The 144,179-nt window shown below is 44.9% G+C and overlaps 3 protein-coding genes and 2 long non-coding RNA genes across 6 annotated transcripts in view; 2 read left to right on the top strand and 3 right to left on the bottom strand.

The window, feature by feature from the left end:
* Positions 1-555, top strand: part of LOC123040415 (uncharacterized) — a 2,706-nt gene extending 2,151 nt beyond the window's left edge. Inside the window, exon 3 of the long non-coding RNA XR_006418158.1 lies at positions 417-555. This is a non-coding gene — a long non-coding RNA (uncharacterized lncRNA). The remainder of the gene's footprint in view (positions 1-416) is intronic.
* A 37,132-nt stretch (positions 556-37,687) lies between these two features.
* Positions 37,688-38,825, bottom strand: LOC123043475 (uncharacterized). Its single transcript, XR_006419216.1, has 2 exons — positions 38,748-38,825; positions 37,688-38,653 (listed from the first exon to the last, which is right to left on the bottom strand). It is a non-coding gene; the product is annotated as an uncharacterized lncRNA (long non-coding RNA).
* A 34,508-nt stretch (positions 38,826-73,333) lies between these two features.
* LOC123043473 (ER membrane protein complex subunit 8/9 homolog) lies at positions 73,334-76,970 on the top strand. Its single transcript, XM_044465932.1, has 4 exons — positions 73,334-73,876; positions 73,987-74,046; positions 76,351-76,517; positions 76,652-76,970. Exons 1-4 carry the CDS (start codon positions 73,508-73,510, stop codon positions 76,680-76,682), a joined length of 627 nt encoding a protein of 208 aa, XP_044321867.1. The 5' UTR covers positions 73,334-73,507; the 3' UTR covers positions 76,683-76,970.
* Positions 76,971-77,352: 382 nt separating this feature from the next.
* Positions 77,353-81,517, bottom strand: LOC123043474 (uncharacterized). Its single transcript, XM_044465933.1, has 3 exons — positions 81,042-81,517; positions 80,826-80,945; positions 77,353-78,567 (listed from the first exon to the last, which is right to left on the bottom strand). The coding sequence occupies exons 1-3, from the start codon at positions 81,156-81,158 to the stop codon at positions 78,364-78,366; spliced, it is 441 nt and encodes a 146-aa protein (XP_044321868.1). The 5' UTR covers positions 81,159-81,517; the 3' UTR covers positions 77,353-78,363.
* A 32,263-nt stretch (positions 81,518-113,780) lies between these two features.
* Positions 113,781-122,681, bottom strand: LOC123043472 (eukaryotic peptide chain release factor GTP-binding subunit ERF3A). Of its 2 annotated transcripts, XM_044465931.1 has the most exons (17): positions 122,366-122,679; positions 121,205-121,255; positions 120,698-120,784; positions 120,035-120,146; positions 119,715-119,760; positions 119,562-119,633; positions 118,668-118,730; positions 118,429-118,583; positions 118,253-118,317; positions 117,673-117,823; positions 117,150-117,255; positions 116,932-117,067; positions 115,486-115,550; positions 114,702-114,887; positions 114,547-114,619; positions 114,179-114,268; positions 113,781-114,066 (listed from the first exon to the last, which is right to left on the bottom strand). In XM_044465931.1, exons 1-16 carry the CDS (start codon positions 122,529-122,531, stop codon positions 114,201-114,203), a joined length of 1,602 nt encoding a protein of 533 aa, XP_044321866.1. In that variant the 5' UTR covers positions 122,532-122,679; the 3' UTR covers positions 113,781-114,066; positions 114,179-114,200. The 2 variants fall into 2 exon arrangements, with proteins under 2 accessions (XP_044321866.1, XP_044321865.1); XM_044465930.1 differs by having other exon boundaries at positions 119,562-119,760; positions 122,366-122,681.
* Between the last annotated feature and the right edge of the window lie 21,498 nt (positions 122,682-144,179).

The following is a 144,179-nucleotide window of genomic DNA, read 5'->3' as shown; positions in this document are numbered from 1 at the left end:
TCTTTCATGTACTCATGTAGTACCTGGAGTAGTTGTGTTCTTTCCAGCATGGTCAACATCTTACTCATGTATTTGTCTTTCCCATAGTACTCCTGTACGAGTAGTTGTATACTCCTGTAGTTTTTCCTGCCTGTAGTGCAGAGATAGAGTGGTTTGTCCTGCCTGTGTGATGTTCTTTCCAGCATCTTAGCTGTGTACTCTAGTTACTAGAGTATTCTGTAGATTATTTCAATTAAAACTATTCCAGAGATGTTCTTTCCAGCATTGACATAATTCACTTTCTTTTGTTAATGGTTACTGCTGATGGTGCTGACTTTCCATGTATGCTCTCACAATCTAAACTAATTTATAGTTTTACTAAAACCGTAGTTTTGGTAGTTTTACTTTGTGTTCTTATAGTTTTATTGAAACTGTAGTTTGGTCCATCTGTACACCATCTTTGGGGTCCAGGCGTACGCCTCCATGCTTGTCGGCGGTGCCCTTTCCTTCAACCTCGTCTTCCCCTCCAGCGAGCCAGACATGTGGAGGCTCATGGGGATGTGGTGCATCTGGATGTTCAGTAAGTAAGACATGTGTTTTCCAACAAATTAGTTCTTTGTTGAGGATGATTTTTGGTACTTATCTCTTGATGAAGTGAATATGTGGTGCTTACTGTCGTTCAATTGCTAAGAATTTTGTTGCTACTGTTAGGAGCAAAGTCCTGTAATAACTAGTATGTCTTAGGCCTAGGATCTGTTCTTGGTAGGCTTTGCAAATAGGAACATGTTGTATCTCGTATATCTTTTTTTTGTGTGAAGGATGTATCTTATATGTCTTAGGCCTAGGATCTATTCACGAAAATTTATAAATGATCATCAACCAGTAGAATGAGGATAGATGAGCAGCCTCAAGATGATGTTGCTACAACTTGAAACGACATGTCTAAATTATTGAAATATGTTCTTTGATTCAGTGTTGATGCACAAAAACCTTCTCAATATATTAACTTTTCATATTCTACTTCTGTAGCTATACCTTCTCTGCCTGTGACTGCTCAAACAATATATTTGGCAATTCAATTTCACATTGCATGTGGGTCATAAACTTATATAGTATAAGCTTAGTTATTTGCGTATGTAAAATATGTTAACAAAGTGTTAAGTTGGATTACCGCCTCATGTTGATGGCATTGTATCTAAACATTTAATAATGTATCTTTTTGGTGATCTAATGTTGTTTAGGTTGTTGCTGCTATCATGGAAGATCAAAAGAGGCATGGAGATGCGCACCACAGCTTTAGTTGATGTTGCACCATGTTTTGGTGCTTGTGTATCTGTTTTTGCTTGTGAGCACACTTGTATGTGCTTGTTTATCTGTTTTTGCTTGTTTTAGTTGAGTCGGACGTGCAGACTTGTATGTGCTATTGTCTGTATTTGGATGAATGATTTATGAATTTAATCATTTAATTGAGAGAATTATTTAGTGTTTGTTGTTCAAATGTGTAAACTGGAAATCAGTGAATAAAAAGACCAAATGTTCTATTGGACCAAATAATATATGGGCTCTAAAAAGGCTACAGCCTAAATTAATAGTGGACTCGAACATTCTGCATTTCTAGAAAACTTGAACAAAAAGGCCTAATGAAATGGTTTGCAAAAGGGCCATGGCCAAGAAAATTAAAAGGCCGAATTGTAGGGCGTGGCCCATGAAGCCGACTAGAATTAAAAAGGAAAAAATATAATAAATGGGCTGAATTAATGGGCTCGGCCCATATAGACACCTAATCGGACCGGGCTGAAACTTATCAACGACCTTTTCAATTGGTCGCAATTTTGCCACGTCAGATTGCCACGTCGGATCCGACGTGGCCTGGGCAGACAACCAGTGACCAAAACAAAAGTTCATAGGTTCAATGACCTTTTGTTTTGGTCATAAACATTTACGACCTTATCCCGAAGAAGGTCGTTAATTTTAGTGTACGACCGCCAGCTTTTGACCTTCTATTTTTGGTCACAAAAAGGTCGCAAATGAAAAACAATGACCTTTCGGTGACCAATAGTGATGGTCGCAAGTTGAAATATTTCTTGTAGTATGGCTGTGATATATAGCAGTAGAGGCTCTTTGCCGATTGGGGTAGCAAGCACCGGCTGGGTGGAAAGCAGGGCTTTGAGCTCTACAAACGCTGCTTCGGCTTCAGGATTCCAGTCGAACTTGTCAGACTTCTTCATCAGTAGGTAAAGTGGCAACGCCTTTTCACCGAGTTGAGAAATGAATCGACTCAATGCAGCCAAACAACTAGTAAGCTTCTAAACATCATGCACACGCACAGAGCGTTTCGTTCGGAGAATTGCTCCATCCTTTTCCGGGTTCGCGTCGATCCCTCATTTGGAAATGAGAAAACCGAGTAATTTCTGCCTAGGACTCTGAAAGTGCACTTTGACGGGTTGAGCTTGATATCATGTCTTCTTAAGTTGGCAAATGATTCAGTGAGATCAGTCAGCAGGTTGGAACCTTTACGTGACTTGACCACGATATCATCCATGTATGCTTCTATGTTCCGACTGATTTGAGTGAGCAAGCACTTCTGAATCATGCACATGAACGTGGCTCCAGCATTCTTGAGGCCAAAAGGCATGGTAACATAACAAAAGCACCCAAATGGGGTGATGAAGGCTGTTTTTATCTCATTGGGTCCATACAGTCGGATCTGATGGTACCCGGAATACGCGTCCAAAAAGGACAAACGCTCGCACCCCGCAGTTGAGTCGACAATCTGGTCGATGCGGGGGAGAGGGAAGTGATCTTTCGGGCAGGCCCGATTGATGTGCTTGAAATCGATACACATACAAAGTGAATCATCTTTCTTGGGGACCATGACAACATTGGCGAGCCACTCGGAGTGGTATATCTCTCGGATGAACTCAACTGCCAGAAGCCGAGCTACCTCTTCACCAATTTCCTTCCTCTTCTCCACGGCGGACCGACGGAGATGTTCCTTAACAGGTTTTTCTTTTGGGTCGATGTGCAAACGGTGCTCAACCAGTCCCCTGGGTACACCCGGCATGTCAGATGGTTTCCATGCGAAGATGTCCCAGTTCTCACGGAGGAACTGGATGAGCACTTCTTCCTATTTGTTGTCGAGCATTGTTGAGATGTGAGTCGGAGCAGCATTGGGATCAGTCGGGTGAATATGCACAGGCTTTGTCTCTCCGGACGACTGAAATGCAGACTCTGAAGCACGCATCTTAGCTCGCAACAAATCACTCGGATCCGCATTCTTTTGATATTCTTTCCACTCGACTGTTGTCATCTGCTCATTAGCAATCTTTGAGCCCTTCTGGAGGCACTCTTCTGCTCTTTGCCGATTCCCTGTGACTGTGATCACGCCTCTGGGACCAGGCATCTTCAACTTGAGGTAAACGTAACATGGTCGAGTCATGAAGCGAGCATATGCGGGCCTGCCCAGAATAGCATGGTAGGCACCATGAAAATCCACCACCTCAAACGTCAACTTTTCCTTGCGGTAATTCTTTGAATCACCGAAAACCACATCAAGAGTGATCTGACCAAGTGAATCCACTTTCTTTCCTGAGATGACACCATGGAATCACATGTTGCTCTCACTGAGCTTGGACATCGGGATGCCCATCCCTCAGAAGGTCTCAGCATACAGAATGTTCAAACCACTGCCACCATCCATCAAAACCTTGGTCAGTCGGGTGCCCCAAATGACTGGGTCGACCACCAATGCTTGCTGCCCGGGGTAGCAACGTGTGCTGGGTGATCAGACTAGTCAAATGTAATGGGAGTTTTTGACCACTTCGAATACGTCATAGTTGCCGGGGCAACAATGTTCAATCCTCTATTGATAATTTCAGTCGACTTTTGCACTCGATGTGAGCAAAAATTACCAGAGTGGCATTTACATTGGGGTAACCGCCATCTTCCTCTTTGTCCTCTTCCTTTTCAAATTATTTCTCCTTCTCGCAGTTATGACCCTCTTAGAAACTCTGAATCAGGAGTCGGCACTGTCGAGTGGTATGCTTGGGTAGAATCAAGTTACCCTCTTCATCTTTCTTAGTGTGTACGTGACACGGTAAATCAAGCACATCATTTCCTGACTGATCTTTCACTTTTTTAGGGGTCCATGGCCCTTTAGACTTTCCTTTGAACTTCCCTTGATTCAAAACTGCAGCCTCAGCAGGACCTGCAGGTTTAGCTTTGCGCTTCTGCTTCCGACTAGAATTTCCACCTCCTATGTCCCGGGCGACTGGTTTCCTCTTGCCACTGCGGAGTCGCTCTTCTTCTTCACCATTAGCATACCGAGTGGCTATTTCGATCATTCGACCTAGAGACATATCTCCAGTCCGACCGAATTTCAGGTTGAGCTCTCTGTATCGAATGCCCTCTTTAAAGGCGCACACTGCCTGGTGCTCTGACACATTTTCTATAGTATGATGAAGGGTGGTCCATCTCTGAATAAAGTCTCTAAGAGTCTCATTCTTCTTCTAAATGCAGTGTTGCAACTCAGCCAGCCCAACATGTCGCTTGCAGGTGCCCTCAAATGTTTTGACAAACACTCAGGCTAACTCTTCCCAACAAAAAAATACTTCTAGGGGCCAACAGATTCAACCAGGCTCTGGCTGAACCCTCAAGCATCAGGGGGAGGTGCTTCATGGCTACATCATTGTTGCCTCCTCCAATCTGTACTGCCACTCGATAGTCTTCTAGCCATGTGTCGGGTTTTGACTCACCGGTGAACTTACTCACACCCGTCGCCAACCTGAAGTTGGGACGGATCTCAGCAGCTCGGATAGCTCTACTTAAACATTCAGGCCCAGAAACATGTACTCGGCTTCCACTAGGATGGTTTCTGTCTTGTCCTTCTTTGTGTTCCCTGCCCCTGTCAACCAAGACTTGTACGAGAAGAGATCTCGCATCGAACCCAGGCTCTCATGGGTTGACAGGAGCTCTCCGCTCATCACCATACGGACGCCTGTCATCATATCGCTGGGGCGCGTATGACCCGCCCCTCGGAGGGGGCGTGGGCACTCGACAGTGGTCATCACGGGCATATCTATGATCATACTATCCCTAACCTTGATCCAAGTACTGATCCTGGCGGTGACCACGATCGTCACGCCGCAAAGCCGATCTTGGACTGTGTGCCGACTGAACCGTGTCTGCAACCACAAATCTGCTGTGGATTATGTTGCGCGACTAAGAAACAACTGAGTTTTGTTCCCCCACTGCTCGGAGCAGTGCTCGGATCTGCGGCAAACCTCTACTAGCTTCTGAACAAGATGGATGAATTGACTCTGCTATACGTGCTGCAGCTACAAGATTTTGGACCGGAGTGTAATATACCTGAGTTTCAGGCGGGAACAATTGTCATGGCCATCGACTGGATTCGGGGATCTGCCGACGGGCACGTTCGTCGAGTGAATGTTGGAGATTCTCCAGACGTGTGCGCTCAGCTAAAGTAGCCAGGCGTGCAGCTTCTAAGGCTCGAGCCTCAGAGGTCTCCCCAATGACGTGGGTATGGAGCGCCTCCATGTTGCGACAATGCAGCTCTTCCCTCTGCTTTGAAGTGAGGGCTTAGGGATGGTACTCGTCGTGACCATGCGACGTGCCGCCACCGCCATCACCACCGCCACCGCGACGGAACCCAGGCGGACTGCATAGTGAGTCGACCATGAGGACTTCTGCCGCAGGGTCGCAACTCCCGCACTCGGAAAGAGTATCTCTGGAACCAGTCGACAGAATGAATGGTACGTAGAGAGATTCATCCGGCTCGATAGCCGCAACTTGAGGGGTGGCTGACTGGCGAGCCACCGCATGCTTCACCAACTGCTGAAGCCGCGAACGCACGGATCGCTTGTGGCGGCGTACAGCAGGGAGAGTAGATGACATGGGAGTCAACCGATACTAGGTCGACAGCTGCCGCAGGAGGATGTCGCAGGCACTCGCGCGAAAATGCGCTGCCCCGCGGACGGGAAGTGACTCGACGTCGAGGGGGGCCTCTTGGAGCCAAGCGGAGTCGTCGGCCACGAAGATGAGCGCGCCAAGACGGATCTCGCGGCCCAAGGACAAACCACCTCCACAAACCATGTTGATGGAGATCAAAAAAACTGCAACCTCACCGGAAGTCGGTAAGGCGCCCGCCCCATGGTGGGCGCCAACTGTCGTGGTACTAAGTCTGACAATAAGAATAGGGGGTATGTAAGAGGTGGCAAGACCCTAGCTACGGTGAAGTTGTGCATGCAAGATTTACGAGTTCACGCACTTCTCGGAGGAAGTAATAGCCCTACGTCTCGGTGCCCGTAGGCTTGTCGACTGGCATATGCGTGAGAGTTACAGGGGGTGCGAACCCTTGTGCCAGAGGAGGGGGTGGCTTATATAGAGTGTGCCAGGCCCCTCCATCCCTCGGTTACACATGGTTCAATGTAAGTTAAGACAGAGGCGTTACTGGTAATGCCCTCTATAAATGACTATTAATGGCCTTTAAGACTACGAAGTGAACGCTTGTCCGCTGCCATCCTGGAGTGGCTTTAGATCTTCTGTACTCCGAGTGAATCTTCATATGGCCAAGTGACTAATTCTTGGTCGAGTGGAATTGGGGTATCCGAGTGGAATAGATGGTCGAGTGGATTGCACTCCAAGGTGATTTCAGTCGCTATCTTCTGTTGTGCTTCAAATATCTTTGACTCTAGAGCAGTCTCCTTGGGTAAGGCGTCTAGGTCAGGCCTATGACCCTACCCTAGGTACATGTCATCATCACTCCCCATTACCCAAATGTTGGTTAGTCAGGCTGCTTGTGGCCTTGCACCTTGGTGCACTTCACAAGATCTTGTAACTATACTTTTTTAGGCTCTGCCTGTTTTGAAATATAAGGTAGGCCTCGTGCTACCTTTTCTTTAAAAAAAATTGAACCACAGCAGCAAATAATAATTAGCTAGATGGAATTAATCGAGGTGTTGATTTTGTTATGCCTCTGAGGATTTGCTAACCTTTTGTGCCGCCATTCTATCCCACGATTTCAACCTCTCACCTCTCCAACCAAAGTAGGAACGAAATCATTCCATTATACTTTTTTCCATACCAAACACAGAAGTGCAACCGAGCAGTTCCAATGGAATGGAACCATGCCATTTCATTCCACTTTGTTCTCGAACCAAAACACACCCATAGGGACGGTAAGAGCATCTAACAACCGGACAACCAAGTTAATTTTTTCGACCCAACCGTCCTTCGGGCTGACTACAATCTTCATATCCAGCCCATATATGGGACGGACCAGATGTGTCCATCATGTTAGTCCGGCACACGCTGGCCCACATCAACCCTATGATGTCCCACTAAATCCCCACCTGGACCAAACCCTACCTCACTCTGTCACTCTCATCCCACTAAAATCCCTACCTGGACCGAACCCTACCTCACTCATCACTCTCTGCTCCACTCCCCGTCGATTCCCCTCCCCTCTCCATCCCCTCCTCTCCCAATGTCGAGCAACATTGGTGGTGGGTCCGGCAGAGCGGCCGTGGGTGGACATGGGCTGTAGCTCACTACAGGAAAATCATGCTTTCCCGTGTGTGAGCCTATAAGCCGTGAGCTTTTTTTCGAGTACTTGGCTTATGTTCCTCTAACACGAGTCTAGAAAAAACACCCGGCAAATACAAAGGACTCGCCTTATGGCCATCTATAAGTCGAGTATTGCAAAAAGGCTCTCAGCTTATAGGGAGCACACAGTATCTACTATGAATAGCACCCGGCTTACAACTCGCGGTTGGCATATACATCTGCCTTCTGTCTACAATGGAGGTGGCCGACGGCGTCATCACGTAGCTGCCTATAAGTCGTGTGTCAAAAGAAAGCACTTAGGCTTACATTTTTATAGATTTTTTGCAACCCATTACATTTATGCAAAATTACTTAAAATGATTTTCATTGCATTTATCTCTACTACTTAATTATTAGGGATTTTTATTTCTATGCCCCTGGTTCCTTAGCTCTACTCATTCATCCCCACTCTGTTAACTTTTGCTCACTTTTCCCCACTCCCTTGCCAGAAACCCTCATAACAGGTCAGAACGGACGTTGCCATCGGGTCAATGCCTTTGACCATTATCTCTGACGAGTGGGGTCGTGTAGGGCCGAGTACACCTTTGACCGTATGCTGACTGTAGAGGTATTCGTATACGTGGGCGCATGCAACTGACCGCGGTCGTGGGGTAGCACGTGTCCATGGTACATGCCCGAAACGTCCCATCGTATAAAGAGGGGCAACCACTTCCATCGCCCCCCTACCATTTTCTTGCAAATCCCCTTCTTGTTGCATCGTCTTCCTCTCCCTCACCAGCGTTGTCTCGCTCTCCCCCACCGCATCCTCTTCCTCACCTTCATCGCCTCCATCTGCCCGGAGATGGCTGAAGCCCGTGGTGACGCCGGCGCAGCGGCCGGATATGTGGTTGAGCTGCAGGCGCGGTGACTGCGGATGTCGGTGCCGTCCACGGCGGTGGGGGGAAACTCGCAATCACTACGGATGTGGAGGAGGTGGCGGGCTCCGCCACAGCGCTGCAGAAGGTGACGGCATCGAGCGGTGCAGTCAATCTCGATGCCCCTGATGCGCAGCCTAGCGAGGAGCAGGAGGTTTTTGCACTTGCTTTGCTTTAGGATATTAGCTTGTAGAGTGAGTTGGATGGTTAGAGTAGTTGGTTTGACAAATGGGTCGAGGTTTTCTGTATTGGGGGGATGGGGGTTTTTATACTAGGGTTTGTTGGATAAATTCATTGCAAAAATGCTAGATAGATCTGTTTATTAGATGTGCTCCAATGCTACACAGATGTATGCTTATTAGATTTGTTTTTAATGCTCACAGATTGGGGTTTTTAATGCTACAGACATGTATGCTTATTAGATTGGGAGATTGGGTCCCTATTAGATTTGTTTTTGAATGCTACTCAGATTGGGGTTTTGAATGTCATATGCCCAAATGGAATCCATTGATTAAGAAGTTATTTGATTCATTAGTATATAAATTTGTCCACAATATGTATTTATGTTAGCTCTGTTCTTCAATGTGTGTGCATGACCAATGATCAATGTGTTATTTGAATGTCTCATGCAGAGGATATAGCGATCCACGGGGAGGACTACATGATCAGGGGGCAGCATGCTGCGCTCGCGAAGGCCCTGACTCCAGCGTGAAGTGATGTGATGATGCTGTGATGGTCTGATGTTGTGAACTGAATCTTAATCTTTTGTGTACTTAGGGTCTGGTTACTTATGGTAAACTTAATGTGGCAGTTTATCGTGTGAACTTAATCTATGGTGATGCTAGTAACATATTGTTCTATCTATATTTGTATGTCCTTATATTTGCTTGTGGTGTATGGTTAGTTCTGTTTAGATGTTGTGAACTAAGAGTTTAGGTGCTGCAATGATCAAACATGTTGTTTCAGTGTTGCTTCACTGATCAGACATGTTGTTTCAGTGTTGCTTCACTGATCACACGTGTTGTTTCAGTGTTGCTTCACTGATCACACATGTTATTGGTCTCATGTTTATTAATCAAATCAAATGGATGCTTTTTCCCACCAGCAAATTATCTATGTATGTTGTGTAAATTCAAGAAAATGCAAAAAAAATAAAACCTTGGCAAACTATCTATGTTTGTGTAGGAGATCATATGTGCAAAATTTGAGGTGATTTAGAGGAGGTCAAAGAAATTTAAATTTGAGAAATGTGCTTCAGATGAGCTCCGAGGCTAGGGTAAACAACCCATTTGTAATCAAATTTTTTTGGACCTACTCTAAATTAGCCAAATGTTTTTTATTAACACCTATTCAATCTATATATTGTAGATTCGAAGTCTCACTTTTTTTAGAATTAATCTTCATATTTTACATTTTCTTTTGAAAAATATGCTTTAATATTAAAACTTAAAAAACACATTTAAAATATGAAAATGGAAAACTAAGTTCAGATCCTTCTTATTCACTTTAAAATAGAGCTTTGGTGATTTTTTTGATATTTTTAAAAAATTTCAAAAACAGAAGGTAATCCTACCTCATCTCCTTGAACTCTTATAAAATCTTGTAGGTGATAGCTCATATGTGTGAAGGTTTTCTCATGAAAATGACCATAGACCAAGTTTATGATTTTTGGTTGGTAACATGTCACATAAGACAACATTGTGCGCAAGTTTCATATTTTTTTGATTTTATTTAAATTAATGGTGCTCATTTGACCTCGATCGTGCCAGCTAGGGTATTTTCATGAAAATGACCATAGACCAAGTTTAGTATTTTTCCTTGTTAGTGTGTCTTATAAAATGACGAACGGCGAAGGTTTCATATTTTTTCAATTTTTTTAAAATTAGTTATGCTCAGTCAAAGATTTCGTAACCCCGTTGACCAGCTCAAAACCCCTCTAAACCCCGCGGGGTTTCGCCTAACTCTAGCTCCAAACGTCAGCCGTCCGATCATACCCTGGCGCCAAGCGACAGCCCTCAGATGTGGTCTTCTAGAAGGAATTCAGTGGGCAGGATGTGTGTAGGCTCCGGGCCGTTGGATCACAAGGATGGCTCCGCATCGTTGGATCGTGGGGCGTCCGTGAGAGGCGATGTTGTTGGCTGTGCTCAGCTGCTCGCCCACTAGTCCACCACTGACTCCGCGAAAAAACCTTGTTATTGGGCCCAAAAGGAAACCAAGCTCTGGTTGGGCCGTAGAATTCCGTCGTTTTTTTGTGAACGTGTTGGCTCTGCATTTTTTTGCATCGTTTGAAATTACACAAAAATTGACATTGAGTAGAAAATCTAGTTCTTTTTGTTCTATACAAATGCAAAATGACCAAATCTATAAGGGCTAAAATTATTTTTATCATGCAAAATGGCCACAAACTACTAAAAAAGTGGGTCATTTTGCATTTGTATAATGGCCGCAAGCCCTCTATCTTTTTTTATCATGCAAAATGACCAAATGTTTTAATTTATTTTCATGCAAATGTCCACAAGCCCTTCAAAATTTGTATCTTTTTGTTCATATAATATATATATATGACCACGGATTCCCACGCGTGAAATTAGCTTATTTTTCTTCTTTTTTTTCAAACTACTGTTTCCCACGCGTGTACACTCCTGATGTTGTTGTGGCTTTGACAAACAGGCTAGTAACTTCACATTTGACCCCGTTATTGCCACGGCCAAATAACACGTAGCACTACAACTATTTAAGACACTATGCCTCTGCCATCTCCCACCCTCTCCCTCGCCATCCCTCATCCATCTGCCCTTCTTGCTCTTCGACCCCTTCGCCTTCTTCTGCACATCCCTCAGCCATGCAGTACACCGGACCAACCTACCGCTTCCCACCCACCGTGCCGGAGAGGCTCTACCCTACCAGCGTGTACGTTGATCGCACACTACGTGTGTGGGCGATATCAAGGCTGAGGACCGCAAGGAACTTCACCGAATTCTTCCTCGTGTTCGGGTACCACCACCTCCCGAGGGGATCTCCAACGATGTTCCGCGTCGAGGAGGTCATCCAAAACCGGGTGGTGGTTGCTCTCCTTGCCCACTTCACCAACACATTCGACGCCTTCTACCTCCTCGGCCGGGTGTTTTGTGGCTCCGAGTTCATCGCTTTCACCACCCACAACAGGTTCACGAAGTACACCAATGTCTTCCCCACCGCGACGCACATGCACACTCTTCCGTACCCCATCGACAACGCCCCGGAGGAGCAGTGAAAAGGGCGCCCGGAGGAGGAGCGAGGTGGAGAAGCCGGCGGCTAGGGTTCTAAACCATATATCCTTTTTGATTCTATGTTATGTTAAGTTGTAATTGAACTATGTTGGAGTTGCTATGGGCTTGTTGGCTTAAGTTTTCTATCTATTCTATTATTATGTTCTTCCTAGTTTGAACTATGTGATCGTGCTATGGGCTTGTTGGCCCTATCTACATATTGGGACTACATATTTGTTGATTGTTTTCTTAGAGAGCTCGGCTTGTTAATAGGGTTCCCTTGTTAGTAACCACCTAGTGCATGCAAGCAAGCTTTGTTAGTAGGGATGAATGAGTAGAGCTAAGCAAGGGAGTGGCTCTTTTTTTACACAAGCCACAAATATGTAGCCACCTAGCTAGATGAGAGGAACCAGCGGCAGTGACCGTCGCTGCATCCGTGGCAGCTAGCATGCAAGAAAGCTACTCGGTCAGTGCATCATGGCGGACGCATCGGTGCATGCAGGCTCGATTGGTGCATGCAGGCTCGGTCGGCGCATCGTGGGATCGTGGCATCGATGCATGCAGGCTCGATCGACGCATGCATGCAGGATTTGTTGGGTGCATACATACCAGGCTTCTGTCCTGGTGGCGCGCGCAGACGTTTAATGCAAGGGATGGCCCAACGAAACCATGGCCCAATGGTCGAACAATGACACCACCCAACGTGGCCCCACTTGTCAGGTCGAACGGACGACATAGTCCAGCGTGGCCCCACTAGTCAGAGTTAACGGTCAAGCCTTTGACCCGACGGCAACGTCCGTTGTGCCCAATTATGAGGGTTTCTGGCAAGGGAGTGGGGAAAACTAAGAAAAAGTTAAGAGCACGGGGATGAATGAGTAGAGCTAAGGAACCAGGGGCACAGATGTAAAAAAATAATTAGTATTGCTTTCTCACCTATTTTCTCTCAGACTAGTTTTCATGGGCCTTATTTTCAAAACCCTCAATTTACTGCCACTTGATGGCCTTGTACTCTTTTGAGTACCAAGCGTACCTATATTAGGATCACATGCAAAAGTCACTACTGAAAATTCACTCCACGCCGAGTGTTTGGCTCTTCGTCGAGAGCCAAAACACGGGAACTCGGCAAAGCGAAGTAAGCCGGTGGCTGGGCCTACCCCTCCCTCGTCTCCACAAGGCCTACTCATGTCGCAAAACATTACATAGGATTTTCCATGCCACTTCTGGGCATGATTTCATGTGTTGCCTTGTAGATCTGCAATTTCCAGCGCTGAAACCCTAGGAGTGCAATAAATGTCTCAAATATTATAGGCTGGTCCAGAAAGTATGGGGGCCTGACACGTGTCATTCGAAGGCCTCATTTGAGAGAACAAGAAGTTTCGAGGCCAATGGAGCAATAAGACCCGCACTTCCTTCACAAAACCGACACATTCCCTCTTGTTACCTAGAGACTACCTCGGAGATGGTGTAGTTTACAAGCGGCCTCAGCTGAGGCCTATTCGAGACGCGCCCAAACTTTTACCACACCCTATAGAGGCCATGTGATGATACTGTGCCAGCTCCTGAGAATTTTTTGCATCGTACGATTTTCCGAGGATTTAAATAGTTGGAACAGGCATGCCACCGAGGTAATTTCGCCCCCTCGTGGCTGGGCCTGCCCATCCCTCATCTACACAAGACCTACACATCTCGCAAAGACATCACATAAGATTTTCCATGCCGCTTCCGGACATGATTTCATGTGCCGCCTTGCATATCTTCAGTTTATGGCGCTGAAACCCTAGCAATGCAATAAATGTCTCAAATATTGCAAGCGGGTCCAAAAAATGTGCGGGGCATGGCACGTGTCATTCGATGGCCTCCTTTTAGAGCTCGAGAATTTTCGAGGCCAACGAAGCTACAGGACCCGCACTTCCTTCACAAATCTGACATGTTCCCTCTCGGTACACAGAGTCTACCTCGGAGATGGTGAAGTTTACAGGTGGGCTTAGTTGAGGCCTATTAGAAACATGCCCGAACATTTACCACACCCTACAAGGGCCATGTGATGGTGTCGTGCCAAATCCCGAGGATTTCCGGCATCATATGATTTTCTGAGGATTTAAATGGTTGGATTAGGCATGCCACCGAGGTAATTTTTTCCCCGGTGGATGGGCCTGCCCCTCCCTTGTCTGCATAAGGCCTACGCATGATGAAAAGACATCACATAGTATTTTCCATACTACTTCTGGGCATGATTTCATGTGCCACCTTGCAGTCTGCAATTTCCGGCGCTGAAACCCTAGGAGTGCAACAAATGTCTCAAATATTACTGGTTGGTCTGGAAAATGCGGAAGCCGAGTACGTGTCATTCGATGACCATGTTTGAGGGCACAAGAAGTTTCGAAGCCAACGAAGCAACATGACCCACACTTCCTTCCCAAACCCGACACGTTCCCTCTCGGTACCCAGACTACCTCGGAGATGGTTTACAAGCGGCCTCAGGTGAGCGCTATCCAAAATGCGCCCAAACTTTTGCCATACTTTCAAGGAACTCGACTTATACAATATACCAACCGCGAGGCCCGGGTGGCACTCGGCTTATACATAAACCATGCAATGGCTGCAACACTTGGCTTATACTGGCGGTGACACATGGATGTTATCACCCGGCTGTCGTCATGTTACTTTATTAAACCAAGAGCCTCTTAGAAACACTCGGTTTATCCATAAGACGGGTTTTTTAGGTGGCTCTCGGCTTATACCGTGTAAGTCGGTCAACTGTAAACTGTGTTCTATAAGTTGGGAGTTTTACTCGGCTTATACATAAACCGAGTTCAAAACGACATAAGTCGAGTGTATTTGGTATACGACTTATAAACTTTTTCCTGTAGTGGCTCGAGCTCTGCTCCGCCCCCCTCACCTGCGATGATGCAACATGGACGCGTGCACCATCCTGTCGTGCACCGTGCGCAGCCCCGCTGGCACGAGTCCCTCTGAGGCACTCTCCAACCCCTCCGGTGGGGGTGCTCCATACGGTCATTGATGGGCGCTCGTGCCCACTGTCGTGGTTCTAAGCCTGACAGTAGAGTGGGGGTAGGTATGGAGAGGCAAGGTCCTAGCTATGCAGAGGTTGTAAACACAAGGGATGTACGAGTTCAGGCCCTTCTCGGAAGAAGTAATAGCCCTACGTCTCGGAGCCCGGAGGCGGTCGAGTGGATTATGAGTATATGAGTTACAAGGTGCCGAACCCCTTGACCTGTGGAGGGGGTGGCTTATATAGAGTGCATCAGGACCCCAGCCAGCCCACGTAGGAGAGGGTTTAAGGTGAGTTAAGTCCGGGGCGTTACTGGTAACGCCCCACATAAAGTGTCTTTACTATCATAAAGTCTACTTAATTACAGGCCGTTGCAATGCAGAGTGCCTCTTGACCTTCTGGTGGTCGAGTGAGTCTTTGTGGTCGAGTCCTTCAAGTCAGTCGAGTGACCTTCCTCGTTGGTCGACTGGAAGGTGACCTCTTCCAAGGGTGTCCTTGAGCAAGGTGCTTAGATCAGGTCTGTGACCCTACCCTAGGTACATGACCCCATCATTAGCCCCCGAATGGATTGAGGCTTCGAGTGAGGAAGGAGTTGATGTTGTTTCCGATTAACCTTTGCACACTGGTCGTGCGTTGTTCTGGACCAAAGAATCTCTTCGTCGATAGTGGGCAACTTGTCTTCGGTCGACTCGATCCATTCTCTTCTTTCGTCGAGTGATCTTTCGGGCTTCGACGATCTCCGAGCGACGGATCGCAGGAAACCCCGCGTCTGACAGACCGATCTGCCGTTCGCGGATTCTGCGGGATGCGAAATTTGGGGAAGCGCGCGAAGCGGAGCGGACCGCGGCGTTCGGATGGGACGGGACAGAGACGCCTCGATCTCCGCGCCACTTTCTTCGCCACGTAACCCACCTGCATAACTGTTCCTGGATATGATTAGATCGACCGGGCCCACCTGTCATCCACTCGGAAGGGACCTTATAAATGCGCCCGGTGAGGGTTTTTGTACTGTGCCTCAGTATTCTCCCTCCCTGCTTCCTTCGTCTCCGCCCAGCGCGCTCGCTCTCGCCTCCGCACAACTTCCCCTCGCGCATCTCACCGGCAACCATGGCCAAGGAGAAGATGGCGGCGCTGGAACGCGCGAAGAAGGCGTCGGCGACGGAGAAGGCGAAGGGGAGATCCACCAGCCGCGGCGGGTCTTCGTCCAGATCCCGCCTGCCGAAGGGCTGGGTCCAAGGAGATTGGATCCAGTCGACCATCACAGAGAAAGATCTCCTCGACATGGCCAACGAGGGCTTGATCCCCCATGGAGCTGCGAGGCTTCCGGGGAAGGAGTGGCAGCCCCAGCCAGAAGAGGGTGAGTGCGTGCTCTTGGCCACCCATGTTGATCATGGATTTTCTTTGCCGCCGAGTATTTTCTTCCGTGGCTTCTTGAACTTCTTTGGAGCGCAGCTCCACCACTTTACCCCAAATTCTATCGCCTATCTTGCTGCGTTCGTGTCCATGTGTGAGGGTTTTCTAGGCTGTCGACCGCACTGGGGCTTGTTCAAGCATATATTCACGTGTCGCTCTCAGACCGTGAAGAAGGCGAGCCCAGGCGACGAAAGAACCCGAGTCGTCCAAATGTGTGGGGGCCTGGGGATCCAGGTGAGGAATAAGAGCACCTTCCCGCCCATGACCTTTCCCGAGTCAGTCAGAGGCTGGCAGTCGACCTGGTTCTACTGCCAGGACCAGTCGACGCCGGGGCAGTCGAGTGGACTCCCTCAGTTTACCATGGACCGGTTGAACAAGCCCTCCTCTCTGAAGTTGATCCCAGAGGAGAAAGCTGACGTGAAGATGTTGATGGAGCGCGTGGTGCAGTTGGTTCGGGAGGGAGTGACGGGCATGGATCTCCTGGAGGTCTTCCTTAGGCGTCGAATCCAGCCCCTTCAGTTCCGGAGCCACTGCATGTGGTTGTACTATGGGACTGAAGACGAGACTCGAGTCCATCCAGAAGCAGTCGACGATGTCACTCTGGAAAGATGGATGGCCGCCGTTACCGGAAACAAGGATAACCCATGCGGAGCCAGAAGGATTCCTCCACTCGACCACAACAGCGATCCAAACAAGGTATGTCTGCTCTGCTCTCCACTGTGTTCTTGTCATATTCGTTTCTGTTTATCCTGCCGACTGGTCGATTGATCCTTGTCTTGATATCTACCAGGCCCTCACCAAGCTGTACTCGATGCCCAATGGGGCACAAGCTCCGACTGAGGAGGGTGAGGCGAGTGGGGGCGAGAGCCAGGAGGAGGAGGAATGGGACTCGGACGTTGCTGAGGATGATGATGACGATGATGATGATGATGACGGTGATGAAGATGACGTTGAAGACGAGGAAGAAGAGGAGGAGGAGGTCGTACCACCGCGCTCAGAAAGGCGGTCGAAGCTTGTCCACGACCCTTCGACTGAACGTGGCAAGGGGCTTGCGACCGTTGCTCAGTCGACCAAGCGCCCTCGGACCACCTCTCCAGTGCCGACTGAAAAGGCGCCGAAGCAGCCCAGGGCGGCCCCGTCGAAGCCGACCAAGCTCCTGCCGAAGATGAAGGTGTCCATCCCCACCATATCAGGGTAATCGTGCTGCTTAAGTCTTCTTATTTTGTGTGAACTTTGTCTCTGGTTGACGCTGAAGTTAGTCGACTGATTCTTTGGAGTTGCAGTGCTGCTACTTCTGAGACCTCAGCACGGGCTGATGACCATGAGATGGAGGACGCAACAACTTCAAAACCAGGTACTATATTCTTAACGCCGTTTTTAGTCGACTAACTCACGATCTCTGATCCTGATTCTTCTCTGTAGCTCCACCCAATGCTGTTACAATCTCCCTGATGATGAGGAGGATGAGGAACCGCTGAAGCGCAGAAGGAGTAGGAAAGCGTCCGCCAGCAGGGTGCCCCGGATGTGACGGCGCCTGAGATTCTGATTGCGGAGGAGGAGAACACCACTCGACACACGGTGTCCTTCGCAAATCCACTGACGAGTGCTCAGCAGCCCTCCCTCTTCACGACGCACCACGTCCCAGAGGACCAAGCTGGCGCGGCGAAGGAGGCTATACGTCAGGCGGGAATCATGATGGAGCAGTTGAAGACCATCCGGGATGCGAGCCAAGCGGCTTATGACGCCAGTTCTGCCCTCCAAAGCAATGTTCAGGTCAGTCGACCATCGTTTGTTCTGTTAGGATATGCTACCAAAAACTTTTCCTTTCCAGAATTTACAATAGTCACCCACTGGGTGTGTCGATTAAACTCCGTGTTAGCGGGGGCACGCTGAGTGCACCCGCTGGGTGTAGTCCCCAAGGCTAAGGTCGACTGCTGGCAGTCGGCCTTAGGCTTTATAATTTCAGCCTTTCTGTCATTCGACCAAGTCGACTGGATTTCGCAATCCGGTCGACTGGTCGACTCTGTCTTTAATAGGATTAGTGGGGGCACGCTGAGTGCACCCACTGGGTGTAGTCTCCAAGGCTAAGGTCGACTGCTAGCAGTCGGCCTTAGGCTTTATGATGTCGATCTTTCTGTCAGTTGACTATGTCGACTGGACTTCACAAACCGGTGGGGGCACGCTGAGTGCACCCACTGGGTGTAGTCCCCGAGACTGTGGTCGACTGCTTGCGGTCGATTACAGTCTTAAAGAATACATCCCCCTCTTTCTTTTTTGAGGTCGACTGGTCGACTTTATCTTCAACAGGATTAGTGGGGGCACGCTGAGTGCACCCACTGGGTGTAGTCCCCGAGACTACGGTCGAATGCTTGTATTCGGCTGTAGTCTTAGAAACGTGTGATTTTTCCTTTTTCACTCGGAAGTGAATTATATTTGACATTTAGTCGATTGGTTCTTCGCAGAACTCTTGTGATCTTGTGGCTCGCTACTCTGAGCTGGAAAACAAGCACACTCAACTCGAGCTGAGCTTGAAGCTGGTTCAGGAGAAGCTGACGAAGGCAAAGGAGGAGACCGAAGGTATGTTTGGTGAGACCCTGACGACTGCTTTTCCCCTTGCTTGTTTCAAAACCTGATCTTGCTGTAACTTGCAGGTAAGGTAAGGGAGGCCCAACAAAAGAAATACCTCGAACTAGCTGAGAAGATCAAGCTTGCTGACGAGAAGTTAGCTTCAGTCACCAAGCTTGAACAAGACAATACCAATCTGAAAGCTACTCTTGGGATCGCCAACAAGGAGGTCAGTCGACTGAAAACTGATAAAGCTGCCCTGACCGACCAAGTCAGTAAGTTGACTGGGAAGAGAAATGATCTGGAGGCCTTCCTGAGTGGTCTTGCCAAGAAGCTGTTTCTTATGCTTGAAGGTAAACCTCTATGCTCGGCAAACATTTCCAATCATGGTTTTTCCATTCGACCATCCCCTTGACTCAGTGATCATCCTTGCATAATTTTGCCAAAACTTTGAAGAAGAAACTAGCCGGCTGGAGCCAAACCTCGACCCCGTCAATTCTCCGGTGAACGACGAAGTTGCCATGGATGTTTTCCGACTGGAGTCTCGTGTTGCAGCTGTCGTGGACTATCTCGCAAGGCTGAAGGCCGCCACATCTCGCATCGACTCGACGCTCTGGCCTGGGGAGACACTTCAGAATGACCTTGAGTCGCTGATGGCTCGCTTGAACACGACCCCTGGTCGAGTGCAGGAATGGAAGAAGTCCTCGGCTCGGTGTGGTGCAGATGTTGCTCTGTGTCTGGCCCGAGTCCACTGCAAAGATGCGCGAGAAGAGAAGCTGGCGGCCCTCCGGGTGGCCAATACCAAGAAACACGACTTCAGGTCCTTTATGGAAACTTTCCTTGCGGCTGCCACTCGGATCGCCGACGGAATTGACCTTGATGAGTTTGTTGCACCTTCCAGCCCTCCACAGGAGGGGTAAAAAACTTCTTCTAGCTCGACGCTTTAAATTTGCCTCGGTATGCCGAGTGGAATTGTAACCGATAAACCTTAACGGGCTTAACGCCTGAGCACTTTCGGTTCCTTTAGATATCGATTCAAACTTGAATTTGGTGCTTGAATACGATTGCTTTTGGCTCGAAATGTCTTTTGCAGGTTCAAAGCAAGGCGCCTTTACTGCAGTCGACTTATTCTTTAGTCCACTTAGGCGAGCACTGGGCTGCGGCTAAGCCTCCGAGTGGAAGTCCGGCTTACCACTCGGTAGGATTTTTATAACTTAGGCGAGCACTGGGCTGCAGCTAAGCCTCCGAGTGAGAGGTTTACTCTTCACTCGGTAGGATTTTCATATCTTAGACTAGCACTGGGCTGCAGCTAAGCCCCCGAGTGAGAGGTTTGCTCTTCACTCGGTAGGATTTTGATAACTTAGGCTAGCACTGGGCTGCAGCTAAGCCTCCGAGTGAGAGGTTTGCTCTTCACTCGGTAGGATTTTGATAACTTAGGCTAGCACTGGGCTGCAGCTAAGCCTCCGAGTGAGAGGTTTGCTCTTCACTCGGTAGGATTTTTGTAACTTAGGCGAGCGCTTGGACTGCAGCTAAGCCCCCGAGTGAGAGGTTTGCTCTTCACTCGGTAGGATTTTGATAACTTAGGCGAGTACTTGGACTGCAGCTAAGCCTCCGAGTGGAAGTCCGGCTTACCACTCGGTAGGATTTTTATATCTTAGGCGAGTACTTGGACTGCAGCTAAGCCTCCGAGTGGAAGTCCGGCTTACCACTCGGTAGGATTTTTATATCTTAGGCGAGTGCTTGGACTGCAGCTAAGCCCCCGAGTGAGAGGTTTGCTCTTCACTCGGTAGGATTTTTACAAACTTAGGCGAGTGCTTTGGACTACAGCTAAGCCTCCGAGTGAGAGGTTTGCTCTTCACTCGGTAGGATTTTGATAACTTAGGCTAGCACTGGGCTGCAGCTAAGCCTCCGAGTGAGAGGTTTGCTCTTCACTCGGTAGGATTTTGATAACTTAGGCTAGCACTGGGCTGTAGCTAAGCCTCCGAGTGAGAGGTTTGCTCTTCACTCGGTAGGATTTTTATAACTTAGGCGAGTGCTTGGACTGCAGCTAAGCCCCCGAGTGAGAGGTTTGCTCTTCACTCGGTAGGATTTTGATAACTTAGGCGAGTACTTGGACTGCAGCTAAGCCTCCGAGTGGAAGTCCGACTTACCACTCGGTAGGATTTTTATATCTTAGGCGAGTACTTAGACTGCAGCTAAGCCTCCGAGTGGAAGTCCGGCTTACCACTCGGTAGGATTTTTACAAACTTAGGCGAGCACAGGGCTGCAGCTAACCCCCGAGTGGAAGTTTGGCTTACCACTCGGTAGGATTTCGATAACTTAGGCGAAACGGATTCGCAGCTAAGCCTCCGAGTGGGAGGTTTGCTCTTCACTCGGTAGGATTTTGATAACTTAGGCTAGCACTGGGCTGCAGCTAAGCCTCCGAGTGAGAGGTTTGCTCTTGACTCGGTAGGATTTTGATAACTTAGGCTAGCACTGGGCTGCAGCTAAGCCTCCGAGTGAGAGGTTTGCTCTTCACTCGGTAGGATTTTTATAACTTAGGCGAGTGCTTGGACTGCAGCTAAGCCCCCGAGTGAGAGGTTTGCTCTTCACTGGGTAGGATTTTGATAACTTAGGCGAGTACTTGGACTACAGCTAAGCCTCCGAGTGGAACTCCGGCTTACCACTCGGTAGGATTTTTATATCTTAGGCGAGTACTTGGACTGCAGCTAAGCCTCCGAGTGGAAGTCCGGCTTACCACTCGGTAGGATTTTTACAAACTTAGGCGAGCACAGGGCTGCAGCTAAGCCCCCGAGTGGAAGTCTGGCTTACCACTCGGTAGGATTTTTACAAACTTAGGCGAGCACAGGGCTGCAGCTAAGCCCCCGAGTGGAAGTCTGGCTTACCACTCGGTAGGATTTCGATAACTTAGGCGAAACGGATTCGCAGCTAAGCCTCCGAGTGGGAGTCTGGCTCATCACTCGGTAAAATTTTTACAAACTTAGGCGAAACGGATTCGCGGCTAAGTCACCCACTGAGGGGGAATTTTATTGGACAAAAATAAAAAGTGACAAAAATTATGGAGGAACTATGACACTATTATTTTGAGGTCCATGAACTACAGAAGTACTTTATTGCAACTCATCCGAGTGATAAACTTAAGTGTAAAATGGGCGGAGTAGTTCCGCGTTCCAAGCTCGGGGCTCGTCGATATTATGCTCGACGTTGTAAAGACGGTACGCCCCGTTGTGGAGAACCTTGGTGACGATGAAGGGACCTTCCCAAGAAGGAGCAAGCTTGTGTGGTTTGTGCTGATCCACTCGGAGAACTAAATCTCCTTCCTGGAAGGCTCGACGTCTCACATTTCTGGCGTGGAAATGACGCAAATCTTGTTGGTAGATGGTCGACCGGATCAGAGCCATCTCCCTTTCTTCCTCTAAAAGATCGACTGCGTCCTGCCGCGCTTGTTCAGCTTCTGCTTCGTTGTAGATTTCAACTCGAGGAGCATTGTGGAGAAGATCACTCGGCAAGACTGCTTCAGCTCCGTAGACCAAGAAGAATGGAGTTCTTCCGGTCGACCGATTAGGTGTGGTCCGCAGCCCCCAAAGCACTGAGGGAAGTTCGTCGACCCAAGCTCCAGCTGCATGCTTGAGATCACGCATTAGTCGGGGTTTCAATCCCTTGAGAATCAGGCCATTAGCTCGCTCTGCTTGTCCATTCGACTGCGGATGGGCGACTGAAGCGTAGTCGACCCGTGTGCCTTGGGAGTTACAGAAATCTCTGAATTCCTCCGAGTCAAAGTTCGACCCATTATCCGTAATGATGCTGTGCGGGACTCCATATCTGAATATTAGTTCCCTGATGAAGCTAACAGCAGTACCGGTGTCAAGGTTCTTGATTGGTTTAGCCTCGATCCACTTGGTGAACTTGTCGACTGCCACCAGTACATGCGTGAAGCCGCTTCGTCCTGTTCTCAAAGGACCGACCATGTCCAACCCCCATACTGCGAAAGGCCAGACGAGTGGGATGGTCTTCAGAGCCGATGCAGGCTTGTGCGACATATTCGAGTAGAACTGACATCCCTCGCACTTATCCACTATCTCCTTTGCCATCTCATTCGCCTTTGGCCAGTAAAATCCGGCTCGGTATGCTTTGGCCACGATGGTCCGAGAGGACGCATGATGACCACAGGTCCCCGAGTGGATATCATTGAGGATGAGTCGACCTTCTTCTGGTGTTATGCACTTCTGACCAACTCCAGTCGCGCTTTCTCTGAATAATTGTCCTTTGATTACGGTAAAGGCCTTAGATCGACGGACGATCTGTCGAGCCTCTTCCTCATCCTCCGGAAGCTCTTTTCTCAGGATATACGCGATATATGGAACTGTCCAGTCGGGAATGACCACCAAGACCTCCATGATCAAGTCGACCACCGCTGGGACTTCAACCTCAGTCGGATCTGTGGCACTCTTGGGCTGTGGAGCTTCTTCGGTGAAAGGATCTTCTTTGACTGACGGAGTGTGTATATGCTCCAAGAACACACCACTCGGAATGGCTTCTCTCTTGGAACCTATCTTTGCTAGATCATCAGCTGCTTGATTTTTCAGTCGGGGTATATGATGGAGCTCCAACCCCTCGAACTTCTTTTCCAGCTTCCTCACTGCACTGCAGTATCCAGTCATGGCTGGGCTTCTCACGTCCCACTCCTTCATCACTTGGTTGACCACTAAATCCGAGTCGCCATAGACCATCAGGCGACGGACGCCGAGTGAAATGGCCATGCGCAATCCATATAAGAGGGCCTCATATTCTGCCTCATTGTTGGAGGAATCAAAGTGAATCTGGAGCACATATCTGAGCTTATCTCCTCTGGGGGAAACCAGGACAACCCCAGCACCGGAACCATTCAACATCTTAGAGCCATCAAAGAACATGGTCCAATGCTCCGAGTGAATTTCAGTCGGCTGCTGCTGTTCAATCCACTCGGCGAGGAAATCTGCTATTGCCTGGGACTTAATGGCTTTCTTTGCCTCAAACTTGATATCAAGGGGAAGAAGTTCAATCGCCCATTTGGCCACTCGACCAGTTGCATCTCTGTTGTGCAAAATCTCTGATAGTGGAGCGTCGCTGACGACTGTGATGGAATGATCAGAGAAGTAATGAGCAACCTTCTTTGTGGTCATGTATATTCCATACACAAGCTTCTGATAATGAGGATATCTCTGCTTGGATGGAGTCAAGACTTCAGACAAATAATACACTGGGCGCTGAACTTTGAGAGCTTTTCCTTCTTCTTCCCGCTCGACCGTAAGCACAGTACTGACGACTTGTCCTGTGGCTGCGATATAGAGCAACAGAGGCTCTTTGCTGATTGGAGCAGCAAGCACCGGCTGGGTGGAGAGCAGAGCTTTTAGCTCGGCAAACGCTGCATCAGCTTCTGGAGTCCACTCGAACTTGTCTGCCTTCTTCATCAGTCGGTAAAGAGGCAATGCCTTTTCACCGAGTCGTGAGATGAATCGACTTAATGCGGCCAAGCATCCAGTAAGCTTCTGGACATCGTGCACTCGCACAGGGCGTTTCATTCGGAGAATAGTGCCGATCTTCTCTGGATTAGCGTCGATTCCCCGTTCGGAAACGAGAAAACCGAGTAACTTGCCACCAGGAACTCCAAATGTGCACTTTGATGGATTGAGCTTGATATCATACCTTCTGAGGTTGGCAAATGTTTCGGCGAGATCAGCGAGCAGGTCGGAACCTTTTCGTGACTTGACAACGATATCATCCATATATGCTTCCACATTCCGACTGATTTGAGTGAGTAGACACTTCTGAATCATTCGCATAAATGTGGCTCCGGCATTCTTGAGGCCGAACGGCATGGTGATATAGCAGAAGCACCCGAATGGAGTGATGAAAGCTGTTTTTACCTCGTCGGGTCCGTACAGACGGATCTGGTGGTACCCGGAATAGGCATCTAGAAAAGATAATCTCTCGCATCCCGCGGTCGAGTCAACAATTTGATCTATGCGAGGGAGAGGAAAATGATCTTTCGGGCAGGCCCGGTTGATGTGCTTGAAATCAATGCACATTCGGAGCGACTTGTCCTTCTTAGGAACCATGACGACATTAGCGAGCCACTCGGAGTGGTATATCTCTCGGATAAATCCTGCCGCCAACAGTCGAGCCACTTCCTCACCAATGGCTTTTCTCTTCTGGACGGCGGACCGCCGAAGATGCTCTTTGACTGGTTTTGCAGATGAGTCGACTCTTAGGCGATGCTCAGCCAGTCCCCTGGGAACACCTGGCATGTCAGCGGGCTTCCATGCAAAAATGTCCCAGTTCTCACGGAGGAACTGGATGAGCGCTTCTTCCTATTTTGGGTCGAGTGTTGTGGAGATGCGGGTCGGAGCTGCATCGGGGTCGGTCGGGTGAATGTGAACAGGCTTCGTCTCACCGGACGACTGAAATGCAGACTCTGTGGCGGGTTTCTTGGATCGCAGCAAGTCACTCGGATCTGCGTTTTGCTTGTATTCCTCGAACTCGACCGCTGTCACCTGGGAATCGGCAATCTTTGAGCCCTTCTGAAAGCACTCTTCTGCCTTTTTCCGATCACCGGTGACAGTGATCACTCCTTTGGGGCCGGGCATCTTCAATTTGAGGTACACGTAACATGGTCGAGCCATGAACCGTGCGTAAGCTGGTCTCCCCAAAATGGCATGATATGCACTCTGAAAATCCACGACCTCAAACGTCAACTTTTCTTTGCGAAAATGTTTCGAATCACCAAACACCACGTCCAAAGCTATTTGGCCGAGTGACTCGGCTTTCTTCCCTGGTATAACTCCATGAAAGCTCATGTTACTAGTGCTCAGTCGGGACATCGGAATGCCCATTCCTTTCAGTGTGTCTGCATACAACAAATTCAGCCCGCTTCCACCGTCCATCAGCACTTTTGTCAGTCGAGTGCCTTCGACAACTGGATCGACCACCAAAGCTTGCCTCCCAGGGGTGGCAATATGAGTCGGGTGATCAGATTGGTCGAATGTGATGGGTATTTGGGACCATTTCAGATAATTTGCTTTTGCTGGGGCAACCATGTTCACCTCTCGGTTAATGACTTTCAATCGACTCTTGCTTTCCACATCTGCAAAGATCATCAGAGTGGAGTTGATATGCGGATATCCTTCCTCACTGTCCTCCTTGTCTTCGGCCTTGTCCGACTCCTTCTCCTTGTCCTTAGACTGTTTTCCCTGAAACTGCTGGATCAGGAGTCGACATTGGCGAGTGGTGTGCTTCGGGTAGATGATATTCCCCTCTTCGTCTTTCTTCGTGTGGATGTGACATGGCATATCCATTACGTCGTTCCCTTCTTTATCCTTTACCTTCTTAGGGTTCCAGGATCCTTTTGGTTTCCCCTTAAACTTTCCCTGAGTCACGGCCAGAGCCTCTCCAGGAGCTGCTGGTTCAGCCTTCCGCTTCTGTTTCCGACTGGTGTTTCCCTTTTCCGACTGGCTCGGCTTGTGCTTGCCGCTTCGGAGTCGGTCTTCTTCTTCGCCGTTGGCGTACTTGGTAGCAATCTCCATCATCTGACTCAAGGTCATGTCACCGGTTCGACCAAATTTCAAACTTAATTCTCTGTTCTTGACGCCATCTTTGAAGGCGCAGACTGCCTGGTGAGCAGACACATTCTCCACAGTATGGTGCAAAGTGATCCATCTCTGAATATACTCTCTGAGAGTCTCATTGGTCTTCTGCACGCAGACTTGCAACTCTGTCAGTCCAGCTGGTCGCTTGCAAGTTCCTTCAAATGTTCTGATGAACACTCGGGACAGATCTTCCCAAGTGTAAATGCTGCTAGGAGGTAATTGAGTCAACCATGCCCTGGCAGAACCTTCCAGCATGAGGGGCAAATGCTTCATGGCCACCTCGTCATTTCCACTACCAATCTGAACCGCCACTCGGTAGTCCTCGAGCCAAGTTTCAGGCTTAGACTCACCAGTGAACTTGCTGACTCCTGTTGCCAACCTGAAATTGGGAGGGATAACTGCGGCTCTGATAGCTCTGCTGAAACATTCAGGACCAGAAACATGCACTCGACTGCTTGTGGGCGCATCTCTGTCGAGTCCACCTCGATGGGCTCTGTTCCGGTCGACCAAACCTTGCACGATAATGGATCGCGCGTCGAAGCCTGGTTCTCTGGGGTCGACTGGAACTCTTCGCCCCGCACTGAGCTGACGCCTGTCATCTTGCTGCCGAGGAGTGTAAGACCCACCCCTCGGAGGGGAATTGGGCACTCGACGCCTATCATCTCGGTCGAGTCGGTCACCATATTGGTCTCGCCGATTCTCGCGCCCTTCACGCCGCGGAGGCGATCTGGGGCTGTGAGCCGACTGAACCGTATTCGCAGCGACGGATCGACTGTGAATTCTGTTGCGCGACTGCGACACGGCCGAATTCTGATCTCCTGCTGCCCGGAGCAGATCCCTGATCTGCATCAAGCCTCTGCCAGCTTCCGACTGAGAAGGCTGGATAGACTCTGCTATACGGGTCGCAGCTGCTAAATTCTGGATTGGGGTTCGATATACCTGAGTCGGCGGGAAGAGTTGACGTCGACTGTTGTCGGGAACTCGTTGCCGCGCGCGCTCGTCGAGTGCTCGCTGAAGATTCTCCAGTCGAGTGCGTTCGGCCAAGTTGGCCAAACGTGCCTCCTCCAAGGCGCGAGCCTCGGGGGTTTCTCCTGCGATGGGCGTACGCAGGGCATCCACGTTCCTGCGGCGAAGTTCCTCTCTTTGCAGAGAGTCGAGTGGCTCGGGCTGGTACTCTTCGTGGTCTCGTGCGGGGTCGCCTCCGTCGCCTGCTCCACCATCACGGGCGAAGCCAGGGGGACTGCGGGGCCCGTCGACCATCAGGATTTCCGCCGCTGGATCACTGCTATCGCACTCGGATGCAGTCTCTACGGAGCCAGTCGACAGATCGAACAGGCCGTAGAGAGATTCGTCGGGCTCGATTGCCGCAACATGAGAGGTGGCCGTCTGGCGAGCCACCGCGTGCCTCACCCACCGCTGAAGCCTCGACCGGCCCGAGCGCTTGCGCTGGCGGGAGACCGGGAGGGTGGACGATGGAGGAGTCGACCGATACGGGGTCGACGGTTGCCGCAGCAGAACGCCGCGGACACATGCGCGAAAATGCGTCGCACCGCGGACGGGGAGCGCATCAACGTCGAGTGGAGCCTCCTGGAGCCAGGCGGAGTCGTCGGCGATGAAGGTGAGAGCACCGAGACGGATCTCTCGACCCTCGACCAAAACTCCAGCAGCCACCATCATGAAAGTACTCGGAAGAATCGCAACTTCTCCACAAAATTGCTAAAACACCTGCCCCACGGTGGGCGCCAACTGTCGTGGTTCTAAGCCTGACAGTAGAGTGGGGGTAGGTATGGAGAGGCAAGGTCCTAGCTATGGAGAGGTTGTAAACACAAGGGATGTACGAGTTCAGGCCCTTCTCGGAAGAAGTAATAGCCCTACGTCTCGGAGCCCGGAGGCGGTCGAGTGGATTATGAGTATATGAGTTACAAGGTGCCGAACCCCTCTGACCTGTGGAGGGGGGTGGCTTATATAGAGTGCGCCAGGACCCCAGCCAGCCCACGTAGGAGAGGGTTTAAGGTGAGTTAAGTCCGGGGCGTTACTGGTAACGCCCCACATAAAGTGTCTTTACTATCATAAAGTCTACTTAATTACAGGCCGTTGCAATGCAGAGTGCCTCTTGACCTTCTGGTGGTCGAGTGAGTCTTTGTGGTCGAGTCCTTCAAGTCAGTCGAGTGAGTCCCTCGTTGGTCGACTGGAAGGTGACCTCTTCCAAGGGTGTCCTTGAGCAAGGTGCTTAGATCAGGTCTGTGACCCTACCCTAGGTACATGACCCCATCACCCACGCCGTCGTAGATGCGGGCATCGAAATTAGAAGCGCACGCCACTTGCTGCAAGAGGCCTTTTTCAGGGGCAGCGTAAGTAGTCTTGATTGTTTTGTAGTCCTTTTCCATAATGTTCGGATGCTTAGCATTAATCGTGGCATACATTGAACCTTTTTTATCCATCGCTTTCCTCACCCTATCTTTCCAGGAGCTCAAGTCATTGCTGAACTTGTTAAGGGCTTTTTGGTTTATCTTATCCATATTCTCATCTTCCCACGGATTGACTTCGTCATCCTGGTCGGGGAACTGGTATCTCATGTGTAACTTGGTTAGGAGGAGGCGCTCCAATTGTGTTTTCTCACTTATGTTTGTCTCGTTGATGTTGACAGTCTCTCGTAGGATGCATCCTACATTGTTGTCATAGCCAGAGGAGGTGCTCCAATTATGGTTACTCACTTATGTTTGTCTCGTTGATGTTGAGAGTCTCTTGTAGGATGCATCCTACATTGTTGTCATAGCCCGCTGACACGTCTCGAGGCAATACGAGGTGCACCTCGTGGACCACCAGTCTTCCGGTGTCGAGTTTATTTGGGCGTCATGTCCTCTTCTTTTCAGTGGCTTGGGTACCACCATATGTGGCCCGGTTGCCACCATCTGTGCCGGTCTTGGTGCTGGTGTCGGTGCTGGTCGCGGTGCTAGTTCCGGTATCAGTGCCACCACCATCCTCCGTGATGAGAAGGGGGCTCTGCGACCATTATTCTTCCAAACTCGCCAAAAAGTTGAGGAAATGCATTCCATGTTCGGCGGCTTGAGAATCCCAGGCTTTATCGTTGTGCGCCATGTTTCCTAGGGTTCAATCTACTCGTTTAATTCTAGAACTAATAAAATAAATAATGATATTTTTTGGATGGGTCCCACCTGTAAGTGGCATGCACGAAGAGGGCAAAATTGTCCAGAAAATGTACCGTAGACAGCCAAAGGCCTTTGACTGGATGGAAACAAAGCAGAAGGGTATTTTTATAACACCACCTAATGGTAGAGGGGTAAATTTGAGCATCCACGGAAATTAGGGCCAAATGCTAGGTGGTGGGTAAAGTTAGGGGGGAATGGAATTGTCCCTTAATGTAAAAGATATGGAGATAGCCTACAGGTTACAGTTGATGGTGGCAATTGTACATGGAGGACCCCGTCGTGGAGAAGGTGTATTAGGCGCAGGAGGAGGTGCTGAAATTTTCGTGCCACGTAAGCGTTTTCTGAAATTGGTGTCAAGTAAGCGTTTTTTGAAATTGGTGCCATGGCAACGTTTTTGAAATGGTCGTCACGGCAACGTTTTCTGAAATTGCCGACATGGCAACGTTTTTGCAACGGTTGCCACGATAATGATTTTTCTACCGCCACAATGACGTTTCAACTAAAGATTCAAGCAGACCGTGAAGACTTCCCAGCGCCTAGGGCTATACCATATCATACTATTATGAATTGCATGAGATGTTTATCCCTTTATTGCTTGCACCCTTCGATTGTGCAATAGTCAATTATTAGGGTGATCTCTCACTGTAAATATCAAGTTAAAAGGTGCTCTTCCTAGTGTTGCAACCGTCTATAAAGCTTTTCAGAGTGCGTCATGTCCAAATGAGTACAAATGGGATGTGAGGTGTAAGACAGGGATGGTGAGACCATATATGCAGATAGCACTCGGTTGTCTTTAAGTTATAGCAAAATAATTCTGAGGTCAGAGCACGAAGCATCGAAAGCTAAATAAGCATCATATGGAGATACGATCAACAAACGTTTGCCCACTAGTCGAAATTCACGTCATCAGTGATGTCCACATGAATGGTTGTGAATCAGGTCAGGGTCTTCAATCACTTAAAATCAATTATGAGAGATATTGATTTGAGTGGGAGCACAATTATGTATTTTATTAAGTTTAATCACTAGTGCAAATTAATTATGAACAATGTCTATGTACAATTTGCGTTATAGTTGTAGAATTATGGCTCACGGTTCCACCTTTGTAGTTGAAATTGATTAGCTCTTATTTAGCTGGATGAATCTTTATGATTTAGAGGATTGTCCTCTAAAAGTGCCAAGAAGGATCTTGCTGATGCTATGGATGACGAGACTCGCATCCTTATATCCAAAAGGATAGGATCACATTATGGTATGCCTGCTTTTGAGAAACCCGAACTTCAAAATGTTTGGGATAGTTATGTGATATTCTTGGAACTAAAATTTGTTTTCAGAAACTAACAAAGGTTAAAAGATATGTGATATCTAAATAAGTGTTTGTTTGCAAGTTCTAGTGAAGTGTTCAACTATGCTTAAGACTAAAAACTATAAGATCTGAAAGAATGCCAGTCATGAGTTGATGATAAGAAACTTAAAGAGAAAAGAACAAAACCAAAGGATGTAATTAGACTTAGATGCCAAGGGAAGTTCGGGGCTCACGCCACTCTTAGAGTTGTATACTTCTTCCGTGAGTAGGAGAAATATTGGAAGTAAAACTACAAGAAGTAAAAGGTAGAAAAGAAAAGAAGACTAGAATGTAGAGCTCATGTATGAACGTCATACAAGTTATAAGATGTAGAGAAAATTGGTCAAGTCAAGTGTAGTCTTGGGAATTATGATCAAATTTGTTTATCATTAATTCTTCGATCTTGTGATTAAAAGTTCATCACAAGGATATCGACTGAATTGTATGTTGATGTGAATCGTTGGAAGAAACTACAATAGCCTAAATAACCAACTGCGGGTGCAACTAATCTCTGGGTGGTTTTGGTAATTAATAACAACATATATGTCATTGAACTAATGCCTATTCAAAGACAGATTTCAGGAAAGTTCACAAGAATGGTTGTGAATCAGGTCAGGGTCTTGAATCACTTAAAGTCAATTATGAGAGATATTAATTTGAGTGGGAGCACAATTATGTATTTATTAAGTTTAATCACTAGTGCAAATTAATTATGAACAATGTCTATGTACAATTTGTGTTATAGTTGTAGAATTATGGCTCACGGTTCCACCTTTGTAGTTGAAATTGATTAGCTCTTATTTAGCTGGATGAATCTTTATGATTGAGAGGATTATCCTCTAAAAGTGCCAAGAAGGATCTTGCTGATGCTATGGATGACGAGACTCGCATCCTTATATCCAAAAGGATAGGATCACATTATGGTATGCTTGCTTTTGAGAAACCCGAACTTCAAAATGTTTGGGATAGTTATGTGATATTCTGGGAACTAAAATTTGTTTTCAGAAACTAACAAAGGTTAAAAGATATGTGATATCTAAATTAGTGTTTGTTTGCAAGTTCTAGTGAAGTGTTCAACTATGCTTAAGACTAAAAACTATAAGATCTGAAAGAATGCCAGTCATGAGTTGATGATAAGAAACTTAAAGAGAAAAGAACAAAACCAAAGGATGTAATTAGACTTAGATGCCAAGGGAAGTTTGGGGCTCACGCCACTCTTAGAGTTGTATACTTCTTCCGTGAGTAGGAGAAATATTGGAAGTAAAACTACAAGAAGTAAAAGGTAGAAAAGAAAAGAAGACTAGAATGTAGAGCTCATGTATGAATGTCATACAAGTTATAAGATGTAGAGAAAATTAGTCAAGTCAAGTGTAGTCTTGGGAATTATGATCAATTTTTTTTATCATTAATTCTTCGATCTTGTGATTAAAAGTTCATCACAAGGATATCGACTGAATTGTATGTTGATGTGAATCGTTGGAAGAAACTACAATAGCCTAAATAACCAACTGCAGGTGCAACTAATCCCCGGGTGGTTTTGGTAATTAATAACAACATATATGTCATTGAACTAATGCATATTCAAAGACAGATTTCAGGAAAGTTCAATGTTAGTAGGGCAAGGACATGTGGATGTGGACCCTTCAAAATGTTATGGAAACATATTGGCAAAATGCTCCAAGACTATTCATTTTTAGATCCAAGATCACATTGAGTCCATAGGAAAGCCAATACTATTAAAAGGCGATGAGCACTACAAAAAAAAGACACATCTGTGACATTTTGGGCTGAATGAATTTTTTTCTGTCATGCTTATGACACTTCTATGACGATAATTGTGACAAAACCCGGTATCATCATAGATGTGGTGGGCTCCTACTTCTAAAAAATCATGACAGAAAATGGGCTTTTCATCCTGGGCGAGCCGGAGACGCAGTTGCATGACATTCTTTGGGTCGTCCATGATGGGAAAAATCGTGGTAGAAGCGAGGGTGAGGAAAATATCAGGGAGTTCCCGGTTACGGTGGGTGGTCGGGGCCGAGCGATGCACGGAGATTTGCGTGTTTCTCTCATAAAGTACGCGCGTGTGTGCGAGGCGTTGCGCTCTAACTGAACCCGAGCGAGGCGCTGGGCTCTAACTGAACCCGAGCGATTGCACTAGCTACGTTACTGAACCCCGATCCATCCCTTGCTGTTAACTGAACCCGAGTGATTCCTTCACTACTGCTGCTAACTGAAGCAAATCAAACCTGCTGCCTCCTTCCCTTGATGAACAGTGAGCGTTGTTGGGTGTGGATGAACAGTTCCCGGTGGGGGTTGGATGAACAGGACCCCGTGGTAGTAGAGGCTGTTGCCGCTGGATGAACAGGACCCCGTGGAGGGCTGGATGAACAGGACCCCGTGAAGGGCTGGTTGAACAGTAGTCGGTGGAGGGTTGGATGAACAGTAGCCCGTGGAAGGGAGGTTGAACCGGACCCCGTGGAGAGGGCTGGTTGAATAGTAGCCGGTGGAGAAGCGGTGGAGGCTGGATGAACAAGACCCGTGGATGAACAGTGGCTGGTGGAGGCAGGAGGGGAGACGTCGTGGATGAACAGTCGCAGGTGGAGGCTGGAGGAGGTCGACGATGGATGAACAGTAGCCCGTGGAGGTAGTTGACGGTGGAGATGAATAGTATCACATGGAGTCCCGTTTTGCGGTACGCCACACCCCTCCCGATGAATAGGACCTCCGTTTCGACCTTAGCACTCTAACACAAGTTTGTTTCCTCCGTTTTGCGGTATGCCACACCCCTCTCGATCAATAGGTCCCCGTTTTGATTGTAGGAGGTCCAAGAGAAGTCCGTTTCCTCTATTTTGCGGTACGCCAGACCACTCCCGATGAACAGGATCCCGTTTCGACCGTGGCTGGTCGAACACAAGGCCGTTTCCTCCGTTCTGCGGTAAGCTAGGCCTCGTTTCGATCGGCTATTCCGTCCAAGCCGGTTGGCTCCCGATGAACACGATGGCGCAGTTTCTTTGTTTCGACCATGTACACGAGCCCTGGCCGTACGTATGCGCGAGTAGGCGTTCGAGACCCCGCCCGTATGTACGTACATGGCCGTATTTACTTTCTTGCACCCTGGCTGTACGTACGTGTACACGATATTAATGGGACTGCGTGACATGCTACGTATGCGCCTCTACTACGACACGTGCGGCGCCTATACTACGACATGTGCCCTTCCTTACACGGCCATGGTTCATCGCTGTAGCCTGCAGACAGACCGATCGTATGTACGTACACGTTCACGACTAGAATGACAAAGCTATGTACGCTTCGACCAGGTGGGTCCCGACTGTCAGGCACTTCCTTGCGTGCGAAGATGTAGTCAGGGGGGAACATTTTTTTGTGAAATACGGTGGCCCGTCTGATGGAAGTCGTTCCTTGACCACGTTGACCACGCCGCGCCGAGAGCACCAGGGCGGTGGACGACGACGAGGCCTAGAAGGGGACGATGCGGAGCCGGGGAAGACGCGCCAGTGAATGCCGACGCAGAGAGGAGTACGAGGGTTCACTAGTCCGGCTGCGGTGTGAGGCTGTCTTCGCTGCAGAATAACAGGGGGTGTGAGTGAGTAGAGGGATGGCCTGGCCAGCGGTGGTAGTAGTAGGGGCGGTGAGGCCTCCGTGGCAGCACAGCCGGCCACGGGAGGCAGGATCAGGCGGCACGACCGGCTCTGGTTTGGGCGGCTGGAGCAAGAAGACCAGAGGTTCAAGAAGCACTACGACCGTTGGATGGACATCGTACGTTCATATTGACTAAGTTGACAAAGCCATCTTTCCGCGTCAACTTAGTAGGCCCTCCCACTATGGTGGGTCCCAGCTGCAGGGGGAGTATTCATTTTTTTTGTGTAATAAGGAGGCACTTTCTTGCGTGCGAAGATATAGTTGGTGGGTCCGAGCATTCAGCGGGAGGAATGTTTTTTTTTCAGGAAATACAGAGGCCCTTCTGGTGGGTCCCAGCTGTCAGGTGGAGGAATCATTATTTTGCGCGTAATAAGGAGGCATTTCCTTGTGTGCGGCCATGGACCCAGTTGTCAGCCTCTCCACGTATAGTCCACTTCCGATGGATGTCGTTCGTTGACCATGTTGATCACCCCGCGCCTAGAGCACCAGGGTGGTGGACGACCACGAGGCCTAGGAAGGGGACGACACGGAGCCGGGGAAGACTCGGCAGTGGTTGCCCACACGATGGGGAGTACGATTGTTTACTGGTTCGGCTGCCATCGCCGAAAAATAACAGGAGGTACAGGTGAGTAGAGGAATGGTCTGGCCAGCAATGGAGTATGGAGTAGGGTGGGGCAGTGCAGCCTTTGCAGCAGCACAGCCGGCCACTGAAGGCGGTAGCAGGCAGTCCCACCGGCGCTGGTTTGGGCAGCTGGAGCAAGAAGATTAGATATTGAAGAAGCAGCACGGCCGTTGGATTAACATCCAACGGCCACTGCTACTAGAATCGTTTGTGGACTAGTTGACAAAGCCTTTCGTATACGTCAACCTAGTAGACCCACACGTCAGCCTCCAAATCTATCCCAAACAGCATACAACCCAAAATTTCTAGCCAGATTCAAATTAATTTAAAAACTAAACACACCTTAATTTAAATCCAGTGAAATTTTACCCGCACAAAAACAATGAAAGTTAAAAATATCAAAATCTGAAATAAAAAGGTATTTTAGAACTAATTGCCTGTTTGTTGTATTTTTTTCATTTTACAACTCATTTATTATTACTTATAGCCCATTTCTTATTACTTATAGCTCATTTTTTGGGCAAGCCAGAATGCATCCCTCCTTGTCTTGAAAGATTTCTGGCCCAACAGGGCGTAGAAAAGCAAGTAGGCCTACATTGGTTATTCTGCAAAAAACAAAATAGCTGGGCTAGCCATTTTCAGAAAGAAAAAAAAACAAACTGGGCTGTTCATGTGGTAAACATATGAAATAAAAGTGTAGGCTAGACGGGCCATAGCTCCTGCACAACCCAGTTGATACCCTTCTCCGTCCCGAAAAAACAAAATTAATGTGCGCGCTGCTGGGTCCCTACTGTCATCGTCATCATGTACAGTCATCTCCTTATTCCTCTTGGTTGTTGATCATGTTGACAACACCGGAGGGCGGCGCCGCGGCGAGCGAACCAAGGCAGAGGACGAGGGTGAGGCCTCGGACGGGAACGAACAGGAGCTGGGAAAGATGCGTAGAGTTTTAGGGTGCGATGTGGCCATGATGCGTGTGCGGCAGCACAACCAGCCATTGGAGGCGAAGCAGGCGGTCCCGCCGGCGCTGGTTTGGCTTTGGTGGCTGGAGAAAGTATAGACTGAAAGAAACACGACAAACGTTGAATGACAATCCAACGGTCAAGGTTGGCACAATCGTTCGTTGACTAAGCCGACACCAAGTAGCATATTTTTTTATATATAGGAAGAAAAGAAAAACTAGGCTCATTCGCCTGATAACATTCCTGAAACTGCGACCATTCGATCTTGCATCGCAACTAAAACTGCAAGGAAAATGTGTTTGTCTGCCGTCCTCCTTTCAGGGAACGTTCGCCACATAAGTGACTAGCACCCTTGGTTTTCAACCGAGAGGTCTTGGGTTCGAGTCCCAGGAACTCTCAATTTTGTCCTCCTTCCTTCCTCACAAAAAAAGAAAGAAAATCAAAGACTTGAGAAGGTGTACAGAACAAGCTAGCTTACTAGTAAAGAGACGTTGTTGGGTTTTAGAAAAAAGAGAGATGTGCTCCTGTAGCTGGTTCGAATCCAAACCTAGACTATGATTATATATGGTGCTATGCTACTCTGCAAATAATGAAACTGGCATATCCAACACTCGCTTCTCCTCTTCTCTACTTACTCTGCCTAACATCAGAAGCTCTGGCTGCAGCAACCATGTCCGCTGGCTGCTCATCCACCTACTCTTCAGCAGGCAACAACCAGATATGCGCCAAGTCGCCACCCGTACCATCACCTGTGGGTCTCATCACACCCCTGCCGGCACACGCACTGTAGTCGGTTGCTCATCGCAACCTGCTACCGTTGGTGTGGTGCCACTGCTGCAAATCATGCAGAGTCATCCATCGCGTCTCAACCACAATCCTCAACCCTGGCCGAGTCTTCTACAAATGCACAAATCATGGGTAATAATATGTTTAAGTGTTGTTTCATTGTTTTCAGTTGCTGATTTTTTTAATAGTTTGATTGATGATCTTCCAAATTGATTCATGCAGAAAAGGGAAGATTCATGTGATTTGTACATCTGGAAAGTTGCTGATGTGGGGGAATGCAACTACGCTTATTAGTTGGTTAGCCGAGGAATCCCAATACCAGCAGGTTGGGTGTTGGACAAGTAACTGAAGGAATGACAGAAGAGGAAGATACAAAGCAGAAGGTTAAAGATGCAGTTCCTCTGATCATGGCCAAGCAACAACTGCTGAACGGTCTTGACAGCAATGAGGAGATGAAAGAGCTTGTGAAGATAATGGGCAATCGATGTGCTCTGTAGGATGATTATCTCTTTATTTGCAGTGAACGTAGCACTCGTGATGTATTCAGTGGCTATGTCATGAGCACTTTGCTGAAACTAGTAATGTATGAAACATGTGTAGCAAGCTGGGCGTAGTGTTGTGAACATCTAATGATTTCTATTAACGAAAATCAGGGGTATTCCCTTTTGCTCATAAATAAATAGCAGAGGCCCTTTTGATAATAAATAAATAAATTAGCAGAGGCCCTGTCGGGTCAGCTTTGTTCCCATTCGAAGACGCCGAGCAAATTGCAGTCCAACAGGAAACTATGTCATCAAATTCAAGTTTCACAACCAAATATGAGTACAACTAAACGACAATGTCATCATGTTTTAGTCATCATACAATCACCAAACACAAATCAACATACATAAGAAGTGATGTTCTCACAGCAAAATACTAAACAACACGTTCATCAGGTTTCAGTTGTCATAAAAAACACAATTTACATAGCAGATAAAAAACGTCTTCTGACAGGCAAATACGACAAAAGCAATCTAATCATCATCCACAGCAGCAGCGTCAACATCTTTGCCATGTGTATCAGTCTGAATCGTAATTCCCATAGTGTCATCTTCTTCTTCATCCTCAATGTCCTCGAACGTTGGCTTCTTTTTGATCAACTCTTGTATGTCCACAGCACAACAGACAATCTTTTTGCCAGCGTCATTAACATGATAATTCTCAAAGATATTAGGAACATCTGTGGAATATTGTAGGTCAGCAGTAGTATAAGCATCATCTTGTTGTGCAACTTCATTAAATGAATTCCTTTGCTCAAACCATTGCAATACTCTCCGGTCATCGCTACGTGCAAATGTGTCTTCCAAGAAAAATATCTGTGTTGCTTGATTTGCCAAAATAAAAGGCTCGTTGGTCTGATACGCTGCCTTGACATTGATGGATTTGAAATAATCACCAGCTCTGGTTTGCGATCCTGGAAAACAGGTTATACCAACGACGGCACAACAGAACCACACACTGATGATCCTCGAAACTGGAGATATACTGCAACTAAACAATGTCTGTTATGCTAGCATACATTTCAGTTGTCTCTTTGCCGTACGTATCAGTGCTCATGATGGCACTGTTTTGTGTCTTCCTGCCTTCATCGTGTGCAAGGGTGTTGTGGCGCACATCTCCGACAACGCAAGGTTCATAATGTCTTACCCGAGTATCAGAACCCGTCGCTAGTGCGTAAAGGGCATCATCAACTGCATGCCCATTCTCCCGCATCTTCTTAACCTATGGTTAAAAAATAGACAAGCTGATCATCTTATGTACTCAATATATTAAAAAAACTGACAGTGCAATTCAAAAGCATGCATGGCTCTTGAACCATTTCGCAAATCCTGTCATAACCAGTTTGTCAATGTTTCTTGGATTTTGCGGTAGTAACTCCTTTTTGTAGATGCTGCACAACATAGTGGCCGCGTCAAACATCTAAATATATAATAATGTGCTGCAAGTTTAGTAGATTACGATGTATAAGCTACAGTAAGCACTTACTTGATATAAGGTAGTATCTTAGAATAGTTATTCAACAGATACCAAACCATTTTGTCCAAATCTTTAGGTTTTGTCCTCTTGTCGACTCTTCCCTGTGACTCAAACAGAATAATCGAAAACATTGAGCCCGGGATTGTCTTCACCCACCTCTTTGCTAAGCTGATCGGCTGTTTCAATGTATTTTGAGCAAAATGACAAAGCTTCTGTAGCAATGTAGGCATCTGCAATGAAACCCTCGGGTCTAGCTCTGTTCCTAACATAGCCCTTGAAAGTGCATAGCCACCTTTTAATAGGGTACATCCAGCCGTACTGTACTAGACCTCTAAGTAGTGCCTCATCAGGTAGATGAATAGTCAAATGCAGCATCACATCAAATAAGGCTGGACGATATATCTTCTCAAGGTCACATAGGATAGTTCGTATCTTGTCTCGGTGTCGTCTGAACGCGGAGCAGTCGCCTGCACCGGGAAGTAGCGTGGGCAACGGTCTCTCGACATATATGCCGCTTCAATGCCGGCGACAATGAGAAATTACGTACACTCTAGCCGAGCATGAATGCGGCACTGGCGCTCTGAAGCGGCGCTAACCGTTACAGGTGGGAAGCGATCGCGGACGAGGGGACGATTTGGGTGGGCCAAAGCGGTCAGACGTGGACTTGGGAGTGGTCCGGAGGCTTGCAAATCCCCACGTTTGTCTTTGGTTTCGTTTGTGAAAGAAAACACGCCTGAGTCACTCGATGGACCGATACAGGCCCATATTGAATGGCACAACAGGCCTTTTGAGGGCCGGCCTTGGAGATATCCTAAAACATCCTCTCTTGAGAAGCATTAGTCGGGCAGGCAGTAGAAAGGTGTCGACTTTACAGTCACCGCAAGTGCTCCTCCGCTTCTACTCTCTCCACAGATTCGTCGCTTGCACTAAGAGGAAGGGGCGGTGGGAGGCGCGGCGCGGCGCTACACATGGCCGGGGGGAAGGGGGGAAGAAAGGAGGAGCGTCGGTCAACGAATCCAGCAGCCGCGGAGGGACGAGGGCAACTATCAGTAGCAGCAGTCGGCCATCTGATAGCAGCCAGAGTAGTGGGGCGGGGGATGCGGTGCAGAAGAAAAAGGATTTGGCTTTTCAGGAGGCCTCGAGGCGGTCGATTGCTTGCAAGCAGACCAGCATTTCGGTATGCATCTACCAATCCATCCCCCCTGCCATCTTCGGCTTCCAAATATTCTTTCGTATCTCTAGATCTGGTGAAATGATAGGATATTTTCTACATCCGGCTAGGATATTTACTTGAAAAGTAGATCTGGGCGAATATCTACTTGCTTGTGCTGCGTCTAGCTTAAAAAGCAGGTTTTGATGAATTTGACCGGTCTGGTATTTAGGGACAGTCAATAAAGTAACTGAATTTATGAACTTGCAAGGGATTGCCAGTTGTTGCAACGCCAATATAATTGACTTTGAAAGTAAATTTTATCTTTGGTAAGACTTCAGGTGTCTGGTTACTACCAATACTAGCCATACCAATTTTGTGACTTGTCTGTGAGATTTGCCTTCCGCTTGCATATAGATGCCAAAATTTTGGTTCGCCAAAGCAAGTCCTCATGCTCCCATGTAATTTTCGCCAACGCCTGGGCATGCCGTTTGCGCTAAAGCACTCGCCAAATATTTGGCAGACCAGCTTGCCCGCTTCACATATGTGGGGCCTCATTCTGTACTGCAACACTGAAGCAATTAGTGAGGTAGATTAACTACATGAGTTCACGTTGACGGTTGACGGAAGCAATAAGCGGTGACATCTCATCCAGCAATAGTTTGAATAGATCATTAAGCGCGTGTCCAGTTTCCATGTATGAAGCCATGTAAGTGTAACTAGTCCTGTTTAGCCATGTCAATATAGTTGTTTCAGTCTCCGTATAATCAGCTGTGACTTTTCCTATAATCAACTATGTCTTCAGAGATAGGTAGAATTAGGTGCATGGTGACATCTGTGTTAAAGATCCACACTTTTTACAGGTCCATTCAGTTTCTTTTGCCACACTGTAGTTAATTAAGTTCTGTTTAACATTCTTTTTACAGGTCCATTCAGTTTCTTTTGCCACACTGTAGTTAATTAAGTTCTGTTTAACATTTGTTTCTGCTTTTGTTAACGCAACATGATAGCTGAATAGGAATCAAACTAAGCAAAAATTAATACATGTTGCCAAAAAAAATAGTAGGTGCAATTGCTATAATCCAAACAACAAGTAGTTGCCGAATTTTCAGCCATGCCCTTGTCTTAGTCATGCCAAAATTTTGGTGGGCTAGTTGGGGCTCAAACTAAACACATCCCTAGATCATTCACTTGTTGCTATTGAAATTGTATGGTGTTTTGCAATTTCATTGCTTAATTATTCAGACTATGCCAGCAGTGAATAGAATCTTTCAGCATACAGGTACTGCACACGGGACTTGTTTGAAAGGGTGAAATTTGGGTTCGAACGCTCAGTTATGTTTGTTTGAATTTGAACTAATTCCTAAAGAAATCTGTCTTGCCAAATATCACTTAATCAGTGTGTTGGACGACCACAAGCATTCTTCTCTCTCACTTGTTTTTTTTTCAATTTGACATGCTGCTAACTAATTGTGGTTGTGGATTTCAAAAGAGAAAGTTAATTTACAGCTGCTCGTTAGATGACCACTGCCTCTCACAGCTTTCTGACATCATTAGAATTATATATGTAAACTAATATACACAGCCTCTCACAGGTCTGTAAGTTAACTAAGAATTAACAGGAATACTACATATTCCTTGAACTTAACCACTATGAGCAACACATTCGTATATTTTAATATTTGCATAACTTAATGTGAGAACAAACATGCAAAATATCATTTGCCCCTTTTCATTGTCATGAAATGCAAGCTCCAATATTCTTCATGAAAGAGTTCTTTGTGCAATCTGTTACCTTTCGGTGCATAAGTAGAGTAGAAGCAGTATGCTTTGGTTTATGAATCATATGTGCAATCTGTTCACCTAATCTGTTCACCTTAAGTGCAAAAGCAGGAGTAGAAGCGGTGTGTTTGGGCATATGTGTTATACCTACCAGCAGATAACAGTGCAACACTTTAATTCATTATCTTGTGACTTGACAAGCAGTTTCGGAGTTGTCATATTAACTGTAGGTTCAGAATTTTGGATATATATAGAGGCAAATGCTAGATTGCAATATATTTATGACCTTGAGTTCTGTCCGCAAGTTGATAAAGCATAGCAAATGATTTTTAGAAACTAATGCTCGTTGCTTCCTCTTTGCTGCAGGATGTAAAGAGCGTAATATGGAGACTGAAGACTGACCAGGATGGCAATATTCAAAGCATTGACGAGCGTGGCGCCATTCAGAGTAACTATGATGGTTTGAAGGAAGTTCTGGATGCTAGACGCAAGCTCTTTAAGAAAGTGAGATCAATGAGCATTCAAGGAGTTCCAGTCACGCAGCCTTCCGAAAATGTAATATTCGCTGATTCTTTTTCTTCTTTTTCTTATCCTTTTCCTACATATGGCTAGGAGTTGAAATGATGTGCAAATGTGAATTGCAGGAAACATACAACATGGTCGAGATTGAGCTGGACGGCAAGGTTGTGCTGTGGCTTCTATTTCGCCAAAGTAACGGTTATCTGATCGCATTCTATGTTGTTCCAACCAAGGAAAATCCGGGTGGATGGTTTCACTTTAAGGATGTAAACCTTCCCTTTGATCTGAAAGGGAATAAGCTAAGTTGGGACAGTGGATACACGAAGCAAGTGGGGATAACTCTTGGTCAAGGGATAACTCTGAACTTACTGGAATGCCTCCTTGCTTTCACCCCCACCAATTGTCACTTGAAAATATTCACTCCAGAGAACAGCATTAGTATTGGAGATTGGATATATGATAGAGTTAGATTGCTGCAGACATTTATGATATTATTTGGGGAGTGTCAACGTTCAGGGGTGTTCTTGCAGTTTGCGGAGCAGAACTTTGAGAATGGGGATGCAGTCCCGCTTCATGAAGAGTTGAACGATCACTTACATGATTGGTCTAGCATGGGCAGATCATTCCTTGCTTTATATGTTGCCCTGCTGCACAAGTACTATGAGGTGCACGGATGGAATGACAAATTGATTAAAGCAGTGCAACAGATGAATGGTTCAGTCAATGCCTTGTCAGCAAAGGAAGGACATAATCGCATCAAAAACTACATTGTTTATGAGCAAAATGAGGATGGCAACCTAGTTCCCAACTACCCAGCCTCCATGACAAGGCTCGCGGGAACTGGTACTGATCAATTGCTTCACTTGATCAACTATGACTCAGACCATGTCATTGATGCACTCATGACAATGATGAAACATGGTGGTTCTCGCTCGTATCCCGAGGTCGATGTCAGGGAAGTTTGAGTGGGTTCTGCAGCAAGACTGGAGTGGTAGTACTATCTGTTCGCGTGGACAAGAGCAATGCGAATAGTGCTTTCTTGGAGATTGCGACTGGTGCCTTCAACATTTGTGGTGTCCCACTTGTACTCATTAATGAGCCACTGTGTTTGTGAGACTCACTGTGTGTGTGTGTGTGTGGTAGTAGACGAAGTGTGCTACTGCTAGCTGATCAAATTTATTTTACTACTTACATGTGTTAACAGACATTGAATGATGAGTGCCGACATCTTAAGAGCTTATCACTTGCATGGTTTTTTACTTTCTGCAACTTCTGTCACAGCAAATAAAAGTCCATTACTACAGCTACTTCCTACTCGGACTTTCGAGCACCAAAGCTAGATTTCTACCTATGCCGCTACGCTAGATTTCAGGGTGCACATTAAATATCCAAGTACTTAAACTAACTACGACCTAATTACCAAGTACTTAAACTAACTACAACCTAATTAACATAGATTTAGAGCTAAAAACAAGATAAACTTGCTTGTCCTTATCGGACGAGAGGTAGATCAAATACGCCTTCCCTGAGCCGGACTCATCGGCATCATGGATGCTCCACGATGGTACCTTCGAGTCATCGGCGCTAAAAGAGCAGCTCTTGTTCTTGCTGTCATGGGAGTGAATAGCAAATAACTACCACATTACGGGTCATCGTTCTAAAAAAACTACCGCTGTTTTAATCTTTTCAAAAAGCTACCACAAAATTGTTCTGCTGTTCCAAAAAACCCAAATGACCACCCGACTTAGAATTAATCCCGTTTATGACAGGTCAGGCCCGCTACTAAACAGACCGTTTGTTGACTGTTTGTTTACCGTTAACTTACAACTGGGTCCCACATGTAAGTGCTCTCTCTCCCTTATCTCTCTTCTCCCCTCTCTCCCTCCCTTATCACTCGAAATCCCGAGCGCCATGGCCGACGGAGCCACGGCCGCCGCCGCCGCCTGGTCCGGCCACCACCACGCCATGGGGAGCGTCTCCGGGCCGGCCACCACCACGGCCGCCGCCGCGAGGGCCGACCACCACCACGTCATGGACGCGCCGCTGCCTGCTTAGGTCTGCCCCGCCGCTGGCCACGAGCAGCCGCCCCGCCGCTGGCCGCGAGCTCGAGCACGGGCGGGGAGCAGCCAGGGAACTCGGGCGGTTCCAGCCCGCCGCGGCTGCTGCTTCCCGCCGGCCACGGCCAGAGCTGGACGGCCCTGACGAGCTCGCCGGTGTGGTACTGGCCGGCTCCGGCGACGAGCTCCCCGGGAGGACGGGATTGCTTTTTAAAAAAAAAATCAAGGACCTGATTGCTTTTATATTTTGTTTCAGGGACCTATTTGCTAAAAAAATACTTAGACCCCACCTGTCATAACCTGTCAATGGTCAAACTAACGGTCAAATCAAACAATCAACCTGACAAGTGGACCCGACCTGTCATAATAACGTTTAAAGTTAACCAAAGTAGTCATCAGTGCGACATGGTAGTTTTTTGTAACAGCAGAACAATTTTGTGGTAGCTTTTTGAAAAGATTAAAAAAGCGGTAGTTTTTTTGAACGATGACCCGTAATGTGGTAGTTTTTTGCTATTGACTCCTGTCATGGTGATTCTCGACTATCTCACGCTCGTCGCTGATGGACCTTTCCAACACGACGTGCGCGATGAGCCCGACATCCCACCCGGTGCTCCTCCTTGGGTAGAGCCCACTCATACTCCCTCTCCGCCTCCTCCCACGAGGGGATGCATACCTCGTCGGTACCATCGGCCTCCTCCTGATCTTCCTTCCCCGACACATCCTCTTCCTCTGAATCTCCCATTGCCGCCATGATCCTCGCGCTATTTGTCGTCGTCGGAGCTCCACAAGTCGACCGACACAACATCCGCCCCGGGCACACCACTCGCCACCACCAGCGGCCTCCTCTGCATCTTCCTTCGCTGGCGCATCCTCTTCCTCCGAATCTTCCATTGCCGCCGCGATCCTTGCGCTTTTTGTCGTCGTCGGAGCTTAACAAGTAGACCGACACGTCCGCCGCGGGCACACCACTTGCCACCACCGTGCATCTAGTCCACCAACGCCACCCCTATGACTGGCCAATCGCCACCACCCACCACCATCGTGCCCTGGTGCGCCCCACCGTCCACCCTATGCATCTCACCGCCACCGCCATGTGCTGATATCACCATCGCATGCCACCCAGGTGACTCTAGCACCGCCTACCGCCACTGTGCCCCTGGCACCCCACCGCCCAACCATGCGCACTTTGGCACCTACACCATTGTCATCACCACCACATAGCGCCAACCGCCACCCACGTGTCTCCGGCATCGCCTGTCTCCACTGTTCCCATGGTGCGCCTCGCCGTCGTCACCATTGTCGCACGCCACCATCACCACATGTGACATGCCTCGCCCTGTTCACCTCTAGCCAATGGAGACAAAACAAGACTCAAGCGCAAGAGGGGGAGGGGGGTGAACTAGGATTTCAGTCCTGGAGCCGCCATAGGATGGGTTGCGCGGGAGAATGGGAAAAAGGACTTGGCAAGTTTTCTTCGGCTTCTCTCGGTCTCACTACGACATCAATGTTGATGCAGATGGGATGATTTTCTTTTCATGGAAATGCATGTCCTGATGAAATGAATTTTAGATAATCGAAAATACCCATGTTTATAGCCGATGCACTTCAGACTAACCGGTGTCAATGAGCCCCAAGTAAATGCACGAGACTTGAAAAGAAGCGTACCAGTTATATGTGACGCTATAAAGAGATCGCTTCCAGACTTGTTGGATGTCAAACGAAACAAAATATGCAGAACAGAGGAAACTTGGTGGCTGACCCAGAACCTGCACAGGTGACCAAAGAAGGAAATGCTGAGAACATAATCCTAGGCAACTCTGCAACTGTAGAATAGATAAGATGTGCTGTGCAACACGTACAGCTCGCTGTAAAAGGAACGTACCATCTATACGTGACGATATATAGGAGAGTAATTCAACAGAGTTACGGGATGTCAGAGTAAGCAAAATATCCCGAGCAGATGATGCTTGGTAGCTGGCCTAGAACCTGCAAGAGTGACCAAACAACGAAATGATGAGAAGCCTAGAATGAGTTAAAATGTGAGGCATGTGTGCCCGGGCTAAGTTCTAAAATATCCCGAAGATTGGGTGCACTGTAAGACATACGCAACTCGTTAATCACAAGAGATTGTGGACCATGTGTAACTTTCGCTGGCTGAATCTCCTATATACAGATACAAATGAATTCACCCACAGAGCTCCATGGTGTTAACATGATTCTTCCTTTTCAGAATAAATTCTACTATTTCTCCTAATTTGTGCCGAAGTGTCCAAGATACTCCGACTTGCTTTTTCTTCCTCTTTGCCCTCTACTTTGACATATTTCATGTGTTTACCATATTCAAGTATTGGAACAATAAATGTATGTATTCTTATCATTAATCTCAAAAGACATCACACTTCAACTCCAAGCATAATGATACTGCCTAATACCCCCTCCCGTCCAGCTTGTTAGACCCATCTCAAAATATCTGAATTTTTAGTTTGTAAGCCCCCATGCCTTGGGTTTACGCAATCATTGATTAGAGCCGCATTGGTATTTGTCAAATTTTGGTTCTTAATTTAGAACCAACAAATGCAGGAAAAGAGCCATGACGAAGCATACTGCATTAATACGTGGTCCAGCACTTGATTAGGTCTTTCTTGGTTACAGTGATTTTTTAGATGGACCTAGTAAACTAAAACGGCGAGAGTACAGTATATAGTAGAATTACAATCTAAATTGTAATTTACCCTTATAAATTCCTTATAATTATTTGTAACAAAATTTAATTGAAGGTGGCTTACAATATTTTAGTAAATAAAAATTTAATAGCAATTTCAAAAATCAAGTCGAGGTATAGCAGGAGCTGGGGTGATTGCTCGAGAACATGATGGGTCTTATCCAGGCGATGTATGTTAAATATAATGCAATCTCTGAACCGCTCATCATTGGGACACTGGCATGCCATGAAGGAGTGATTATGGCTATGGAGAAAGACTTTCAGTACATTGTGCTCTAGACGGATTGTCAAGTCTTGTACTCTATGTGGATGAAAGGTGAGGATCGCTCTGCATGCGGTCAGGTTTTCAAAAAGATGAGGGGATATCTCTCAAACTTCCAGGGTTTTACTTTTTGTTTTGCTAGAAGGAGTGCCAATTGTATGCACGTGTGTGCACCAAGACAACACTTATGCTGGATATTGATTCAAGTATTGATGATGTAATCCCATGCAATGAGATGTTAACCTGCCTATGAATTAATGAAGTGCCTTGATGGCGGTTTTAAAAAGATAGTGTCGTCAAGGGCAGGAGGAGGCAGTGGCGTATTCCCAGAGAGTTGAAGCCCGACTTGTGGAGGGATGCCAAATGTGTCGCTAGATTATTGCTTAAAGAGAGTGAAGTCTTGTTATTATTTAGATTTTGTGATGTGGCTTCAATTAGTTGACGTATGGGTTTGACAAGTGGCAAAGTCATAGGGACAGGGAGATTTTGATAAATGGGAAGAAAGACATAATATTTTAGAGCTAGTGGGCAAAAAAAGGAAGCAATTTTTAGATATGGTAGTATTTTTAACAGGTTGTTTCCTAAAAATAACAAGTTTGTCAGAACCACACGACCTCAGCCATCCATCAATATATAATCCAATCCCTTAGGAATTAAGTTGATTGCCGAGAGTCGCTCAGTTGGCAACCAAGGGCTAGTCCTCGCTCTTTTTTCTTAAAAAATGGGCCTCTGCAAATCTATACTGATAGCGTAATTATTCCTCTAATCACTTTAATTTATCTCCCTCTCTCTCCCCTTCCTCCGCCGTATGGTCAGTTCCCATCCTCCCCTTTGAGGGCTGGCGCAACCAGCTCCATCTTCATTCCTTTCATCCCTTCCTGTCTCGTTCGTTCTGTCGACCTATCGCCGTGAAGTAACTGGTGGCGGTGCTTCTGTTTGCGTCCAATTAAACATGGCAATGCCTCGTGTCAGATAATTTTTGCGTAGTCATGTGGAGGAGGGAAGGGCGTCAATATTATGAATTTGATAATCTTCACACAATGAACAGCTCACTGTAACAACTTTTTTTTCCTTTTCCTTTTCATTTCCTATGCCAATTGAAATGTAATTCGTGTGATATGGGCTCCCAAATGAATGTGTTTTCTTTCAAGTTCTTGCTATGTTATTGTTGCCTAAATAAGTCAGGGGATTAGAATGGTTTGTTTCTTTGTTTCTTCAAGGCTTTCACAGATCAATTTGCAGAAGATCCATCACTCCAGAAACGATGATCGACATGTAAATCCTGAATCGGTCTACAAATACGGAAAGAACGGGCAGTCAGACATCAGGAATTCTCACTAGAGAGCCTGAGATGTTAGGAGGAAGGTGGTTTCATACTTCCCGTTCCATTCCCAAATGAATTGTAGTCGCATACGTTCGATGGACCGCTAACGAAACGTCCTTTCAGTATGGAAAAACATTCAGAACCAATCCAACGTCAGAAGAACAGGAATAAAAAGACAGTAGAGACTGAACTGAAAAATAATTCCCGACTCTCGCCTGACAAAACCATGAGGAAATCACCTTCATAATGCATACGCAATTCGTTCTAATTAGGTGAAAAAAGGAGCAGAAAATTTGCAACTTGGTGGTAAGGTTGAAACTTCATCAGGAGTGCAAGACTTTACCTGGCATAGGAAGAAGTTGACCATCTGCTCAGATCGAACCGTGTTTGGTTTAACATCTGGACAAAGAGGAAGGATCAGACACGGTGTATACGGCCGGCCGGCTGCGAGGAGATCCTGCAGGGCATGCATGAGCAAATCAAATTTGAGAATAGGGACCAAACTTGGAGGCGACTCTACCCTTGTTGAATAAATTTGATTTGAAGGAACGAGGGGATTGAGATCTGATTAATCCCATACCACAGAAACAAGGATCGAAATCAGGAGTTAAAAGCTGAATTCGTATCGGGCGGCCGGCCGGCAGTTGATCCAAACCATGGAACAGGAAATCCAATTACGAAGAAAGGTTTGGTCGCCGCCTTCATCATCGACATAGAGCGCGCGCGCGGCTGCCCGAGCTTCGATGGGCCTTGAAACCACGCCAGCAAAGATCTGGTTTGGGAGAAAGGAAGAGCTAGGGAAGATGTGATGGATCGGAGGGGGAAGAAGATAATAGCCGCACGGGATGCACGAGGAAAGATAACTCTTTTTTTTTAGGAAAGAAAACTTATCAACCTCGTACTACCGTACTAGTAGATGGGAATTGGCCCGTGCGCTCCAACGGAAGAAAAATAAATCATAATCTAATTGCCATGATCATATTTTGCCGCGTCACCGAGATACACTATCATTCTCAATTTCGTGAAATCTTGAACATTTTTTAAAACTCATGAACATATTTGAAATTGCGAACTACAAATTCATGAACACTTTTACAAAGTTTTGAACATTTTTTGAATTCATGAACATTTTATACTATTTGCAAGCATTTTCTAAAAATTGTGAACATCCTCTTAACAATTTTCTTGAATCGGTGCATTTTTAGAATGGACGAACATTGTTTTAGAAACTGGTGGAACAATTTTTGAAATTCAAGAACATTTTATTGATTTAATGAACACTTTTTTTGTTTGAATGAACATTTTTTGCAATGCATGATCATTTTATGAATGAATAAACTATTTTGTAAGTCACTCATAGTTTTTGAATTTTTAGGATCTTTTTCTATTCATGAATATTTTTTAATTGGAAAATTTTTGTTTAATTTCATTATATTTTTTTAATACACAAACTTTTTGAAAAATCATGTACATTTTTATTTCGCGAACATTTTTTAAATTTCGAACTTTTTTAATAAGAGACAAAATTATAAAATTGGGAACATTTTTGAATCCACAAACATTTTATGATTTATTAAACATTTTATTTCAAAGTTCTTATTTTTTTATTTTTGGAACTTTTTTAGCTCCCAAATTTTCTAAAGTAGAAATAATTAAACAGGAAAATAAAATAAAATAAAAAACTAAATTAAAAAAAAAGCCACCCGGACGCCGACCCAAACGGGCGTCTTCTCCCAGCATGCAATACATGAAGTCCCTACTGCCTGAGCCGGCCCAGACGGAAAATTCTCGTGTGTGAAACATTTTTTATCACTTACTTACAAGTGGCATGCTGGGTAATATTTTGCAACTTTGGGTGCAATTTCCATGACATGCTGCAAGAAGCAATAGACCTTTATTATTATGTATATAAATTATTATTATTATTATTATTATTATTATTATTATTATTATTATTATTGTTTTACTATTATTATTATTGCCGCGTATAAACTCCCTTGGTACATGCGGAACCGTTTCCCTCTATATTCGGCGAACCAAAAATAATGAAAGGTACTTGAGTTTTTGTTTTCAACTTTAATTGCCAGCGGTGCTCGTTCTTTTCTTCAAAATCAAAAGAGATACAAGAATACTTATACTGCTCACAACTTCCTCTTGTCTCATCTTTTTAAGAAAACTTTTGATATATTTATCATTGCCACGACAGTAAATAAACACATAAACAATGAAAATTACACCCATATCCATAGACCATTTAGCGAAGACTATAAGCACTGGAGTGAGTCGAAGGTGCACCTTCGTCATCACCTCTTCCTCACCGAATCTAGGTCAAACTTATTGTAGTAGATATTCTGGAAATCGTCGTGCTAAGACTCCACAGGATCAGCACACCAGAACAGCAGCCGTCGTCGATGAAAAGAAGTATAAAAAAAAGATCCAACATGTAGACAAACAAACGAAGACGAATAAAGATTGGATCCAAACGGATCCACTGAAGACCACCAATGACCGAATCTCGCGAGATCCACCGGACATACACCTCCACGCCCTCCGACAACGCTAGACGCATCACTGGAACGGGAGGCGGGCGGGGAGAATTTTATTCCATCTTCAGGGAGCCGTCACTATCTCGTCTTCCTAAGTAGCACGCAAACCCTAAACAAACTCATAAAGCACCAAAAACAAAGGAAGATCCCACTTGCCGGTGAGGGGCTAGGGTCCAATACGCCTCCATGGCCCTAGGGCCACCCGAGACGAGGCGTGTCGGCGGCGGCGCCCATGTGAGGTAGAGGAACCCTAAGTTCTTTCTTGGGAGAGGAGGTGGAGGTGGCAGCTGTGTAGAGGATTTTGGTCTTCTCTCCTTTCCTTCCCTAACCCTCGGCTAGGGCAAACTTTTTTCTGCAGACTTCACCGGCGAGCCCGTGGATTTCCCTCCCCTCTACCTGCTACTTTGGCGCCCGGTGGCAGGGAGGGGAATCTCGGTGCATCTGCTTTGGTTGGTAGTTTAGGTTAAGTTTGTTTCCCTCCTCGCACATGTCGCGCTCGGCGGATGCCGGTGTTTCTTCTTCGAGTCTGCCTTTCGGGCTTCAACCCTCCCTTGAGTTCGCCTGTTTGGACGTAGTCGACGGAGCTCCAGTGTAGATTCCTACCATCTCTTTGGGATGGTGAGGTTAGTTTTCTTGTCGTGTGGCGAGATTAGGTGCTTCAGATCTATGTAAGAGTTCAACAAAGACGGCAACGATTGCGGCTACAGGGAACTATTCTTTAGGGGCACGTTCACAAAGACTTCCATGCTTTCATCAACAAGGTCAAACCGGGCTGAAAGAGGAGCGGCGACTCGGTAGTGGTTGTTCCGTGCTCTCGGAATCTCAGACGTAATTTTTTTTTTATTATGTTTAAGATGCTTTCTATTTCTGATGAGCTCTGTATAATAGGTTTGATTCTTCTGGTAGTATACTTTTAAAAGTGAAGAATTAGGCTAGACTAGAGTGGCAAGGTCCGGGACAAATGATCGACCCAATCGGAAATAAATAAAATAAAATAAAATAATACTCCAACGTGCACCTAGTACACGGTTGTATCGCAGGGTCGTTGGTGGTACTAAAATGGAAAGAGGTAACTAGTACAACTCCAGTAGTGTGCCCCTGAAATAGGCCTGCCTTGAGCATGGACAGCTAGCTTAGGCCTAGGCCTAGGCGGCGGGGGTGCACGCCGCCCGTTCTTTCCAAATTGGAAAAGGGGAAAATGCAAGAACGCGGTGACTCATGCGTGGGGCCCACCCACTTGGTCGGCGTCTAGATCTGGGAGGCCACAGCGCGGCCGGTGCCATCTCCCTTTCTCCCACACCGGGTGCTCTGCTCTGTCGTCACAGAAACAGTCTAAACCCAACTCAGAGTGGCATCTACTATATATTAGTGGTTTCTAATCACTACTGGTAGTTGAAAAAAGTTTCTTGGGAGTTCTTGGCTGGGCGGTCGCTTACTAATCACTCGGTTCTACTAGCCAAATACTCCTCCTGTGCTCAGTTCATCAGTTGGCCTGGCCGGTCCCGGCGCCACCATCCTAACTAGTAGCAGGATTCTTCAAGCCCCTCGCAAGCTATTCATCACGCTAGCTAGCTAGCTAGCCGATGATGGGTAGGCTTCCGATAGCGGCAAGCAAGCTAGCACTCAACAAAGTTACAGAGAATTACTGGCAGCCGCGGTGACTGACTCCAACTTACGCACTTATATTAGCAGATCTATATATCCATCCATGGACGTCTGAAATGAAAAATGAAATTTCATACTGGAGCGACTGGAGTTTTCCATGGACTCACCGGCCGGCCATCAACGAGCGGGGGATCTGGAGCCGAGAGGAAGCAGCAGCAGCAGCAAGGCCAAGCCCTCCCGTCCTGCGCCGCGCGCCCGGCCGGAAGTAGATCGATCCGCGCAAGGGGAACAGGACAGAGAAGCTGAAATACTGGGGCGTGGAGTAGCTCGAAGCAGGAAGGCTTCGGTGGAGTGCGAGGCATGGTTGGCTAGCTAGGTCACCAGATCCAGAGCCACGGCGGGGCGGAGCAGGAAGAAGATAAAATACTGTAGGTATGAGGGGCGAAGAGTGAGAGAGAGAGGGGGGCCCATCAGATTGATTTGACGACGTGCGTACGCATTTTGTTTTCTTTTTCTATTGATTTTGTTTTTGTTTTGATGAGGGTGCCTCGTGGGCGTGGGCCCAGGCAGGCAGTGAGCGGGGAGGGAGTGAGGACAAAGGCTCGTGGAGAGTCAGAGATTCTCTCTACGAGCATGTATAATAGAGCTTAGTCAGCGGGCTATAAGAAATAAACTAGTATATTTCTGCTTAGTTGGAAGAAAGAGAAGAGGAAAGAAAAGGTAAGCGGGCTCTTCGTGAAGAGCCAGCTCTAGCACGTGCTCCTAGGCACTTTATGAGAATGAAAGGTGGGCCACATAATAAAAAAGTAGTACACTTTTTTAATCTATTATTATACATGTTAGCTATAAGATGGGTTGTAGATGACATGGCACTGGCTTATAGCCGGCTATACTATTAACCATGCTCTACGGCGCCATGGATATTTTTTACACGGAAAACTAGGCACCTCGCACGCGGCACCTCCAGCTGCTACTCTACTACTTTCGGTCTACTGCAAGACGTTTTTTTACCGAAGCGAAGGAAGTTTGCCTTTGCCTCAGCACAATCTAATCCTAGCACGCCTGCGTCATGTTGTTGCGGCTCGTGCGTGTGTGCGCGCGACGCGCGCTGCAGCCTGCCCCAAAGGCCTCCGCACCCCCTGGACGGCGGGAGATGTGGCCTCGTCTATCCTGCTTACATAGTATGACCTATCCCTATATGTTTTGCCCCAAGTGCTACAAATATACAACACTCCACCCGGCTACCGAAAATAATGACGCCGCGCGTCAGTAGTGGAGCCGGAACCGAGACCCCGAGCCAACTTTGAAGCTACAATAGCTACAATGTATACCTATATATGAACGAAGGAATCGCTAGTAGAAAAAGGGCTTTTTGTTCCTGTTCGTAAGGTCCTTTAGTCTCGATTCTAGAACCAGGACAAAAAGGTTGTTAGTAATGCCCTTGGCCTTTAGTCCCGGTTCTTACACGAACCGGGACCAATGGGCCTCCACGTGGCCGCTGCGCCCAGCCCAAGCACGGGGGCTTTTGGTCCCAGACACCAACCGGAACCCACAGGCATCCACACGTCAGCAGCTGGCTGGAGCTGAGGTTTTTTTTAAAGGGCTGGTTTACGGGTTTTGGGGATTAATTTAGGTTGTTATTAGCTAGGTAATAGAGAGAAGTGTCCTTTCTTATATATCTCCATGATTGGTTTACCAACGCTACTGCTATGCCTAACATTAACATGGCTTAGATTGAAGTGAAGGCAACATGTGATGCATGTGAAAGTAATACTAATCCTAACTTGATCAAATTTGGATTGTACTACTTTCGACATGCACCACATGCATGTTGCCTTCACTTCAATCCAATCCATGTTCATTTCACCCGCTCGCATCATGCATCATCATATATAATAACAAGTCCTACCAATTAATCATCATCATACAACTTCTACTCGTTATTAATAACAAGTCATACGATCATCATCCTCATATAGTCATTGAACCAACCCTACTTAATTGTTATTAGCACATGATCATCATTATGAGGTATAAATACCCTCTTTAAGGTAAAATAGCATAAAACAATATAGACCCTGACTCTCCATTATGAAGAATGGAGATCATCCTATCTCCAATTCTTGCGCTTCGCTTCTTTTTGCTTCCAAGAACCTCCTTACGACTATCCATACATTTTTTTCGATTCTTTGATTGTCATGTCTCCAGTTCTTTTAGAAATTCGGTATGGACAGTTGAGATTCGTAGGACGACCTGGTTGTATGTTCAAAACATCAAGGCGACCGTGCGTATACATCAGATGAGGCACACAATCATTCGGGATTATTTGTTGAAAAACATAGTAATAACTTCGTAGTTAGCAATGATGTACTAGTTTTAGAAGTATGCAAAAGATGCACGGATATCGTAATAGTAAAAACTCTTACCAGGGTATCTCCATGGTAGTTACCGTAGTTCAACACGTGCACTAGTGGCACGTATTGACCATAATGTTGAGGAGTTCGATTGTATATATTGTAATTCTCAAGATCATTACAAAATGCAATCAGATGATTTTTCTCCTTACAAGTTAATTCGGAGCCATCGGTGTAGTGGGTTTTGTCTACCATCTTCCGCATATTCTTTGAAGAATGAAAATAAGCTATCAATGGAAATAAGCTGTCAACTATTTTGAAATAAATAATATAAATTACTTAATAACTATGCTTGAGAAGCTCACATAGGGGAAGTATTGGAAGCGTATCAACAAGGACCCAAATGTCCATATTGTCTTGCTCGATTTCAGGATCACCAAGATCCATGGTGACAAGCATACCCTCATCAAAATCATACATCTTGCAAACTGCTTCCCAATTTTTGCAACTAAAATGGGTTACACTCTCAGAATTGTACAATTTTACTTCAAAATCCTCACCATGATGGGTACTTAGGTGAATTTTCTTTGTTTCCATACTTTCATGGTCTTCAAAACCCATACTCTCCAAGACATAGCGTCTTGCATAGTATGGGATAAGCTAGTCGAATTGGAAAAGATGAAAAATACACGCTAAAATAGTTGAAGTCGTGCTTAATTACGAAAAAAAAACTATTGTCGTCGTTGCGTACCGTTTCAACATCGAAGGTCTCCTCGAGCTTAATGCTGAAGCGCCGATCTTCGTCCAGCTCAAGGAACCTGTCGCACATACCTCGGTCGTCGTGGCACCAGTCGCACTCCCTCGGGCGGTTTTCGTCGTCCGAGTACGGCATTTCCTATGTTCATAATTAAAATATTAAACTTATACAATTAAATATATGTACTAAAAAACTCTTAGCTCTCATGTGCTGTACATATTCGACCGTCGGTGATGGTAGCTTCTCCTTTTATTCCCGAGTGCATTACACCAAATTGTCTAGCACACGGGAATGAAGGAGAAGCTACCCCCACGGAAACAGTCGGGATTCTTCGTCCTCTCATATATATATATATGGTTGGAGACTCTCCCTCACTGATTCCTCTATGACATTTGCGACCGTCGGTGATGGTAGCTCCTCCTTTCGTTCCCGAGTGCATTACACATTGTGTCTAGCACACGGGAACGAAGTTGAAGCTACCCCCACGATAACAGTCGGGGTTCTTTGTCCTCTCATATAGGTGGAGACTCGACAGACTTAAAGTCAACCCGAGGAATCATATTATAGGACTCATATTAACATGGAGATTTGGCTGGTCTCACCTCGAGGTCGGAGGGGGGTCGATGACGGGGACGACGACGCGGATGAAGGAGGGGGCTCCTAGATTTCTGCATAGTGCTCTCCAATTTTAGCATTCAAAGTAGGAGTACTTTTCCAATTTGAGCATTCAATAAGCAAAACCAAATCATAAAATAAAATAGTAGCCAAATTAGCATGCATTCAATTATAAGCAAAAGTACATCATCTCTTGTGTCCGTACATCGTCGAATATTATCACTAGTAATACTCCTCGAATACTATCATACATAGCATCGCTAATACAGCTAGAACCGTAGCGCCCGACGGGTATCGTCGCGGGCGGTGGACACCCAAAGAGAAGGAACCATCACAGGATCATAACTCCAGTGAGATCCCTGAAGAACCTGCCAGGTATTGTCGAACCTACCCTCCAACGCAACCATGTAGCGACGGACGTGCTCGTCCTCCTCGCTGACACGATGACGTACCATATGAATAGGGCACCGTCTAAATCCGTTGAGACGACACCGTATGAATTATGGTTTGGGAAGAAACCTAAGCTGTCGTTTCTAAAAGTTTGGGGATGCGATGCTTATGTCAAGAAACTTCAACCTGAAAAGCTCGAACCCAAGTCGGAAAAATGCGTCTTCATAGGATACCCTAAGGAAACCATTGGGTATACCTTCTACTTAAGATCCGAGGGCAAGATCTTTGTTGCCAAGAACGGGTCCTTTCTGGAGAAAGAGTTTCTCTCGAAAGAATTAAGTGGGAGGAAGGTGGAACTTGATGAAGTACTACCTCTTGAACCGGTGAGTAGCGCAGCTCAGGAAAATGTTCTTGTGGTGCCAGCACCAACTGAAGAGGAAGTTAATGATGATGATCAAGGTACTTCGGATCAAGTTACTACTGAACTTCGTAGGTCCACACGGACACGTTCCACACCAGAGTGGTATGGCAACCCTGTCTTGGAAATCATGTTGTTAGACAACGGTGAACCTTCGAACTATGAAGAAGCGATGGCAGGCCCAGATTCCAACAAATGGCTTGAAGCCATGTAATCCGAGATAGGATCCATGTATGAAAACGAAGTATGGACTTTGACAGACTTGCCTGATGATCGACGAGCGATAGAAAACAAATGGATCTTTAAGAAGAAGACGGACGTGGATGGTAATGTTACCATCTATAAAGCTCGACTTGTCGCTAAGGGTTATCGACAAGTTCAAGGGGTTGACTACGATGAGACATTCTCTCCCATAGCGAAGCTAAAGTCCGTCCGAATCATGTTAGCAATTGCCGCATACTATGATTATGAGATATGGCAAATGGACGTCAAAAACGGCATTCCTTAACGGCCATCTTAAGGAAGAACTGTATATGATGCAGCCGGAAGGTTTTGTCGACCTTGAGAATGCTAACAAGGTATGCAAGCTCCAGTGATCCATTTATGGACTGGTGCAAGCATCTCGGAGTTCGAACATTCGCTTTGATGAGATTATCAAAGCGTTTGGGTTTATGCAGACTTATGGAGAAGCATGCGTTTACAAGAAAGTGAGTGGGAGCTCTGTAGCATTTCTCATATTATATGTAGATGACATACTTTTGATGGGAAATGATATAGAACTTTTGGACAGCATTAAGGCCTACTTGAATAAGTGTTTTTCAATGAAGGACCTTGGAGAAGCTGCTTACATATTAGGCATCAAGATCTATAGGGATAGATCGAGACGCCTGATAGGTCTTTCACAAAGCACATACCTTGATAAGATATTGAAGAATTTTAATATGGATCAGTCCAAGAAAGGGTTCTTGCCTGTATTGCAAGGTGTGAGATTGAGCTCGGCTCAATGCCCGACCACGGCAAAAGATAAAGAAGAGATGAGTGTCATCCTCTATGCCTCAGCCATAGGGTCTATTATGTATGCCATGTTGTGTACCAGACCTGATGTAAACCTTACCGTAAGTTTCGTAGGAAGGCACCAAAGTAATCCCAGCAAGGAACACTGGACAGCGGTCAAGAACATCCTGAAGTACCTGAAAAGGACTAAGGATATGTTTCTCATTTATGGAGGTGACGAAGAGCTCGTCGTAAAGGGTTACGTCGACGCTAGCTTTGACACAGATCTGGATGACTCTAAGTCACAGACCAGATACGTGTATATTTTGAATGGTGGGGCAGTAAGCTGGTGCAGTTGCAAGCAAAGCATCGTGGCGGGATCTACATGTGAAGCAGAGTACATGGCAGCCTCGGAGGCAGCGCATGAAGCAATCTGGGCGAAAGAGTTCATCACCGACCTAGGAGTCATACCCAATGTGTTGGGGCCGATCGCACTCTTCTGTGACAACACTGGAGCTATTGCACTTGCCAAGGAGCCCAGGTTTCACAAGAAGACCAGGCACATCAAGCGTCACTTCAACTCCATACGTGAAAATGTTCAAGATGGAGACATAGATATTTGTAAAGTACATACGGATCTAAATGTAGCAGATCTGTTGACTAAACCTCTCCCTAGAGCAAAACATGATCAACACCAGAAAGCTATGGGTGTTCGATTCATCACAATGTAACTAGAATATTGACTCTAGTGCAAGTGGGAGACTGTTGGAAATATGCCCTAGAGGCAATAATAAAATGGTTATTATTATATTTCTTTGTTCGTGATAATTGTCTATTATTCATGCTATAACGGTGTTATCCGGAAATCGTAATACACGTGTGAATACATAGACCACAACATGTCCCTAGTAAGCCTCTAGTTGACTAGCTCGTTGATCAACAGATAGTCATGGTTTCCTGACTATGGGCATTGGATGTCATTGATAACGGGATCACATCATTAGGAGAATGATGTGATGGACAAGACCCAATCCAAAGCATAGCTCAAAGATCGTGTAGTTCGTTTAGCTAGAGCTTTTCCAAATGTCAAGTATCATCTCCATAGACCATGAGATTGTGCAACTCCCGGATACCGTAGGAGTGCTTTGGGTGTGCCAAACGTCACAACGTAACTGGGTGACTATAAAGGTGCACTACGGGTATCTCCGAAAGTTTCTGTTGGGTTGGCACGAATCGAGACTTGGATTTGTCACTCCGTATGACGGAGAGGTATCTCTGGGCCCACTTGGTAATGCATCATCATAATGAGCTCAATGTGACCAAGTGTCTGGTCACGGGATCATGCATTACGGTACGAGTAAAGTGACTTGCCGGTAACGAGATTAAACGAGGTATTGGGATACCGACGATCGAGTCTCGGGCAAGTAACGTACCGATTGACAAAGGGAATTGTATACGGGGTTGATTGAATCCTCGACATCGTGGTTCATCTGATGAGATCATCGAGGAGTATGTGGGAGCCAACATGGGTATCCAGATCCCGCTGTTGGTTATTGACCGGAGAGGCGTCTCGGTCATGTTTGCATGTCTCCCGAACCCGTAGGGTCTACACACTTAAGGTTTGGTGACGCTAGGGTTGTAGAGATATAAGTATGCAATAATCCGAAAGTTGTTCGGAGTCCCGGATGAGATCCCGGACGTCACGAGGAGTTCCGGAATGGTCCGGAGGTGAAGAATTATATATAGGAAGTGCAGTTTCGGCCATCGGGAAAGTTTTGGGGGTCACCGTTATTGTACCGGGACCACCGGGATAGGAGGGCCCCGTGGGCTGAAGTGGCGAGGGGAACCAGCCCCTGGTGGGCTGGTGCGCCCCCCCCCCTTGGGCCCCCCTGTGCCTAGGGTTGGAAACCCTAGGGTGGGGGCGCCTCCACTTGCCTTGGGGGCAAGCCACCCCCTTGGCCGCCGCCCCCCTTGGAGATGGCATCTCCTAGGGCCGGCGCCCCCCTAGGGGCCTATATAAACAGGGGGGAGGGAGGACAGCTGCACCCATGCTCTTGGCGCCTCCCTCTCCCATGGCTACACCTCTCCCTCTCGTAGAAGCTCAGCGAAGCCCTGCCGAGATCACTGTTGCATCCACCACCACGCCGTCGTGTTGTTGGATCTCCGTCAACCTCTCCTTCCCCCTTGCTGGATCAAGAAGGAGGAGACGTCTTCCTCAACCGTACGGGTGTTGAACGCGGAGGTGTTGTCCGTTCAGCACTAGGATCATCGGTGATTTGGATCACGACGAGTACGACTCCCTCAACCCCGTTCTCTTGAACGCTTCCGCTCGCGATCTACAAGGGTATGTAGATGCACTCCTTTCTCTCGTTGCTAGATGAATGAAGGAAATATGCCCTAGAGGCAATAATAAAGTTATTATTTATTTCCTCATATCATGATAAATATTTATTATTCATGCTAGAATTGTATTAATCGGAAACATGATACATGTGTGAATACATAGACAAACATATAGTCACTAGTATGCCTCTACTTGACTAGCTCATTAATCAAAGATGGTTATGTTTCCTAACCATAGACATGTGTTGTCATTTGATTAATGGGATCACATCATTAGAAGAATGATGTGATTGACATGACCCATTCCGTTAGCCTAGCACTTGATCGTTTAGTATGTTGCTATTGCTTTCTTCATGACTTATACATGTTCCTGTAACTATGAGATTATGCAACTCCCGTTTACCAGAGGAACACTTTGGGTGCTACCAAATGTCACAACGTAACTGGGTGATTATAAAGGAGTACTACAGGTGTCTCCAAAGGTACATGTTGGGTTGGCGTATTTCGAGATTAGGTTTTGTCACTCCGATTGTCGGAGAGGTATCTCTGGGCCCTCTCGGTAATGCACATCACTATAAGCTTTGCAAGCAATGTAGCTAATGAGTTAGTTACGGAATGATGCATTACATAACGAGTAAAGAGACTTGCCAGTAACGAGATTGAACTAGGTATTGGATACCGACGATCGAATCCCGGGCAAGTAACATACCGATGACAAAGGGAACAACGTATGTTGTTATGCGGTTTGACCGATAAAGATCTTCGCAGAATATGTAGGAGCCAATATGAGCATCCAGGTTCCGCTATTGGTTATTGACCGAGAATAGTTCTAGGTCATGTCTACATAGTTCTCGAACCCGTAGGGTCCGCACGCTTAACGTTACGATGACAGTTTTATTATGAGTTTATAAGTTTTGATGTACCGAAGGTTGTTCGGAGTCCCGGATGTGATCACGGACATGACTAGGAGTCTCGAAATGGTCGAGACATAAAGATTGATATATTCGAAGCCTATATTTGGATATCGGAATGGTTCCGGGTAAAATCAGGATTTTACCGGAACACCAGGGGGTTACCGGAACCCTCCCGGGGGTTAATGGGCCTTAGTGGGCCATGAGGGAGAAGAGGAGGGCCGGCCAGGGCAGGCCGCGCCCCCTCCCCCCTAGTCCGAATAGTACAAGGAAGGGGGGGCGGTGCTCCCCTTTCCTCGTTCCCCTCCCCCTTTCCTTCTCTACCAAGGCAAGAGGGGGGAGTCCTACTCCCGGTGGGAGTAGGACTCCTCCAGGCGCACCCCTAGGGGACGGCCGCACCTCCCCCCTCCCTCCTTTATATACAGGGGCAAGGGGGCACCCTAGAACACACAAGTTGATCTTCAAGATCGTTCCTTAGCCGTGTGCGGTGCCCCCCTCCACCACATTCCACCTCGGTCATATCGTCGCGGAGTTTAGGCGAAGCCCTGCGCCGGTAGAACATCATCATCATCACCAGCCGTCGTGCTGACGGAACTCATCCCCGACACTTTGCTGGATTGGAGTCCGGGGATCGTCATCGAGCTGAACGTGTGCTGAACTCGGAGGTGCCGTACGTTCGGTACTTGGATCGGTCGGATTGTGAAGACGTACGACTACATCAACCGCGTTGTCATAATGCTTCCGCTTATGGTCTACGAGGGTACGTGGACAATACTCTCCCCTCTTGTTGCTATGCATCACCATGATCTTGCGTGTGCGTAGGAATTTTTTTGAAATTACTACGTTCCCCAACAGTGGCATCCGAGCCAGGTTTTATGCGTAGATGTCATATACACAAGTAGAACACAAGTGAGTTGTGGGCGATACAAGTCATACTGCTTACCAGCATGTCATACTTTGGCTCAGCGGTATTGTGAGATGAAGCGGCCCGGACCGACATTACGCGTACGCTTACGCGAGACTGGTTTCACCGTTACGAGCACTCGTGCTTAAAGGTGGCTGGCGGGTGTCTGTCTCTCTGACTTTAGCTGAATCGAGTGTGGCTACGCCCGGTCCTTGCGAAGGTTAAAACAGCATTAACTTGACGAACTATCGTTGTGGTTTTGATGCGTAGGTAAGAACGGTTCTTGCTCAGCCCGTAGCAGCCACGTAAAATTTGCAACAACAAAGTAGAGGACGTCTAACTTGTTTTTGCAGGGCATGTTGTGATGTGATATGGTCAAGACGTGATGCTATATTTTATTGTATGAGATGATCATGTTTTGTAACCGAAGTTATCGGCAACTGGCAGGAGCCATATGGTTGTCGCTTTATTGTATGAAATGCAAACGCCCTGTAATTGCTTTACTTTATCACTAAGCGGTAGCGATAGTCGTAGAAGCAATAGATGGCGTAACGACAATGATGCTACGATGGAGATCAAGGTGTCGCGCCGGTGACAATGGTGATCACGAAGGTGCTTCGGAGATGGAGATCACAAGCACAAGATGATGATGGCCATATCATATCACTTATATTGACTGCATGTGATGTTTATCCTTTATGCATCTTATCTTGCTTTGATTGACGGTAGCATTTTAAGATGATCTCTCACTAAAATTATCAAGAAGTGTTCTCCCTGAGTATGCACCGTTGCGAAAGTTCTTCGTGCTGAGACACCACGTGATGATCGGGTGTGATAGGCTCTACGTTCAAATACAACGGGTGCAAAACAGTTGCACACGCGGAATACTCAGGTTAAACTTGACGAGCCTAGCATATAACAGATATGGCCTGGAACACGGAGACCGAAAGGTCGAGCGTGAATCATATAGTAGATATGATCAACATATTGATGTTCACCGTTGAAACTACTCCATCTCACGTGACGATCGGACATGGTGTAGTTGATATGGATCACGTAATCACTTAGAAGATTAGAGGGATGTCTATCTAAGTGGGAGTTCTTAAGTAATATGATTAATTGAACTTAAATTTATCATGAACTTAGTACCTGATAGTATTTTGCTTGTCTATGTTTGTTGTAGATAGATGGCTCGTGTTGTTGTTCCGTTGAATTTTAATGCGTTCCTTGAGAAAGCAAAGTTGAAAGATGATGGTAGCAACTACACGGACTGGGTCCGTAACCTGAGGATTATCCTCATTGCTGCACAGAAGAATTACGTCCTGGAAGCACCGCTGGGTGCCAGGCCTGCTGCTGATGCAACTGACGATGTTAAGAACGTCTGGCAGAGCAAAGCTGATGACTACTCGATAGTTCAGTGTGCCATGCTTTACGGCTTAGAACCGGGTCTTCAACGACGTTTTGAACGTCATGGAGCATATGAGATGTTTCAGGAGTTGAAGTTAATATTTCAAGCAAATGCCCGGATTAAGAGATATGAAGTCTCCAATAAGTTCTATAGCTGCAAGATGGAGGAGAATAGTTCTGTCAGTGAACATACTCAAAATGTCTGGGTATAATAATCACTTGATTCAACTGGGAGTTAATCTTCCTGATGATAGTGTCATTGACAGAATTCTTCAATCACTGCCACCAAGCTACAAGAGCTTCGTGATGAACTATAATATGCAAGGGATGGACAAGACTATTCCCGAGCTCTTCGCAATGCTAAAAGCCGCGGAGGTAGAAATCAAGAAGGAGCATCAAGTGTTGATGGTCAACAAGACCACCAGTTTCAAGAAAAAGGGCAAAGGGAAGAAGAAGGGGAACTTCAAGAAGAACAGCAAACAAGTTGCTGCTCAAGAGAAGAAACCCAAGTCTGGACCTAAGCCTGAGACTGAGTGCTTCTACTGCAAGCAGACTGGACACTGGAAGCGGAACTGCCCCAAGTATTTGGCGGATAAGAAGGATGGCAAAGTGAACAAAGGTATATGTGATATACATGTTATTGATGTGTACCTTACTAATGCTCGCAGTAGTACCTGGGTATTTGATACTGGTTCTGTTGCTAATATTTGCAACTCGAAACAGGGACTACGGATTAAGCGAAGATTGGCTAAGGACGAGGTGACGATGCGCGTGGGAAATGGTTCCAAAGTCGATGTGATCGCAGTCGGCACGCTACCTCTACATCTACCATCGGGATTAGTTTTAGACCTAAATAATTGTTATTTGGTGCCAGCGTTAAGCATGAACATTATATCTGGATCTTGTTTGATGCGAGACGGTTATTCATTTAAGTCAGAGAATAATGGTTGTTCTATTTATATGAGTAATATCTTTTATGGTCATGCACCCTTGAAGAGTGGTCTATTTTTATTGAATCTCGATAGTAGTGATACACATATTCATAGTGTTGAAACCAAAAGATGCAGAGTTGATAATGATAGTGCAACTTATTTGTGGCACTGCCATTTAGGTCATATCGGTGTAAAGCGCATGAAGAAACTCCATAATGATGGGCTTTTGGAATTACTTGATTATGAATCACTTGGTACTTGCGAACCGTGCCTCATGGGCAAGATGACTAAAACGCCGTTCTCCGGAACTATGGAGCGAGCAACTGATTTGTTGGAAATCATACATACTGATGTTTGTGGTCCAATGAATGTTGAGGCTCGCGGCGGGTATCGTTATTTTCTCACCTTCACAGATGATTTGAGCAGATATGTGTATATCTACTTAATGAAACACAAGTCTGAAACATTTGAAAAGTTCAAAGAATTTCAGAGTGAAGTGGAAAATCATCGTAACAAGAAAATAAAATTTCTACGATCTGATCGTGGAGGAGAATATTTGAGTTACGAGTTTGGTTTACATTTGAAACAATGCGGAATAGTTTCGCAACTCACGCCACCCGGAACACCAAAACGAAATGGTGTGTCCGAACGTCGTAATCGTACTTTACTAGATATGGTACGATCTATGATGTGTCTTACTGATTTACCACTATTGTTTTGGGGTTATGCTTTAGAGATGGCCGCATTCACATTAAATACGGCACCATCAAAATCCGTTGAAACGACGCCTTATGAACTGTGGTTTGGCAAGAAACCAAAGTTGTCGTTTCTTAAAGTTTGGGGCTGCGATGCTTATGTGAAGAAACGTCAACCAGATAAGCTCGAACCCAAATCGGAGAAATGTGTCTTCATAGGATACCCAAAAGAAACTGTTGGGTACACCTTCTATCATAGATCTGAGGGCAAGATTTTCGTTGCTAAATTCGGATCCTTTCTAGAGAAGGAATTTCTCTCGAAAGAAGTGAGTGGGAGGAAAGTAGAACTTGATGAGGTAACTGTACCTGCTCCCTTATTGGAAAGTAGTTCATCACAAGAACCGGTTCCTATGACAACTACACCAATTAGTGAGGAAGCTAATGATATTAATCATGAAACTTCAGATCAAGTTTCTACCGAACCTCGTAGGTCTACTAGAGTAAGATCCGCACCAGAGTGGTACGGTAATCCTATTCTGGAAGTCATGTTACTTGACCATGATGAACCTACGAACTATGAGGAAGCGATGATGAGCCCAGATTCCGCAAAATGGCTAGAGGCCATGAAATCTAAGATGGGATCCATGTATGAGAACAAAGTATGGACTTTGGTTGACTTGCCCGATGATCGGCAAGCCATTGAGAATAAATGGATTTTTAAGAAGAAGACTGACGCTGATGGTAATGTAACTGTCTATAAAGCTCGACTTGTTACGAAAGGTTTTCGACAAGTTCAAGGGGTTGACTAAGATGAGACTTTCTCACCCGTAGCGATGCTTAAGTCTGTTCGAATCATGTTAGCAATTGCTGCATTTTATGATTATGAAATTTGGCAAATGGATGTCAAAACGGCATTCTTGAATGGATTTCTGGAAGAAGAGTTGTATATGATGCAGCCAGAAGGTTTTGTTGATCCAAAAGGTGCTAACAAAGTGTGCAAGCTCCAGCGATCCATTTTATGGACTGGTGCAAGCATCTCGGAGTTGGAATAAACGCTTTGATAGTGTGATCAAAGCATATGGTTTTATACAGACTTTTGGAGAAGCCTGTATTTACAAGAAAGTGAGTGGGAGCTCTGTAGCATTTCTGATATTATATGTAGATGACATATTATTAATTGGAAATGATATAGAATTTCTGGATAGCATAAAGGGATACTTGAATAAAAGTTTTTCTATGAAAGACCTCGGTGAAGCTGCTTATATATTGGGCATCAAGATTTATAGAGATAGATCAAGACGCTTAATAGGACTTTCACAAAGCACATACCTTGATAAAGTTTTGAAAAAATTCAAAATGGATCGGGCAAAGAAAGGGTTCTTGCCCGTACTACAAGGTGTGAAGTTGAGTCAGACTCAATGCCCAACCACAGCAGAAGATAGAGAGAAAATAAAAGATGTTCCCAATGCTTCAGCCATAGGCTCTATCATGTATGCAATGCTGTGTACCAGACCTGACGTGTGCTTAGCAATAAGCTTGACAGGAAGGTACCAAAGTAATGCAGGAGTGGATCACTGGACAGCGGTCAAGAACATCCTGAAATACCTGAAAAGGACTAAGGATATGTTTCTCGTATATGGAGGTGACAAAGAGCTAGTCGTAAATGGTTACGTCGATGCAAGCTTTGACACTGATCTGGACGATTCTAAATCGCAAACCAGATACGTGCTTTTATTAAATGGTGGAGCTGTTAGTTGGTGCAGTTCTAAACAAAGCGTCGTGGCGGGATCTACACGTGAAGCGGAGTACATAGCTGCTTCGGAAGCAGCAAATGAAGGAGTCTGGATGAAGGAGTTCATTTCTGATCTAGGTGTCATACCTAGTGCATCGGGACCAATGAAGATCTTCTGTGACAATACTGGTGCAATTGCCTTGGCAAAGGAATCCAGATTTCATAAGAGGACCAAGCACATCAAGAGACGCTTCAATTCCATCCGGGACCAAGTCCAGGTGGGAGACATAGAGATTTGCAAGATACATACGGATCTGAATGTTGCAGACCCATTGACTAAGCCTTTTCCATGAGCAAAACATGATCAGCACCAAGACTCCATGGGTATTAGAATCATTACTGTGTAATCTAGATTATTGACTCTAGTGCAAGTGGGAGACTGAAGGAAATATGCCCTAGAGGCAATAATAAAGTTATTATTTATTTCCTCATATCATGATAAATGTTTATTATTCATGCTAGAATTGTATTAACCGGAAACATGATACATGTGTGAATACATAGACAAACATATAGTCACTAGTATGCCTCTACTTGACTAGCTCATTAATCAAAGATGGTTATGTTTCCTAACCATAGACATGTGTTGTCATTTGATTAATGGGATCACATCATTAGAAGAATGATGTGATTGACATGACCCATTCCGTTAGCCTAGCACTTGATCGTTTAGTATGTTGCTATTGCTTTCTTCATGACTTATACATGTTCCTGTAACTATGAGATTATGCAACTCCCGTTTACCGGAGGAACACTTTGGGTGCTACCAAACGTCACAACGTAACTGGGTGATTATAAAGGAGTACTACAGGTGTCTCCAAAGGTACATGTTGGGTTGGCGTATTTCGAGATTAGGTTTTGTCACTCCGATTATCGGAGAGGTATCTCTGGGCCCTCTCGGTAATGCACATCACTATAAGCCTTGCAAGCAATGTAGCTAATGAGTTAGTTACGGAGTGATGCATTACGTAACGAGTAAAGAGACTTGCCAGTAACGAGATTGAACTAGGTATTGGATACCAACGATCGAATCTCGGGCAAGTAACATACCGATGACAAAGGGAACAACGTATGTTGTTATGCGGTTTGACCGATAAAGATCTTCACAGAATATGTAGGAGCCAATATCAGCATCCAGGTTCCGCTATTGGTTATTGACTGAGAATAGTTCTAGGTCATGTCTACACAGTTCTCGAACCCGTAGGGTCCGCATGCTTAATGTTACGATGACAGTTTTATTATGAGTTTATAAGTTTTGATGTACCGAAGGTTGTTCGGAGTCCCGGATGCGATCACGGACATGACGAGGGGTCTCGAAATGGTCGAGACATAAAGATTGATATATTGGAAGCCTATATTTGGATATCGGAATGGTTCCGGGTAAAATTGGGATTTTACCGGAACACCGGGGGGTTACCGGAACCCTCCCGGGGGTTAATGGGCCTTACTGGCCCATGAGGGAGAAGAGGAGGGCCGGCCAGGGCAGGCCGCGCGCCCCCTCCCCCCTAGTCCGAATAGGACAAGGAAGGGGGGGGGCGCCCCCCTTTCCTCTTTCCCCTCCCCCCTTTCCTTCTCCACCAAGGCAAGAGGGGGGAGTCCTACTCCCGGTGGGAGTAGGACTCCTCCAGGCGCGCCCCTAGGGGCCGGCCGCACCTCCCCTCTCCCTCCTTTATATACGGAGGCAAGGGGGCACCCTAGAACACACAAGTTGATCTTCAAGATCGTTCCTTAGCCGTGTGCGGTGCCCCCCTCCACCATATTCCACCTCGGTCATATCGTCGCGGAGTTTAGGCGAAGCCCTGCGCCGGTAGAACATCATCATCGTCACCACGCCGTCGTGCTGACGGAACTCATCCCCGACACTTTGCTGGATCGGAGTCCGGGGATCGTCATCGAGCTGAACGTGTGCTGAACTCGGAGGTGCCGTACGTTCGGTACTTGGATCGGTCGGATCGTGAAGACGTACGACTACATCAACCGCGTTGTCATAATGCTTCCGCTTACGGTCTACGAGGGTACGTGGACAATACTCTCCCCTCTCGTTGCTATGCATCACCATGATCTTGCGTGTGCGTAGGAAATTTTTTGAAATTACTACGTTCCCCAACAATGAACTCATAGATTGATCTTGGTGAAAGCGTAGAATTTTTTTATTTTCTGCAACGTTCCCCAACAGTAAAATGTATTCCCATTTATCTCTTATCCTTTGTAAGTCAATACAGTTGAAGATGGCCCCCTGGACAACGAGTACAGCTCAGCACAAACAGTGTTCTCACCTCTGAGACGTGTTTCCAACCAACTGTTGAAAGTCCTGATGTGTTCACTTGTAATCCAGTCGCCGCACCGCTCCGGGTGTTTGGAGTGCAGACTGTTCTTGTGTTCATCGACATACGGGGTCACCAAGGTAGAGTTCATTAGTACTGTGTAGTGTGCTTGAGACCAAGAATATCTGTCCCTGCATGTTATTGAGTCCCCTCCAAGCGTGCCTTTTCCAGTCAGTCTCCCCTCATACCGTGATTCAGGGAGACCTATCTTCTTAAGGCCAGGAATGAAGTCAACACAAAACCCAATGACATCCTCTGTTTGATGGCCCATGGAGATGCTTCCTTCTGGCTTAGCGCGGTTACGGACATATTTCTTTAGGACTCCCATGAACCTCTCAAAGGGGTACATATTGTGTAGAAATACGGGGCCCAGAATGACAATCTCGTCAACTAGATGAACTAGGACGTGCGTCATGATATTAAAGAAGGATGGTGGGAACACCAGCTCGAAACTGACAAGACATTGCACCACATCACTCCTTAGCATTGGTATGATTTCTGGATCGATCACCTTCTGAGAGATTGCATTGAGGAATGCACATAGCTTCACAATGGCTAATCGGACGTTTTCCGATAGAAGCCCCCTCAATGCAACCGGAAGCAGTTGCGTCATAATCACGTGGCAGTCATGAGACTTTAGGTTTTGGAATTTTTTCTCTGCCATATTTATTCTTCCCTTTATATTCGACGAGAAGCCAGTCGAGACCTTCATACTAAGTAGGCATTCAAAGAAGATTTCCTTCTCTTCTTTGGTAAGAGCGTAGCTGGCAGGACCTTCATACTACTTTGGAGGCATGTTTTCTTTTTCGTGCAAACGTTGCAGGTCCTCCCGTGCCTCAGCTATATCTTTTGTTTTCCCATACACGCCCAAGAAGTCTAGCAGGTTCACACAAAGGTTCTTCGTCACGTGCATCACGTCGATCGAAGAGCAGATCTCTAGGTCTTTCCAGTAGGGTAGGTCCCCTAACCATGGGTTCAGGAGATAAAGTCATATGTTCAGAATACATCCAACTGCGAAAGACTGGTTACACTTCAAATATATGTTGAAAAGCACACATATATCCAACATAAGATGTTTGTAGTACACGCTGAGATATCTATTCATGTGTATGCCACTGCAAAGCTAATAGATGACTAAGCAATTGGATTTCATTAGTACCACTATAACTGAAGAATGACCAATCAGATTTCTGGCTGCAATTGTATTTCGTTGGTAATATATGAGTAAGGCTACCACAGAATCCATCAAGCACTATAACTGAGGAATAACCAGTTCAAACAGTGACAAGCAAGCAAATTTTTTCAGGACAAGACGATCTTTCAAGCATTCAGTTCAGAAGTTTCAGAACACACGTGTTAGGTTCACAGCTTCAGAGTGATTCGGCTAGCCAGAGAGGGCAGCAGCAGGGACGCGCACGAGCGCGCGAGCAGCAACAGTCGCCGCGCACGTTGCACGAGCGAGCAGTGGCAGCAGCAGGGAGTCACCACGCACGGGGCATAAGCAAGCAGCGGCAGCAGCAGGGACGCGCACGAGCTCGCGAGCAGCAACAGTCGCCGCGCACGGGCTCGCGAGCGAGACAGGGGACAGAAAAATTAATCAAACAGGGCACAAACATACCTCTGGTGTAGCCGCCGCAGGCGACATTGGAGTGCTCGACGGATGTTGTTGTTCCTCCGGCGAACTCGACGCTTCTTCCTCCGGCGAACTTGGCGAAGACATTGGATGTTTCGTCCAAAATTGATCTGATGGAGATTCTGGCCGACTACCCTTCCTCTTATAGCAGAAAGCAACAATCCGGATTGGACACTCCATTGAATTTTGTTCGACAAGGACACGGTCTGCAATCTTTCCAAATTAGGCACGGTCTCACGCGCGAGCACAGCGCGACGCACGTACGTCCATCGTCGTCGGCATGGCTTGACATGGAATGAGGAGTACTTGGTGCCGCGCACACGGGGCAGGTCGCCACGGCGGGTTCGCACGCATCGCACAGGGACAGCTACCGGCAACGGAGCACCAAAATGGCAGAACACAGGCGTCCCAGAGCAACTTCACAGGTGGGCTGCAGCAGCTGGTCCAGTGTGGCGCGGAGGCCGGCGGCGACGACCTCGTGGCTCTTCGCGATGCCTAGCCATGCCTGGCTCACTGCCGGAGCCTCTCCTCTAGTTCGCCATTGCGGTAGCGCCCACAGTCCAGTTCAGCCAATACGACCTGAAGCCGCCCCGCCGCAGCGCGCTCCACAACGCCCTCGCGTGCTGCTGCCACGCCGCGACGCCTCGCCCCAAGAAAGCATGCCGGCCGCCTTATCATCCTCCGCCTCAACGCCTCGGTCCGCCGCGCCCTTCAACGGCCGCCGCGACGCCTCGCCCCATTCCTGGGCTCGGGCGGCGCATACGCCCGCCGCGACGCATCTCCTGCCTTGGCTTCTGCGGAGTGCGCCGGCGGCAAGCGGAGGGGCGTGCACGGCGGTTTAGTGGAGGCAGGGTGTTTTTTGCAAAAAACCAAACCTTATCCAGATTTAAGTAGGACCACGGGTTAATTTCTAAGAAATAGGGGGACTTTTTTTGCAAAACGACCAACGACGGACATCCAGAAGCGACCGCTGATTTATTAGTAGGAAAAGATTTGATTTTGCGAGTCGTGCAACCTTTGTCACTTCGTTAATATCCTTCTCCATGCGCCTTTTGATATCTGCAATTCGGAAAAAATAAACATATTGCAAAATAAAAAATCTTGCTCTTGCAGCATTGTATAAAAATTCTTCCTCGGGCTTTAGAAATGTCTACGGGAGATCTAAACTATAAACCCGTCTGACGTGCCATGTTTGAATCACATTCCAAGCTCAAAGTACAATGCAAAATTACTTAACAACATGCCTACATATTTTCGTATCAATGACTAACAATCAATTACACCAAAAAACGGGCGCAGCAACGCGCGCCAGCATGATCTAGTAAATTTTGCGATCGCTCACGGATCCACCAACCTGACGAGCCCCGTCATCAGTTTCACGTGTCAAAACGTGAATGGCTACGAGGTAGAACATGGAGGAGTTTGACTACCTAGATCAGATCGCAATCGTTGGGGATCTGAACCATGGATGTCGTACAACACTGGAGATTAGTCCTCAGGAGACTACGGGAAGAATCACTGGTTGGATCGAGAAGAAGGGGACTTTTGGAGGGCCAATCATCGGATTATGGATATAGGGCGAGATCACCGACAACTGATACAACTTGTGAGGGAAACCCTTGTGCAACAATATTCATGTTTTATCCTTATTGAACATGTCCACGACGGTGTAAGATATGTAGCAAGCTCAAGAATAAGACAAACCCGCAGACTAACTGTAGGTTCCTTGTGGTGAAACTTGTCCATCGGGTTCACATTTTGTTCTAAACTCTCCAGCGGTGCTCTTTTAGTGGGTCTCGACAATGACTTCGTTAATTTCGAGATTCGTCGGTGTAGCCTCTCAAAGGTGCTCATGGATGCAGGGTATGTGTGTGGGTTCATATGGTTTGAGTGTACGGGTGTGTACTGCATTTGTCTCATCTCAAAAAGTAAAACAAGATAAGCCCTTGGGCCTGATTTTCCAGGTCCCAACTCACTTGTGATCGTCCATAACCAATCGGGCGGCCAGCAACGGGAGCCTCTCCTCTCCCCTTCCAAAGCTCCAAAGCCGATCTGATTGATACTCACTCCGATCCCATCCCCTCCACCCAGATCTGACGACGGCCGCCGCGCACGAGAGAGGCAGCGAAAACCCGACCGGAAGCGGCCTCCCCGGCGGATCGCGATGGGCGTGGAGTGCCGGTACGAGGTCGCGCAGGCGGCGTACGTGAAGCTCGCGCTGCACGCGCTCAAGCACCCGGCGGCGGCCGTCAACGGGCTCCTCGTCGGCCGCCTGGCGGACCCGGCCGCCTCCCCGGCCGTCGTCTCGGTCGCCGACGCCGTGCCGCTCTCCCACCAGCCGCACCACCTCCCGCTGCTCCCCACGCTCGAGCTCGCGCTCACCCTCGTCGAGGACCACTTCCAGGCGCAGGGCCTCGCCGTCGTCGGATACTACCACGCCAACGCGCGCCGCGACGACGCCGACCTCCCCGCCGTCGCCAAGCGCGTCGGGGACCACATCTTCCGCTACTTCCCCCGCGCCGCCGTGCTGCTGGTGGGTGCTCTCCTCTGTTCCCCCCTGTCTTGAGCGGTTATGGGGTGCGGAGATCTCGCTTGGGTGCTGATTGGGGTTCTCCTTTGCTGATTTTGTGTTGGTTTGATCAGCTGGACAACGTGAAGCTCGAGGAGGTGGTCAAGGGGAACAGCCGCGACGAAGTTGTTCAGGTACTCGCGCCATGATCTATGGAAATCAGTATCCCTTCATTGCTTTTAAATTGATAGCAACAGATTAGTATGTTTCCTTAGATACTGTATCTTCTAGTAAGTTTTTACTGGTAACTACGAAAATTATACTTCCTCCGTCCGGGTGTATAAGTCATTCGCGTAGTTCTAGGTCATCGATTTGAGGAATTAAATATGTGTTATATGTCATGAAAAGTATATCACTAGATTTCCACGCGGATGTAGTTTCTAAATATATATTTTTTGTCACATATAATACATATTTAGATAGTTAAATTATCGACCTAGAACTACGCGAATGACTTATACACCGGGATGGAGGTAGTACCATGTATTGACTTTCTACCTAGTGATGGAATAGATCTTGCAGCAATATTATTGACTTGTCAAACTCCCACTAGATAATTCACTTCTTGCTAGAGATAGTATGTTGTCTTGCAAGTTAATTGCTTAATTTGTTCGAATGCGCGGTTTTTTTGGGTCAAATTTGAACTAATTCTTAAGAGATCCTCTCATGCACCCCCTGCCCCCTAATCAATATGTTTGAATGATGAATGGTCGAACATGAGCATTCTTTTCTCTCTTGAGTCCTTGTATTCTTTCATTTTTCATGCATTGAACTAGTTGTGGTGGTGGCTTCGGGAAGAGAAAGTTTGCTTTACAGCTGCTTAAGTGCATACTTTCTGAATCATTGTAGAATAGTTTCAACTAATATGGCACTGCTTCCATGAGGCAACCATGTTTCTTCTCACAAATCAGTAAATTACCTAACATTACCTGAACACTAACATATTCGTTGAACTTAACCACTGTGAGCAATGCATACATTTTAATTTATCACAACTTAATTTGAAAAGTTGCTGAACAAACAAGTAAACTATCATATGCCCCTCTAAATACCATGAAATGCAAGCAGCCATCTTCTGCATGAAATAATTATTATGCAATTGGTCTGCTTTCAGTGCAAAAGTGAGAGTAGAAGCATTATGCTTGGGTTTATGAACCACTGGTGCAATCTGTTCACCTTAAGTCTAAAAGCAGGAGTAGCAGCAATATGTTTGGGCATATGTGTTCTATACCTACCAACAGAGATAGCAGTGTTACACTGTTACTTCATTACCTTATGACTTAAGAATCAGTTTTGGAGTTGTCATATTAACTTGTTAGGTTAAGATTTTCGGATATATAGAAGCAAATGCTGGACTACAATGACCTCGAAATCTTTCTGCAAGCTGATATATCTGGTGATTAGTAGAGCATCAGATTAAGCATCTCAAAGTGTTACTTTTCAGCGGAGGGCTATGCTAGTAGCTTATATCTCCCAATGCTCATCAATTGCTGACTTGTAAATTGTAATTCTTGTAGTCATATCTCCTATTTATAAGTAGCAACTGACTGAGATTTGTTTCAATCTGCATGTTTTGAATGGATTTTGCTCAGTCTGCGTATTCTGACTAATACGCTGTGGATGAATTTTAGATAACTCCCCTGGAGAGTACTCTATCTAAACAGTCTTATATTTCTTTACAGAGGGATTACAATTTTTTCAGAAATTCCAATGGAAGTATTTTGATCGTTGTGCATTTGTAGCATAAATATCAACTAGGACCCATGAGGCAGGGTTACAATCCTTGACTACACTAGTAAAGCTTACTCAATATATGGTTACATTTTGCATCCTGCATTATGGGGGAAAAACACTAACCAAGCCCTGAATTACTTGTAGAAATAATCAAAAAAATTTCCACTTAGACTCAGTTGTGAGAAAAAAACAGAGAAAACGTGAGGGACTAAGGGCCCGTTCGGAAGCTCTCCAGCTTCCCAAACGAGCCAGCTTCTCGCGGGAGCTGGGCGAGCTGGCTTCTCGCGGGAGCTGGGCGAGCGTTCGGCTGCCGACTTGGTCGGCTGTAGCGATAGGAAAACTGTTCGCTGAGAGAAAACGGTTCATGCAGGGCTTTAGCGATAGGAAAACGATTCGCTCGGTGGGCTGTAGCACTTCAGGATGGCATTACCACGTAATTTGGAGCAACTCCCGCTTCTCGTTTTCGCGAAGCTGGGCGATAGCTGCTCCACAAATTTGCACGCAGGTTCGCCCGTTCTTCAGAAGCTGGATTCCGGGAGTTGAACTGTTCGGCTGGCTTCTCGCGAGATTCTCTGGAATCTGGAAGCCAGACGAGATCCGAACGGGCCCTAAATTGCCTGGCTAAGAATCATGATAAAACGCCAACACCATTCTGTTTCTTTAGCTTGTATGATTCATGACACATTGTTTCCTGGCACGTGCAGCTATACACCAGGGATTCATCAAAAAGCTGGCGTCAGGCTGGATCTGATGGAAGTAGTCAGCTCAAACTGAAAGAGCCATCTACCAATGTGGTCTTAGCTGATCATGTTACCACGAAGAAATGGCAGCAAGTTGTTGATTTCGACGACCACCTCGATGATATCAGCAAGTAAGTGGAAGAGTCTACAAGTGTCATGAAGCTATAGTTTGTAATACCCCACAAAGAAGTTGTACTTCTTTTTAATAACCATATTGAGTGCTTCCTTTCCTCTGTTTACATTATTTCCCCTTGCATATTTGCAGGGACTGGTTGAACGCAAGCCTGCTTGGTTGACACGGTTTTGAGATCAACTTTGTCACATATTTATTTGAACTGGCTAGAAACCAAGGCATCAAGGCTTGTCCCACCAGATCACTGCGCTTCACTTGATGGCCAGACGAGCTATTTGGCATGATTTTGTAATTTAATATGATATAATAAGTAGATGTTACCCCATGTGTTCTTGCGACGATTTGTAGCCAAAATTGATGAAAAATGAAGAAAAACTGTGATTGTAAAAGGGAGCAAAGCTTACGTCAATGGTGTTGTCGTCACCACAGGAAATGTCCTTGTGCCCTGTTATAGCAGCCTCCATCATGTTTTTTTTTTTTTGAACACATATTTTGCTGCCTTCTTCATCATTTGACTGAGCGTTTATCATTTTCTTTGTCCTAAGTTAATATCTTAGCAGCAATTACATTGGCAGTGATCAGGTATCTGATCAATTGTACATTGGCACTGTTTCAGTACCTGTTGTCAAGGATTTGATTTGAAACATCAAGAGCCAGTTTGTATAAGCAGTATCTGTAGAAGAATTACAGAAATGGAAGCCAGTGTTTCAACCAGCATATTCCTGATTATACATTAGAAAAGGGTAAAAACTTCGGAGCCAGTAATCAGTTTTGTGACGATTGGCTATTTTAAAATAGGGCTGAATCATAAGCACTTTAAATGATACTATAATTCACAATGCAAAATGTTTTGCTCTTTGTTTATAATCTGTCTTCGTGCTCGGGCTTTGTCTCAATGAGGGATTCAATAGTACTAGATCACATATGTGTATGTTTCAATAACAACAATAACAACTGCTTGCATTGGCTTCTCCGTGTCATGGTCGCCCTCTCGGACTCGGTTGGATGTTTTTCTTGGCACGGGTGTCACTCTTCGCAACAACAGCCTCATCATGTTGCAAGTCCACAAGCCCGCCGTCAGAGTCATCGGCATTAAATAGAAGGGACTTAAATTTCCATCTCACCGGTCTACTTGTGGAGATAGAAAGAAACAAACCTTCGTCGTTCCCGATCTCCGTAATTTGTTAGCCTGTATATAATCCCATGCAAATTCCCTTAGCTGGTTTGATTTTCTGTTACCTGAATACGCCTTGGCCAAGGGATTCGGTGCCCAGGCTCATATGCACGCGGTTAGAAAAAAATTCAAAACAAATACTAGAAAAATTCATAAAAATCCAATTTTTTCCCATGGTAGACAATTTTCTGCCAAGTTGATAATTTGACGAGACGACGCGATGCCATGGTGTCTCCGCCGTAGTCTCGCTCCTGCAGGTAGATTCATCCCTTGCTTGTTTTTGCTACTCACCGCATCCCTGTGTGCGTGTTCATAAGATACGACGCCGGCATTGACATGCCATTCTCTGCAAATACTGGCATGAGGCCAGTTCTCATCATTAACCATCCTTTTCCTTCAATATGAACTGAAACACTTCAAAATTATTATTGCATATAACATGACTGAATTAATTAAAACACACATGCGATTAACCAGTTCATACCGTAAAGTATGGAATACATACAATTCCTGCAATCAAATAATACGAACTCCGCGCAGGTAACTCTCAAGGTCCAGCCGAACAGTAGGTATGTCGCTCCTCCATGCAAAGCCAAGCTGAGCTTCCGGCGAGGCTTTGCCGCCTTTCAGTATTAAACTTTTCATGGTGTTGATACGCTCATCCCTCAATTTACTGCCGTGCAGTATTTGCATGCATGGCCCTCAGAGCTTTTGCTCCGGCCATGAGGAAACCTGCAAATTGCACCTCCCCTGTAGTGCCATAATACCCATGAAGCTCCACGTATTTGAGACGCTCATTTAGGCAGGTAATTGTATCGGCTGCTGGTTGCCACTGTCCAAACGCATGTTTATCCGTCCATTCAAAGGCGAGGCACTGTGACCATCAAGACAAATGATCAATTAAGCTGTTCTAAAATCTATGAAAAAAATGAGGTAAGAATTTATATGCTACAGTGAACCAACTAACAGTAATAAGTAGAAAACATTCATATTGTAAATGCCAATTTAACTTAGGTAACCAGCTAAATTTGGGAACGGCATGACATTACAGCTGTTAAGCTTAGAACCATATACTTTTTTGTCCTATAAACAAGGTGGGTAACTCCAAAATCAACAATTACCCAGCCAAAAATCAGTCAGTGGAACAACACTTGTAACAGATTTTCTGGAAAAGCTAGGCTCCTATGTTTTTTGGGGGGGTGGGGTGGGGTTGTAATAAACCCGGACGCGGGTACTAGCTCTTAGCCCGCACTAGTTTCTCTCTCTTACGATTAGTTAGTCGGAAACGATCACTAATCATGGGTTCCAGTTAGAAGCGCTAGATGGACCTGGCCATCTACTGTTTTCATGGATCAATCAACCACGACTGGTAGGATATCATGGAGGAATCGTTAATAACCATGCGCCTCAGTAACAACCAGCCATGCTCTAATTTCCATGCGAAAATCTTACACGCCTTAGATAATGGGAAGGAGGGAGTAATATTTCAGGAAAATGGCACATTTGTTTCGAACAATCCTGAAAGAATCAACCTGCTGGTAAAAAAACAATTTGTAATCTCTACCTTAATTTTTAATAATAAAGCGGTTATTGCTTCTGGTCGTACGTCATCGAAATTGACCCAAAAGTTGCAAAACATTACCCACCAATGTTACCTATAAGTGATAAAAAATGTTTCACACAGGGAATCCCTGCATGGGCCGGCGCATGTCTAAGCGGCCTGTTATTTAATTTTGTTATTGTTTTCCTTTTTCGTCTTTCTTTTTTGTACTTCAAATAACTGGGACTTAAAAAAATTCCAAAAAATAAAAGAAATGCCAATTTTGAATAAAATGTTTGTCGATTCAGAAAAATATTCGGGAATTTTTTTTAAAAAATTCATATTCAAAAAATGTTCGCAATTTTGAAAACAAATGTTTGGGATATCAAAAAAATGTTCATGATTTTTTTAAAAGTTCACGTATTAAAAAATATTAATGAAATTGACAAATTTTTGCAATTTCAAAAAATGTTCACGAATTGAAAAATATCCTAAAATTAAAAAACTGTTCGTGACTTGAAAAATAGTTTATTCATTCCTAAAATGTTTGCTGATTCAAAAAATGATCATGCATTTCAAAAAATGTTCGGTAAATCAAAAAAACGTTTGTGAATTACAAAAATTGTTTCACTAATTTCCAAAATAATGTTTGTCGATTCTAGAAATGTTCGCCCCTTCAAGAAAAATGTTCATGATTTTTTCCTATTTTGCAGATAGTATAAAATGTTCATGACAAAGAAAGTTCATGATTTTAGAAAATGTTCACAATCTGTAAAAATGTTCAAAAATTTGAAAAATGTTCACGATTTCAGATATGTTCACAAGTTTAAAAAAATGTTTATGATTTTCAGAAATTGTTCGCAATTTCGCAAAAATGAGAGTGATAGTGTATCTCGGTGATGTAGCGAAATGTGGTCATGGCCATTGGAGATTATATCTTTTTTTTTCTCCCCTTGCAAAGCACGCTAAGAAAATACGAATTTGTAAAAAAAATAAACGTTTCTGTTTGTGCCTTTATGGTCATACCAAAACTGATAAGGTTAAGTAGTTTCAACAGACTACTTGTGCACTGAATTTTCTTTCCAAAAATATCAGAAAATGGATTTTTAAAAAAGAAAGTAAGTGAACACAGGAATGTAATGCGTGTGAAAGATAAAGGAAGGAAAAATCCTATCGCGAGCTTGTGCACCATGCATATTAAGTTTACCTAGCATTTTAAGACATATTTGAGCTAAACTCTGATGACGTACTTGCCAACTTAGATTAGTAAGGGGTGCCTCTAAAACTTGCCTAAAGCAATCGAATGATCAGATCTACAGTTAGTTCTCCAAACTTAGAATGAACACTAAATACCTAGTGGTGATTTCAGTAAAACTAGATACCGATTAAGGAGTAGTATACTTTGCCTAGATAGAAAATAAATTTTCGAGACAAACATGCAAATAAATGAAAACAAAATATCTAGTGGTGATTTAAGGAAAACTTAATTTGTTGGTAAATACACAGAGAGAATTTGGCAAATGGTTTAATTTAAGCCAGGCTCCTTTAGTCTAGAAAAATAAACGACGAAACTTGAGAAGGGCATTGCATACCCAAATCTGAAGAACTTGCAAACAGGGGAACAAGCCTAACATGTTGGCAGCCTTCCTCAGTTCTTCACCATCACTAAATTTCATGTTGAGGATAAGTGTTGTAATGATGGATACTGGCCTCTGCATCACAAAAAATGAAAATAAAAACACTTGCATGAATTTTATATGCACATGGAACCCCACAAATCAAAGCTAATCATGTAGGCATATATATACCTTAGGCGTAATCACAAAGTTGGGCGAGTGCAGCATTGGAAGCGTGAGAGCAACCTTTCGGACCTTAGGAGGAAGGGCATCTTTTACAAAGATGTCGGGACATTTTTTAGCCGCCATATGTCGGCATATAAGAGCACAATGTTCTCAAGGTTAGGTGTTCCACGGAAAGATACCTCTTCAAGCGGGACGTGTGGCCTGATGTACACCTCGACGAGGGTACGTGAGCAAGGGACGAGCCGGCGAAGGTTATGGACCCTGAAGAGCTCTAGCTTCCGTAGGGCTAGACAGCCGGCGATCATGGAGTGCAACGACGCCTCGGGGATCACCACGTTGGACAAGTGAAGGTAATGCAGGCTCTGCAAAGGCGGAGCTACTCCAGGCTGATGGTCGAGGCAGCAGCAGTGCAGCTCCAGATGGCGGAGGACGCCGGCGCTGGGCCGTAGGAGGTCGCGGGGGAGCGGCGGGTGCGCGGCGTGCGGCACGAACTTGAGCACGAGGCTGTCGTCGATGGGCTGGTTGGATAGGATTTGTAGCCAGCTAGAGGTCGCCTTGTGCGCGGAGATGGTGGCGTGGAAGCGACGGATGGGCCCATCGCCGTGGGAGGAAAGGATGCGCAGGATTGACTGGCCGTGGGAGCCAAGATTCCTGTTGCTGCCGTCAAGGTATAGGTCGAGCGGCACCGACGGCCAGATGTGCCGCCAGCGGCGGGAGAGAAGCATGGTGCAGGCTGCGTTCTTGACGGGGAGGAGGGAGACGATGTTGCCCAGCAGGCAGTCGGGGAGATGGCTGATGCGGTCGTCATCCTCCTCTCCCTCCATCGTCGAAGTCTAAGAAATCGAACAAACAAAGGCTAGCTGCCTTTTCATTACTGCTATATATAAATTCTGGAATACTTCGGATTAGAAACCTTATTCGCTCCGTCCACCGCTACATACTATTCTTGGAAGTGATGGCTCATATACCGATTAAAAGACACGGATCCAGCTCCAGGGAGGACTTCCGCAGCAGCAGCCACCTCAACTCGAGGGAGGACATATTATTCTGGTTGTGACGCGGCTTGATAGCTCTGTGATTATTTGCCTCATGGCTATCAGCTTGGGCTTGATCGTTCGCGTTGGGTGTGTGTGGTTGCTAATCCTCATAATTAGCATTGCAATGACCGAAAAGCGTTCTACTCGGCTTCTTTGCCGTTCCTTTTCTAATGTGATGATACGTGTGCTTATGCGTATTCGAGAAAACTACACACTGCACGAGTTTTGAACAAATTTTTTTCTCAATTCCGGTTTTTTTCCGAAGGGACCGGAAAATCTTGAAGTTTTCAGCATTTTTTTCTTTCAAAAGTTTCAAACAAATTCTGAATTCAAAAACTAAAAAAAAATATGATTAATGCAAAGTTGCAAACCCCATGCCAATTTCGAATTACAAAACCAAAACTATACGTTGATGCAAACCGAAAAAAATATTTTGATGCTCCATCATACATAAACTTATAAAAAAATTTAATTAAGATTCTTTTTTAAAAATTTGAACGGAAAATAACGAAATTTTAAAAAATTTCCTGAAACTAGGTTTGTCGGTCCTTCCTGCAAAAAATCAAAATCAAGAAAAAAAAACATCTACAATTTCCCGTGCAGTGTCTAGTGGCTTCAAATCAATTATTTTGCTCACTCGTAAAAAAATAATTATTTTGCTCAACACTATAAATATAGTCTATCTCATACATTATCACAAGGCTTCATGTGGAGCAGTGATTAGCGTTTCCTGTGTAGGCTGTGACGTTGAGAGTTCGAATCCAGCTGGGCGTGTTTATTTCTATCACGTTTCTATTTCCTTCTTTGCAATTGACAAGTGGGACTCACATGTAGGTATGGAGCGTAGGCCTCCTGGGGTGTAGTGTTTAACGAAGAGGAAGAGTTAACGGAAATGTAATCAAACATATCCTATCCAAAACACAAGTTGTAAGATTGATTTTTGTCATTTTTCAAGTTTATGTATGAATTTATACATCGGGAGTAATTCTATGTATCAAAAGTGTCATTAACTCTATTCTTATTCAATAATTCTTGTGTGATCCCCTACGCTGGCGGCTAGGGTTTTCTTCTCTTTGGCGATCTGATCGCCCCAGCGTCCGGCACCTCCGTTCGTCTCCGGCCTCTGCCCTCCCCAGCCGTGGACCGATGGCGCCCCCCTCGGACGCACACTCTGCAACCAGCAGCGGCGACTCGGCAGCCGCAAAACCTAACCTGGAGCAGTTCCTCGACAAACTCGATCTTAATGAGGAAGATTTCCAAGATGTTGAGATTGATGAGGATGATCCCGAGATCAATAAAAGTGTCCGTTGGCTAGCCCTTGCTAGGGTTCATATGGACAAGAATTTCAGCCCTTCGGCTTTCTACAAGCATATGAGGGCGACTTGGAACCCAGCGCAGAGCGTGAGATTCCGGCCGGTCGGCCCCAACAGATTTGTTGTCCAAGCCTCGTGTTTGGGTGATTGGGAACACATCATGCATCAGGGACCCTGGTTGTTTCGCAACTGGGCGGTTCTCTTGTGCAAGTATGATGGATTCAGCCACGCAGAGGACGTGGTATTCGACCATATGCCTATCTAGCTTCAAATCCACGAGCTGCCGGATCCATACTGCAAGAGGCATATTGTGGAGAAATTACTCAAGGGTGCAGGTGAGATCATGGAGATGAGGTTGAACGGCAACACTCGTGGTGACTATGTCAGGGTAAGAGTTAACCATGATATCCAGCAGCCCCTCATGAAATTTGTGAGTATTGTTCGTGCTAAGGAGCGGCAAGTATATTTGGTGCGTTATGAAAAGATGGCTAGGTTCTGTAAAGTTTGTGGCCTAGTTGGCCATGAACACAAGGAGTGCGGCTTGGGAATTCATGATGAGAAGAAGCTAAAGTTCGGGGACTGGCTGTATGCGGATACCCCCAACCAAACTCGGCCTGATGTGACTCCGGCCAAGGCTGCCACCCGGCCTTTGGGCGGTGCTGCACCAGTCGTCCCGGTCGAGCCGGGGCATGAGAAGTTAGACCCTGAGGTTCTGGACACGGCGACTAGTCCGGTGAAGAACCCAGGGGTTGTGATGGAGGTGGACAAGGATGGGAGGAAAAGATTAAACATGGATCATGTTGTGTCTAAGCAGGTCATCACCACAGGAACACCGACACAGCTACTTGCCATCACTGATGGTAATGGGGATGATCTAGGGGCGGGTGTATCGCCCTCGAGCAGCACTTCAAGCAGTAAACGTCTGAAACTTGCAAGTGATACGGAGAAGAATGAGATATCGGCAGCCTCCCTCGAGGAGGACCGCCTGATGCAATGAATATTATAGCCTGGAACTGCCGGTGGGGACCGCCGGACAGTTCGTGAGGTGTTGGCCCTCTCTAAAGCCAATTCCCCCAAACTAGTCTTTCTTTCCGAGACTAGACAAGATGCAAGGAAAGTGGAAAACTGAAGTGGAGACTTGGCTTGAAAGGTTTCCACGGGTGAGTAGCGATGGCAGAAGTGGTGGATTGGCATTGTTCTAGGACAAATCACTTTCTGTAACAATACTGCAAGCCTGCAATCGTTTCATTGATGTCAGAATTGTGGAGGTGGGTTCAACTTCTATATGGAGGGGGACCTTTGTTTATGGAGAGCCTAGAGTTGAGAATAGGCAACGCATGTGGGATCACTTATGTCGCCTTCGAGCTGTATCATGCGATCCATGGCTGGTTTGTGGTGATTTCAACGAGGCACTATGGCAGCATGAACATCTATCTCTGAACCAGCGGTCTGAGAGCCAAATGGAGGCCTTCAGAGATTGTCTTATTACTTGTGAACTTGAGGATCTTGGCTTCTGTGGGCTACCCTACACCTTCAATAATGGTCAAGATGGTGGTCGCAATGTCCAGGTCCGCCTTGATCGGGTGTGTGCTGATGAAGCTTGGCGGGATATCTTTCCTGCGGCAAAGGTGGTGCATCTAGCCACTTCATGTTCGGACCATAGTCCGTTGTTAGTCCATCTTGAGGGAATACAGGAGCAGCGGCGCCGGGCCCCTGTATCTCGCTACGAAATCATGTGGGAATGCGACCACGCTTTACCCGGTGTCATTGCTGCGGCCTGGGCCAAACATAGACCAGCGGGCAAACTGGGTGCGGTGGCCACGTCCCTGGGTGAGGTCATGAAAGAGCTCAAACAGTGGAGCAAGGCAAATTTTGGGAATGTGTTAAAGGAAATTGAGACTCTGCGTCAACAGCTCGCTGGCCTCCAGTTAGCTGGTTCGGATAGAGCACAGATTCGCTGCAAGATGCATCAGCTAGATGAATTGCTTTACCGAGAAGAGATGCTATGGCTCCAACGCTCGCGCGTATCTTGGTTGAAGGAGGGGGAGCGAAATACCAAGTACCTGCAGCGGCGGGCAGTTTGGCGGGCACGAAGGAATCTTATCCATCGCCTTATGAAGGAGGATGGCTCGTGGTGTAATGTGATAACCCACAAGTGTAGGGGATAATTGTAGCCTCTTTCGATAAGTAAGAGTGTCGAACCCAGCAAGGAGCTAAAGGTAGAACAAATACGTTCTCAAGTTCTATCGACCACCGATACAACTCTATGCATGCTTAGCGTTCGCTTTACCTAAAACAAGTATGAAACCAGAAGGACTTTGTAGGTGTTGTTGGATAGGTTTGCAAGATAATAAAGAACACGTAAATAAAAAGTAGGGGCTGTTTAGATAAAGAAACAATAAAGTAAATATAACGAGTGTGGAAAAGTGGTGGTAGGAGTTGTGAAATTGTCCCTAAGCAATTGACTACCTTACTAGACCGATAATCACTATTGCAATTCTATTTGAGGGAGAGGCATAAGCTAACATACTTTCTCTTCTTGGATCATATGCACTTATGATTGGAACTCTAGCAAGCATCCGCAACTACTAAAGATCATTAAGGTAAAACCCAACCATAGCATTAAAGTATGAAGTCCCCTTTATCCCATACGCAAACAACCTACTTACTCGGGTCTGTGCTTCTGTCACTCACGCCACCCACCATAAGCAAATCATGAACATATTGCAAACCCTACAACGGGAATCCCTCACGCTTGGGCGACACGGAGGGCACAATAGGACAGCACCAATAATAAAACATGCAATTCAAACCAATCATAGCAATTCATCAATCACCGGTAGGACAACGAAAATCTACTCAAACATCATAGGATGGCAACACATCATTGGATAATAATATGAAGCATAAAGCACCATGTTCAAGTAGAGGGTACAGCGGGTTGCGGGCGAGTGGACCGCTGAATATAGATGGGGGAAGGTGATGGAGATGTTGGTGAAGATGGCAGAGGTGTTGGTAAAGATCGCGGTGATGATGATGGCCCCCGGCAGCGCTCCGGCGCCACCGGAAGCAAGGGGGAGAGAGCCCCCCTTCTTCTTCTTCTTCCTTGACTTCCTCCCTAGATGGGAGAAGGGTTTCCCCTCTGGTCCTTGGCTCCCATGGCATGGGAGGGCGAGAGCCCCTCCGAGATTGGATCTATATCTCTGTCTCTCTCTGTTTCTGTGTTTTGGGATTCTGCCCTGGCACCGTTTCTTTTATATCTGGAGATCCATAACTCCGATTGGATTGAAACCTTCGCCCAGATATTTTTCAAAAAATTAGCTTTCTTGCGGCCAAAGTAGAGCATCAACCGCCTTACGAGGGGCCCATGAGGGTGGGGGGTGCGCCCACCTAGAGTGGTGGCGTGGGCCACCCTTGTGGCCCCCTCTGGCACCGTCTCGCGTTGATTCTTCCTCCCAAAAATCACGAATATTCCAAAATAATTCTCCGTCCGTTTTTATCCCGTTTGGACTCCGTTTGATATTGGGTTTTTACGAAACATAAAACATGCAACAAACAGGAACCGGCACTGGGCACTGGATCAATATGTTAGTCCAAAAAATAGTATAAAAAATTGCCAAAAGTATATGAAAGTTGAATAATATTGGCATGGAACAATCAAAAATTATAGATATGAAGGAGATGTATCATAATGTCCCGAGCGATATGGAAAGAATGGCGTCCTCATATTTTAAGGAAATTTTTACTAAGGATCCAACACTCAGCTCGAGTGAGGTCCTGGACTGTATCGAGCCGCGAGTTACAACAGCGATGAATGATTCTCTGTGTAAGGAGTACACAGAGGAGGAGATTTCTAATGCCCTCTTTCAGATTGGCCCCTTGAATGCCCCGGGCTGCGATGGTTTTTTGGCTCGATTTTATCAGCGGAACTGGTCATTGGTCAAAGAAGAAATTTGTGCAACAGTTTAGGACTTTTTCAACACCGGACTCATGCCGGAGAATGTTAACAACACAGCTATTATGCTCATCCCGAAAGTTCCACATCCAAAAGAGCTTAGGGATTTTCGGCCCATTAGTTTGTGTAGCATTGTGTACAATGTGGTCTCTAAATGTATGGTGAATAGGTTAAGGCCTCTTCTCACTGAGCTTATTTCTGATAATCAAAGCGCCTTCATTCCAGGACGGCTTATTTCTGATAACTCGATCATTGTGTTCGAATGCATAAATCATATTCAGTCAACCAAGGGTAATGCTCCAGCCTTATGTGCTTACAAGTTGGATCTGTCGAAGGCCTATGATCGTGTTGACTGGGTTTTCTGGAGAGGGTGCTGGCCAAGTGGGGTTTTTCACCCCATTGGATTTCTCGCATGATGGCGTGTGTGACCTCGGTGAAATATTCTGTTAAGTTTAATGTGAATTTGTTGGAGTCCTTCAGCCCCTCCAGGGGGCTTCGTCAAGGTGATCCATTATCACCCTTTCTTTTCCTTTTCATTGATGATTCACTCTCTTCCTTGATCAATAAGGCAATGAGGGAGGAAGGACTTAGAGGTGTGAAGATATGTAGAAGTGCTCCGGAAATTTCTCACCTTCTTTTTGCGGATGATTCACTCCTTTTCTTCCATGCGTTTGCGCAGCAAGCTGGCTTGGTTAGAGGTTTGTTGAACACTTATGCGACGATGACAGGCCAATTGATTAACCTATCGAAGTGCTCCATCCTCTTCTCTGACAACTGCTTGCAAAGTGTGCTCATGAGGTAAATGGTATTCTGGAAATTTCTCAAAGAGGTGTTCGAGCCCAAATATTTGGGCCTACCAGTTCCTGAAGGGAGAATGCATAAAGGGAAATTTGAAACAATACAAGAACATTTGAGGAAAAGACTTATTGATTGGAGTGAGCAATACTTCTCTTCGGGTGTGAAGGAAATCCTAATCAAATCCGTGGCTTAGGCCATCCCAGCTTATGTCATGAGTGTGTTTAAACTCCCTGCATCAATTTGTGATGAATTGACTCGGATGATCCGCCAGTGTTGGTGGGGGTGGAGAATGGGAAGAAGAAAATGGCTTGGATGAGTTGGGACAAGTTGAGACTACCCAAATCCATGGGGGCATGGGTTTTAGAGACATGAGGGCATTCAATCAGGCCTTGCTGGCCAAACAGGCCTAGAGGTTACTTGATACACCGGACAGCTTATGTGCTCAGTTAATGAAGGAAAAATACTATCCCTCCGGTCACCTCTTAGACAATGTCTTCCCTACCAATGGTTCTGCTGCTTGGAAAGGAATTCTACATGGTCTCGAGCTGTTGAAACAAGGTGCCATTTGGCGCATGGGAAATGGTACATCTATTCGTACATGGCAGGATCCCTGGATCCCAAGGCCCTATTCACTCCAGCCTGTCTCTCCGAAAGGATCATGCCGCTTCAACTATGTTTCAGATTTCTTAGACGACCATGGAGCATGGCGTGTGGACCGTTTGGTTGCGGCCTTTTGGCTAATGGATGTCGCCCAAATCCTGAAGATTAGAACCTCACCGCGCCAATGCTCTGACTTTCTCTCTTGGTTTCCTGAGAAAAGCGGTTCGTTTACGGTGAGGAACGCTTATAAGCTGGCTACACAAGATCACAACTGCACCTTTGCTGCTGGTGCCTCCAGCATGAACCCTGATGGTTATCAATCTTTGTGGAATTGTGTGTGGCAATCAGCTTTTTCGCAGAAGATGAAAATTACAGCGTGGAAGGCGGCTACTGGCACCTTAGCCACGCAGCAATACAAGAACTTCAGACATATCGCAACAAGATCAACCTGCCCACTGTGTGGTGTGGAGGAGGAGAATACGCTTCATGCGTTGATCACCTGCACACATGCGCAGATTATGTGGGTTAATATGTGCCGGAGATGGCCACTTCCAGTGGATGAGCTTCTTGTCCACAATGGTAAGGAGTGGCTCTTACATCTGATGAACAACTGCCAGAGCGATATCCGTGATATGATCATCATGTTGACGTGGAGAATTTGGCAGTTGGCAATGACTTGGCCCATGGTAAGGACATCCCTCCGGTCCTGGCTTCGGTCGAGTTTCTAGACAGCTACTACAAGTCTATAAAGCTTGCTGGTATGTATTCAGAGGAAGAAATAGTTAAGGGAAAGATGCAGCCGAATTTTTTTGGCAAGTCCCCAGAGAAGGAGCAAATCCTGGTTGTTCCTTGGCCGGCTCCGGCCATGGGCACGGTGGCCCTTTCGGTTGACCGTTCGTTCCTCGAATCTGACAGGTATGCTTCAGCGGGCATGGTCCTTCGAGATAGTGACGGAGCTATTATCTTTGTTGCATATCGGTTCATTTTGCATTGCAACGACTCATTGGAAGCAGAACATCATGCAATCATGCAGGGCATGGCGTTGGCGATTCAACATACCACTCTACCTGACATACTTTAGTCGGACTCGTTTGTGGCCTTGTCAAGCCTGACGAACACTTCTTTGGTTAGCTCAGCCTATGGCCAGTTAGTCCTTGAGATTAAGGATATCTCTGGTAGTAGGGAGTTTGTGCCTCAGAAAATTAGTCGGTTTCAAAATAGAGTTGCCGATCGGTTGGTCAATTACAGCCGGTCTGAGCGGGCTACGGCTGTGTGGCTTCGCTCAGTTCCACCTTGTATTGAGGATTTGTGGCCTCTTGACTGTAACTCTCTGATTTTGCAATAAACTCCCTTTACCCCCGCAAAAAAAACTCTATTCTTATTCTTCACCTTGGTTGTTTAATAGACTTTCTAGATATAATATTTACGACGTAGTTGGGCATTTGACCAATTTTAATGGTATTTAATTTCCTACTCAAACAAAGAAAATCAGACAACATAAAGCACATAGTATCACATTCTAAACCACAGTACCCTAAAAAAAATATAAACCACAAATGAACATGCCGGTGCATAAGGAAACTAAATTGTGATGCGTATGTAGATTTCCATAATCACAAGGCTTTGTTTTTTTTTGCTTTATAAGCTAACTAAAACCAAATGCAACTTGCATCGCAGACGAATAGAAATCAAACCCTAGCCGCAGGGACCGCAGAACCCAGTGCTCATCGAATCAACCCTACAAGTCTAAGGATAGGAGGCGTTGTCTACCTCGGCTACGGAGGCTAGGCTGGCAGTGCCTTTGCTATTTACCAGTGTGTTCTCTGCCATGCACTGGTTGATATCAAGACAACATAGTCTCCGGCTGCATCAGGGCCAGCGCCTTCTTCTCGTCGACCATTCCCGCCGCCGGCACCTCCCGCTCCGGCTACGGGGCTGAGACGTGTGTCGTCCGCACCAGATCCCCTCCACGTGATGTCCTTGTTGCGGCTCAGGTGCAGTGACGGGCCTATTCTCTTTGACCAAAAGAGAGAAACAAGAAAGGAGGAGAGGAAGACGCAAGGCTAGAGCTCGGCTAGGAGGAGAAGTGGCGGAGGCGGAGACGGCGAGAGAAAGAGATGTTGACACTGAGGGAGCGGAGGTTGCATGCTAGAGAGGCGGAAGAGGAGGGATATGGGGTTTGCTTCATGAGGAAGGGATGACGCACAAAACATGCATAGGTAACACGTCCCTCAGCGAGCGCCCTTTTCTTCTCTCTCCTTTTCTCTCCCATTGACACAGTACCCTTGATTACGTGGCTATCGCGAGAGAACACCCCTTCAGTGCACCTTATTGTGGATGATGGCAATGACCACGAGGACTGGCTCAGAATAGTCAGACGCACTTCCTACAGTACCATTCCGTGCCACAGGACCTGAACTGGAACTGCATGATGTAAGGTGTTCCCTCTGTAATGATGCATATCAAATGAGCCAAACTGAGCAAGAGTTTGGTAGACATATAAGGTGTTGTATGCCAGTCATAGGGAACACCTCCAATGATGACATCGGACTTGACTGCCATGATAATGATCCATTCAGCCTATTTTCTGCTAGGTCTAAGCTTTCAATCTCATCATGTGTGTGAAAGTTGTAGGAATAGAGTCGGTAAATAAATCGTATGACAAATTGAGAATCTTGATATGGCTCAAATTCCCTAACTCCTGGAATCTCACCTGACAGTATGTTAGCAGATAAGTCAATGCCAGACATCGACATGAAGTAGTTTTCTCCGTATGTGAAAAGATCAAGATGACGACTAGAGGGGGGTGAATAGGCGTTTTAATTTTTTTACGGATTTGGCTTTATCCTGATGCAGAATTAAACTAACGGATAATTTTCAAGCACAAATCGTAAATATGCTAGGCTCAACTAAGTGCACCAACAACCTATGCTAAACAAGATAGGCACTTAAGGAAACTAGCAAGCACAAACTATATCACAAGATTTGTTAATGTAGGAACAACTAAGCAATTCAACTAGCACAAGATATATTAATAATAACAAGTATGAATTGCAGAAAGTAAAGGGTGTGGGTATGAGATAACCACAAGCAAGTCGGGGACGCGGATTTATCCCGAAGTTCACACTTGTGAGAGTGCTAATCTCCCTTAGAGCGGTGCCGAAGCCAAAGGTCTGGGGCGTCACCAAGTGACTCATTGTATTCTCCCTTTTGAGTCACTCCCAATGGATGAGCCTCAACTCACTTGGGGTTGGTCTTGAAGGTAACCACCAGACCTTTACAGTCTTCTCCGGAGCACACCACAAACACGGAAGCTTCTGGTGGAACTTGACCACCTAGGCCACTTCACACCCTTCCCCAGAGCACACCACAAAAGGAAGCTTCCGGAGGAACCTTGGCCACCTAGGCCTCTTCACAAACTTCTCAATATATCACCAAACCGTCTAGGAGGCGGAAGCCTCCAAGAGTAATAAACTCACGGGCTCTCACTCGAACAAATCATGCGGGGAGCTCAACCCAATGCAACAAATGCAATGCAATGTCAAGCAACAAATGGTCAACTCGCTCTCTCAATCTCAAGATGCACTCTCGAAAGTAGGAGATCGAAGAGAGGGGATGCAATGGAGGAAATCAACAAATGGCTCCAAGATCCATCCACAACCCCCCCCCCCCCGCGCCCTTCATATAGAGGGGAGATAGGGGTTTGGGAGAGGTGGTATGATGGTCAAAATGATGTTTATAAAGTGTATCAACAACCCCCAAACCAGTGGGGAGGAAGGGCTCTTTTATAGCCAACTTCCAAAACTAGCCGTTGGGGCTCCAACAGACACTTCTTGGGCACTCTGTGCCCACGGGGGTTGAGATCCCGTGTGCATGGTACAAGCCAGTGGGCATGGGGGCCCTGTGCCCACGAGGTACCCATGACAGCCTGCAGGAGCCCACTAAAACATGCACAAGTTTGGCATACGAACTCCGAATTCGATGATCTTAGGCTCGTTTTAAAGCTATGGGAAAGCCCAAGGTCCTCACATATATAAACACCCAAGATCAACAAGAAATAATGATGCAAATTATGCAAAGGTTTGAGCTCTCTTTATGCGACGTGATCAAGCTACTCGCCCGAAAGTCCCTCTTGATAGTACGGCTATCAAACCTATAATCCGGTCTCCCACCAAGCACCATGAGACCGGAAAAACTAGGAAAACCTAGCTAAGTTATACATTTGCCTTGCACATTTCAATTGAGCTTGATGATGACTTTAATGCTTTCCTCAAGTTGGAATCCTTTTCTTGTCCACACTCACTTGGTGAAGATACTCGAAATGCTTCCTCATATTGCAATAAGGGAAGCCTTAACTTAATCTCACCTTCACATGCACATTATCATGACCACAAGCTTCAAAGCATATAACCTCCAGCTTCTCATCTTGCACTTGGACTCCTCGAACCCGATGACCATCACCACTTGATGCCATCCACACATAGGCTACTTGAAATCTTTCTTTTTGATGCAAGCCCATGAGAAATACCTAACCCATATAGACATAACAAACACATAGTTTGGGTTAGATAACAAAGCACAATTCATAATTACTTACCATACCACTAGATCACTTGATCCCACGTGGTACAAAGATTGCACTTTGTGAGTTGACCATCTAGATAATCTTCGAGCTTCATCTTGGTCAACCAACATCTTTACTTCATGCTCTATATTGGTTTCTTGAAAGCCAGAATGAACTCTCATTTCCCTTCATTGCTTCAAGACGATATCACCAAAGACTCTTTCATGACCATATCAAGTTCCACTATGAATATCATCTTGGTCACCACATGCTCTTCTAAAACTCCATCGTAATCTCTTGAGAGGCATAATGAATTCTTCACTCTAGTTGCTTGCTTCAAGACTTGATCAATGGAAAACATAACACATGAGCTTACCATGACCTTTTGACTTGAAGCCATAACTTGAATTCTTATATTTGATTATTCTCTCAAGCTCTTGATTCTTCTAAGCCCACACATGTTAGTCTTTGAGATCCTCTAATGAACTCCACCATGAGAACTTCTTAGTAAGGTACACATCAATAACATGTATATCAAATATACCTTTCACTTTGCCATCCTTCTTATCCGCCAAATACTTGGGGCAGTTCCGCTTCCAGTAACCATCCCCTTTGCAGTAGAAGCACTCGGTGTCAGGCTTAGGTCCAAACTTGGGTTTCTTCCCGGGAGTAGCAACTTGCTTGCTATTCTTATTGAAGTTCCCCTTCTTCCCTTTGCCCTTTTTCTTGAAACTAGTGGTCTTGTTAACCATCAACACTTGATGCTCCTTCTTGATTTCTACCTCTGCAGCCTTTAGCATTGCGAAGAGCTCGGGAATTGTCTTTTCCATCCCTTGCATATTATAGTTCATCACGAAGCCTTTATAGCTTCGTGGCAGTGATTGAAGAACTCTGTCAATGACACTATCATCAGGAAGATTAATTCCTAGCTGAGTCAAGTGGTTATGGTACCCAGACATTCTGAGTATGTGTTCACTGACAGAACTATTCTCCTCCATCTTGCAGCTATAGAACTTGCTGGAGACTTCATATCTCTCAACTCGGGCATTTGCTTGAAATATTAACTTCAACTCTTGGAACATCTCATATGCTCCATGATGTTCAAAACGTCTTTGAAGTCACGATTCTAAGCCGTAAAGCATGGCACACTAAACTATCGAGTAGTCATCAGATCGAGCTTGCCCGACGTTCATAACATCAGCATCTGCTCCTGCAGAAGGCCTTGCACCTCGCGGTGCTTCAAGGATATAATTCTTCTGTGTAACAATGAGGATAATCCTCAAGTTATGGACCCAGTTCGTGTATTTTCTACCATCATCTTTCAACTTAGCTTTCTCTAGGAACGCATTAAAATTCAAGGGAACGGTAGCACGAGCCATTGATCTACAACAACATAGATATGCAAAAAAAAACTATCAGGACTAAGTTCATGATAAATTAAAGTTCAATTAATCATATTACTAAAGAACTCCCACTTAGATAGACATCCCTCTAGTCATCTAAATGATCACGTGATCCATATCAACTAAACCATGTTTGATCATCACGTGAGATGGAGTAGTTTTCAATGGTGAACATCTCTATGTTGATCATATCTACTATATGATTCACATTCGACCTTTCGGTCTCAGTGTTCCGAGCCCATATCTGCATATGCTAGGCTCATCAAGTTTAACCCGAGTATTCTGCACGTGCAAAACTCGCTTGCACCCGTTGTATGTGAACGTAGAGCTTATCACACCCGATCATCACGTGGTGTCTTGGCACGACGTACTGTAGCAATGGTGCATACTCAGGGAGAACACTTATACCTTGAAATTTACTGAGGGATCATCTTATAGTGCTACCGCCGTACTAAGCAAAATAAGATGCATAAAAGATAAACATCACATGCAATCAAAATATGTGACATGATATGGCCATCTTCATCTTGTGCCTTTGATCTCCATCTCGAAAGCACCGTCATTATCTCCATTGTCACCGGCTTAACACCTTGATCTCCATCATAGCATCGTTGTCGTCTCGCCAACTATTGCTTGTACAACTATCGCTACTGCTTAGTGATAAAGTAAAGCAATTACATGGCGATTGCATTTCATACAATAAAGCGACAACCATAATGCTTCTGCCAGTTGCCGATAACTTTGTTACAAAACATAATCATCTCATACAACAATTTATATCACATCATGTCCTGACCATATCACATCACAACATTGTTGGGGAACGTAGCATGCAATTTCAAAAAAAATCCTACGATCACGCAAGATCTATCTAGGAGATGCATAGCAACAAGAGGGGAAGAGTGTGTCCACGTACCCTCGTAGACCAAAAGCGGAAGCATTAGTAAACGCGGTTGATGTGGTCGAACGTCTTCATGATCCAACCAATCCAAGTACCGAACGTACGACACCTCCGTGTTTAGCACACGTTCAACTCGATGACGTCCCTTGAACTCTTGATCCAGTAGAGGGTCGAGGGAGAGTTCCATTAGCATGATGGTGTGGCGACAGTATTGATGATGTGATCCGCGCAAGGCTTCACCTAAGCACTACGACGCTATGACTGGAGGAGTAAACTATGGAGGGGGGGCACTGCACATGGCTAAGAGAATTCCTTGTGTGTCTTTAGGGTGCATCCCGCCCCCGTATATAAAGGAGGAGAGGGGGAGGCCGGCCGGCCCCTATAGGGCATGCCAAGATAGAGGAGTCCTACTAGGACTCCAAGTCCTAGTAGGATTCCCTTTGGTGGAAGGGGGAGAAGGAAGGGAGAGGGAGAGGGACAGGGAAAGGGGGGCCGCGCCCCCTCCCCTAGTCCTATTTGGACTCCCCATGGGGGGCGTGCGCCACCCCCTTGTGGGATGTCCTCTCTCTCCCCCTATGGCCCATGATGGCCCATTGCTTCCCCGGGGGGTTCCCAACCCCTCCGGCACTCCGTTTTTATCCAGTACCTCTCGGAACTCATCCGGTGTCCGAATAGCATTGTCCAATATATCATTCTTTATGTATTGACCATTTAGAGACTCCTCGTCATGTCCGTGATCTCATCCGGGACTCCAAACAAACTTCGGTCATCAAAAACACATAACTCATAATACAAATCGTCATCGAACGTTAAGCGTGCGGACCCTATGGGTTCGAGAACTATGTAGAAATGATCGAGACACATCTCCGATCAATAACCAATAGCGGAACCTGGATGTTCATATTGGCTCTCACATATTCTACAAAGATCTTTATCGGTCAAACTGCACAACAATATACGTTGTTCCCTTTGTCATTGGTATGTTACTTGCCCGAGATTCGATCATCGGTATCATCATACCTAGTTCAATGTCGTTACCAGCATGTCTCTTTACTCCATAATGCTTCATCCCGCAACTAACTCATTAGTCACATTGCTTGCAAGGCTTATAGTGATGAGCATTACCGAAAGGGCCCAGAGATACCTCTCCGATAGACGGAGTGAAAAAGCCTAATCTCGATCTATGTCAACCCAACAAACACCTTCAGAGACACCTGTAGAGCATCTTTATAATCACCCAGATACGTTGCGACGTTTGATAGCACACAAGGTGTTCCTCCGGTATTCGGGAGTTGCATAATCTCATAGTCAGAGGAACATGTATACGTCATGAAGAAAGCAGTAGCAATAAAACTGTAACGATCATAATGCTAAGCTAAGGGATGGGTCTTGTCCATCACATCATTCTCTAATGATGTGATCTCGTTCATCAAATGATAACACATGTCTATGGTTAGGAAACATAACCATCTTTGATTAATGAGCTAGTCAAGTAGAGGCATACTAGGGACACTATGTTTTGTCTATGTATTCACACATGTACTAAGTTTGTGGTTAATACAGTTCTAGCATGAATAATAAACATTTATCATGATATAAGGAAAGATAAATAACAACTTTAATATTGCCTCTAGGGCATATTTCCTTCAAACATGCCCTGCAAAAACAAGTTAGATGTCCTCTACTTTGTTGTTGCAAGTTTTACGTGGCTGCTACGGGCTTCCAGCAAGAACTGTTCTTACCTACGCATCAAAACCACAATGATTTTTCGTCAAGTGTGCTATTTAAACCTTCAACAAGGACCGGTCGTAGTCAAACTCGATTCAACTAAAGTTGGAGAAACATGCACCCGCCAGCCACCTGTGTGCAAAGCACGTCGGTAGAACCAGTCCCATGAACGCGGTCATGTAATGTCGGTCCAGTCTGCTTCATCCAACAATACCGCCGAATCAAAGTAAGATGTTGGTGGTAAGCAGTATGACTATTATCGCCCACAACTCTTTGTGTTCTACTCGTGCATATCATCTATGCATAGTCCTGGCTCTGATACCATTGTTGGGGAATATAGCATGCAATTTCAAAATAAATCTTATGATCACACAAGATCTATCTAGGAGATGCATAGCAACGAGAGGGGGAGAGTGTGTCCACGTACCGTCGTAGACCGAAAGCGGAAGTGTTAGTTAACGCGGTTGATGTAGTCGAACGTCTTCACGATCCAACTGAGCCAAGTACCGAACATACGGCACCTCCGTGTTCAGCACACGTTCAGCTCGATGACGTCCCTCTAACTCTTGATCCAGTAGAGGGACGAGGGAGAGTTCCATTAGCACGACGCCGTGGTGACGGTGTTGATGATGTGATCCGCGCAGGGCTTTGCCTAAGCACTACGACGTTATGACCGGAGGAGTAACTATGGAGGGGGGCACCGCACACGACAAAGAGAACAATTGATGTGCCTTTGGGGTGCCCCCTGCCCGTGTATATAAAGGAGGGGGGAGAGAGGCCGGCGGCCAGGAGGGGCATGCCATGGGGTGAGTCCTACTTGGACTCCTAGTCCAAGTAGAATTCCCCACCCCCCACCCCTTACCTTTTTTCCACCGAAGGGAATAGGAAGGAGAGGGAGAGGAAAGGGAAGGGGGCGCCGCCCCCTCCTCCTTGTCCTATTCAGACTCCCTAGGAGGGGGGGCGCGGCCACCCCCCGCGGGCTTCCCTCTCTCTTCCTTAGGCCCATGTTGGCCCAACACTTCCCCGGGGGGTTCCGGTAACCCCTCGGTACTCCGAAAAATGTCCGAACCTCTCCAAAACTTTTCCGGTGTCCGAACATAACCTTCTAATATATCAATCTTTACCTCTCGACCATTTCGAGACTCCTCTTCATGTCTGTGATCTCATATGGGACTCCGAACAAACTTCGTTCATCAAAAACACATAACTCATAATACAAATCGTCATCGAACATTAAGCGTGCGGACCCTACTGGTTCGAGAACTATGTAGACATGATCGAGACACATCTCCGATCAATAACCAATAGCAGAACCTGGATGCTCATATTGGCTCCTACATATTGTATGAAGATCTTTATCGGTCAAACCGCACAACAACATACGTTGTTCCCTTTGTCATCGGTATGTTACTTGCCCGAGATTCGATCGTCGGTATCATCATACCTAGTTCAATCTCATTATTGGCAAGTCTCTTTACTCATTCCGTAATGCTTCATCCCGCAACTAACTCATTAATCATATTGCTTGCAAGGCTTATAGTGATGAGAATTGCCGAGAGGGCCCAGAGACACCTCTCCGATACACAGAGGGACAAAATCCTATTCTCGATCTATGCCAACCCAACAAACACCTTAGGAGACACCTGTAGAGCATCTTTATAATCACTCAGTTACGTTGTGATGTTTGATAGCACACAAGGTGTTCCTCCGGTATTCGGGAGTTGCATAATCTCATAGTCAGAGGAACATGTATAAGTCATGAAGAAAGCAATAGCAATAAAACTTAAGGATCATTATGCTAAGCTAACGGATGGGTTTTGTCCATCACATCTGAAAGGATCGATATAGTTGACTAGAGGGGGGTGAATAGGCAACTAACAATTTTTAGCTTTTCTTTACCAAATTAAACTTTGCATCAAAGTAGGTTGTCTAAATATGCAACTAGGTGAGCAACCTATATGATGCAACAACAATAAGTACACGAGCAAGCAAGGGATACAACACAAATAAGCTTGCACAAGTAAAGGCACGAGATAACCAAGAGTGGATCCAATGGAGACGAGGATGTGTTACCAAAGTTCCTTCATTTTGAGGGGAAGTACGTCTCCGTTGGAGCAGTGTGGAGGCACAATGCTCCCCAAGAAGCCACTAGGGCCACTGTATTCTCCTCACGCCCTCACACAATGCGAGATGCCGTGATTACACTATTGGTGCCCTTGAAGGCGGCGATCGAACCTTTACAAATAAGGTTGGGGCTATCTCCACAACTTAATTGGAGGCTTAAAATGACACCATGAAGCTTCACCACAATGGACTATGGCTCCGCGGTGACCTCAACCGTCTAGGGTGCTCAAACACCCAAGAGTAACAAGATCTGCTAGGGATTAGTGGGGGGAATCAAATTTCTCTTGGTGGAAGTGTAGATCGGGGCCTTCTCAACCTATCCCGAGCAAATCAACAAGTTTGATTGGCTAGGGAGAGAGATCAGGCAAAAATGGAGCTTGGAGCAACAATGGAGCTTTTGGGGGAAGAGGTAGGTCAACTTTGGGGAAGAAGACCCCCTTATATAGTGGGGGGAACAATCCAACCGTTACCCCCCAAGCAGCCCCGCAGAGAGCGGTACTACCACTGGGGTGGGCGGTACTACCGCTGAGGCCAGTGGTACTACCGTCCCACCTAGCGGTACTGTCGCGCAAAGGAGGGGAGCGAGGTCTTGGACCCTGAGCGGTACTACTGCTGTGGTAAGGGCGGTACTACCGCTTAGGAGTGGTAGTACCGCCTCTACTGCCGCAGCTAGTGCCGCAAAACCCGACACGAGAAAAAGGGCCCTCAAGTCGAGGCGGTAAGAGCACGGAGCCACAACGGTACTACGGCGGAAGGCTCCAAGCGGTACTACCACTGAGGAGCGGTACTACCGCTTGTTGCACTTGGGCGGTACTACCGCTATGGCCCGTGGTACTACCGCTGGGACCAGACAAAGCACATAAGAAGGGGAATGAGTTCTCCATTGAAGCGGAAAGGTTCAGCGGGTGCGATAAGGATGTGTACGTGTTGATTCCACCCTAGCCTTACCAAAGTGGATCCCCTCTTGATAGTACGGTGACTCCAACGAAACTAGTCCACCAACATAGAAACGAAAGAGCTACACCATCTTGAATAATATACCGAGGGGAGGGAATCGTCTCGTGCCAAAGGATGAATCTCTGAAAAGCTCAATGCTCACGATTAGTCCACAAAAGCATTGTCATCAATCACCAAAACACCTTAGGGATAAATATGCCCTTACAATCTCCCACTTTTTGGTGGATTGATGACAATACGGGATTTGCACAAACGGGAAAGGACATACGACATGCGCAAACCCCACAACTCTAAAATATAGACGGGCTCCCCTAGATGTGTGCTATCTAGATAAGTTCTTTGGACTGCACGGCACACATACTAGGATCAACGCTCCCCCTACATTTTAGAGACCAACAACCTAAGCAGGATATATAACAGGATAAGCATGCAACTCATAAGATATCAAAGGACTAGATAGACATAGATAATGATAATATAAAGATAAGGTAGCATATGTCTCACACCATATGTCTGGAACTTAGGTCTCACTGGCACAAAACCAAACAAAGCAAACGGCGAAAAAACACAAACTCTCTCCCCCTTTGGCATCGAGACACCAAAAAGGGAAGGAGTGTTGCTACAGCTCCAGGTGATAGCAAGCGGGGTCTCGAACATCATATCCCAGCGGGATCGTCTGCACCGCCATCATCGGTCGGAAAATGCTCGGTGTCTGAATCTATCCACGGGCAGTGCTGCTGAATCCACTCCTCCTCCTCAGTTAACTGGTCCTTAGATCCACTATTAACGGTCACACCCAACTGACGCATGAGCTCCTTGTGACGTCCTCTGGCCTTCTTCTCATCCACATGAGTCATGTACTGACCATGAGACTCCATGCAGAAAAGCTTCTTCTTCTTGAGCTTGAGCTTCTTTGCCCAAGAGGGCTCTGCCCCAGAAGGCTCATAGTCATTGTCATCATCAGCCTCAGCCTCCTCCTCGGTCTCCATGGCAGCAACGGAAGATGTACCCCCCCCAGTTTTAGGGACCTGGGTGCCCCAGTTGTCGTTCTTCCTCAGACGCTTGATCTCATGAGACACCAACTCTCCAGTCTCCAGCATAACCTTGGGATAGACCTGATCCCAGGCCTTCTCAATGAGCAACATGATGAACGGTCCATAGATCGGGCACTTGCGCTCAGAGATAGCAGATAAGAGCTCAGACCACATAACATGAGAAATGTCCAGGGACTCGCCAGTGTTTGCTTCCTTCTCATGCTGGCAGAAGAGAAGCATGTCCACGAGATAGGAGTGAACCATATCCAGATTCCCAATACGAGGGAAGAGAGTCTCACGGAAGACACGGTGAAGAATGTCCAGAAAGGCAGGCAGCTCATAGGTTTCCTTCTTAGTGTCGGGGTTGATATTCAGAGTGCAGTAGGGCCAGAGGGCTTGCTTGTGAGTGGAGGTTGCATTGCGGTGAGGGCGAAAGCCGATAGGAGTCTCAAGCCCGTGATCTTCCACCCCAAGTAACTCCATGAAGGCCTTCCACTTGACAGAAAGCAACTTGCCATTTGTCATCCAAGTCAGAGTCATGTCCTCATCAATCCCTAGATGGACAGTGGCATAGAATTGAGCCACTATATCTACATCATAGTCCTTGTTGAACTGCATGATTCTGAGAATGTTCAGCTGAGAGCACATCTGAAGGGCTTCACCAAAGTACTCAGGATCCTTCTCCATAAAGTCCGAGCGCACATCAACATAGAGATTCTTCTTGGCCTTGATCACATCAAAGAAGATGGCAAACTGAAAGCGGTTCCAGAACGGACGGTTGGCCAAAGTGGGTTCTTGGTCTTCCACATAGGGGTTGCGGCGACGCCTTGCCCAGAACTCCTTGGCATTCATTTGAGGCACAGTTTTGCCCTTTGGCTTTGGCTTGACGGCAGACTTCTTCTTGAGTTGAGGTGGAGGTGGAGCACTAGAGGAACCTCCTGCTGACTCAGATGTGCGGTAGCGCTTCGACGTGGCACGACCGGGGTTGACACGACGAGCTTGCTGCTCAGGATGTTCATCACCTGGAACCAAACACACGAACACACGAAACAACCAGAAAGAACGAGCATAAGCTAACAAACACAACAAAAGATATCAAGGAATGGTAGGAACATGATGGAACTGGGCAGGCAGCGGTAGTACCGCGACCTAGAAGCGGCAGTACCGCCTGAGCGGTAGTACCGCTTGAAACGGGGAAACGGCGGTTCCCTATTGCCGTGGTCAGATCCGGCACTACCGGCCTGCCAAATTCAAAAATACTCCTACCAAACACTAATCCAAATAGTCTAGTTGCCTTCTCCAACCTACTCAAGCCTAGATTTAGCCAAAAATCTAGAGATGCAATCACTATTGCCCCTAAGACGCTAATCTGAAATCTAGACAAAAATAGAGGAGGAACGGGGGCAATACCGGCATCCATGGCAAGAGGACGAGGTGGGGATCGACTCCACAGAAGGAAATGGAGAGGGATGGCCCGGAGAAGAAGGCCCGCCGGAGCCCTCCCGCGGCGAGGCGTTGCTGGAGAGACGAAGAGGAACGAGGGGGCGGAGAGAATGGGTATGAGGGAGAAGAAACCTCCCCCTTCCTCGATATAACCCCTGGTCTCGCCCCTCAGTGGTAGTACCGCCCAGCAAGCCACAGCAACTAGACAACACGGCTTGGCTCAAAAAGAGAGAAAAACCAACGGCAAGAAGAGGAGAAAAAGAACTCGGCAGCAAGCACACTAGCAAGGGAACAAGACGCACCTCTTCAAGAGAGGGCGGTGGCCGAGGCCACCTATGTTTGAGTCAAGAGGTATGGCGCCGTGAAGATTTTAACCTTGGGCCCATGACCAAAACTCGTCCTTGAAGCACAAGTACCATAAAAATGGTTAATGTGAAAGACTTGATTAATTTATGCATAATGGGGGGAGGGAGAGTTCATTGAGAGAACAACACTCCCCCTATGTCCATGCCTACACCTAAACTAGACAACATACTGAATGTGGTGGGATGTGCATGGGTTCAAGATACATTGCTCAAATAAATGATATTTAGCTCATGCCTTAACTCGCGAAATCTTGCTTCATCCAAGGGCTTCGTGAAAATATCTGCAAGGTTATCATGAGTGTTGACATACTTGAGCTCGATCTCCCCTCGCCTAATGTGATCCCAGATGAAGTGATGCCGAATCTCAATATGCTTCGTCTTGAAATGTTGCACCGGGTTGAGAGAAATCTTGATGGCACTTACATTATCACACCAAAGAGGCACTTTGTCACAAATGACATCGTACTCCTTTAAAGTTTGCCTCATCCATAAGAGTTGTGCACAACAACTACCGGCCGCCACATACTCCGCTTCGGTGGACGAGAGAGACACACAACTTTGCTTCTTGGAAGACCAACTCACCAAAGAGCAACCAAGAAATTGGCACCCTCCGGAAGTGGACTTCCTATCCACTTTGTCTCCCGCCCAATCGGAATCTGTATATCCTTCAAGCTTGAAGTTTGCTCCTCTTGGGTACCATAAGCCAAAGTTTGGGGTATGAGCCAAATATCTAAAGAGTCGCTTGACCGCCACATAGTGGCTTTCCTTCGGTGCGGCTTGAAACCATGCACATATTCCCACACTCAACATGATATCTGGTCTAGATGCACAAAGGTAAAGCAAGGAGCCAATCATGGAGCGATATACCTTTTGATCCACCGCTTTATCATTGGGATCAATGTCAAGTTGGCACTTGGTAGGCATTGGAGTAGAAGTCGGCTTGACATCACTTAGCTTGAATCTTTTTAGCATGTCTTGAGTGTATTTGGCTTGGTTGATGAAGGTACCTTCTCTTCTTTGCTTGATATTGAAACCAAGGAAGAACTTCAACTCTCCCATCAAAGACATCTTGAACTTAGAGGTTATGAGAGCGGCAAATTCCTCATTGAAAGCTTTGTTAGGGGAACCAAAGATAATATCATCAACATATAGTTGGCATACAAACAACTCCCCTTTGACCTTCTTAGTCAAAAGAGTGGGATCAATTTGCCCAACCTCAAATCCACGATCTTGTAACAACTCAGTAAGGTGGTCATACCACGCACGTGGGGCTTTCTTAAGGCCATAGAGTGCCTTATCGAGTTGATACACATGATCCGGGAAGTAGGGATCCTTGAACCCGGGGGGTTGCTTGACATAAACCAACTCATTAATAGGACCATTAAGAAAAGCACTCTTCACATCCATTTGTTGTAACTTAAAGTTGTGATGGGAAGCATAAGCAATCAACAAACGAATGGATTCAAGGAGAGCAACGGGAGCAAAGGTTTCACCGTAGTCGATACCCTCGACTTGGGAGTAGCCTTGTGCTACCAATCTTGCCTTGTTGCGAATGATGTTTCCGTGAGCATATTGCTTGTTCTTGAATATCCACTTGGTTCCAATGACGTTGTGGTTCCCCGACGGCCTTGGCACCAATCTCCACACCTTGTTGTACTCAAAGTTGTTAAGTTCTTCATGCATGGCATTGAGCCAATCTGAATCTTCGAGCGCCTCATAGACCTTTTGGGGTTCAACATAAGAGACAAATGCGTGATGTTCATAGTAGTTTGCTAATTGTCTACGAGTGCTTACCCCCTTTCTTAGGCTTCCAACCACGTTCTCCATGAGATGACCTTGGGTGGTGAGCGTGGAAGCAATCTTCGCGGCACGACGCTCTAATTCCTCCTCAGATGTGGAAGGAGGAGGATTAACTTGATTATCTTGAGTGTCGTCTTGAGCTTGTTATAGATCTTGAGCTTGCTCTTGATCTTGAACTTGCTCGAGGTGGAGAACTTGACCTTGGGCATCATTTGGTGGTTCACCACCATCTTGAGGTTGATCTTGCCCTTGGTCTTGTTCACGAGGTTGAGGGCCTTCACTTTGTTCTTCGGAAGCGTGTGGGTCTTGGGTAGGATATGACCCACACCCATTCTTCTTATGGCTTGGGAAGGAATTTCATCACCTACATCACAAGTACCACTTTGCTCCACTTGGGAGCCATTATTTTCGTCAACTCCATGTTACACGTCTCCTTAATGAGTCCGGTGGACTTGTTGAGGACACGGTAAGCATGAGAGTTTGTAGCATAACCAACAAATATGCCCTCATAAGCTCTAGCCTCAAATTTAGACAAACGAACACCTTTCTTGAGAATGAAACACTTACACCCAAACACCCAGAAGTACTTGAGGTTGGGTTTGTTACCGGTAAGTATTTCATAAGGAGTCTTGTTCAAGCCTTTGCGGAGATAGAGCCGATTGGATGCATGACATGCTGTGTTGATGGCTTCAGCCCAAAAGTTGTATGGAGACTTGAACTCCGCTATCATGGTCCTTGCCGCATCCATAAACGTCCGGTTCTTCCTCTCCACGACACCATTTTGTTGAGGGGTATATGGTGCGGCATATTGATGCTTGATCCCCTCATCACTAAGAAACTCATCCAAGGTGTAGTTCTTGAACTCGGTGCCGTTGTCAAAGTCGATGACGGTTTGTTGAGTTTCACTCTTCCTCTTGAAGAAATATACCCAAGTGTATCTTCAATAATCATCCACAATCACCAAGCAATACTTTCTACCCCCAAGACTATCAAAGGATGGAGGCCCAAAGAGGTCCATGTGAAGGAGCTCCAAGGGTCTCTTCGAGTAGATGATAGTCGTGGGAGGGTGAGCCTTCTCATGAAGCTTTCCTTCGATACAAGCACTGCAAGCATGATCTTTGGCAAAACTAACATTTGTTAGTCCACGGACATGGTCCCCCTTGAGAAGACTTTGCAAAGATCTCATATTGACGTGGGCTAAAGGGCGATGCCAAAGCCATCCCACGTCAACTTTAGCCATTAGGCATGTCACGGTCTTAGTGGGTCGCTCCAAAAAGTTAATCACATAGAGACCGTTCTCGACATGCCCAACAAAGGCTACTTTAAGAGTCTTGCTCCACAAGAGGGCCACGGTATCCATATCAAAGAAAGTGGCAAAGCCCATGAGTGCAAGTTGACGAACGGAAAGTAGATTGTACGCAAGGGACTCAATAAGCATGACTTTCTCGATCGTTAGATCATGAGAAATGACAACCTTGCTAAGGCCCAATACCTTAGAAGATGAGGCATCACCCCACTCGACATTGGTGGGCATAGATGGGATCTTTTGCATGTCCACCACCAAGTCCTTGCTCCCGGTCATATGATTTGTTGCTCCACTATCGAGCAACCATGATCCCCCACCGGAAGCAAACACCTACAAGAGATCAATGCTTGGTTTTAGGTACCCATGTAGTAATGGGTCCTTTGATGTTAGTAACAAGGGTCTTAGGAACCCCAATAGACCATTCAATGTACTCATAAGGAGAACCAACAAATTTAGCATAAACATGCCCATCACTAGCACGGCACAACACATAAGAAGGGTTAAAGTCGCCGGCTTTGTTGGAGGAGTTGGTTTTGCCCTTTTTGACATCACCACCCTTCAAATTGTTCTTCTTCTCCTTAGGAGTACCCTCTCCCTCTTTCACAAAAGTTTGCTTGAGAGGAGGAGGTCGTTTGGTCTTGTCGTTCTTCTTCTTATTCTTGGACTTGGGTGCGAACCCAACTCCCTCCTTGGCCACAACTTCCTTTTGATTGCTCAAAAGGTCGTTGAGGTTCTTCTCACCTTGTATACATGTCACAAGGCCTTTCTCAAGTTGCTCTTTCAACTTGGCATTCTCCTCCACAAGATGCACATGCTCACAACATGGGTTAGTGGCATTTGCATTATCAATTAATACCATGTGAGGAAAGGTGGTCTTTTCTTTGGTTAGCTTAACTTGGAGTTGAGCATGAGACTCCTTGAGGCTAGCATGAGCACCCTTCAAGACCTTGTGGGCCTTGTCAAGTAGATCAAACTCCTTGAGTCTAGCATGGTCAATGCCAAGTTTAGCCTTCTCGGAAGTTAGCACACGAGACACAACAAGAGCATGATCAAGATCTTTCTTTAACTTAGCATGGTCATCGGTGTGTGACTCCTCAAGAGCCAAACGATGCCCACGCTCTTCCTCAAGAGCATTAGAGAGATCCGATATCTCATCGGCATAGTCACGACTATGACCTTCCATCTTAGAGATGGTTTCTTCGTGAGCCTCGATCATGTCATTGGCTTCACCAAGTTGTTCCAAGAGAGAAACAAAGTGCTTCTTGGATTTGTCCTTGAGCTTACTCATAAAAGACTCAAATTCATTCACTTCCTCATTAGACCCCTCACTTTCATCAATGTCATCCGTCAAGGAGGGATTAGTAATGATGGTGGTTTTGATGTTGGGGGTTACCTTGTTAGTGGCTTTAGCCATGAGACACTTGGCGGTGATGTTCTCATTAGGTGAGTCGAAGAGGGACACCCCTGGAGTTGTGGCAATGGCAACGGAGGCCATGGCCATGGCTTCATTATCTTCATCATCATCGTCATCCTCATGGTATTCTTCTTGAACCACCAACCCTCGAGTAGGAGTCTTTTTGGTGAGGTTGTTCTTGTTGGGGAAGGACTTGGCTTTGTTCTTTCGGATGAGCTTGCCACCATTGTCTTCCCGCTTCTTGTAAGGGCAATCCACAACAAAATGGCTCACATTGCCACAATTGTAACATGTTCTCACACGTTGCTTGCCCTTGAACCCACTTGAGTTTTTCTTGTTGAAGTTGGGCCTTGCGTTCTTCTTGCTCCAAAATTGCCTTGAAGCAAGAGCCATGTGTTCATGATAATCATATTTTGTATCTTCGGGGTTGCTCTCCTCATCTTCCTCTTCTTCCTCTTCTTCCACAATAATCTTGGCCTTCAAGGCAAGGTTGGGCTTCTTTACCCTTTGTGAGCGCAACACCGCGTTGTCGGCGGTCTTATCCAAGATCCTCATTGCCACAAACTCATCCAACACTTCGTTTGAGGTCAAGGAGTGGAAGTCCGGTCTCTGACGGATGACGGAGGACAAGGCCTTGTGATAAGGCATCATTGCTTTAAGAAACTTGCGCTTGATCCAATTGTCATCCGTGTCCTTGCTCCCATGATCTCGGAGTGAGACCGCAAGTTTGATAACTCTCTGAAAGAGCTCACGAGGTTCTTCATCTTCTTTCATTGCAAACTCATCGGCTTCATCTTGCACCACTTCATAGTTGGAGCGTTGAATGCTTGCACTTCCCTTATAGAGGGAAACAACGCAATGTCATGCGTCTTTGGCCATGGCGAAGGGTCGAAGATGAGGGAGATCTTCGGGAAGAACTGCATCTTGAATGATGAAGAGAGCATTCTCATTGAATTGATGGTCCACGGCTTCTCTAGGGGTGAAGTTGCTTCGGTCATGTGGATGAAAACCTTCTTCAATGATTCTCCAAAGGTTAGTATTCACATGATTTAAATGACGCTTGAAGCGATACACCCAAGAATCAAAGTCCTCATTTTTCACAATCTTAGGAGGAGGCCCGGCATGATTTAAATGACTAGAAGGAATCGGTCCTCCATAAACTGGAGGTGCCACATGGGCAAAGATGTCGGTGCCATTTCTACCACTAGTAGAAGGTTCCTTTTCACTAGTAGCTTCCCCCTTGCCAGAGTTAGCATCCGTCACCTTGTCAGTGGGATCACCCACTTTCAACGGCGAGGTAGATAGTTTAAGTCCTTCTAAGAATTTATTAAACATGCTTTCAACCTCGGTTGTCATGGAGGTTTTCAATGTGTCCAAAGCCACATTGAATTCCTCACGGGACACCACGGTTCCCCCATCACCCATAGACAAGATCGGATTCACACTGGAGTGCTCCTCCCCACCGTCTACGGTGTCAACCATACTCTTCGGATGGCAAAATCCTTAATAAAGATACGAGGCTCTGATACCAATTGAAAGGATCGATGTAGTTGACTAGAGGGGGTGAATAGGCAACTAACAATTTTTAGCTTTTCTTTACCAAATTAAACTTTGCATCAAAGTAGGTTGTCTAAAAATATGCAACTAGGTGAGCAACCTATATGATGCAACAACAATAAGTACACAAGCAAGCAAGGGATACAACACAAATAAGCTTGCACAATTAAAGGCACGAGATAACCAAGAGTGGAGCCGATGGAGACGAGGATGTGTTACCGAAGTTCCTTCCTTTTGAGGGGAAGTACGTCTCCGTTAGAGCAGTGTGGAGGCACAATGCTCCCCAAGAAGCCACTAGGGCCACCGTATTCTCCTCACGCCCTCACACAATGCGAGATGCCATGATTCCACTATTGGTGCCCTTGAAGGTGGCGACCGAACCTTTACAAACAAGGTTGGGGCTATCTCCACAACTTAATTGGAGGCTCCCAACGACACCACGAAGCTTCACCACAATGGACTATGGCTCCGCGGTGACCTCAACCGTCTAGGGTGCTCAAACACCCAAGAGTAACAAGATCCGCTAGGGATTAGTGGGGGGAATCAAATTTCTCTTGGTGGAAGTGTAGATCGGGGCCTTCTCAACCTATCCCGAGCAAATCAACAAGTTTGATTGGCTAGGGAGAGAGACCGGGCGAAAATGGAGCTTGGAGCAACAATGGAGCTTTTGGGGGAAGAGGTAGGTCAACTTTGGGGAAGAAGACCCCCTTATATAGTGGGGGGAACAATCCAACCGTTACCCCCCAAGCAGCCCAGCAGAGAGCGGTACTACCGCTGGGGTGGGCGGTACTACCGCTGAGGCCAGCGGTACTACCGTCCCACCTAGCGGTACTGCCACACAAAGGAGGAGAGCGAGGTCCTGGACCCTCAGAGGTACTACCGCGGTGGTAAGGGCGGTACTACCACTTAGGAGCGGTACTACCGCCTCTACTGCCGCAGCTAGTGCCGCAAAACCCGACACGAGAAAAAGGGCCCTCGAGTCGAGGCGGTAGGAGCACGGAGACGCAGCGGTACTACGGCGGAAGGCTCCAAGCGGTACTACCGCTGAGGAGCGGTACTACCGCTTGTTGCACTTGGGCGGTACTACCGCTGTGGCCCGCGGTACTACTGCTGGGACCAGACAAAGCACATACGAAGGGGAATGAGTTCTCCATTGAAGCGGAAAGGTTCAGCAGGTGTGATAAGGATGTGTACGTGTTGATTCCACCCTGGCCTTGCCAAAGCGGATCCCCTCTTGATAGTACGGTGACTCCTACGAAACTAGTCCACCAACATAGAAACGAGCTGCACCGTCTTGAATAATACACCGAGGGGAGGGAATCGTCTCGTGCCAAAGGATGAATCTCTGAAAAGCTCAACGCACACGATTAGTCCGCAAAAGCATTGTCATCAATCACCAAAACACCTTAGGGATAAATATGCCCTTACAACATCATTCTCTAATGATGTGATCATGTTCATCGAATGATAACACATGTCTATGGTCAGGAAACATAACTATCTTTGATTAACGAGCTAGTCAAGTAGAGACATACTAGGAACACTTTGTTTTGTCTATGTATTCACACATGTACTAAGTTTCCGGTTAATACAATTCTAGCATGAATAATAAACATTTATCATGATATAAGGAAATATAAATAACAACTTTATTATTGCCTCTAGGGCATATTTCCTTCACTTGGATAGGTACATGATCTCTCATAGCATCTTACTCCTTCTACATGGACATGGGGTGTTTCTTGTGGAAGAATATGACCAATTCACATTGTGTTTCTAGCTTGGGAAGGACCCTCATCACATACAACACTTGAAACAAATTACTCCGCATGGAACTCGTTATTCTCATCACACTCCACATTCGCCATTTCCTCAATACATCCCGTGAATTTATTGAGAATACGGTAAGTGTGGGAGTTTGATGCATATATTTTAGTTAACCTAGTTTTCATGATGAGAATGAAATACTTACAACCGAACCGGGTTTTCCACGGTGTCTCCACCTTCCTCGTGAATAAGCCAGGCATCCAATGCTTCTCCAAAGCACCGAAAACACATTAAGGCACAATTTGGTCCCCAAACTTGTTGGGTCTGAAGTAGTTAGACAAACTACAATACATAGGGCAAATTCCGCATTAAATATGTGCATATGGATATGAACTCGAAATTCATGCGCATCCTTAACAATTAAGGATAATATGGAGTTTACCCTATATAAAGGATCAAGTAGAGCAAGCAAGGCAAGAAGAAGTATATAAATAAATATGCATGCACAAGCCTACCAAGATCCAAAGAGATGCAATTTGGACAAAAGAACACATACACAATGAATGCACCACTAATATCACAAAGCATCCAAGTTGTCCAAATTATATCAAAGTAACAAATCCACACAAGACCGCACACAAAGAACAACATATGAACTAAGCAAAAAACCAATGAGCATAGGAAATACAATACACACATGCCTCATTTTGAATCAACGCCGCCACTATATTTTTCAAATAGTGGTGTGTTGACATATTTGGTACGACATTGCTATGATCTTAGTGCTGACGTTAGCAATTAGTTGAACGCCACTTATAGGTGGCACCCACGGTTGGTACAAGGCTTAATATAATGGTGACGTTGCTAAATATGAAATGGCAATACTATTTTCTTGAGTTGTGACGTGTCATGTGTTGCCACATCAACACTATTATTGTAATTATTTATTCTTAGTTTATTCAAATGTGTTTAATTTTATTAACTATTTTAGCAAAAAAAATAGGACTTGCATTTATTAAATTAGTGATGTTTTTTTGGAAATGTGAACATTTATATATTGAGAATTTTAATTTTGTATATTTTTTGTAAGTGGCGAACATTTTTATTTATATTTAGTTTATTTTTATTAAATACTGTAGTTACTTTTATGGAAGTAAGAATATTGTTTTAGTTGGAAATGGTGACGTTTTTTAAAATATGTTTAGTCTTTTAATTAAACTAAAAATATTGTTTTATGAAAGTAAGAAAATTATTTTAGTTTTTATTAAAGTAGAAATTTTGTATTACTTTTATTAAAGTAACAAATTTATTTGTTTTAGTTAAATTGACTTTTTTTGCTAATTGGGCCAAGCCAAAAAATGCAGGGGAGGCAGTGGCTCAAAACCAAGGGGGGAATAGCCCCCTCGCCCCACCTCTCTCTCTCTCTCTCTCTCTCTCTCTCTCTCTCTCTCTCTCTCTCTCTCTCTCTGCATGCGCTCTCTCTTTCTGTGCCCCCGTGCTCTCAATCCCCTTTTTGTCGTCGCTAGTCGCCGGTAGATTCTGGGGGCTCCCGTGCTATGGTAACATCTACATCTCCCCTCCGCCTCATTTCTCCTCTCTAAGTTTCCGTGAGTCCATCCCCTCCGATCCTTCTCTCTCTGCCCTAGGGTTTCTGTGACAACGATGGACATGGCCATTCCCGACGGGCTCCAGTGCAGCGAGTTCATCCCCCTCCACCTTCTTTCTCCTCTCTAAGGTTTAGGTGAGTTCATCCCCTCCCGATTTGATTTGCATCACTAGGGTTTTTGTTTGGCAAAATTAGGAGGCTGAATAGATGAACAATTTAAAATGCTATGTGTTAGGACAATTAGGTGTTTGAATAGATGGGAACTGTCATTTGTTTGTATGGTGGTGTCTTACTAATTCGCATAGATGGGTCATTTGTATGACAGTGCTGGAAACTGCCACGTGATAGTATTCGTAGGAAATGCCATGTGTAGGCAATTGAGTAGAAAATGCCATGGTATATGCATTTGTAAAAATGCCAAGTGTTGGATAGTGAAGTGAGTAGGCAACATATGCATTTAGTTGGATAATTTGCATGCGTGGAAACTGCATTTAGGTATGGCAGTGCTAGATAATCTGAATTGATGCATAATTAAAAATGGTATGGTAGTGTAAGATAATTTGAATAGATTGATAATTTGTAAAAAATTGTATGGTAGTGCTAGGTAACTTGAATAGATGCATAATTTGCACACGTAGAAACTACCATGGTTTCTCAGTGAAGTGAGTAGGCCATATATGCATTTAGTTGGATAATTTGCATGTGTAGAAACTGCATTTAGGTATGGCAGCGCTATACAATTTGAATATATGGATATTAAAAATGATATGGCAGTGCTGGATAATTTGAATAGATGGATAATTTGTAACAGTTTCATTGTCTTCACGTTAATTTAGTTCAATTTAGTTGAACTAGTACACTTAAACAATTATATGAATTAGGGTACCGAACAAGTGCTTTTTTTCTAAGCCATGCACATATATTGGCATCCTAGGCATATGTTGAACAACTTTGTCAAACCCCACGAAAATTCTAGTTTCCAAACATCTTTGAGCGCGCCAAGCAAAACTAGAGATATCAATATACATAAAAGCAACTAAAACAACCACACAAGCACAAGCGTGGTACATGGATTGTTTGAAACTGGGAGCAGCATGCCGTAATGGGGAGGAAAAAAGATGGGAGTACAGTACACCTGTTATATTGTCATCATATCAGATTGGGTAGCGGGAACATATAACCACACTGATTTTACAACCTCTCAAACATGTGACCAGAGCTACAACACTTATACACCCCCAACTCAATAAAGGGACCTCAGCAATAAACTAATGCTAAGTGACTCATGGAGCCTGGCTGGAAAAATCGATCTCACTGCTGCTTCCAAAAACTATTTCAAGACAGCGCCACTTCATTCTCCTGTCAACAAAACCAGCGAAAAGCAATATTCATCTATAAACCAACTCTGGAAAGAAAATACTAAATCTTAGCCGTGGAGATCAGTGAAAGAAGATGAGAGTAAGGGGCCTACCCATCATCCTGTCAAAACTGGCTTAGGCTGAAAACGTTGACCTGCCAACTGGAGGCACATCAACAACCTTGCCTACAGCTATTGTCTTCCCTGCAAGCCCAGCCAAAAAGAATCATTAACAAGTTATAAACCAACAGCGGGATTAGCATGAAATAGGGAAATGGAATCCGGATAGATTAAGTTTATTTGGTTTTTTGGCTGTATAGTGTACTCTATTGCAGGAACGCAAGGTTAACAAATCTCAAGATAACCAGACAAATTTCCAGGTGAACTAGAATAAAGCTGGTTCCAGTTTCATCCCCCCAACAGCAATCAGATTATTAACACAGAAAGATAAAGAAAGTATCTTCCATAGCATGTATACTTGCCTTCAGTTCGTAGAGTAAACCTTCCAAGCTGAGGGAAGTCGGAGAACTTCTCTATGCATATCAAATTAGTCACCTATATGCAGAACACATCACAATTTAGTTCTACAAGCAATGAGAAGTTATGATATTACTAACGACGTTGTGAATGTATATACCTGGACGCGGCAAACTACAACTGCACCATTCTTCACAAAAAGAGGCTTCCTCTTGCTCTTCTTTTTCTTTGGGTCAGTTACTTTTGCTTTCTTCATGTCAATTTCCTCTATGAGATCAACAATCTCACACTCCTCGACAACAGAGTGGATGTGTAACACTGCCTTGTAACCAGCAGTGAAAATAGCCTGAAATATTACAGACATACAATATTAATCAATTACAGAGTCAACATTACAAAGAGAAACACTACATCTTCAAAATTGTGTAGCAGTAATAAATAAATATATACTTGGAATGATGCAAATTGCTGATAATTCGTGTAAAAAAACAAATGGTGGCCAAAATATTAGACTATTAACCTGATACTATGGGACATTAGATGTAGAATTGCTACTAGCATGAATGTATGAAATGTCATAAGCTTACATGCTGAACATAGAAGCCAATCCAATTTTCACTTAAATAAATCAATTCCATATTCACATGTATATACTCCCTCCGTTCCTAAATGTTTGTCTTTTTAGAGATTTCAAATGGGCTACCACATACGGATGTATATAGACATATTTTAGAGTGTAGATTCACTCATTTTGCTCCATATGTAGTCACTTGTTGAAATCTCTAGAAAGACAAATATTTAGGAACGGAGGGAGTATATCCCATAAGCATAAACGATAAATCCTCGTCAGTAAGTTGATACAGACCAGAAACGGAGAACGCGATAAATATGAAAATTAGTCCTATAGCTTATTTATGCAACTGAAAGCATCAAACAACACTTACATTATCGAGCAACTCTAGAATCTGCAGTTGGGCATTAAATTCAGTGAAAGCACCAATAGGATTAGCTGCATGTAAAGACATTATCAACATGAGAATATATATCAAATTAAAAAAAATCCACAAGCCATAAGTAAACAGCCTACACAAATTACCTGCATGTATAGATATTATCAAGATGAGAATGTCATATCTAAAAACTATCCACAAAGCCACTAGTAAGCAGCCTCTCCACAAATATCAGATATATAGCACAAGGCATATTAAAATAGCATAACCACATTCAAGGGATGGACAAATTTGGTGCTGCCATAAATTATTGAGTTAGAGAATTCATGCAAGTTTTTTAGTGGTACAGTAATAAAAATGAAGCTCAATCCACTTTCAGCCCTCTTTTACAGGGAAGGCCTAAGCAACTGTATCAGATACTGTCCTTCCTCAAACCAAACACATGCTAAATCAACCACTCAACCCCCGGATGAATGTCCTAGTCTGTATCAACACCACAACACCAGAACCTGGACCCACATTAGATGTTTCAGACAGAAAAGCAGGAGTTGGCCGGCCACGACACCTATGATGAGGAGATAAGTCTCGGAGATAAGGGTACCAGAAGACAGAATCTTCACTTGATAATTGTGCTGCTTAATGATTATGGGCACTACATGCTGCCCCTTTTGTAGGGTGGCTTTCTTAGTACTCCCTCCATAACAAATATTTTGGTGCAGAGGTAGTAGTTGTGATCCACGCCTATAAGCAGCTATAACACTTTACTGGAAATGTGTTTTGTCCATATCAAGAAGTTGAGAAAAAATAGTAAGAAGCTGATCTCTACGAACCAAATCATCTCTCAACTAATCGCATCATGACTAATCTTATCTCTAAGATAGATACTTGAAGTTGCCATGAGCCTGTTGATGCCTTCTATGTCTGATGGGCCTACTATATGGTGCAGCTTATTATTTTGTGAGCTAGGTGCCTAGGCCACTAGCCCTGGGTTTGTTGTTCTCCTCATGTCAGTTCTGGTAGGAGCGGGATGCACGGTCATGACACCCTAGTATTATTATTCTAAGGTTGCCCAACCAGAAAGATTGGCTATACAAAATTTTGGTTGATTTTAGCTTACCCTTGTGCTTTCCTCATGTCAGCTCTGGTAGGAGCTGGACGCTAGGTCATGATACCTAAATATTATTCGAAGGATGCATTTGGCTGGCGGCCAAGGTTGCCCAACCAGAAGATTGGCTATCAAATTTTTTGGTTGATTTTTGCTCGCCCATAGATTCGTCAATACTGGCCAGAGAAATGAACTAGACATGGGAGAGTATTGGCATGCCAAAAAGTTGACACTCATCCAAACAAAGACCAATATTTTGGTCATAGCCAAGAAGTTGGTAAGGTACAACGTCACAATCGGAACTCATCCCAACTTTTCTTGAAGAATGCACTTACCAACACTTGAAAGTACAAAACCTGCCATGATATCCTCCTCTTCAATTCCAGAAACTTTGACACGTACATTCTCATTGGGTCCAGCACGTCGTACTTTCTTCTCATCCAAGTTTATACCAGTGACTTTCACATGGGTCTGCTCAAATACAAAATTGAGCTTCAGACTCCCAAGTAGAACACGTAAGCAAAGGTGCTACACTGAAGTAAAATGAAAATACCTTGTTTGGCATAACCAACAAACTATCACCCTCTCTGATAGTCCCATTCTCTAATTTTCCCATTACGACTGTGCCCATATCTTTATATTTATCAATAATTGGCAGCCTACATTGATAATAGAGAGAACTGTAAAACTTGCATCTGGCATGTGATCAACACAACAAATCAAGCAGACCCATCTATACAAGTAGCAAGATAGAGAAGATAGTCTATCCATTTTTCATTTGAATTGCCATCTGTCTTCGAACAGGGACAGAGGAGCAAATTCATCTATCAGAACAAGATGATGTTTCAAGAAACGTGTACTCAAACTTTGAACAGTAAAACATACAAATGCTGATAATGTAAAGGCATCATATGAATGTAAAGAGAAGTAGTCACGATACAATATCATATGCTACCATACCACAATATATAAATCAATAATCAAGAACCAAACATTGGAGATGATGTCATGTTCAAAGAGCATAATTTTTTTAACAGGGAATATACGGAGTTTAAGCATAAGCATAACTGTCAAACCTTACTGGCCCTTTGGGATCACGCAAAGGAACTTCAATTTTGTCCAGAATTTCAAAAAGGCAAGGACCGTTCCACCAACTACAAATGCTTTTATCCATTCTGGTCTTCATATTGGCTCCACAAAGACCAGAAATAGGCAAGAACTGGACATCTGGTAACGAAGCCAAAGAAACTTTAAGAAATATGATCTAGTTCGCTCAACAATGACGTAGTACCTACAATCAGGTATGATCATAGAACATGTAGTTTCATACAAAGATCCTACCAATAAACTGCAGAAAGTACAAAGTACAGCCTCTATAATTAATTTGACAAAATCCTAATGCCTCACTGTGGAATACGAGGTTGGTGTCAACTTAGCATGGCAAGAAAGCGATTAGACATAGCCTGCAAGTCTAGGACTCTACGCATCCCAATTATTTTTAACATATAGAAAAGGAACCATTGACATGAACACATTGATATTGAAGGCACAATTTACTAAACACAGACAACCACAGAAAGTTACACATAATCCAGCTTGAAACTGCGTGTCAATGACAATTTAATTTTTGAGATAGGGTCAAAAGTAGAGTAGTACCTTTCTTAACATTGTACCCTGAAGATCTGAGAAAAGGAATCATTTTCCCTTCAATTTCATCATACCTGAAACAAATAATAAAATTGATTATTTTATTTTACTCCAGCTATTACCTGCTGTAATATTAGAAGCTTTCAATGAAACATATAATACAAGGTATGTCCCACCAGGCATACCTTTCTTTTGACCATTGTACTGTAGGTTCATCCATCTTGTTGATGACAACTACCAACTTAGCAACACCTAGAGTTTTTGCAAGCAGTACATGTTCACGAGTCTGGCCTCCTCTTTCATAACCAGTTTCAAATTCACCTTTCCGAGCAGATATGACCTGAAAAGAAAAAAGGACATATTCACCAAGAGATATATGACCCAAGGAAAATGGGAATGACAATGCCCAGGGACCTATAGTTACCAGAACACCAATGTCAGCTTGAGATGCACCACTTATCATATTTGGAACATAACTTTTATGGCCCTGCAAGTTCAGATCACCCAAGTAAGCACATATTGTACATGAAACAAGAATTCAGTTCATCAACTATGGCAAGGAGACCAGCCACATACAGGAAAAACAGAAGCATCGTCAGTCGATCTAGGCGTTTTTAACAAAAGTTGTGTACTGTGTGTGTCCAAATGAAGCAGCACGTCCGAAAGTATTAAGTGTGATTTTATTTTCATAAGAGTACACCTAACACGTATGCATGTATAAGATGAATCAGAACAGTAGCATTGCCAAATGCCAGCAAAGGAGTGAAAGTACAAAGAAAATGGTTCAAACTATGATTTTGAAGCCAGAGGTGCAACTAACAATGAGGTAAGGATGGACCAGAACATGAAACAGGAAGGATTGAATTAGATCAATGAATGACATGACTAACCTAAGGCGATAAGAATCTGTTATTGTATATCAGTACACAAAGTAAACAGAATTTCAATTATATCACTGCGAGAAAGCCATCAAGGGATTTAACCATAGCATATTTCCTAGTGTTAAATAATGTGCCTGTGTTTGCTTTCGGCTCAACTGTTGCACATGTGAATTCTTTTGTATCTACAATTTTGTACTGTAAACTAAGACAAGCACATTACATGGCAAGTGAATCCTAGACATTTTTGTTAAGTTCTATATTATCTAGTAGAAATATTCAAGAACCTTAAATCATACTCTCCCCCCATCCCAAAATAAGCGTCTCAACTTTGTATAAAGTTGTACTAAAATCATACATAAATCCAGAGAATAAGAACAGGGTCACACAAAAAAAATTAACAACTAGGAGTATCACTGTAGTATGCGAAAGATAAGTACCGGTGCATCTAAGATAGTGAATCTTGTATTTTCAGTCTCAAAGTGGGCTCTACCAACTTCAACAGTCTTCCCCTGAACACATGCAAGAGAAAGTGTAAAAGAACTGTAGAGCTTCAATACACTGATCATTAAGCAGCCATAAGGAAGAGATACCTTGAGTCGCTCTTCCTCATTTGTGTCCATAATATAAGCCATATACCTGCAAGTATTCAGATTCAGATTACCAATTATAATGCAAGGAGTGAGTGGTTCTCAATTTCAAGGGCAAAAGCCTTGGAACAAAAAAGAAGCAGAATGTGAAAGAACATCCACATTATTAACTAATATAAGACGTTTGGTGATCTATAAAGAGTCTTATATTAGTTTACAGAGGGAGTAGTAGTCTAGTATGAATAGGCATTGCTCTCATATTCAAAATTTATGGGTTACACTCGCAAAAAAGGCAACCTGAATATTGCCCAGGACCTACTCACCAACTTTCTCGGCTCTTATCCTTTGCTTCTTTTTCATATTTCTGGATGGTCCGGTCATCAACTTGACCACTCAAGAACAATATTTGCCCTCCAGCAGTCGACTTCCCAGCATCTGGAGCCATGAAACAAAGAAAATAATTTTACTTAAGGTTAAAACACACTAGAGAAAAGAACCTACAGAACACCAGAAGTAAGATGATTAGAAGAAATACAGAAATGGGCCAACCACAATAGAAGAATTGACTACTAATTTGTTGGCTACTATTTTTCTTGCTAGCCTCTAGAATAAGAGGCCAAATGTTGGCAAATTTTGGTTTTGCTAAATTCTGACCACCCAAAACATTGGCTGGCCAACTTCTGGCTGTAAACCAAGCATGCCCTAAAGAACAGTGAGGTGGTTCCATAAACAACGAAACATGAAGGTTGAACAAGCTAGAAGATCAAGAAGAGACTAGAAGAGTGTATTAAATAGACTCATAATCCTTAAGAAGGGCCCATCGTATAATTGTTGTTGCTACATAGACTCATAATCTTTAAGAAGAGCGTATTCTCATCAAGATTCATGAGTCCAGTAACCCCAAGACAAGAGACACTCATCACATGTTATGACCCAAACAGTGCTATGACAGAAATGCAAAGGACTTGGCCAAAAGAAAAACTTACCAACATGGCCAATGAAAACCAAATTTATATGGCGCTTTGCTTCCTCTTCCTCATCTGCTACCATTTGAACATCCTCATGCGCAGCAGCTGGATTGATACAGAAGTCAGGGTAGGTTGCTTAAGAGCCTTTTACTCACAAATAGAAACTAAAGGTAGGACCAGACTTCTCACTCCTATATTTTCTGTGGAAGCAATTCATGGCATTCCATACAAATAAAACTCACAAAATCAAATGAGAAACCTTCTGGATCATCAACTTATCAAGAATGTTATCTTTGTGTTAAATGGGGGCTCGAGATAATTAACTATTTCAATCTGTTAACTTGGTATCAGCTTTCACAAAACTAATAACAATAGTGTGATGGCATTATCCCGTGCTTATTATTGCATCCATTGACCAAAATTTGCAAGAAATGAAGGCACAAAATTATTAACAAAAAACTTGGGAGTACTGGTAACATTATAGCTAATTAGCATTAACAGTCTGAAGAAGGGTCTAATACATACCGTTTGTCTTCAACTCCAATGACTGAAGTGATGACTGAATGTCATTGACACCTGCCAAAACATAATTCCAATTACATGTTAGAAGTCAAATCACAGTGATAACGAACTGAGGGCCAATGTTTCACAACATATCACCAGAGGATGCCACTAGTTGAAGTACGATGAGTTTATACTAGGGGTGATAATGAACTTTCAGTTTCCATAGTATAATAGAAAGACCTTCTCCATGCTAATGCAGGTGAAATCTTTTAAAGGCACAGGAAGAAAATAGGAGACAAACAATGCACTTTCTCCAGCCACTAGTTACTTCAGCACTAAGACAATCAGTGTCCGATGTGCAACAAATATTTACAGCAAGGCTATGAGTTATTTCTTAGTAGTTTTCACTTCATTACAGTACCAATTTTCCGTTCTTTCTTAGTAGTTTCACTTCATTACAGTTCCCAATTTTCTGAAATGGTGCTATCTCAATGCTTGAACCACCTAATAGCTATAGTACGGGCTAATTGGACGGATTATGCAACCTAACTAACAATTATGCAGTAATAGATAGCAGACCCGTTTCTCCCACAAGGGCTAGTATCCTAGAGTCCTAGTAAACCCATTTAGAACACTGTCTCAGTCAGACCAATTCATCCCTCCACCAGAAGCTAGCAGGCATACAAATTCAGAACTACTGCAAATGCTCTTACGGTTGCCAAGGAAATTCTCACGCTCAGCACATAACCTATGGATGCCTTACCAGCATGCTGACCCAAGCACACGACAACAACAAAACAACCAATTTAAAGATCTACAGGGACAGAAATGGAATCCCCAAGCAGCAAAACCTAGGAAGTTACACTGCCCTCCACGCCCTAGCATCCCACTGATCGGCGTCGAGCGATTCTTCTGATGGTACAAACAGGTGTCTACCCACAGATCTAACTTGGTGCGCTACTATAGTAGGTAACCTACGCACGTTGCATCTCCAGATCTTGTGCGCCCGATCGGGACAGCCACCAACTCGTCGCAATCATCACAGCCCTCAACGAACTCCCCGAAGGGGAGCGGGCTAATAATCCCACACGAGCGATGCTTCTAATCCTCCACCCGAGACACCGTAAGACGGCACATCCTAGCCGAGCGCGACGGGACCAGGTAGAGGAGAGGAGAGCGGACCTTCCGCTGGTGGCGCGGGGGCGGCGGCGGCATCGGCGGGCTCGGGGCTCTCCTCCGCGGGGGCGGCGTGGCGATCGGACGGCTCCGCGTCGTCGCGCGCCCAGTCGTCCACGGCGCCGTCGTCCTGGGCGTGGTGCGAGGGGGCGGGCGGCGCGTCGTGCTCCATCCCCGCGGGCCGATGCGGGCGAGGGAGAGCTGGGCGCGGCGGCGGAGATGCTGCGCGCGCGGCGCGGCGGCGTCTAGGGTTTTGGGGTTGGAAGGATCTGGACTCTCGCCTCGGTGGAGTGGCTGCGGTGGCTGGGTGAGGATGACGGAGTGCAGACTTTTTATGCCGGGGGTTCTGGATTGTTCTCGAGGGACATGGACCCTGGACTGGACGGGGAGACGGGACGCCCAGCCTTCTCTGCTTGGGCCAGTTTTAGCAGAGCCCATGCCAGCCATCTGAACTGGGTTTTGTATTTTTCTAAAATTATAAATCCAGTCTTTCAGATAGTTAACACGATCCATGACTAAGCTATAAGGACAGGCTTTACTCAAAAAAGCTATAAGGAGAACGTATTTTCTGGCTTCTATGAAAATATGGTATGCAATTTGCGTACTTTTGAAAAAAAAGGGCTTGTCCGGAACTACTTCACTTCACCGGATACACATTGAAACTGTTAAAAAAAGTATACCTTTTTTTGGCCGAAAAAAGAACACTTTGGGGCGGTTCGACCTTTGAGTCAAAGCTTTGTCGTATAGCGGTTTATCTTGTTTGGCTTCCGACTAGCTTCAGCTTCAAGAATGGCAAAATTTAATGGGAAAGGTCTATTGGAGATTGCCTGGCGTAGGGGAATAAAACAAAGGAGTATCCACTCATTAGTGACAATGATGGGTAAATTTTTTTCCCAACTCCATGAGGACATTTCGAATTAAGAGTTTTTGGAACACCCCCCTAGAAAGCTTTGTAGTACCCGGATTCTAGTTATTTTATGGAGCGGGACATCGTGAATGTACCCCGTTTGTCTTGCATTTTTTAGAGTGGAGCTGAATTTTGGGGAGCAAAGAAGTCCCAGATACTCCCTAAATCAAGTATTTTATTAAGCAATTTTACTTTTGCCAAGGCGGATCAAATTGGTTTGTTTTACCTTGAATATTTGACAGAAGCGATTATCAATAAATATCTCGGGTTGCGCTTCTAGCTGGGATGGATAGGTCAGATTGGTTCCAACACTTAGTAACCTTCAAAATGTTGAGTGGATGGAAGGAGAAGAAACTTCCTATTTGCTAGAAGAAGGTGGTGCTAAAGGTTGTTGTTCAAGCTATTTTAACGGACTTGAAACTACACAAGCAGGTATGTAAAGGGATAACCACAGCTATGTCCCAATTTTAGTAAGGAGATGATGACAAGAAAAATGCATTGGTGTGCACGGTCGGAACTGTGCATTAATAAGGTAAATATGTGGTATGGTGTCCATGAATCTGCACTACTTCAATTTTGCTATGCTGAAACAATGTAAGAGGTTGCTGGCAGAATCTTATTCCTTGCTGGATCATGCTGACGTGCGTTGCTGCGTCCATCTATTGTTGCAATCTAATGTTAGGCAATGATACATGTAAATGAAGGTACGGATATATGTAAACATGTTGTCGATTAATTTTCGTATTGGATTTTTACCTTGTACTGGAGATGTTCTATACTCCCTCCGTCCGAAAATACTTGTCATCAAAATGCACAAAAAGGGGTATATCTAGAACTAAAATACATCTAGATACATCCCCTTTTATTCATTTTGATGACAAACATTTCCGGACGGAGGGAGTATTTAATAACGGAGTGTGAGAGGTTGGCCTTGTGGTTATTATATGGTTTCAATTGGTGTGTAATATTAAAGCATTTATAAGTATTCGGCTACCATTTTGCACCATGTATCTGTAATTGATCAGTTAGCATCTTGGATTGACCTTTCTCGCGTAAGCAAATACTGTTTCTTGCCAATTGTGAGTCGTAGTACGTCTCGCCAACAATGTGGCGCTACTAGGCCAAACCAATATTGTAGTTGCGCGAGAATTATTTTCTATAGTTTTAAATTGTTTTTTACCCTTTTGCACCGGTTTCCTTTGCGGGTTTTGTTTTCCCTTTTCCTTTTTTCTTCTTCTTTTCTTCGGTTTGTTATATTTCTTTCTATGGTTTTCATGGGTTTTCTTTGGCTTTTTTAACACATATCTAAATTTTTTTCATACACATTGCACGTCTTGCGTATACACCGGGCGCATTTTTTTATACACATTTTTTTAAATACATAACTATCATTTTTAGATATAGGCTTTGATATCTATTTTTTTCATACACATTGCACATTCTTTGTAAACATCTAACATATTTTTTATGGTCTAATAAATCTAATAGAATATTTATATGCATTTAAGAAATTTCAAATACGTGATTAATAATTTTTAAAATATGTGTTACGCATTTTTCAAAATAAAATTTAAATATTATTTCAATGATAGGAAATAGTTTTTAAAAATTACGCGAATAGACTTTATACAGTGTATAAATATTTTTAAAATGTTATAAACACATTTAAACTGTGAGAAATTTTTTTAAATGTAAGATGCATTTTTTAAAATGGTACGGAACATTTTTTTTAATTGCAAAAACATGTTCTTCAGGTGTAACGTGCCTTTTTGAGTGATACAAAACATTTTTTTCCAAAAAAAGAAAAAACAGAAAACCGTAGGAAACTCAAAAAAATCAAATATTAAACACATAATAGAGAAAACTGGTCAAAAGTTTCTATAAACTTCCAAAATCGGTAGACTGGCCCAATTACACACGTAAGCTAGAAGATGCTCCCCATAGTTATAGAAAAAAATGCCACTCAAAAAAAAGGTTATAGAAAAAAAAAGGTGGGGCGCCACAATTTCTCGCTTATAGCGAGATTTAGGGAAGCCCCGTGTCAAGGGAAATCCAGATGTGCCGTCCCAGGCAGGCAGGGGGCCACAGCCTCGCTGCTTCGATTTTTTTTATGTCTTTTATTTCTATTTCTATCCCAGTTTTTACTTTCTTTTACCAAAAATCACTTTACATAAAACATTTTAAGAAAATGTTATCAAGCATTTGAAAAAATATATACGAAAAATGCATACAGAAAATAGATTATGTGTGTGAAAAATATTGATCATCATGTATTTAAAAAATCTAAATCAAGGATTTGAAAAAAAATGTTAAACAAGGATTTAAAAAATATTAATCAAGCATTCAAATAATATTAAATGTGTATAGTAAAAATGTTGACCATGTATTAAAAAGAGTTAAACTTTTATTTTATTCAAAAAATGTTAATTTTGTATTTGAAAAATGTTAATAAAGCATTTGAAAAGTGTTAAATGTATATAGAAAAATTGTTGACCGTGTATTAAAAAAATTACTACTACATTTGAAAAAAAAGTTAATCAAGCATTTGAAAAATGTTAAATGTGTATAGAAAAAATATTGACCATGTATTAAAAAAATGTTATTCTTGTATTTGAAAAATGTTAATCAAGCATGGATAGAATTATTTTGACAATGTATGAAAATTATTAATCTTGTATTTACAGAAATGCTAATCAAGCATTTGATTTTTTTTGTATCAAAAATATTAACCATGTATTCAAAAAATGTTAAACACTTATTAGAAAATTGTTCTTGACATATACGAAAAATGTAGAATGAGAAAAAGAAATAAAGAAAACCAAGGAACAAAAAAACCGAAATAGGAAACAAAAAATAAAACTGAAGAAGCAAGTGCAAAAAGAATGTAAAAGAGTGAAAGAGAAAGAAATGGAGAAAGCAAAAAAAAACTATTGAAAACCAAGGAAGAAACAAAAAGACTAAGAAAAATGGAAGGAAAATTAGAAAGAAAATAACAACCCATAAAAGAAACAAAGAGAAACGAAAGAAAAATGGGAAAAAAAAGAAGTATAACGACCAGAAAAAGAAACCAAAGAAAACTGGAGAAGAAATTAAAAAAAACGAAGAACAAAAACAGAAAAGAAAAAAACCCAAAGAAAAACATATTGGTTTGGATAGTGGAAATGGTACTTAGAGGGTATCAATGTCGTCGCGTGATTGCCAATAAGGGTATGGTGCTAAGAGGAGTGACATCAAGGGGGTCGTGTGGATGGCTTAGAGAAAGCGGAGCAACGTGTTTAGGGATCATTAGTGATAGGGTCGGATGAGAAGCGGGAGGGGAAGGGTTATGATTGTGGATGGTTTACATAGCACTAGGGGTGTGGCCTGAGTAATTTGGGTTGTTTCAGCCGTATTTTTATCATAAAAATGCTAAAATATAAGCCCATTACAAGTATCGGCAATAAAATTGATTAGCAAAAATAAGACTTAGTAGCATGAGACCAAAGAGCAACTAATTGAGGGGTACCCTTTGTGGGAGCCCCTCAAGGGTCACTTTTGGTGGGCTAAGATGGCCACTTTGCGCGCTCTCAGCCCCCGCCACGTGTCGTGTGCTAGGCGCTCCCTTGGGATTTTTGTTTTTTTTATTTTTTACGCGTTTTTGGGTTTTCGATGTTGTTTTTTGTTTTTTGGCTCTTTGGTTTTCCCTAGGTTTTGGACCAAAAAAATTCTACTACTAAAAAAGAATATGGAGGCATGAGTTTGCTTCATGAGAGGAGGCATGAGTTTGCTTCATGAGAGGCACAAATAAAGAGAAAAAAAATATGTTTTTTTCTTTCGTAAGAGGCACAAATTAGATTCTCGTGGAGGCACAGTTTCGCTTCCACGAGAGGCACAGTTCTTTCACGAGATTCACATTTTTGCTTCTCGTGAAGTCATGCGTTTACTTTCACGAGAATCACAGTTGTGCCTCACAGAAAGGAAAAAAACACGTTTTTTCTTTCGTGAGAGGCACAGAGTTGCTTCACGTGGAAGCACAATAGAAAAAAGTGGGGAAATTGTGCTTCCAACTCATTTTCTTCTTCTTCAAGTTTCTCCCCCTTCTTATGGAAAAAAAGTTTAGCGAAACATATTAACATGAGATCTAGTTTTAAAGATCATGACGCGAGAAATCTAAGGGTAAAAATGGTTCGGGATTTGAACACACAGTTTAAAAGATAAAAGCGTTTTAAATAAACAAATCTACAAAGAAAAGGAGAACTCCCGGTTTACGACAAGTGGCGCACATGTTGTGTGCCACTTGGCGTTCCTGAAAGATGGGGGTGACCTTTGCAAAGTGTATCTTAATTAGTGATTTCGCATGAGACCGCCATCGGTAACAATAACATCCCTGACGGGGGTTTAGGCCGGTCAGTAATTACTTTTCCATTAATATTTGACCACATGAGAAATGCCCGTCACCAATGACCAACTAGGCAGGGTCGGATTCAAGGGAGTACCAGCAGAATTAATAATGATTAGTTAGATACAGCCGACATATCCAATGGTCACGACTACTAAAATATGAAAACCACTAGCAAATATATGGCCTCGGGCCAACCCAACATAACGATCATTCCCTTGTATTAGATAAATGGACTTTAATTTGTACTCCCTCCGTTCGAAATTACTTGTCACAAGAATGGATGCATCTACAACTAAAATACATCTAGATACATTCATTTCTTCGACAAGTAATTTCGAACGAAGGGAGTACAATCTCTCACAATTTCATATTCTAATCTTATTTGGCATTTGCCCTTCGGGTATAGATGGATGGTGGAGCAGCTAAGCCTCGACTTTTATGGTTATGGTTGGGGTAGGCCGAGCCGATGAAGATGTGAGGTAGCGAGTCAGTCGAATGACCAATGTATTTGGAAGGAAACGCGAGGTGCGAACGGAAAGGTAAGAAGAAAGAGGAGCCAATGCCAAGAAGAAATAATAGATAATATTAAATTATGTAATTTTCAGGCAAGTGATGATGATTACCTAAAAAAGGTTTGCGATTAAGACTTACACAAATCAATGGTTACTCTTATTTTGTTAAGAAACTAGCTTAGTCTTGATCCTATTTAAACACACCACAGTACCTGCCTCTGCTTAGAAACGAGTTGACAACTGCCGCTTGTCATGTCCTGCCTCCTTGATTCCAGATCGAGTTTGCTCCTCTCCATACCTTAGGCAATGGCATCCAATTCGATACCCGCTAAGGGCCGAACTCCCCTCCGAGCGGGGTCAGCCAACGTACTACTCCACTTCATGTCGAGATATTTTCCGCCGCTCACTTTAATCCCACGCGAGCATGCTGGAGTGCTATCTTTCACGACGCGGGTAAGCAACTTCGCCTCGCAAACTAGTTGCATCCCTCTCACTCTCCCTCTCTCCCCCCTCTCCCTCTCTCTCTCCCCCTCTCCCTCTCTCACTCGGTGTGTCTCTATGTGTATTCTTCTTCATTTTTCTCCACGTCTAACGTTGGCGGTCAATATCTCTGTATTCATGGCTATATGCGACAAAACACACTCGTGTTGCGGACACTGCTCGTCGCCATCATTGGAATCTGCTGCTTTGCATGTCCATCTTCTAAGGTAAACCGGTCTCGTCTTCCATTCTTTTTTACTTGTTCCCTTAATTTAAGATAAGCTAGTCATCCAAGCCATTCGATAAATCTTGTTGCTTTGTTTAGTTGAACCTAAACTCAATGGGGTACCATGCCGGACACAAGAGGGGCGACACTACTCGAGGACTTACCCGGGGAGATTGTCGACAATATACTTGCCCGGTTAACGCCCAAGGACGTTGGTCGTTGTTGTCTTGTCAACACGTCCTGGCGTGATGCCACCTCCAAGCCTGAATTTATGCTCAAACACCATCGCTCGCAACAATCGTTCCCCATCATCAATGGGCGAGGGCGGCCAGCCAGTTTTGTTGTCCTCCATGATGCCGGAAAGGTATTTGGTGCACCGGTGCTTGTGGTGCTATCGGTGTACCGAACGTCGTAGCGTGTTAAAAAATGTTTCAAAAAATCTGAAAAAAATGTAGCACATTGACATTACATTGGTCTATGTTGTCGTAAAATTTCAAATCAAAATTCAAAACACTGAACGAGATACAAAAATGACAATTTTAGCATCAATCTGATAATGGGCCAAATTTAAAGCCCAACTTCTGTTTTTTTAGATGAAAGGGGGTAGAAACCCCCCGGTCCCATTTTATAAACGAAACCAGGAACAACGTCGAAAGTGCAGATGTTTCCCCCTAGGGGAGGGAGCATAAAAACAGTATGCCCCGAGGCCAAATTAAAAAAGGACAGTCTAATGCACTAGTAGAAAAAGGGCCTAATGTGAAGCACATTAGTCCTGGTTTGTAACAAAACTGGCACTAATGTGATCATTAGTGCCGGTCCCAACGGCTAGGGGGGGGGGGAGATCATTAGTACCGGTTCGTGGCGAACCTTTAATACCGGTTCGTGCCACGAACCGGTACTAAAGAGGCTGTTGCAGACTGTGGTCAGGCTGGAGCCCCACCAGCATCTTTAGTACAGGTTCGTGCCACAAACCTGTACTAGAGGTTTCTAGTTGATTCATTTTGCAGCGGTTTTTTAGTCCCACCTCGCTCCGCTAACAGAGGTTTACCACCTTAAATATGTTACTTCTCAAACTATCACAACCATTTGGTGTTCATTGAACTCTATGTGTAGAATTTGTGGCCACAATATGAGTCTTCTTCGGTTTCTAAACCGGTGAGGACTCATATTGACAATTCAGATTGTACACAGATGATCAATATATTTTTGGACGAATACTCATCTGTTACACCGGCTATTCAATATTTTAATAACTTATTACAACTTCGGACTTTTTTGCGTTCAGATGCACAATTCAAATCCACTTCATCAACTTTCAATCCTTTCTGACATAATTTGCTATTTTCGATGCATTTACTGATTTGTTTTAAGAGCTAAATGACCGTGAAATTGAAAAGCACTACCAAATGAACTCTGAAAAGGTTGAAACTTGGCAAGGTATCATCATTTCACCCGCATAGCATGTGCAAAAAAGTAGAGAGGGTTACGGCAAAAACTGAATGCACTTCGTGTACAAACTGGACAATCTCTTTCGAAGTATCAGGGTTTCGGACAAAAACTCCTCGGTTACACCGGCTATTCAATATTTTAATAATTTATTACAACTCTGGACTTTTTTGCGTTCAGATGCACAACTCAAATCCACGTCATCAACTTTCAACCCTTTCTGACATAATTTGCTATTTTCGATGCATTTACTGATTTGTTTTGAGAGCTAAATGACCGTGAAATTGAAAAGCACTACAAAATGACCGTGAAATTGAAAAGCACTACAAAATGAACTGAAAAATCACTACAAATTTGAATATAATGATATAACACACATAAGAAAAAATAATCACTGAAAAATCTATTTTTAAAATTAAGTTATTCACGAACTAGTGATTCACACAAATTTCAAATAATTCAAATTTAAACTATTCAATTTTTTTGTACCTAAAGCAAAAATATTCACAAAGAAACTCTAAATACAACAAAAAAACTACTTAGAAATAAGTAAAAGAAAATATATAAATCACAAAAGAAAAGACTATATAAAAAAATTATTTCCGCGCTGCCCAGTGGGCCTGCTCAGCCTTGGGCGTGGTTATCCAGGCCCATAAGGCCCAGCAGACTCACAGGGCAGCGCGACATAGTTAGGCCCAGAGGCCTGCATTAGATAGGAGCTCGAAGGAGCAGGCGCGGCTGGGTTTATAAACCAGTGCGGCTGCCTTTTGCTCATCGAGGTGGGACTAAACATTGTGCACCGCGGAATGGGAGCGCACCCCCTTTAGTACCGGTTCCTGGCTCCAACCGCTACTAAAGGCGAGTCTTTAGTACCGGTTGGAGCCACGGACCGGTACTAAAGGGGGTCGCTTCCCGCCGCTTGGCCTGGCCAATTTGACCTTTAGTACCGGTTCTTGTCTCCAACCGGTACTAAAGGCCTCCCCTATATAAGCAACACTTACGAAAATTTCAGTTATCATCTTCATGTGTTCGCCCCGACCCATCCCTGCGCCGCCCCCTTCGCGCGCCGTCGTCGTCGCCCCCGTCCGTGCGCCGCCCCCATCGCTGTCATCGCCACCCCCGTCGCCGCCCCCCGGCCCCGTCGCCGCCTGCTACGTCTTGAGCTTGCGTTGGTTTTCCTCGAAGAGGAGAGGGTGATGCAGCAAGTGTAGCGTAAGTATTTCCCTCAGTTTTTGAGAACCAAGGTATCAATCCAGTAGGAGGCTCCTCAAAAGTCCCACGCACCTACACAAACAAACTGAGAACTCGCAACCAACGCAATAAAGGGGTTGTCAATCCCTTCACGGCCACTTGCGAAAGTGAGATCTGATAGAGATAGTAATAAGATAAATATATTTTTGGTATTTTATAATATAGATGCAAAAAGTGAAGATGCAAATAAAAGTAGATTGGAAGCAAATATGATAAGAGATAGACCCAGGGGCCATAAGTTTCACTAGAGGCTTCTCTCGAGATAGCATAAGTATTACGGTGGGTGAACAAATTATTGTCGAGCAATTGATAGAAAAGCGAATAATTATGAGATTATCTAGGCATGATCATGTATATAGGCATCACATCCAAAACAAGTAGACCGACTCCTGCCTGCATCTACTACTATTATTCCACACATCGACCGACTCCTGCCTGCATCTAGAGTATTAAGTTCACAAAGAACAGAGTAACACATTAAGCAAGATGACATGATGTAGAGGGATAAACTCATGCAATATGATATAAACCCCATCTTGTTATCCTCGATGGCAACAATACAATACGTGTCTTGCAACCCTTTCTGTCACTGGGTAAGAACACCGCAAGATTGAACCCAAAGATAAGCACTTCTCCCATGGCAAGAAAGATCAATCTAGTAGGCCCATTGTTGAGGAAATCGTTAACTGGTAGCCGCTCGGTTGGCTGGCGAGTAGGGGATTAATAGGCTAATCGGTAAGTTAATCGGCCATTTAATCAATTAATCGGTCGATTTATCAGTTTATCGGCTACTCGGTGACCCTACAAGTAGGGATTAATCGGCAAGTTAACTGTTTAATCCGACGGATTTTTGAACAGGGAGTAGGCCAAACCAAACCGATAATTCGAAGAGACTTGCAAAGATAACTCAATCATACATAAAAGAATTAAGAGAAGATTCAAATATTATTCATAGATAAACTTGATCATAAACCCACAATTCATCGGATTTCGACAAACACGCCGCAAAAAGAGATTACATCAAATAGATCTCCACAAGAGAGGGGGAGAACATTGTATTGAGATCCAAAAGGAGAGAAGAAGCCATCTAGCTAATAACTATGGACCTGTAGGTCTGTGGTAAACTACTCACAACTCATCGGAGGGGCAAGGATGTTGATGTAGAGCCCTCCGTGGTCGATTCCCCTTCGACAGAGTGCCGGCGAAGGCTCCAAGATGGGATCTCGCGGATACAGAAGGTTACAGCAGTGGAAATTGTGTTTCATGGTGCTCCTGGATGTTTTCAGGATACGTAGGTATATATAGGAGGAAGAAGTACGTCGGTGGCTGCCCGAGGGGCCCACGAGACAGGGGGCGCGCCCTACAGGGGGGCGCCCTCCTATCTCGTGGCCGCCTCAGGTGCTTCTTGGCTTGCACTCCAAGTCCTCCGGATCACGTTTGTTCCAAAAATCACGCTCCCAAAGGTTTCATTCCATTTGGACTCCGTTTGATATTCCTTTTCTTCGAAATACTGAAATAGGCGAAAAAACAGCAATACGGGCTGGGCCTCCGGTTAGTAGGTTAGTCCCAAAAATGATATAAATGTGTAAATAAAGCCCATAAACATCCAAAAGGGGTAATATAATGTGACACCCTCGATTCAATCGTACAGTAATCATACACGCAAACGTGTACGATCAAGATTAGGGACTCACGAAAAGATATCACAACACAATTCTAAAATAAAATAAGTCATACGGGCATCATAATACAAGCCAGGGGCCTCGAGGGATCGAATACAAGTGCTCGATCATAGAGGAGTCAGCGGAAGCAACAATACCTGAGTACAGACATAAGTTAAACAAGTTGCCATAAGATGGCTAGCACAAACTGGGTACAGATAGAAAGAGGCGCAGGCCTCCTTCCTGGGATCCTCCTAAACTACTCCTGGTCGTCGTCAGCGGCCTGCACGTAGTAGTTGGCAACTCCGGTGTAGTAGGAGTCATCGTCGACGGTGGCGTCTGGCTCCTGGGCTCCAACATCTGGTTGGGACAACCAGGTAGAAAGGAAAGGGGGGAAAAGGGGGAGAAAAGCAATCGTGAGTACTCATCCAAAGTACTCGCAAGCAAGGATCTACACTACATATGCATGGGTATATGTGTAAAGAGGCAATATCGATGGACTGAACTGTAGAATGCCAGAATAAGAGGGGGATATCTAGTCCTATCGAAGACTACGCTTCTGGCAGCCTCCGTCTTGCAGCATGTAGAAGAGAGTAGATTGAAGTCCTCCAAGTAGCATCGCATAGAATAATCCTACCTGGCGATCCTCCCCTCGTCGCCCTGTGGAAAAGCGATCACCGGGTTGTCTTTGGAACTTGTCTGGGTGTGTTTTATTAAGTATCCGGTTCTAGTTGTCATAAGGTCAAGGTACAACTCTGGGTCGTCCTTTTACCGAGGGACATGACTATTCAAATAGATAAACTTCCATGCAGGGGTGCACCACATAACCCAACACGCTCGATCCCATTTGGCCGGACACACTTTCCTGGGTCATGCCCAGCCTCGGAAGATCAACACGTCGCATCCCACCTAGGCACAACAGAGAGGTCAGCACGCCGGTCTAAATCCTATGCGCGCAGGGGTTTGGGCCCATCGCCCATTTCACATCTGCACGTTGCGAGGGCGGCCGAAAGCAGAACTAGCCCCCTTAATATAAAAGCAGGCTTACGTTCCAATTCGGCACGCGCCGCTCGGTCACTGACGTCACGGAGGCTTCGGCTGATACCACGACGTCGAGTGCCCATATCTTTCCCACGTAGTTGGTTAGTGCGTATAGGCCAGTGGCCAGACTCAGATCAAATACCAAGATCTCGTTAAGTGTGTTATTTTGAAGTAATCGCGGACGCCCACTAGGGCCAGACCCACCTCTCGCCTAGGTGGTCTCAACCTGCCCTGTCGCTCCGCCACAAAGTAACAGTTGGGGGCCGTCGGGAACCCAGGCCCACCTCTACCGGGATGGAGCCACCTGTCCTTCCAGCCCCCACATCAGAATCACTTGCGGGTACTCACCGAGTCGACCCAACTTTAGTCACCACCTGAATAGTATGTATGTATAGTATATACCCGTGATCACCTCCCGAGTGATCACGGCCCAATAGTATAGCATGGCAGACTGACAAGAATGTAGGGCCACTAATGATAAACTAGCATCCTATACTAAGCATTTAGGATTACATGTAAGGTATCAACAGATGTAGCAACAATGACAGGCTATGCAACAGAATAGGATTAATCGAAACAGTAATAGGCTACACTACTCTAATGCAAGCAGTAGAGAGAAGAATAGGCGATATCTGGTGATCAGGGGGGGCTTGCATGGTTGCTCTGGAAAGGAGGGGTCATCAACTCCGTAGTCGAACTGGGGTCGCCGGCAGTCTCGGGGTCTACCGAAAAGAAGTAACGGAGGAGGAACACAATAAATAACAAAGCAATCAAAGCATCACAAAGCGTAACATGGAAATACGCGGTGCTAGAGGTGACCTAACGCAGTAGGAGGTGATACCGGCGAAGGGGGGAAACGTCCGAGAAAGTATCCCCGGTGTTTTGCGTTTTTGGGCAGATGAACCGAAGGGGGAAAGTTGCATGTTGGCTATGCTAGGGATGTGTGGCAGACGAACATGCTCGTATCCAGATTCGTCTCGTCGTTCTAAGCAACTTTCATGTACAAAGTATTTTCATCTGAGTTACGAATTATTTAATATTAATTTTCAAAGGTTTAATCAATTTTTGACATTACTATATATAATTAAATTCAAAATATTAAATAGCTATTTGGTTAAGTGCACCCAGTATTACACCCAGTCAGAGACTGATTGGTGGGTTCAGCCAACTATTGACTCAGCAGTCAAAGTGGACCAGGTCAGCAGTAAACAGTGCAGGTGGGGGCCATCTATCATTGGCTAGGTGATACACAGTCAGCACTTTGACTGGTCAAACCAGTCAAGGTGGGGCCACATTTCATAGACAGTGGCAATATTAAAAGAGTTTATTTAAACTAATTAACTTAATTAGTCAGGGTGGGGCCTAGTGGTCAGTGGGACAAATTGCTAACAAATTTTATTAGAGTTAAACCTAATCGTTGCAGTTGCATGGCCCGTCAGTGGCTATCAGGATTAGTTTAACTAGTCTGTTAATTATACCCATGATTAATTAGGTGTGGGTCCCGTAAGTTAGGGACACAGGGCGCCATTAGGAGCTGAGTTAATGGTGCCACGCCAGCGCATCGGCGTTTAGCCGTCGGCAGCCACAGTACACGGCGGAGGCCCACCGGAGTTGCGTTCTAGCGACCATTTGGTCACCCACGAGCATCAGTAGGACAAGCGTGTTGGCGTGCATCGAGTAGGGCTAGTGGTTGGTGCTGGAGGTGCCGGGATGGACGCGGCGACAAGATCTAGCGGCAGCCGAACAAGAGCTCGACGGATCCGGTGAAACAAGAGGAGAATGAAGTAGGAAAAGGGTCAGGCGACATCTGTACAGCTCCTAGAGCTCGCGCACACCAACGGAACGCAACGGGGAGCACGGCAGTGATGCATTCATCGGCCATGGCGGACGACAGCTTTGGGGCTCGCAGGGGATGAGGCCACTATGGTTGATTCACGCGGGAGAGAGGGGAAGCAGGTGGGAGCTCACATTGAAGCTCGTGGGGGACTCGGTGGAGCCGGAGCGGTTCAGGGCGATGCAGATCGCCGGTCAGCCATGGCGGATCCAGTCGGGGAGAAACGAAGAAGGCGACGACAGTGCGGCATCCCGGCTAGGTCCGGTGGTTGCGGTCGATGAAGATGATCCCCAGAGAGCTCTTGGACGTGGAGAGGCGGCGATGGGCGGTTGCCAGCGAGCCAGCGTGGCAACGTGGGCGGGGAGCGCGACCATAGGGGACGGAGGGCGCCGGGCGCCAGCGACATGGCCCGAGGCGAGGGTGCGTGCGGGGGACTGCGGGGGTTCTCGCTCCTCTCTGTGTCTCCTCCTGGCGGGGCGAGGAGGGAGGATGGGATCAAACGGGAGGAGTGGGGTAGTGCGGTCGGGCTAGGGTTTCGGGGGTTATGGGGGCGCCGGCTGGGCCGGCCTGGCTTGCCCAATGGCCAACTGGGCCAAGGCCCAGCGGGTGTGTGTGTGGGGGGGGGGGGTTCTTTTCCCTTTTTTGTTTGTTCTGTTTTCTTTCTTTTTTTATTCTATTACTTTTCTGTTTTCTTTTATTTTAGTTTTATAAAATCTAAAAGCAACAATTAATTTGGTGTTATTAAATAGGTCACAGGCCCAAATATTTTGGCACTTTAAATAAAGTATTTTGCATTTGCTTGTTATTTTAAAAGCATTTTAGATAATTGTTTTATCGCTGTTTTAGTTTATTTAGTGCATTTAAGTATTTTATTAAAAGATTATTTCTTCACCAACATTTATTTTGGATTATTTGACACATTAGGAACAATTTAGTTTTGACTTTTGAAAACTTTAATTGTTCTGACTTTAATTCAAATTTGAATTTGTATCGGTTCTGAACTAATGCGAGATTATCAACAATAATCGAGGTGATGTGGCATCATTGCCAGAGGGTTACTATAGCTTGATTACCCGGGTGTCACATATAATAGCATAGAACAATCAAAAATTATAGATACGTTGGAGACGTATCAAGCATCCCCAAGCTTAATTCCTGCTCGTCCTCGAGTAGGTAAATGATAAAAAGAGAATTTTTGATGTGGAATGCTACCTAGCATAATTTATAATGTAATTTTCTTTATTGTGGCATGAATGTTCAGATCCAAATGATTCAAAATAAAAGTTCATATTGACATAAGAAATAGTAATACTTCAAGCATACTAATCAAAGTAATCATGTCTTCTCAAAATAACATGGCAAAAGAAAGTTCATCCCTACAAAATCATATAGTTAGGCCATGCTTCATTTTTGTCACACAAAGATGTTCCCAACTTCTACACCCCCGATGACAAGCCAAGCAATTATTTCATACTTAAATAATCTCAAACTTTTTCAACCTTCACGCAATACATGAGCGTGAGCCATGGCTATATCACTATGGGTGGAATAGAATATGATGATGGGGATTGTATGGAGAAGACAAAAAAAAGTCTCACATTGACGAGGATAATCAACGGGCTATGGAGATGCGCATCAATTGATGTCAACATGAGGAGTGGGATTGCCATGCAACAGATGCACTAGAGCTATAAATGAATGCTCAACAAAAGAAAACTAGTGGGTGTGCATCCAACTTGCTTGCTCATGAAGACCTAGGGCATTTGAGGAAGCCCATCGTAGGAAAATACAAGCCAAGTTCTATAATGAAAAATTCCCACTAGTATGAAAAAAACAACTTATGAGACTCATTATATGAAAAAAATGGTGCTACTTTGGAGCACGATATATGAGACTTACTACATGAAGAACAAGGTGCTACTTTGAAGCACAAGTGTGGAAAAGAGATAGTAACATTGCCCTTTTTATTTCTTTTTTTTCTTCTTCTTTTTTTGGGCCTTTTTTTCTTTTGGCCTTTCTTCTTCTTTTTCTTTGGGCAATGCTCTAATAATGATGATCATCACACTTTCATTGATTGCAACATATGAATTACAACTCAAAACTAGAAAAAGACATGACTCTATATGAATGCCTCCGGAGGTGTACCGAGATGGTGCAATGAATCAAGAGTGACATGTATGAAAAATAATGCATGGTGGCTTTGCCACAAATACGATGTCAACTACATGATCATGCAACGGCAATATGACAAAAGTAACGTATATCATGAAGATGATAAACAGAACGGTGGAAAGTTGCATGGCAATATATCTCGGAATGGCTATGGAAATGCCATAATAGGTAGGTATGGTGGCTGTTTTGAGGAAGATATAAGGAGGTTTATGTGTGATAGAGCGTATCGTATCACGGGGTTTGGATGCACCGGCGAAGTTTGCACCAACTCTCAAGGTGAGAAAGGGCAATGCACGGTACCAAAGAGGCTAGCAACGGCGGAAAGGTAAAAGTGCGTATAATCCATGGACTCAACATTAGTCAAAAGAACTCATATACTTATTGCAAAAATTTAGAACTCATCAAAAATCAAGTACTACGCGCATGATCCTAGGGGGATAGATTGGTAGGAAAAGACCATCGCTCGTCCCCGACTGCCACTCATAAGGATGCACAAGCCAGGTACACTTCATGTTTCAAATTTGTTACACAACTTTAACCATACGTGCATGCTACGGGACTTGCTAACTTCAACACAAGCATTCTTTAAATTCATATCACCCAACTAGCATGACTTTAATATCACTACCTCCATATCTCAAAACAATTATCAAGTATCAAATTGATCATAGCATCCAATTCACTTCCTATGATAGTTTTTATTATACCCAACTTGGATGCTCATCATTCTAGGACCAATTTTGTAACCATAGAAAATACCATGCTGTTCTAAAAGACTCTCAAAATAATATAAGGGAAGCATGAGAGACTAGCAATTTCTTCAAAACTAAGACACCACCGTGCTCTAAAAGATATAAGTGAAGCACTAGAGCAAAAACTATCAAGCTCAAAGATATAAGTGAAGCACATAGAGTATTCTAGCAAATTCTAATCAAATAGGCTTCTCCCAAAAGGTGTGTACAGCAAGGATGATTGTCGTAAACTAAAAATCAAAGACTAATATAATACACGACGCTCCAAGCAAAGCACATATCATGTGGCGAATAAAAATATAGCTCCAAGTAAAGTTACCAATGAACGAAGACGAAAGAGGGGATGCCTTCCCGGGGCATCCCCAAGCTTAGGCTTTTGGCTATCCTTGAATATCTTGGGGTGCCTTGGGAATCCCCAAGCTTAAGCTCTTTCCACCCTTTATTCCATAGTCCATAAAAGCTTTACCCAAAACTTGAAAACTTCACAACACAAAACTCAACAGGAAATCTTATAAGCTCCGTTAGTGAAAGAAAAGAAAACCACCACATAAGGTACTACAATGAACTCATTCTTTATTTATTTTGGTGTTAAACCTACTGTATTACAACTTCTCTATGGTTCATAAACTACTTTACTAGCCATAGATGCATCAGAATAAGCAAACAACACACGAAAAACAGAATCTGTCAAAAACAGAACAGTCTGTAGCAATCTATAACCAACGCAAACTTCTGGAACTCTAAAAATCCTACCAAAATAGTACGTACTGGAAAATTTGTATGTTGATCAGAAGCAAAAAGAATCAATTCAAAAGCACGTTTCTGTGATTTATTGAATTTTTTCTCGTGAGCGCAAAGTTTCTGTTTTTCAGCAGAATCAAATCAACCATCATCATAGTTTATCCTATAGGTTCTACTTGGCACAAACACTAATTAAAAGATAAAAACACATCTAAACAGAGAGTAGATGCAAGATTTATTGAATAGCAGCAAGGAAAAATATTGGGTTGACTCCCAACAAGCGCTTTTCTTTAAAGCCTTTTAGCTAGGCATTGGTAATTTTAATGATTCTCACATGAAAGACAAGAATTGAAGCGCAAAGAGAGCATCTTGAAACACGTGACAAACATATCTAAGTCTAACATACTTCCTATGCATAGGCATATTATAATCAAACAAATTTTCAAGGAAAGCAAAAACTAGCATATGCAAGGAAGAAGAAAGAGACGATAGCAATCTCAACATGACGAGAGGTAATTTAATAAGATAAAAATTTCTACAACCATATTTTCCTCTCTCATAATAATTACATGTAGGATCATAGGCAAATTCAACAAAATAGCTATCACATAACATATTCTCAACATGATCCACATGCATGCAAAGTTGACATTCTTCCAAGATAGTGGGATTAACATTAACTAAAGTCATGACCTTTCCGAACCCACTTTTATCAAAAATATCATAAGATTGAACATACTCCAAATATGTGGGATCTAAAGTTGACACTCTTCCAAACCCACTTTCAATATTATTGCAAACACTATTATCAATCTCATATTCATCAAGGGGCTTAAATAAATTTTCAAGGTTATAAGAAGAATCACCCCAATCATGATCATTGAAACAAGTAGTAGACATAGCAAAACTAGCATCCCCAAGCTTAGGGTTTTGCATATTATTAGCACAATTGACATCAAGAGAATTTATAGGAAAATCATTATAATCATGCTTTTTATTAAAGGAGTTATCGTGAATCTCTTCATAAATTTCTTCATCATAATTTTCAGATTCACAAATTTCAAGCAAAACTTCATAAAGATAATCTAGTGCACAAAACTCACTAGAAATGGGTTCAACATTATTGGATCTCTTGAAGAGATTAGCAAGCGGATGAGGATCCATAGATCTTAGGTTCTCTGTTTAGCAATAAGTAAGCATCTATTCCAACGAAACGAGCGAACGAAAGGGTAAGCAAAAGAGAGGAGAAGATTGGGAAAGAGAGGGCGAATAAAACGACAAGGGTGAAGTGGGGGAGAGGAAAACGAGAGGCAAATGGCAAATAATGTAAATACGAGGGAGATGGGTTTGTGATGGGTACTTGGTATGTCTTGACTTGAGCGAAGACCTCCCCGACAACGGCGCCAGAAATCCTTCTTGCTACGTCTTGAGGTTGCGTTGGTTTTCCTCGAAGAGGAGAGGGTGATGCAACAAGTGTAGCATAAGTATTTTCCTCAGTTTTTGAGAACCAAGGTATCAATCCAGTAGGAGGCTCCTCAAAAGTCCAACACACCTACACAAACAAACTGAGAACTCGCAACCAACACAATAAAGGGGTTGTCAATCCCTTCACGGCCACTTGCGAAAGTGAGATCTGATAGAGATAGTAATAAGATAAATATATTTTTGGTATTATAATATAGATGCAAAAAGTAAATATGCAAATAAAAGTAGATTGGAAGCAAATATGATAAGAGATAGACCCAGGGGCCATAGTTTCACTAGAGGCTTCTCTCGAGATAGCATAAGTATTACGGTGGGTGAACAAATTACTGTCGAGCAATTGATAGAAAAGCGAATAATTATGAGATTATCTAGGCATGATCATGTATATAGGCATCACATCCAAAACAAGTAGACCGGCTCCTGCCTGAATCTACTACTATTACTCCACACATCGACCGACTCCTGCCTGCATCTAGAATATTACAAAGAACAGAGTAACACATTAAGCAAGATGACATGATGTAGAGGGATAAACTCATGCAATATGATATAAACCCCATCTTGTTATCCTCGATGGCAACAATACAATACGTGTCTTGCAACCCTTTCTGTCATTGGGTAAGAACACCGCAAGATTGAACCCAAAGCTAAGCACTTCTCCCATGGCAAGAAAGATCAATCTTGTAGGCCCATTGTTGAGGAAATCGTTAACTGGTAGCCGCTCGGTTGGCTGGCGAGTAGGGGATTAATAGGCTAATTGGTAAGTTAATCGGCCATTTAATCAATTAATCGGACAATTTATCAGTTTATCGGCTACTCGGTGACCCTACAAGTAGGGATTAATCGGCAAGTTAACTGTTTAATCTGACGAATTTTTGAACAGGGAGTAGGCCAAACCAAACCGATAATTCGAAGAGACTTGCAAAGACAACTCAATCATACATAAAAGAATTAAGAGAAGATTCAAATATTATTCATAGATAAACTTGATCATAAACCCACAATTCATCGGATCTCGACAAACACACCGCAAAAAGAGATTACATCAAATTGATCTCCACAAGAGAGGAGGAGAACATTGTATTGAGATCCAAAAGGAGAGAAGAAGCCATCTAGCTAATAACTATGCACCCGTAGGTCTGTGGTAAACTACTCACAACTCATCGGAGGGGCAAGGATGTTGATGTAGAGGCCCTCCGTGGTCGATTCCCCCTTCGGCAGAGTGCCGACGAAGGCTCCAAGATGGGATCTTGCGGATACAAAAGGTTACGGCAGTGGAAATTGTGTTTCGTGGTGCTCCTGGATGTTTTCGGGGTACGTAGGTATATATAGGAGGAAGAAGTACGTCGGTGGCCGCCCGAGGGGCCCACGAGACAGGGGGACACGCCCTACAGGGGGGCGCCCTCCTATCTCGTGGCCACCTCGGCTGCTTCTTGGCTTGCACTCCAAGTCCTCCGGATCACGTTCGTTCCAAAAATCACGCTCTCAAAGGTTTCATTCCATTTGGACTCCGTTTGATATTCCTTTTCTTCGAAATACTGAAATAGACAAAAAAACAGCAATACGGGCTGGGCCTCCGGTTAGTAGGTTAGTCCCAAAAATGATATAGATGTGTAAAATAAAGCCCATAAACATCCAAAAGGGGTAATATAATAGCATGGAACAATAAAAAATTATAGATACGTTGGAGACGTATCACCGCCCCCGTCGCCGTCGACGTCGCCGCCCCCGTCGCACGCGTCCCGTCGGCGCCCCGGCCCGTCCCTGTCGCCTCGCATCATCGGTCATCGCCCCACTGTAAGATTGATCGACCGCGTGCCCCGGCCGTCCCCCTGCCGCTCGCCGGCGGCCTCTGTGCACATGCACACACGCACGCACACACACGCAAATGTTTAATGTCAAATGTTAGATTATATATGAATTAGATAATGTTAGATGAGTTAGTTTTTATACTTTTAGTTATAGATGAATTTATATTAATGTTAGATGAATTAGATATATATTAAATTTAGGTATATGAGATTTGATCATCTAATTAAAATTTTAGTATATAGAACTAGCTACTTTATTTAGGTATATTTTTAGTAAGTGCTTAGTTGAATTAATTAGTTGAACTAGCTAGTTGAATTAATAGAACTAGTTTAGTTGAATTAGTTGAATTAGTTGAACTAGTTAGTTGAATTAGGAGCTACTTTATTTAGGTATATTTTTAGTAAGTGCTTTGTTGAATTAATTAGTTGAACTAGCTAGTTGAATTAATAGAACTAGTTTAGTTGAATTAGTTAGTTGAATTAGGAGCTACTTTATTTAGGTATATTTTTAGTAAATGCTTAGTTGAATTAATTAGTTGAACTAGCTAGTTGAATTAATAGAACTAGTTTAGTTGAATTAGTTGAACTAGTTAGTTGAATTAGTTAAATTAGGAGCTACTTTACTTAGGTATATTTTTAGTAAGTGCTTAGTTGAATTAATTAATTGAACTAGCTAGTTGAATTAATAGAACTAGTTTAGTTGAATTAAATGAATTAGTTGAACTAGTTAGTTGAATTAGGAGCTACTTTATTTAGGTATATTTTTAGTAAGTGCTTAGTTTGAATTAATTAGTTGAACTAGCTAGTTGAATTAATCGAACTAGTTTAATTAGTTGAATTAATATAACTAATAAGTGTTTAATGTTTCACCTATGAACATAGGAAATGTCATCCGACGACGAAAACGATTTCATTATGTGCGAAAACTGCGAAGACCAACGCGGCCTGTGTGACAAAATTTTCCTAGTTGATGATAGGCGCTTCAACATCAAGCTGGATGAGACCTTCGAAGTGGATACAATAAGTCACAACGACAAGTCTTTTTTCGTAATTAAGCATGACTTATATATACTTCATTTGCTTCAACTTATTATTTTAATTTTTCACTATTCTACTAGCG

The sequence above is a fragment of the Triticum aestivum genome, chromosome 2B, assembly GCF_018294505.1.
Source record: "Triticum aestivum cultivar Chinese Spring chromosome 2B, IWGSC CS RefSeq v2.1, whole genome shotgun sequence".
NCBI classification, from domain to species: Eukaryota; Viridiplantae; Streptophyta; class Magnoliopsida; order Poales; family Poaceae; genus Triticum; species Triticum aestivum.
This window is presented reverse-complemented; position numbering and strand designations above follow the sequence as displayed.

Excerpts from the sequence above, each read along its gene's own strand:
- LOC123043473 (XM_044465932.1), top strand. The coding sequence starts at position 73,508 with ATGGGCGTGGAGTGCCGGTACGAGGTCGCGCAGGCGGCGTACGTGAAG. Across the intron at positions 74,047-76,350 it reads GCCGCGACGAAGTTGTTCAG|CTATACACCAGGGATTCATC; the intron begins GTACTCGCGCCA and ends TGGCACGTGCAG. Across the intron at positions 76,518-76,651 it reads CACCTCGATGATATCAGCAA|GGACTGGTTGAACGCAAGCC; the intron begins GTAAGTGGAAGA and ends GCATATTTGCAG.
- LOC123043474 (XM_044465933.1), bottom strand. The coding sequence starts at position 81,158 with ATGGCGGCTAAAAAATGTCCCGACATCTTTGTAAAAGATGCCCTTCCT. Across the intron at positions 80,946-81,041 it reads ACTTTGTGATTACGCCTAAG|AGGCCAGTATCCATCATTAC; the intron begins GTATATATATGC and ends TTTGTGATGCAG. Across the intron at positions 78,568-80,825 it reads TGCAAGTTCTTCAGATTTGG|TGCCTCGCCTTTGAATGGAC; the intron begins GTATGCAATGCC and ends TGATGGTCACAG.
- LOC123043472 (XM_044465930.1), bottom strand. The coding sequence starts at position 122,531 with ATGGAGCACGACGCGCCGCCCGCCCCCTCGCACCACGCCCAGGACGAC. Across the intron at positions 117,824-118,252 it reads AGGGTACAATGTTAAGAAAG|ATGTCCAGTTCTTGCCTATT; the intron begins GTACTACTCTAC and ends CTTCGTTACCAG. Across the intron at positions 114,620-114,701 it reads TTGTAGTTTGCCGCGTCCAG|GTGACTAATTTGATATGCAT; the intron begins GTATATACATTC and ends TTCTGCATATAG.